At 39.9% G+C, this 144,179-nt stretch overlaps 1 protein-coding gene across 4 annotated transcripts; it reads left to right on the top strand.

The window, feature by feature from the left end:
- The first annotated feature begins 37,941 nt into the window (after nucleotides 1–37,941).
- LOC138757405 (mast/stem cell growth factor receptor Kit-like) lies at nucleotides 37,942–138,973 on the top strand. 4 transcript variants are annotated; one of them, XM_069924651.1, is made up of 21 exons: nucleotides 37,942–38,071; nucleotides 57,022–57,261; nucleotides 62,884–63,174; nucleotides 67,420–67,556; nucleotides 81,131–81,293; nucleotides 84,594–84,780; nucleotides 85,632–85,747; nucleotides 87,355–87,469; nucleotides 93,428–93,615; nucleotides 94,263–94,369; nucleotides 94,453–94,579; nucleotides 96,444–96,548; nucleotides 96,633–96,743; nucleotides 110,422–110,575; nucleotides 111,857–111,945; nucleotides 117,916–118,043; nucleotides 118,252–118,374; nucleotides 119,398–119,509; nucleotides 119,590–119,689; nucleotides 124,811–124,916; nucleotides 136,151–138,973. In XM_069924651.1, exons 1-21 carry the CDS (start codon nucleotides 38,020–38,022, stop codon nucleotides 136,307–136,309), a joined length of 2,910 nt encoding a protein of 969 aa, XP_069780752.1. In that variant the 5' UTR covers nucleotides 37,942–38,019; the 3' UTR covers nucleotides 136,310–138,973. The 4 variants fall into 4 exon arrangements, with proteins under 4 accessions (XP_069780752.1, XP_069780756.1, XP_069780754.1 ...); XM_069924653.1 differs by having other exon boundaries at nucleotides 37,946–37,986; XM_069924652.1 differs by lacking the exon at nucleotides 37,942–38,071 and adding an exon at nucleotides 43,446–43,554.
- The last annotated feature ends 5,206 nt before the right edge of the window (nucleotides 138,974–144,179 follow it).

Raw genomic sequence — 144,179 nt, 5'->3', positions numbered from 1 at the left:
AGAGAGTAGGAGTAAAGGGATTCTATTGTGGTTGGCTACCGGTTACCAGTGGTGTTTTGCAGGAGTTGGTGCTGGGGCAACTTATTTTTATATTGTAATAAATTATTTGGATCATGGAATAGATGACTTTGAGTCTAAATTTGCAAATGATACCAAAATAGGTGGTAGGGGAGGTGGTGCTGAGGATACTAAAAGGCTGCAGAGAGACTTGGTTAGATTAGGAGAATGGGAAAAAAGTTGGCAAATGAAATGGAGTGTTGGAAAGTGCATGGACTTGCAGCTTGGTAGAAGAAATAGATGGGAAGACTATTATTTAGATGGGTAGAACATTCAATATTCTGAGGTGGAAAGGGAACATAGATCATAGGGCATAGAACTTGGTTGACCTCTAGGTTGCGTCAGTGGTGAAGAAGGCAAATAAAATTTTGGCATTCATTTCCAAAGGAATAACCTAGCAAGTGGTGTAATGTGGAGACTCTCTAAAGGATTGGTGAGTCCTCACTTGGAGCACAGTGTATAATTTTGGGTGCTGTATTTGAGAAAAAGTTGTGCTGGTGTTGGAGAGGGTTCAGAGAAGATTTACTAAAATGATACCAGGAATAAAAGGGTTAGTATATATGGAACAATTGTTGGCTCTATGATTTTACTCGTTGGAATGCAGAAGGATGGTGGGAGGACCTCATAGTTGCATTTCAAATGCTGAAAGGCCTGGACAAAGTAGATGTGGCAGGGATGTTTCCCATAGTAGAGGATAATCAGACAAGAGGGCACAATTTTAGGATAAAATGGCACCATTTTAAAGCAGAGATGTGTAAAAATATCTTTGATCAGAGGGGTGTGAATTTGTGGAACTTATTTCCACAGGCAGCTGTTCTCTTCTTTGGCTTGGCTTCGCGGACGAAGATTTATGGAGGGGATAAAAAGTCCACGTCAGCTGCAGGCTCGTTTGTGGCTGACAAGTCCGATGCGGGACAGGCAGACACGATTGCAGCGGTTGCAGGGGAAAATTGGTTGGTTGGGGTTGGGTGTTGGGTTTTTCCTCCTTTGCCTTTTGTCAGTGAGGTGGGCTCTGCGGTCTTCTTCAAAGGAGGTTGCTGCCCGCCAAACTGTGAGGCGCCAAGATGCACGGTTTGAGGCGTTATCAGCCCACTGGCGGTGGTCAATGTGGCAGGCACCAAGAGATTTCTTTAGGCAGTCCTTGTACCTTTTCTTTGGTGCACCTCTGTCACGGTGGCCAGTGGAGAGCTCGCCATATAACACGATCTTGGGAAGGCGATGGTCCTCCATTCTGGAGACGTGACCCATCCAGCGCAGCTGGATCTTCAGCAGCGTGGACTCGATGCTGTCGACCTCTGCCATCTCGAGTACTTCGATGTTAGGGATGTAAGCGCTCCAATGGATGTTGAGGATGGAGCGGAGACAACGCTGGTGGAAGCGTTCTAGGAGCCGTAGGTGGTGCCGGTAGAGGACCCATGATTCGGAGCCGAACAGGAGTGTGGGTATGACAACGGCTCTGTATACGCTTATCTTTGTGAGGTTTTTCAGTTGGTTGTTTTTCCAGACTCTTTTGTGTAGTCTTCCAAAGGCGCTATTTGCCTTGGTGAGTCTGTTGTCTATCTCATTGTCGATCCTTGCATCTGATGAAATGGTGCAGCCGAGATAGGTAAACTGGTTGACCGTTTTGAGTTTTGTGTGCCCGATGGAGATGTGGGGGGGCTGGTAATCATGGTGGGGAGCTGGCTGATGGAGGACCTCAGTTTTCTTCAGGCTGACTTCCAGGCCAAACATTTTGGCAGTTTCCGCAAAGCAGGACGTCAAGCGCTGAAGAGCTGGCTCTGAATGGGCAACTAAAGCGGCATCGTCTGCAAAGAGTAGTTCACGGACAAGTTTCTCTTGTGTCTTGGTGTGAGCTTGCAGGCGCCTCAGATTGAAGAGACTGCCATCCGTGCGGTACCGGATGTAAACAGCGTCTTCATTGTTGGGGTCTTTCATGGCTTGGTTCAGCATCATGCTGAAGAAGATTGAAAAGAGGGTTGGTGCGAGAACACAGCCTTGCTTCACGCCATTGTTAATGGAGAAGGGTTCAGAGAGCTCATTGCTGTATCTGACCCGACCTTGTTGGTTTTCGTGCAGTTGGATAATCATGTTGAGGAACTTTGGGGGACATCCGATGCGCTCTAGTATTTGCCAAAGCCCTTTCCTGCTCACGGTGTCGAAGGCTTTGGTGAGGTCAACAAAGGTGATGTAGAGTCCTTTGTTTTGTTCTCTGCACTTTTCTTGGAGCTGTCTGAGGGCAAAGACCATGTCAGTAGTTCCTCTGTTTGCGTGAAAGCCGCACTGTGATTCTGGGAGAATATTCTCGGCGACACTAGGTATTATTCTATTTAGTAGAATCCTAGCGAAGATTTTGCCTGCAATGGAGAGCAATGTGATTCCCCTGTAGTTTGAGCAGTCTGATTTCTCGCCTTTGTTTTTGTACAGGGTGATGATGGTGGCATCACGAAGATCCTGAGGCAGTTTACCTTGGTCCCAACAAAGCTTGAAAAACTCATGCAGTTTGGCATGCAGAGTTTTGCCGCCAGCCTTCCAGACTTCTGGGGGGATTCCATCCATACCTGCTGCTTTGCCACTTTTCAGTTGTTCGATTGCCTTATATGTCTCATCCAGGGTGGGAACCTCATCCAGCTCTAGCCTTAGGGGCTGTTGAGGGAGCTGGAGCGGGGCGGAATCTTGGACTGAGCGGTTGGGACTGAAAAGAGATTGGGAGTGTTCTGACCATCGGTTGAGGATGGAGATCTTGTCGCTGAGGAGGACTTTGCCGTCTGAGCTGCGCAGCGGGCTTTGGACTTGGGGTGAGGGGCCATACACAGCCTTTAGAGCCTCGTAGAAACCCCTGAAGTCGCCAATGTCCGCGCTGAGCTGTGTTCGTTTGGCGAGGCTAGTCCACCACTCATTTTGGATCTCCCGGAGTTTGCGCTGAAGATGGCTGCATGCGCGACGGAAGGCTTGTTTCTTCTCTGGACAGGACGGCTTTGTAAGGTGAGCCTGGTGGGCAGCTCGCTTCTTTGCCAGCAGCTCCTGGATTTCCTGGCTGTTTTCGTCAAACCAGTCCTTGTTTTTCCTGGAGGAGAAGCCCAGTACCTCTTCAGTAGATTGCAGTATGGTAGTCTTCAACTGATCCCAGAGGGTTTCAGGGGATGGGTCCGTGAGGCGGGTTGCATCGTCGAGCTTTGCTTTGAGGTTTGCTTGTAGAAGCAAGGTAATTGGGTGTATTTAAGGCAGTAATTGACAGGTATTTGATTACTCAGAGCATCAAGGGATATGGAGAGAAAGCCGGGAGTGTACTGAAAGGGTGGATGGATTAGCTCATGATTAGAATGAAGGAGCAGAATTCATGGGCAAATGGACCTACTTCTGTTCCTATATTGTGATCTTGTGAAAATGGTACAGTTTTACCACAATGTCCTTTGAGTGGAGTATTCATGGACTGTGACATGGGTGAGCAATGGATTTTTGTGAGGCAAGATCAATAGTAACAGAGTGAAAAGCACTGACTGAATTAACTTAATACTTTTTTTTGTGATATTTTATTTATCATTTCAAGTCATCACCTTTATTTGTCGTTCATGCCATGCATTGCAGTGTAAAGACGAGATAATGTTTCTCCAGGAACATGGAGCAGATTTACATAAATATAAGTTAAAATATTAAGGCATACAATAAAAGTCCAGGTAACACTATCCATATATGTTCTGGGAATTCAGGAGCTTGATGGTTTGGTGGAATAAACTGTTGCCCAATTTGAACGAAAGGGCCCAAGTGCTACAGAAGGGAGAACAGTTTACATGAGAGGTGTGTGGAGTCCTTCACACTGTTTATTGGTTTCTGTATGCATTGTGTGCTGTAGATATCTGTCATGGTAGGAAGAGCACTCCTAATTATCTTTTCTGCAGACTTTACTATCCTCTGCAAGATCTTGCTTTCTGAGGTGGTACAAGTTCCAAACCAGGTGGTGATACAGTTGCACAGGATACTCTTGATACATCCTCTGTAGAATGTAGTGGGGATGGAGGGTGGGAAATGAACTTTTCTCATCCTTCATAGGAAGTAGAGGTGCTGCTGGGATTTCTTGGCTATGGAGCTGGTGTTAAAGGACCAGGTGAGAATCTCTGCCAAGAAACTTGATACTCTTGATGACCTTAACGGCAGAGCCATTAATGGTCAGCAGAGCTTGTTCCCCCAGGCTCTCCTGAAGTTGACAGCCATGTCTTTTGTTTTATTAATGTTCTGACTAGGCTGTTTTCTATGCACCAGTCCACTAGGGACTGCACCTCATCATCTCTGAATGGAGACTCATCATTGTTCCTAATAAGGCCTGCTACGGTCATGTCGTCAATGAACTTGATGATGGGGTTCAAGCTGTGTTTTGCTGCACATTGTGGGTCAGCAGAGTGAACAGCAGTGGACTAACCAGGTAGCCATGCCCCCCTCCCCCCCGGGGTACATGGTGGAACATGGTGTCATCATCCCCCCTGACCCGAGCACATATGGCCCCTTCTGGAATTGCCTCTGCCACAGCACCCTAAGGCTTTAAAAAGGTGTCTGGGGCTCTTCTCATACTATGCCCAAAGGATCGCCAATGATGCAGACAAGCTCCGACCCCTGGTGAAAACCACTACATTTCCCCCATCAGCGGAGACCCATAAAGCTCTCAAGAGCATCAAGGTCGAAATTGCCAAGGTGGGGATGCACATCATTGATGTATGCGTCACATTCCAAGTAGAAGGTAATGCCTCTGTCTTCACCCTGGCCACCACACTGAACCAAGCAGGCAGGTTAGTGGCATTTTTCTCCTGCACCCTCCAAGGGCCCAAATGCAGGCACAAGTTATTGTGGAGGCCGAGCATCACTGGAGGCACCACTTGGCCAGAAGATCATTCACTTGCTGACAGACCAGAGAGCTGTCACTTTTATGTTTAACAATAAACAGCGGGGTAAAATCATAAATGACAAGTTTATGAGGTGGAGAATTGAGTTGTCCACCTACAATTATGAGATCTTGTATCATCCAGGAAAGCTCAATGAGCCACCTGATGCCCTGTCCAGGGAAACCTGCACCAGGGTACAAGTTGATCACCTCCAGGCCCTCTACGATATCCTCTGTGACCCTGGGATCACAAGGTTCTACCATTTTGTGAGGGCCTGTAACCTCCCCTACTCAGTGGAGGAAGTCAGGGAGCTCACTCACAATTACCTGGTCTGTGCAGAATGTGAGCCGCAATTTTACAGACCAGAGAGAGCCCAACTCATCAAGGCCATTCTCCCCTTCAAAAGTCTCAGCATGGACTTCAAAGGGTTCCTCCCATCCATGAATCGGAACGTCCCTACTTTGCACTGCAATTAATGCAATGCCACATGAGAAATTGTTCCCCTTCCCAAGGGGGTAAGTGTTGGGAACCACACTGCCAGTCTAGGTAATGATCCCAGGGCTGGTGCTTCTCCGGAGGCATGTTAGAATACACAAGGCGGACCCACTGGTCAAGGAAGTGCACCTCCTGCATGCAAACCCCCAGTATGCGCTGGTAAGGTACCTGGACAGATGGGACGATACAGAGATGATCCAGGATCTGGCGCGAGTGGGGGCCCTGGCATGGGAGGGTAGGCAGCGACCAGTTGGCCCCAGGGATCCCACCTCCAGCAAAGCCCCCCTGAGTATCCCCTCCGCCAACTTGAATGCTCTTCCCCCCCAGCACTTTAACAAGGAAGTTCTCCACCCCCTATGGACCTGGTAGACACAGACACTGTTCAGCCCTCCAACAGCCAGCTGGTCAAACAAGCCACCGTTCAGCTGGAACCAACGATACAGTTAGCAGTACTTTGGAGATCTCAGTGCTGAATAAAACCGCTGGAGTAGCTGAACCTTTGAACTGTATGAACTACAAGACTCGTGCTGATGGACATTGACCCACATCACCCTACCGGACTTAATTTTAAAAAAAGATGTGAATGTGGTCGAACACGGTACTGCGGGCATGTCCTCACTGGGCTGGGCAAGCTGGCCTGCCTTCTGTACCTGTAGCCCCTCCCCATAAGATCCTCTAATAAAGGATGAGAGCCCTAATCTCCTCCCTCATACCTGCCTTGGGAGTGAGCCAGCAGCATGCAGAGGCATGTCTGGGTTTTCTGATTAATAAAGCCTTTGACTGCTTTCTTCGTGTCTCCAGATGGCCACTGATTGCGCTACAGCCTAATAACTGCCCCCAGTTTCTGCAGAAGATGGCTCTGGGGATTATGTATAGACTAGTCGCCATCTCCTTTAATTCCATCTGTCACAGACAAAGCCACCAGCAGCAGATCACAAGAAATAGTTATTGGTAAGAAAACTACACCTTTGTTTCATCTTTATCAGCAACATTTAACCACCCTCTCCATAAGCACTTCACTTTCCAATGTCCTGATCCTAGTCAACATGTGAGACATAAATTATGAATCCTCACCAAGAAAGGTATCCAAATATAGGGATTGAAGTGCTGTTGGAGCACAGGACCAGCTGATAGTTAAATGCTCCAGGGTCCCCCTCTTTTTCATTTCCATTGGTTCCTTAAACATTTGTCACTCTATGGAATTGTGTTGTTTGCGAGCAAATTGGAAGATGTAATTTTTCATTGTTGGTTAGAAACAGTTCCACCGCATCTGGAGAAATGACAGTCTGATTGTGCAAAATGGTGCAATGCAACAGTGAAGGAGTGGGTGTAAAGATTTTCTCACATGTCTAATTGTATTTTGAAGAGGTGACCAAGAAGATTGATGATGACAGGGTGGTAGACGCTGTCTTCATGGACAAGATCCCAAATGCTAGGCTAGATTAGAAGGCCAGATCACATGAGATCCAGGGTGAGCTGTCAAAAGGATACAGAATTGGCTTGATGGTAGGACACAGAGGGTGGTAATGGAGAGTTGTTTACCTGATTGGAGACCTGTGACCAGTGTGTTCGGTACTAGGCCCACTATCATTTATCATTTATATTAATGATTTGGATGGCAATGAGGTTAGTCATTGGTGGGTGACATCAAAATTAGCGATCTAGTACAGTCATTCTCAACCTCTTCTGGCTGTGGGCCCCTGAGGACTCTGCTCAAAGTTTATGGGCCCCCTTCCCTGTGAAGCAGTTAACTTTTGTTTTTTTCTGTACTTTTTTCCTATTGACTGCATAAAAAAAAACCTGAAAAATATTGATGCTACTTGAGGTGAAAAGAAAACAAAGCTTTTACTTAAATGTGCTATGGCCCCAAGGGGGTAATAGGGCCTTTATTGAGAATGGCTGATCTCTTGGGCAGAGAAAAAGCTTATCTGACAGTACAACAGGATGTCAGGAACTGGGAATGTGGATCAAGAAATGGCAGAGGTGATTTGACTAGGGTGAGGTTTTGCACTTTGGTAGGTTCAACCAGGGCAAAACTTACACATAAATGATGGCGCCCGGAGATTTCAAGATTATTTTATTGTTGTGTAATAAAACAGAAAATATAACATTGAACAACATTTTCTTTCACCTGCCATAAGACGGACAAAAAGAGACTATTTGCATTGCCCAGCGTGGAATAGAGACTTGGGTCTATAGGTACATGGTTCCATGGAAATGGCAACACAGATAAAGTGCTGACAAGGCACTTGGCATACTTACATTCATCAGTCAGGATATTGAGTAGAGTTCAAAGGTCAAAGTTATTGTCAGAGTACATACATGATATCACATTCAATCGTGAGATTCTTTTTGTTTGCAGGCCAGGCAGAATTTATACCTATCGGTAGTGTAAACTGTACTCAAGAAAAGCTATGTAAACAAAAGAGAGAAATCTAAACAAGGAAAGAAATACAGTGAAACCTCGTTAGAATGCAATTAGTTAATCTGCAGAATCACTTATAGCACGGGGCCCAAACATTGATTTTAGGATGCCAGGCTAATAGTCACAAATTTAGAAATGGGCTCTTATGACTCATTTACAAGATGTGTATGTTAATATGTGGAGTTTAAAGGTCTTATCATAGGGTTTGAGTCACAGTATTCTGTTTTCCTGCTTCCTGGATCATGACATGTATGCATCTGTTCCGTGACTCAGTATGACATCTTGGACCCCAACTACTGTGTTCTGTATAAACAAACTGACTGCACAAATACAGAAAAAATATTCAGTAATAAATAATGTGGAAGGGAAGAGTCCTTAAATGAGTCTCTGATTGAGTTTGTTGAGGAGTCTGATGGTGGAGGGTTAGCAGCCTGCTCCTGAACCTGGTGGTGCAAGTATTGTGGCACCTATACCTCTTTTCTGATGGCAGCAGCAAGAACGGAGTGTGTGCTGGGTGTTGTGGATCCTTGATGATTGCTACTACTCTCTGATGGCAGTTTTCCCTGTGGATGTTCTCGATGGTGGGGAGAATATTGCCTGTGATGTACTTTTTTCAGAGCTTTCCACTCAGAGGTATTGGTGGCCCTCTACAAGGCCATAAGGCAACCGGTCTGCACATTTTCCACTGCACACCTGTAGAAGTTTGCCAATATCACACCGAACCTCTGCAAACACCTGAGGAAGTAGAGGTGCTGACGTGCTTTCTTCATGATAAGATTAGTATGTTAGATTCAGGAAATGTTCTCCGAGATAGTGACTCCCAGGAATTTAAATTTGCTCACCCTCTCCACCTTTGATACCCCAATGATCATGGGATCAGACACCTCTGTTTTTTCCTTCCTAAAGTCTACAATCAGCTTTGATGACATTGAATGAGAGATTGTTGTTAGTACACAATTCAGCCATGTTTTCAATCTCCCTCTGGTATGCTGACTCATCAGCCCTTTTTATACATTTCAGCACTGTGTTCTCATCAGTAGATTTGTAGATGGTATTGTTGTCGTACCGAGCTATGCAGACATAGATGTAAAGTGGATAGAGAAGGGAGCTAAGAATGCAACCAGTATATTCGGTGCTGATGCAGGTTGTGGAAGAGATGCTCTTGCTAATCTGTACAGGTTGGTGACTGGAGGAAAGGAAATCCAGGATCCTGTGGGGTGTTGAGGCCCAGTTCTTGGAGTTTTCTGACCAGTTTTCAGGGGAAGATGGGGTTGAATGCTGAACTTTAGTCAATAAAGAGCATCCTGATCTATAGATCTTTGCCGTTCAGATGTTCCAGGGTTTTGTGAGGAGCCAGTGAGATGGCATCTATCAAAGTCTTGCTGTGGTCAGTAAATTAGAATGGGTCCATGTCGCTACTCTGATAGAGGCTGATATGATTCAACACCAGCCTCTCAAAACACTTCATCTCTGTGGATGTGAGTGCCACTGGTCAATAAGATCAAGTCAAGTCAAGTTTATTGTCACCTGATTGCACAAATACAACTTGACAAAGCAGCATTCTCTGGTCCTCGGTGCAAAACAAGCAGACACATGACCAGATAGAACACACATACAGACAAACAATATATAGGCAGGACATATTTATAGATACAAATAAATTTTGTTTCAAGAATATGAGAGTCTCGGATGTTTAGTGTGAGCAGTTCCTCTGGTCGTTCAGCATTCTCACTGCCCGTGGGAAGAAGCTGTTCCTCAGCCTGGCGGTGCTGGCTCTGATACTCCTGTATCACTTTCCCGATGGGAGTAGCTGAAAGATGCTGTGTGCTGAGTGGAAGGGGTCCTTAATGATCTTGCATGTGGACATCATTTTTACAACCGTATGAGAAGTTGTTGAGATGATACTTGTGTGCAGTTCTGATCACCAAACTACAGGAAAGATATTATTACACTGGAAAGGAAGGAGAAAGGATTCACTTGAGTGTCAAGGTCTTGAATTATAAGGAGAGGCCATATCAACTGGAACTTTACTCCCTGGAGCATAGGAGGCTGACGAGAAACCATACAGATGTTTATTAAAACCATGAGGGCTAGAGATAGGGTAAACTGTCATAGTCCTTTTTTCCCAGGGAAGAGGAATCAAAAACTAGAGAGTATAGATTTATGGTGAGATTGAAAAGATTTAAAAGGGACCTGTGCGGCGCCATTTTCATACAGTGTGTTATAGTATTATGCAAGTGATAGAGGTGGATACAAATATAATGCTTAAAATACATTTAGACAGATACATAAATGGGAATTTTTAGAGAGATATAGGACAAATGCATGCAAATAGGGATAGCGTACAGATTTAGTTTGGTCGACATGGACAAGTTCGATCGAAGAGCCTGTTTCTTTATTGTAAAACTATGAGTCTTTCTTAAAACCAGTGTTTTGTGTTATGGAGTTGGATAAGCATTTTATTCAAAAATGTAGAGGACCCTTTCCATCCATTACCTGTCAGTAATGTAAATAATGAGCAGGAGAAACATAGCTATTGGAAGGACATGAATACATTTTTAACAAGTGCAAACATACCCCCCTTGCCCGCCCGACTTGTGCACCTGGTCTCTCGCCCGCCCGACTCACGCTCCCAGTCTCTCCCCCTCGCCCGCCCGACTCGCGCTGCCATCTCTCTCCCCACTTGCCGGATTTTGGAGCTTTCCAGATTTTAAATGTCCATATAAAGGATTGTGTACCCGTAATGTGAATGTGTCCTGGGGAGAATGTTCTGTCACACATGTTCACAGATCAATGGGAACAAATTTCTATCTTTTAACACTGTGAATTGTTGTGGCTTGATTTCATTATTTGAAGGACAGTGAATCTAAATATAATAATCACTTTAAAAATAGAATTTCAAAAAGTTTTGAAACAAAAATGATTTGCATCTTTGTCTCTCAGTCTGTCTGTCTGTCTTGCTCTCATATATCTCTTTCTCTATCTCTCTCACATATATCTTATCTCTCTATGTATCTCTCTCTCTCTCTCTCTCTCTCTCTCTCTCTCTATATATATATATATATATATTATTACACACACACAAACACACATCTTTCTCAAGCTCAAGCTCAAGTTCATTGTCATCTGATTATACGTATACATAAACAACCTGAGGAAAGAGCGTATCTTCAGACCATAGTGCACACACACAGACTCTACACACAAATGACAGATATATTTAGCAATCCAAAATAAATATATACAGTACATAAAAATAATTTACACGTTTCTGGGATTGTTCAACAGTCTCACCACCTGCAGGAAGAAGCTGTTTTCAAGCCTGGCAACATTGGTTTTTATGCTCCTATACTTCTTCCTTGAAGGTAGTGTCTCGAAGATTCTTCGAGCTGGATGGAAAGGGTCCTCTACATTTCTCTGAGCCCTCTTTAAGCACTTCTCCCTGTAGATGGCATTAATAGAGGAAGGGAGACGCTAGTGATCTTCTCAGCAGTACTGATGTCTGACCTGATGCTTTGCAACTACCATACCACACTATGATGCAGCCAGCCAGGACACTCTCTATTGTACCCCTGTAGAATGTTGTTAGGATGATGGCCAATAGCCTTGCCCTCCTCAATTTCCTTAGGAAAGTATAGGCGTTGCTGCACCTTTCTGACTAATGATGAGATTTTGAGGGTCCAGGATAGGGTGCTCTTGAAATGGACACCAAGGAACTTTGTGCTCCCCTCTCTCTCTAAGATGGAACCATTGATTATCCAGTGGCAAGAGATCATTTATCCTCCTGAAGTCCACAATTATCTCCTTTGTCTTGTCCAAGTTGAAACTCAGATTGTTGTTATTGCACCACTGTACAAGCCTATGAACCTCCTCTCTATAAGATGACTCATCATTGTTGCAAATTATGCTAATTACTGTTGTGTTACCTGCAAACTTGATGATTTTGTTGGAGCTGAACCTGGCAGTACGGTTGTGAATTAACAGCATAAACAATAGCAGGCTGAGCATGCAGCTCTGAGGTGCTCTGGTGTTCAGCATGATGGGGCTTGAGGTTTTGTGGCCAACCTGGATAGACTACAATCTTTCAATCAGAAAGTTGAGGATCCAGTTGCAGAGAGGGGTACTGAGTCCCAGCATGGAGTTTTTCCATCAGCTCTGAGATATGGTTGTGTTCAGTGTTGAGCTGGTCAATGTACAACAGCCTGGCATATGAAGCATTGTTCTCTAAGTGGACCAGGATGGAGTGGAGAGTCAGGGCTACTGCAAAATGGAATGGTCCATGGTTATTGGTAGGTGCACTTTGATACACTCCTTACCAGTTGCTCAAAACACTGGACAGTAGTCATCTAGTCCAGTTGCTGTCGCTTTCTTGGCCAACAGGATGATGATGGCTGCCTTGAAACTTGTGGGGACAATGGACTGCTGGAGTGAGATATTGAAGATGTCTATTAGGCCTTCAGTCAGCTGGTCCACACAGTCCATCAGTACCTGACCAGGTATGTTGTCTTGTCCTGCTGCTTCGTGTGGGTTCACCCTGGATAGGATCCTCCTCACCTCAGCTGCTCCTATGCATGGTACCTGTTCTTTAGGGAAGGATGGGGCTTTCTTTGATGATGTGCTGTTCACCACATTGAACTGTGCATGAAGGTGTTCTACCTGACAGGAAGGGAAGCACCATTATCACTGACCAGCAAGGTTGACTTGTGGTCCGTTATAGCTTTAATATCTTGCCACATGCATCTCATGTCACCAGTGTTGCAAAGTTGTTGTAGATCTTCTGTGTGAACCTGTGTGAACCCCTGATTGCCTAAGAGAGTTCAGCCCTTGCTGTTCTTAGTGCCCTCTCATCGCTTGGCCAGAAAGCAGCGTCCCAAGATCTGACTAATGCATGGACCTCTGTGTATAGCCATAGTTTATAATGTATAGCATACATCCTAGCTGGTTAGTCTTTGGTCACCGTGACATCTCTATACATTTGTCTATGTAGCTGGTCACTGTGCTTGTATACTCACTTATCCAACCATCTATCCATCTATCTATCCATCCATCAATATTTCATTATTTTAATTACAGGCAGTGTAAGGGCAATTATTCAATTAAATGAAAATAATATCATAAATGAAAATAACATAACAAATGTATGCAGATCAATATGATTTGGGTTACCACATTAAATGGATATTTATGACATTTTAGCTTGTGGATATTTTTTGGAAACAGAATTTATACGGAACCTGTATGTGATGCATGTCAGCCCTGCTTGAGCCACATGCAACTCTGCTTAAATGGCAGAATAGATTTAACTAGCATTCTAAATCAGGCCATCTCCTGAGGCTATGTTAAAAAAAAACATCTGATTGCTGCCAAAGTTATTACAGGTATATTGAAAAGGCAGTACAAGCCTGGCATGTTGTCTGCATCAGATCAAAAGTTAATCAAGCATCCTCAACCCATCCTTTTTTCATGAGCTTTTCAATTCAGAGCTATTAAACTTTTAGTTCCCTTCATCAGGGCTTTTCAAGAGGTATTAAATATGTACAAGTACTTCATCTCATAGATCCTTTTCTTCATTTATAATGTGAGCAACACAGTAACAACATGATTAATGAATAGAGATCAGGTCCAGGCATCTGTTATTCCTGGTTGTAAAAAAAAATAGCTCTCATTTGTAAAAAGTGCAAAATTACTCTCAGATGTTTAATACTTTTGATTGAAATGTGATCTCCTGTTTCTGTAATTTCTTTGAGGCCAGAATAAAGGTGAGTTTAATTGCACAGCCAACTTTGAGCGCAGTCAACCCACTGGAATTTCCTGGTGAAAGCCATAATTATCAGTCAGCACATATATCCCACCCATTGTCTGTGCTCAACAGAAGCTACTGGAAAATTGAAAGGGATTATCCAAAGGTTAACTAATGGAACAGGACAAAATCAACTGAACAATTTCAAAATGAGGAAATATCACTGTCATATTATTCACTCTTTCCAAATTGTGACCATCAAAACAGAGTTACTGGTATAGCAATTCTTGAAGAATCATAGTGAGTTTGTAAGTAAATGAGAAAGCAAGGTTGCAAGCATAGCTCCACCACATTGGTAGTCATCATACAGCATCTGTTGAAGAGTGGATATATTCCTCTTTAGCTTCCAAGAATATTTTTCCCAAAGGATAGCAGGCCAGCATGTCTATCAGTTTTTACAATGGCCATTCCAGATCAGCTTCAACCCTCTCCCTGCCCTGCCCCATCCCCGAGCAAGGACAAAATAGAAGTAATAATATATTAGGGATTTAATATATTAGCGATTAACTGCAGCCTGGGTATTTTGTGCCTAATGTCCACTGTGGTATGAATACTTCAATCTTCACTCCTATTACTATATGCTTTCAAAATAATTCCAGTCACTAGTATGCAACTTATTTGATATGTTTGATAAATATATCCATCTTCAATTGTATATTATGATATTTTAATCCTTCAAGAATTGTAGGCATTATTGATAGGATCAGCATTTAAGCCTTAAAAAATTCATTTAGACATGCAGCATGGCAACAAGCCCTTTCGGCCCATGAGCCTGTGCCACCCAAATACACGGTAGGAGCAAACTGGAGCCACTGGAAGAAACCCACGTACACACAAGCAGAACATACAAGCTCCTTACAGAGAGTGCGGGGTTCGAACCCCAGTCCCGGTCGCTGGTACCGTAACAACATCAATAAGCTAACCATGCCACCTTATTTTACCTGCATTGAATTTGAACTGTTGAGTCCATGTGGTGATGATACTACCATGGTCCTGTTTTGTGCATCACCAATGTGTCACAGTGGCAATGAAGGATCAGCAGTATATTTCCAAGTCAGCATATTAATAAAAGAATATCCAGCAGTGGCATTCCCTTTCATCCGCCGACCTTGTCCTTCTAGATGTTATTGGGGACTTTGCAGGTGCAGTTGATGAACCATGGCAAGTTACAGCAGTAAATCCTCTGCATTGTACAAACTTCAGCAACAGTGAAGTGATTGTTTATTTCAGGTGGTGGATGGAATGCAAATGAAGTGTGTTGTTTATCCTGGTTGGCAGATATAATGTTTGCATTGTCATTACCACAAAGAGCTAAGGGAAGAAGAAGGGAATATCAGGAATTAAAGCTTAAAGATCACAGGACAAATTTCCCTTCAGTAATTTTAATAAAAGGTTGCTGCACTTTTATTTTGCACTACCCATTGTACTTAAGTAGGGGTTGATTTGTCTGGATAGCATGCAAGAACAATATTTTCATTGTGTCTCAGTACATGCGGGAATAAGAAATTCAATTCATGGAGGTACCCTGATCACAAAGTGCAATTCATTAAATCTACTTACTTAAGCTCCAAAATTATGACATTATTTCAAGTTGAGTATGAACCAAACCATTATTCAAAATTAGCTCTATTTTGCATTTCAAATTAATTTATCTTTCAGATATTCATTCCTGGAGACATTTTGTATTTAGCCATGGAAAAGAAATGATTTACATCAACAAATGCAAAAACAACTGGTAGAAAGCAGGAAGTTAAAAAAAAAACCCATGAATTGGAAACAGGAGAAATAAATAGTTTTAATTCTATCTTAATTCATAACCTTCAACATATGATTTGAACTTTAAGACAGAATTAAAGTACTACTTAAAATGACCCAAGAAAGATTTGAAATTGAGAACAATTTTTGTCACAAAATAGCATTGTTGAAAATATATGTATATATAAATGATCTGAAATAGATTGGGGCATGAAGATGAGTACAGATAGTGAGGTAATTGAGTAACCCTCAAAGTTTACTAATCACAGGGCGCCTTTTGCAGAGGGATTACTTAAAGTGGTATGTGAGTGGAAAGGAAAAAGTTTGAAAACCACTGGTTTAGTGGGTGCATTCAGTGATATCTTGCTGTCAGATAATTTCAAGTCCCTCTTTAAATTCTTTTTGCCTCTTACACTGTCGAACATAATTGCATTGGGCATGTAATGAGCTGCGGCAGAGCAAGGTTGTTGTGATGAACTGGAAACATTTGGTAAAGAAATTTTCATAAAGAACTGTTTCTATACAGCATATTGTAATTGGAGACAGAGTACAAGTCATGGTCGCCAATTTATCTGTTCACTTCATACTATCTTATTCTTTTGAACATCCTGTGCTGGAATCTCCTCCTTACTTTCTTATCTGAAGCACCCAGCATTAGAAATCTAAAGCTGTAGCTAGTGTGCAGAGGTCAATGCAAGTCTTGTCCTACTGTGCAGTGTTGTTATTTGTTGTGTAGTTAGAGCTCTATGGCGAGCTCTCCACTGGCCACCGAGACAGAGGTGCACCAAAGAAGAGGTACAAGGACTGCTTAAAGAAATCTCTTGGTGCCTGCCTCATTGACCACCGCCAGTGGGCTGATATCACCTCCAACCGTGCATCTTGGCGCCTCACAGTTCGGCGGGCAGCAACCTCCTTTGAAGAAGACCGCAGAGCCACCTCACTGACAAAAGACAAAGGAGGAAAAACCCAACACCCAACCCAAACCAACCAATTTTCCCTTGCAACCGCTGCAACCGTGCCTGCCTGTCCCACATCGGACTTGTCAGTCACCAACGAGCCTGCAGCAGATGTGGACATACCCCTCCATAAATCTTCATCCGCGAAGCTAAGCCAAAGAAGTTAGAGCACCACTGTTCCATGCTGGAACATAACACAAAGCATGATTGGGTCTATGAAGACAATATGGGAGTGAATGAATATGAACGCCAGGGCAGCACCAGTCAATATTGAATACGAATAAACTTTTTATAATTCTTGTCACTAGCTTGAAAAATTATTTTAAAATGTATGGGAGAATTAGTATAAAGTCTTTTAATATGATGGCTGCTTTTCCCAAGGCAACATGAGGTATAAATGGAGTCAATGGAGAAAGGTGGGGTATGTGTATGGCCTGCATTGCATTCACAACCCTCTGCTGTTTCATGGGCAGAGCAGTTCCCATACCACACAATGATGCACACTGATAGATATTGCGTTGATGTGGATGAGCCAGGTCAAGAGGCTGGAGATGGTTATTTCAAGGAACTTGAAGCTGTCTACTATTTTCGTTTTCTCACCTTTGATCCAGATTGGGGAGTGAGTGCTGATCATTGATAATCAGCTCCTTGCATTTGCTGACATTGAGGGAAAGGTTGTTGTCCTGGTACCAAGCCATGACGCCTTCCATCTTCCCTCTCTACTTTGACTCAACACTGTTAGAGATCCTGCCCACAATGGTGGTGTCATCCACAACAGCTATCCTGAAAACTGTCTATACCCTACCCCAGGTGAACATGAAGCAAGAGCTGGACGATCTATTCACCTCCATCAATGGCCTTAAAGCAAGACATTCCGAAGTCATGTTCATCACAGCTGGAGTCTTCAACTGTGCCAATCTCAAGAGAATGCTGTCGAAATTTCACCAACCTGTCCCAACAGAACTCCCAACACCATCGACCACTATTACACAACTATCAAAAACTCCCACCACTTTGTTCTGCACCCATACTTTGATAAGTTAAACTACCAGTCAGTGTTACTCCTATCTGCTAACAAACAGAAGCTAAGATGTGAGGACATACTCATAAAAGTTGTGCAAATCATATATTTCATCTGAAATACCGACATATTCAAGGACTCCACAACAGCACCCGTGTAAACTTTGAGGTCTACTTTTATTTAAATTTTAAATGTAAATTTAGACACATAGCATGGTAACAGGTCCTTCTGGTTCCTGGGCCCATGTCCCCAAATACCCTAATAAACCTACATCCCCATACGTTTTTTTTAAACAACTTTCTTTTGGGAATTATTTGGCAAAGGATAAGCCTCACTCTAGAGAATTTGTAACTGAGTGGTTGTAACAATATATGGTTGAAACAATGTCATCACTTTCATCTACAGGCCACATAGAAAGATGACAATATCTGACAATGGTGAGATGGAATATGAGAAGGAGAATGAAATACTAGGAACATGGTCCCAAGGCAGCAATTTCTGTCTCTCAATGTCAATAAGGCAAAAGAGTTGATCATTAATTTCAGAAGAGGGGCAGAAACTACACCCCTGTTCACATCAGTGGCACTTAAGTGGAAAGAGTTAGATAGTTCTTAGGAATAAATGTGGAGTGAGCAAGAGTAAATGATGTTTGCATACTTATTTTTCTCGATGGAGGTATTCTAACAGTTTTTAGTATTGAGGTGGGTCTTATATGAAGGGATTGTTTTCCTGCGTGTGATGACGATGTGAGCAGGCGATTGTAGGATTTCGATTAGATAATAAAGGAGATGCAATGATGTAAGTATGGTATTTGACTTGGAGATGAACTTGTGGGTGGTGCATGCCATGTAATACCAACAGTCTGCTGGAGGAACTCAGCAGGTCAAGCAACATCAGTGGGAGGAAAAGAATGGTCAACATTTCGAGTAGCAACCCTTCACGTGCTGCTCAACCCATGGAGCTTCTCCAGCAGATTGTTTGTTCTTCCAGATTCCAGCATCTGCAATCTCCTGAGTGCCGTGAATATCAACGGCCTCCTTTTAGATTACAGGATGCAGCACAAGAAATCATAAGGAATAGCTGCAATGCATTTTGATGAATTTGCCCATTGTAGCCAGCATAACATCATGGGCTGAAGGGTCTGTTTTGTGCTGCAACGTTCTATATTGTATGTAGCTACACTGTGCTGGTGGTAGAGAGAGAAAATGCTCAAAGTAGGTGACGAGAATGGAAATCAGATGAACTACTTTGAAGTGTGCAATGTCAATTACTTCAGTTGAAGCTATTGTCATCCAGGCAAGTGGAGAATATTCTCTAATGTTGGAGTTATGTTTCATCAATAAAGGGAAAATATTCTACTGGTTTCTTGAAAGTGGATTGGAGATGGTGGAAAAGGGATCAATAGTTAAATTATTCATTTCAGATACACAGACTATGATCTGTTGTTGAAGCCATTATGTGTCTTGTGCACGATTAACGATACCATCCCCTAGATGTTGAGGACTATGTAATGCTAATCCTGTTGAATTTCAAGTGTGAGACTCTCTTTTCAGAGATGATTATTGTCTGGGAGGATGCTTCTCTCTCCTTAGGCACTTTTAGGTGGCCAATTGACCCGCTTGTAAAGCTGCATATTTTGCAAAATGCGGCTGTGAGAAGGCCACGTGAATGTGCAGGAGGCACCTGCAAGGAGTTTGGTAACCCTCCTCTGAGAGGAATAATCCCCACTGCACAATGGCCTCCCCATCCATCTGAATGCAGCCACCTAAAAGCGGCTGCATTCATATCACAGTCAGATGGCCAGCGCCTGACAGGCACTGTTGGGCAGCCGGCACGGGCTCTCAGTGCGGGGACGTCCCCACACTGATCCCTCTGCCCCGCTCTCTCCCCACTCATGAAATCAGTCCCCACGCTGTTGGGCAGCTGGCGCGGGCTGTCCCCACACTGTCAGCACTGATTTCAGGAGTAGGGAGAAGGGGGCTGGAGTGGCCAGCGGGGGAGAAGGGGGCTGGCTGAAACAATGCCGGTACCTGACTTGAGCGCCTCCTTCTCCCCCGCTGGCCGCTCCAGACCCCGTACTCACCCACTGGCCGCTCCAGCCCCCGTATTCACCCGCCAGTAGCTCCAGCCCCTGTATTCAACCGCCAGCCACTCCAGCGTCCTTCTCCCCCGCCGGTGGTCTAGCCACCTCCTCCTCTGCCGGCTGCTCCAGCCCCCATACTTACCTGCTGGTGCTCCAGCCTCCTTCTCCCCCATTGGCTACTCTAGCCTCCTCCCCCGCTAGCCGCTCCAGCCCTTGTACTCACCCGCTGGCCACTCCAGCCTCCTCTCTCCTGCCGGCGGCTCCAGCCTCCTCCCCCATAGGCCGTTCCAGACCCCGTACTCACCCGCTGGTGCTCTAGCCTCCTTCTTCCCCATTGGTGCTCCAGCCTCCTCCCCTGCTGGCCACTCCAGCCCCCATATTCACGCACCGGTCGCTCCAGCCTCCTTCTCACCCGCTGGCCGCTCCAGCCCCCGTACTCACCCGCCGGCCGCTCCAGCCCCCGTACTCACCCACCGGCTGCTCCAGCCCCCGTACTCACCAGCCAGCCGCTCCAGCCTCCTCCCCCGCAGGCCGCTCCAGCCTCCGTACTCACCCGCTGGACGCTCCAGCCTCCTTCTCCCCTGGAGGTCCTCCAGCCTCCTCCCCCATTGGCCACTCCAGCCCCTGTACTCACCCGCCTGTGCTCCAGTCCCCGTACTCACCTGCTGGTGCTCCAGCCTCCTTCTCCCCCATTGGTGCTCCAGCCTCCTACTCCGCCGGCCACTCCAGCCCCATATTCACCCACCGGCCGCTCCAGCCTCCTTCTCTCCCACTGGCAGCTCCAGCCTCTGTACTCACCCACCAGTGCTCTACCTCATTCTCCCCCACTGGTGTTCCAGCCTCCTCCGCCACTAGCCGCTCCAGCGCCTGTACTCACCTGTTGGTGCTCCAGCCTCCTTCTCCCCCAATGGTGCTCCAGCTTCCTCCCCTCCCGGCCACTCCAGCCCCCATATTCACCCACTGGCCGCTCCAGCCTCCTTCTCCCACACTGGCCACTCCAGCCTCCTTCTCCCCCACCAGCCACTCCAGCCTCCTCCCCCGCAGGCCGCTCCAGCCCCCGTACTCACCCACCGGCCGCTCCAGCCCCCGTACTCACCCGCCGGCAGCTAGCCTCCTTCTCCCCCACCGGCCGCTCCAGCCTTCTCCCCCGCAGGCCGCTCCAGCCCCCATACTTACCCGCCAGACGTTCCAGTCTCCTTCTCCCCTGGCGGTGCTCTAGCCTCCTCCCCCACTGGCCGCTCCAGCCTGCGTACTCACCCGCCGGTGCTCCAGCCCCCATACTCATCCACTGGCCGCTCCAGCCCCCGTACTCACTTGCCGGCTGCTCCAGCCTTCTCCCCCGCAGGTCACTCCAGCCCCCATACTCACCCACCAGATGTTCCAGCCTCCTTCTCCCCTGGCGGTGCTCCAGCCTCCTCCCCCGCTGGCCGCTCCAGCCCCCGTACTCACCCGCCGGTGCTCCAGCCCCAGTACTCACCCACCGGCTGCACCAGCCCCTGTACTCACCCGCCGGTGCTCCAGCCCCCGTTATCACCCGCAGGCCGCTCCAGCCTCCTCCCTCATAGGCCGCTCCAGCCCCCATACTCACTCGCCGGTGCTCCACCTCCTTCTGCCCCGCCAGTGCTCTGCCTCCTTCTTCCCTGCTGGTGCTCCAGCCTCCACTACCACTGGCAGCTCCAGCCCCCGTACTCCCCTGCCAGCAGCTCCAGCCCCCGTATTTAACCGCCGGCCACTCCAGCCCCTGTACTCACCCGCTGTTGTTCCAGCCTCCTTCCCCATTGGTGCTCCAGCCTCCTCCCACGCCAGCCACTCCAGCCTCCTTCTCCCCCGTGGTGATCCAGCCACCTCCTCCCCTGCGGGCTGCTCCAGACCCCGTACTCACCCAATGGCCGCTCCAGTCTCATCTCCCCTGCCGGCGGCTCCAGCCTCCACCCCATAGGCCGTTCCAGCCCCCGTACTCACCCGCCGGTGCTCCGCCTCCTTCTCCCCTGCTGGTGCTCTAGCCTCCTCCCCCACCAGCCACTCCAACCCCTGTACTCCCCCGCCAGCCACTCCAGACCCCATATTCAACCGCCGGCCACCAGCCCCCGTACTCACCCGCTGGTGCTCCAGCCTCTTTCTCCCCCATTGGTGCTCCAGCCTCCTCCCCCGCTGGCCACTCCAGCCCCCGTACTCACCCACCGGTGCTCCAGCCCCTGTACTCACCTACCGGCCGCTCCAGCCCCGGTACTCACCCACCGGTGCTCCAGCCCCCGTACTCACCTGCCGGCTGCACCAACCCCCGTACCAACCCACCGGTGCTCCAGCCTCCTCCCCTGCAGGCCACTCCAGCCCCGTGAGTGGGGAGAGAGCGGGACAGCGGGATCAGTGTGGGGACCTCCCATGCAGGAGGTCCCCACACTGATAGCTCACGCTGGCTGTCCCAGTTGACACCCAGCCATCCTGAATTGACAGCCCAAGGAATAGGAGCTGGAATGCACTCAGATAGGCATTCCAGCACAGCTGTCCTTTCAGGTGGCCAGTGCTGCGCTTTCAACGCTGCCACCTGAACTGCAATTTAAAGGGCCGCTTCTGCTTCTTCATGAGCATTCTTAGCGGAGAATGCACCTGAAAAAGCCTCTTATCAGCCTTTTTCTGGGCACAATATACATCATTCTCTGAAATTCGTTGGTGCATTTCAGGCTTGGAATTCCCAGTAATTGTTGGTCAGTGTAATTCTTTTGTTTGTTAACAAGGCGAATCTCATCCTTGATAACCTGAAAGGTTATTTGGCTTTAGGCTAAATATTTGTGTGTGGCTGGTTTGCCTCTGTGCTGAGTGTACCAATGACTCCTCCCCTTGGAACCTCCTAATAAAGGCTGTTATGCCCTGACCCCTCCCGCAATATGAGTTCTGGACTCGGGCCAAGCAACATGAGTGTACATACAATTTTAAGCAATTAAAAGCCTATCGTTCTGTCAACTTCTAGTCTTCGAAGTTATTGAGAGTGCATCAATACTATAATTCAAAAATCAAGGAAGCTTGTGAACTCTGTTGGGGCAAGGTGAATGGAACAGTTTGACAATGTTTTTCATTAGGAAGTTAATGAATGATTCAATATGGATGTTAAGCAAGCTAATAAATTCAGTAATTTTAGGCATTTACCAGTAGTCAGAATATCAATTGAGGGATAGAAAGCATTTTTGTCATTTTATTTTGAAATGAAATGAGTAAAATGGAGCATGTTTGAAATTTAGAACCCCATTTATCTAATAACTAAACATTGCATATAAATATATACAGTTTACATTTATAATCCACTCCTTGATTGTCTGGAAATCCAATAGTTCAGTATCTATTTCACTGTTTTCTAGTTATCATATATACTGGGGTTTCAGTTCCCATGATCCTATTAACACTCCTGGGTCTGGTTCCCACTCTCTAATTGACATGAATCAGGGCTACAGTTTCCTTGTGCCCTTTAACACATTGAGGGCCTTTTTCACACACTCTCTTCAACCCACCTACTTCTTAGTTCTGGACTCCCTTGAACCTCATTGGGGTTCTGCTTCCTGCAGTGAAACATGATTGGCTGTCGATGCTGTGATTGTAGCAAACACACCAAAATTCTGGGGGAACTCAGCTGGTCTTTTTAGCATCTATAGGAGACAAAGATATATCACTGACATTTCAGGCCTGATCCCTTCTTCAAGATATAATTCAGAAAAGACAGAAGCAAGATTTATCAGAAAGTCTCAGAATTCAAACAATGGGGGAGGAATCAAGACCAACATAAGGAGTTAATTGGATGTGATAAGGGACTAGGTAGAATTTATCTTGTCTGTGTGAAAGGAGGCAGGGAAGGGAGAGACGATGGGGGAAGAAGGGGGTGGGGGTGGGGTTTAACCAATACCAGAGAAGGTGATATTAATGCCATCCGGTTGGAGGGTGCCCAGTCAGAATTGGAGGTGTTGTTTCTCCAATTTATGGGTTGTCTCAGTCTAGCAGTACATGAGACCATGGACAGACATGACAGCAAGGGAATAGGATGGAGAATTGAAATGGGTAGCCACTGGGAGATCCACACTATTGCAATGGACAGAGCCAATGTGCTCAACAAAATGATCTCCCAGTCTGCAACAAGTCTCTCTGATGTAGAGGAGACCACAGCAGGAGCACTGGATGCAGTAGATGACCCCTGCAGATTCACAAGTGAAACGTTGCTTCACTTGGAAGGACTGTTTGGGGCCACGAATGGTGCTGAGGGAGGAGGTGTGAACACAAGTAGAGAATCTCCTGTGGTCACAGGGATAAGGTCCCAAGGGGATGATTGGTGGGGAGGGAGGAGCGAACAAGGAGTCACAGAGGAAATGGTCCTTGCAGAAGGCGGAGAGGGGAATATGTGTCTAGTGGTGGGATCAAATAGTAGATGGCAGAAATGGCAGAGGAGGATGTGTTGGATAGATTAGAACAAAAGGAATCCTGTCCTTATTGCGCATGGGGGCGGAGGGGGCCAGGGCAGATGTGCAGGTAAAGGAAGATATGCGGATGAGTGCCGAGTTGATGTGGTAGAGGGAAAGTCACGTTGTTTGAAGAAAGTCAACATCTCTGATGATTGGGCATGGAGTTCCTCATCCTGGGTGCAGATGCCATGGAGTCAACATCTCTGATGATCGGGCATGGAGTTCCTCATCCTGGGTGCAGATCCCAAGGAGATGGAGGAATTGAGAAAAGGGAATGCAATCTTTACAGAGGACAGGGTGGGAAGAGGTGTAGTTGAGGTAGTTGTGGGAGTTGGTGGGTTTAATGTAGATGTCTATCAAGTGTTTGTCTCCTGAGATGGAGACAGAGAGATTGAGTAAAGAGCGTTGCTGGACATGGACCAAGTGAACCTGAGGTCACAGTGGAAGTTGGCAGCAAAGTGGATGAAATTAACGAGCTCATCATGGGTACATGAGGCAGCACCAAAGATGTAGCAGAGGAAGAGTTGAGGGGCCTTGAGGGGACTTGCAATATGGATTGCTCCATGTAGCCAACAAAAAGGCAGGCATAGCTGCGGCCCATGCAGGTACCCATGGTAAAAGGAAAAGGTAAATTGTCAGGTAATACTACATTTAGAATGTAACATACATGAAATTTTTAAACTTTGTTTACTGTAAGGAAAACAGAGAGTCGCCACTTTGTCCAGTTCCCCTCACAAAAATTGGGCCCCAGCGAGGAATGAGCTCGTGACCCTGGTTTACAAGACTAATCCTCTAATCACTGAGCTATCAGAGCTTCACATTACCCCTTTAACCTGGAGAAAGTGGGATGAGTCAAAGGAGAAATTATTGAGGGCGAGGGTGAGTTCTGTCAGTCGGGAGGGGGACTGGTTGGTTCTATTGTCCAGGAAAAAATGAAGGACTTTGAAACATTCAGTATGAGGAATTGAGGTGTATAGGGATTGGATACCCATGGTAAATATGAGTGAATTGAGTTCAGGGAATTGGAAGCTGTTGAAGTGGTGGAGGGCATGTGAAGTATCCTGGGTGTTGGAGGGGAGGGACTGTACTGGCAGGAAAAAACTGAGTCAAGGTAAATGGAGTCAATTTTGGAGGGGCAGAAGCATGCGGACATGTTGGGTCTGCTGGGACATTTGGGTTTGTGGATCTTGGGTAGGAGGTAGAAACAGGTGGGAAAAAAATAAGGTTGGAGGTCATGCCAGGAAGGTGACCAGAAGTGATGGGTACAGAGATGGTCCGGAATACTGTGGTTTGATGAGTTTTGATTCAGTCCTGTTGGAAGGGTAAGCAAGGGAAGGTGTCTGAGAGTTGTCATCTGGCCTTGGCTAGATGGAAGTCAGTGCACCAGACCAAAACAGTGCCACCCTTGTCTGCAGGTTTGCTGGTGAGGTTCGGCTTTGTGTGGAGCGAATGGAGGGCCAGGCATTCCAAGGGAGTGAGAATGGAATGAGTGAGGGAGTAGTGAAGTTAATACAGTTGATGTCATGCTGTCATTTGGAAACATAAAGGTCCAGAGCAGGTAGAAGACTGGAATGAGGTTTCTAGGAAGAGGAAGATGAGGTGGGGTGGTGGGGGGGGGGGGGGGTGGAAAATCATGCTTGTGGAAGTAAGCATTAGGACGGAGCTGACGGAAGAAGAGATCAATATCATGGCGTTCGCGGACCTTGTTAAGGTGTGGGTGAACGGAGATGAAGGTGAGACCTCTCCTGAGGACAGAACTTTCAGTCTTCGAGAGGGGAAGGTCAGAGGGGATGGTGAAGACCAGGCAGTGGTTAGGGGAAGGTTCAATGGGATGGAGGGTGTTGGGGAAGGGAGGATGGGGTGGATTAGGAAATGGAGGATAGGAAAGGTCCAAGGGAGGATGGGAAGGGTTGAGAAAGTCAAAGGGTGAAGAGGGAGAGGTCTGTGCACTTCTGGAGCCAGGGTGGGAATTCACAACAGAAGCTTGATCCTGTAGTTTTCAAGGCCCAAGGTGGAAACACGTGTCTGAAGCTTGGTTCTCTTGGTTACCGAGTTCAGGGTGAAAGTTCATGTCGGAGGCTTAATCCTGTAGGTCGCTGGGGCTTCCTGCATCCCTTTTTAACTTACTGTGTTCATTGGAAAATTTATTATTTGACTGCAACTTTTAATAAAATATGATATAAAAATGTGTTGGAGTTCTCATTGTATTAACATCCAATAATACAGAAAATCTACCAGTTTGGTGCCATAGATGTCTCAGGCATACAGGATTCATGGAGTTACACGGTATATTTGACATCTGCTGATATTGGATGATGTTGCAGAATACAAATCAAATAGTTTTGATAGCCAGTGGATCGTTTGATTACATGGCAAAAATATCAACAGTGGTGACAAAGCAATATAAACTCAGCTGTATTTAGACCAAAAGTAGGAGTCAAGAAGGAAGAATTAAGTGACACAGTTGGTAAGCAAATGTAATTTCATGAATCTAAACAGGAACTGAAATAAAACCCCATAAAGCTGGGTAATATTGGTAGAGATGGAAAAACAAGTTCAACACTTCAGATCAAAGACTTCTTCAAAACCATGAAATCAAACAAAAATCAAGGAAACCCTATCTGAGAGAAAGTTATAACTTCAAGATGGGTTCTCAGGAAAAACAAGACTCTGAATCAAATACTCACTTCATCAGACAATCTTGGCAAACATGTCCTTTTCTTTCACAAATTTGTGTTGAGGATTGATTGGAGGAGTCTATTTGGCATGTGGAAAGAAAACAAAACTAAAGTGCTTAGTTATTGTATATTGGTGAAAATATTATTTTCAATTGCATTATCTCCAAGGTACAGCAAAGAGCAAATATTAGGATAACTGGTCACTAAGTGAGTGGAAAATGATATAGATTCTGTAAACACTTATGTTAGTCAAAGTCAAATTCTTTTCTTTCCGCAGTGCATTTTCCTTGGCAACTGAATTTCCATCTGCTGGTTTTTGTTTCATAAGTTAACCAAGGACTGGCAGCTGTTTACCTGAAACACACATTGCTTTAAAAAGCATAAGGCAGTAGGGGAGGATGTTTGAATTGCCATTTCTAAAACTAAAGGTGTGCAGCAATATTCTTCACATTATAATTGTGCAGATTTTGAGAAATTTTAAAAGAGTATTTGTGCTCTGTTAGGTATTATTGCATTTGCAGCAATTTAAGGCTTTGTTCAAAAAAAGTAAGGAAAATTTGGAAATTATAGATAAAGTCATGAAATCATACAACATGGAAACAGACCTGTAATGATAGGGTGTTAGTGATCCTCCTGACCACTAGAGGGTGTCAGAGACTGATTGTTTGCAGCTTGGGGTTGGATTCTTAATGGATGCCTCCACACGATTTTGTGTACTTTAGCTAATAAAGTATAGTTGTTATAAAATAACCCGTTTCTTTATTACAATAAAAAGAAACATTACAAGGTCCTTAGACCCAACTTGACTACAACTGACCAAAGTGTCCCATCCACATGTATCTGTGTTTGGCCCATATCCCTTTCCATCCATGAATTCATTCATTTAAGAAAGAGGTGTGGATAAATTTATTTGATCGGTGAGTGGTGAATCTTTGTAATTCTCTACCCTGAAGGTCTGCGGAGTGTCAAAGTACAGATATGTAGATTTCTGGACATTAAGGGAAATAGAGGATGAGGGATATCATGCTAAGATAAAAGAGGCAGGGTCTTAATGATTGTCAGTGAGGGCTGGAAGGGTGAGTCCTGTTACTGTTTTTCAGATTCTAGTAGAGGAGAGAGGAAACACTGGCAGTGGATAGAAATCCAGGAAAAGTGGGGTTGGGAAACAGAAGCTCACTGAATGGTGACTTGTAGATATGAGATAAAGTTTGACATATCTGTAGTGATAGAGTGCTATCACCAGGAGGAGTCGAAGATGGAGTGTGTAGCATCTTGGGAATGTTGCATCTTGGGAATGCTGTTTCATCTTGGGTAGATTCAAAATGGATGCCTCCACATGAGGTCTGGCATTTGTATGTTCTGTCCTTAGTGCTGTTTGCTTAAAAAGAACCCAAGTTTCTTAAAAGAAACATCACAATATCTATGAACTATCCTCAAACAATCTAGTTGAAGACTGGATCCATTTTGTCCCAATTTTCACTATGTTTCTGAAAATTCTACACTGCAGGACAGAGGAGTAATTGATTACTAGAGTTGGGTTCAATTAAAGTTAATAATCTCTCTACGTGATTTTACAAGAAATTAATGAGTCTCCAAAGGTGAAAGCAAATAATTTGCTCCTGTAAAATGCTGTCAAGAGGAAGACCAGTGGCCTTGAACTTGAAGTTGACTGTACAAAGTTTGAAGTCTCAAACATTTTATTATGCTGAAATTACCTGTTTTGATTACTTTTTAAAAAAATAATTACTTTATTTTGCATCAAATACATATTGTCTCAGTATTTTGTCTACTTTCGGATGTGTAAAGTTCATTATAAAATCGAAAAAAATCCTCATTAATTTCCTGAGGTTTATAAGTAATCTCCGAATCTTTCCTAATTGCATTAATTGTTCTTGATGCTTGTTCTGTTTTTAATGGCCAAGCTAAAACCTTATGTGCTTTTTCACCTAACTCATGATAATGCTGTTTTGATATTTGAATAATTTTTTCTTATTTATATGATTGCAAAATATTATATTGTAATTTTAATTTAGATAAATGTATCTTATTATCTTCAGTAGAATTCTTCTAAAATTATTTTTCTAACCTTTCAATTTCTTTTTCCAAATTCTGACTTTCAATCAAATATTGTTTTTAAATTCTAGCTGTATAACTAATGATCTGACCTCTCAAGTATGCTTTTAAAGCATCCCATAAAACAAATTTACTCTGAACTGAATCTTGATTCATTTGTAAATAAAAAGTAATTTGTTCTCTAATATATTTAATAAACCAAGTCAATCTTAGGATTTAATTTTCCAAGTCAATCTAAGTTTGAGATTTTAATGGTTGACAAGGAAACAAAAGGATTTATATTGAATATGTCTAGGTTGTTGCAAGAGAAAATGGATAAAGTTGTGCTATATATAAAAAAAAGAGAAATGGGAGAAAGATTTAGGTATTGAATTGTCTTGGGAGGAATGGTCAAATATTGTGTTGATAGTGTTACAAAATTAATTAATCTGAGATATCGTATGGTTAATTATAATTTAATTTATCAATTATATTTGACTCCTGAGAAGTTGAAGAAATATGGATTTAGTCTAACAGATCTGTGTTTTAGAGATGCAGAGAAAAGACAGGTACTTTTATGCATTGTATATTGACATGTAAGAAAGTTAAATCCTTTTGGGAAAAAGTTATTAAATTTTTGAGAGATTTATTTACAATCGATTTGCAAATGGATCCAATGATATGTTTATTGGGTTAGGGTTAGGGTTAGGGTTATGCCACAATTGGTATTTTTCTGGTTAGGGTTTACGGTTGCAAGAAAATGTATAGTGATAACTTGGAAAAATGATGTGGAATTGAATATACAAAGATGGCATAACGAACTGCAATCATGTTTATATTTGGAAAAAATAACTTATAATTTGCGAAATAATTATTCTTTTTTTGTTAAAATGTGGAGTTTATATTTGGATCGTATGGCTATTGATCTTAAGTAAAAGTTACGTAAAGAGTTGGCACGTTGATTAATTAATTTTAAATGTATACTTTTTTCTAAGGCTCTGAAGGGTGGGGGAGAAAGTTAAGATAGAGTAGCTAGTAGAGGGAGGGAGAAGGGTAGGGGATATAACCATTATTTTTCATATTTTGTATTTTTTCTTTTATTTTTATATATCTGTATTTGTATCTGTATTTTCATTCTTTGTAATATTTTACAAAATTCTTAAATAAAATTTTCAAAAAAAAACCATATTGTCTAAGGTCAGAATTCCTATTTCAAAAATTCAGATGAATTTAATGACTGATCTTGTATTATCTTTCCCTCCCTCATTCGTACATGGATGACACTGAACATGTTGCTGGAGCTTCAGGCATCCAAACTGTGACCTGGTAGCTAATTGGTGCTGGAAAAGCTTTGAGGAATTGAATGCTGAGTAATCCACTGCAGGATATCTATTCTCTAACTAGCTGTTGAAGCCATAATATTTATATGGGGCCTGTCAGGGTTGTTTTGGATGATGATTATTGATTAGTGACGTTAATGTTACTAAATATGGGAAGGAGTTGCACCTCTGTGGAAGATGATCATTGCTTAGGACTTGTGTGTGTGTGTGTGTGTGTGTGTGTGTGTGTGTGTGTGTGTGTGTGTGTGTGTGTGTGTGTGTGTGTGTGTGTGTGTGTGTGTGTGTGTGTGTGTGTGTGTGTGTGTGTGTGTGTGAATATAGCTTAATGTTCTCCAGTCCTGCTTCAGACAGTTGCTGACTGTTTAATTGTGTTGTAAATGCAATCTGGCAGTTGACCTGCTGGCATCTGCTAGGAACAACCCAGGACAGTGCCAGGAAGGTAGAGGAGACCAAACAAAGTGAATCTCAAGTGCCAATGGAGAACCACATGGTTGAACATGTTTGGTGTGTAAAAAAAACACAATAAGGTTTGGTAATATTTAACCAGAATCTTACAGATCAGAGGATGCAATTCTTCATATCCTTGAAAAAAACGACCAAATTATTCTCAGTCTTCTTTCTGCATAAAAAGAATACACAGCAAGTAAGTTGCGTGGGTATATACATCATGAGATATTGAGAGCTGCAAGTGAGGTACCCCTCACCCCTCAGAGCCTTAGAAAAAAGCAATCAGAAGGAAAGCCATTTGTTTAGTAAAAAAGGTGAGGCATTCTTCCTTGAGTTTACATTGGACTTTATTAGAAAGGAGGCAGAGGAGACATAAGTTAGAGGGTAAATTTCAAAAGAGAATTAATGCACTCATTGACCTAATGAGTCATTCACACTGATCACCAAGCAACAGTCCAGTCTGTCTTGGTTCTTCCCAACTGCATATGAAGAATTAAATTCAATGAAATACAAGTACATTGTATTTTGTAAATCTGGAGACTACTTCACTGAACACACACTCTGTGGGCGTAAATTAAAATTTCCTGTAGCCAACCATTTTGACTCCACCAATCATTCCCCCAATGGCATGTCTGTCATCATTGTCTCCTGGACAGTCATAAACCTAACAGCATGAATATCATCGATATTTCTTATTTTAGGTAACCCCAACCCCATCTGATTTCACCATTTCCAACTCTCTCTCTCTCTCTCTCTCTCTCTCTCTCCCTCTCTTTTCTTCCCTCTCCCTTCTTAATGGTTTCTCCCTCTGCCTCTCCATCTCCCACATTTGTCTTACAGGCAGTCACCTCTTTATAATATAATTTTACATATTTTGTCTCAGTTCTGATAAAGGGTTCAGACCCAAAATATTGACTGACTATTTTTACCCATGGATGGTGTCTGACCTGTTGAGTTCTCCCAGTAGTTCTTTGTCGGCTCAGGATCAAAGCATCTCCAGCTTTGGTATTTCTCTACGAGTACTTTATTGTTCACCTGGACGTAGGCTTACTGCCTATCCTGCAGGAAAGGAAGGGGTTACATCTCCGGGCTTGGACAGGGAGGTAGGGTAAGGAAGAGGTTAATGCTGGTTATGACTGAAGGGTGGAATTATCCTCCATGCTACCAGCTACATTAACAGTTTATCCTCTGCCTTTTTCAGCACCGTACTGTACACAATCCCTCTTTTCTGCTTTTAGCATTGCATAAGAGAGCGTTTCCTTCTGGCCTGCACTGCCTCCTCAGTTCCTTCCTTCCCATTTACATTTTGGATGAGACTAATACAATGGATCTCTCCATCATTAATTCATATGTTTAATAAATATAAAATTAACAGAGCTTGTAAAGTCTAGAAAATCTATGGAATTGAGAAGAGATGTCAATTTTGGTTTAAGTTTATCTGTCACATAATACCATGCATAGTGAGGAGGGTTCTTCTGCAAGTAGACTGATAGTTTAACATTTATACAGCCATGTAAAAGAGAAGAACAAGAGCACAATTACAGAGTACTGAGTAAAAATGCAAAAAAGATCGATTAGTACCAATGAAAGGTTGCATGAAAGCACTGTCTTGGGGTTTATTCAGCCTGATATGTGCACAATTCAGCTTTTTCCCCAATGTGAGAATGGAGAAGAGAGCGTATCCCAGAAGTGCCAAATCCTTTAGTACTTTGACTGAGTTTCCTTGGCAGACGGTGATTCGGGTGACATCCATGGCAGAGAGAGTTCTGAGTGGAATCTGACCTATGACAGAGCAGCTCCCATACCACACTGTGATGCATTCAGCAAGTATGCTTTCAAGGGTTTGCCCTGTAAAGGTTATTGAGAGACAAGGGAGACATGATGAACTTAGTCTTTTCAGGAAGTAGAGGTGTTGATATTCTTTCTTGACTATCTCATCAATGGGATTGGTCCAAGTCTGGTCATTGGAGATATTTATTCATAAGCACTTGAAACCAATGACGCTGAAAATAATGATGAAGAGTTTATTGACATTTTCAATGTAAAATACATATATGCACAAAAATTCTTACACTACTTTGTGTAAAAAAATAGAGCCACAATGGTATACATAATTGAATTAAACAGGCAATAAATACAAAAGCTTGACCAATAGTTATTGAGGAAGCTCGTCTTGGTTTCTTGGGGTTTGGTGTAATGGATGTCCTTTTGAAGCAGGTTAGAATTGCATTGAGAGATTGAAAATGTCTTCAATAACACTAACCAATTGGTTGACACAATTTTTAAGGGCACATCTAGTGGCATGGTGCCAAGTCAGATTTCAGATTTATTGACAGTACATACATGATATTACATACAACCTGGGCGAGGCAGAATTACCACTTATTAGTCGTGCAAAAAAATACTGTACATGATGTATACAAGTAAGAACATAAAGAAATATTATCAAACTGTGCAATGCAGAGAAGAAAAGAAAAGCAATAAAGTGCAAAAGTAAGAGTCCTTAAATGAGTCCCTGATTGAGTTTATTGTTGAGGAGTCTGAGAGTGAAGGGATAACAACTGTTCCTGAAACTGGTGGTTTGAGTCTTGTGGCATCTATATCTTTTTTCTGATGGCAACAGTGAGAACAATGGGCATGTGCTGGGCAGTGTGATGATTGCTGCTGCTCTCCGATAGCAGTGCTTCCTGTAGATATTCTTGATGGTGGGAATGGTTTTGCCTATGATGTCCTGGGCTGTGTTCTCTACCGTCTGCAGAGCTTTATGCTCGAGGGTATTGGTGTCCTCATACCAGACCACGATGCAGCCAGTCAGCACACTTTCATCCACACATCTCTAGAAATTTGCCAAGGTTTCAGAATCAGGATTCATTATCATGAACAAGTCATGAAATTAATTGTTTAGCAGCAGCAGCTTAATGTAAACATACATATTATAACCATCTTATGACATTACTATATATATATAAATTAATAACAAAGCATGAAAAGTAAAGCAGTATCTTTGGTTCATTGATTATTCAGAAATCAGATGGCAGTGGGGAAGAAGCTGTCCTTGTGCTGCTGAGAGCTCGTCTTTAGGCCCCTGTACCGTTTCCCTGAGGGGAGCAGAGTGAAGAAGACGTGGCCTGGGTGATGGGGGCCTTTGAGGATGGAGGCTGCTTTTTTAAGACACTGTCTCTTGTAGATATCCTCGATGAAGAGAAGTCTGGGGCCTGTGATATTGCAGACCGAGTTAACAGCCCTCTGGAGCGGAGTGTCTGAGAAACCAGACAGTGATGCAACCAGACAGAATGCTCTCCATGGTATGTATACCTGTAGAAGTTTATGAGAGTTTTTGGTGACATACTGAATCTCCTCAGATACCTCACAAAGTATAGCCGCTGGTGAGCCTTCTTTGTCATTGCATCAACATTAAGGCTCCAGGACAGATGCTCAGAGATGTGACACCCATGAATTTGAGGTTCTTGACCCTCTCCACTTGACTCTCTGCCATAGCTGGTGTATATCTGTCTCTGTCTCTAGCTTCCTCCAGAATTGTCATTTTGCTTTGGAGGTGGCCTTCCGCAGATTGTACCTGGTTTCCTTGTAAAGATCTCAATCCCTCGATGAGGACTGGATCATGTTCCCCTGATTTCCTCCTGAAGTCCACAATCATCTCCTTTGTTTTGGTGATGTTGAGCACAAGGTATTGTCATTACACCATTCAACGAGCTGATCTATTCCCCTCCTGTACACTTCATCATTGCCGTTTGTGATTCTGTCATTAACTGTTGTGACATTGCAAACTTGTAGAAGGCATTGGAATTGTGCCTGGCCACACAGTCGTGGGTGTATAATGAGTAGAGCTAAATATGCATCCTTGGGGTGTGCCTGTGTTGATGATCAGTGAGGAGTATATGTTGTTTTCAATTTGCACTGACTGTGGCCTTCCAATGAGAAGGACAAGGATCCAGTTGCAGAGAGGGTACAAAAAGCCTAGAATTTGTAGCTTCTTAACCAGCACTGAAGGAATAATGGTTTTGAAGGCTGAGAGTAGTCTATGAAAAGCAGCCCTATTGAATTGTTATTTTCGAGGTGATCCAGAGCTGAGTGGAGAGCCAGTGATATTGCATCTGCTGTGGAGCGATTATGATGATAGACAAATTGCAGTGGGTCCAGATCTTTACTTAAGTACATCACTGTACAGCTTCATCACTGTAAACGTTAGTGCTATTGGGTGGTAGTCGTTGAGACAGCAGATGCTACTCTTCTTGATTGTTGCCATTTTGAAACTGGTGGGAATCTCTGACTGCCATACAAAGTGGTGAAAATGTATGTGAACACTCTGGCTAGTTGGTTGCTGCAGATTTTCAGTACCCTACCAGGTACGCCATCAGGGCTGATACCTTGCGTGGGTTTACCCTCTTGAATGATATTCTGATGTCGTCCTCAGAGACAGATATCACAGGGTCCTCAGCCTTTTCAGGGATCCTAGTAGGCACTGTTTGGTTGTTCTTCGCAAAGTGGGCATAAAAGGTGTTCAGCTCATTGAGTAGTAAAGCATCGCAGCCACCTATAGTTTTCACCTTTGCTTAGTAGGCTGTAATGGCCTCCACTCTCTGCCATAGCTGGCGTGTATCTGTCTCTAGCTTCCTCCAGAATTGTCACTTTGCTTTGGAGGTGGCCTTCCGCAGGTTGTACCTGGTCTCCTTGTAAAGATCTCAATCCCTGGCCTTAAATGCTCTTGCCCTTCCGATGTCATACCAAACCTTTGCAAACTCCTGAGGAAGTAAAGGCACTGATACGCTTTCTTCATTATGCCATTAATATGTTGGTCCAGGAAAGATCCTCTGAGATAGTGACTCCCAAGAACTTAAATTTAGTCACCTCTCCACCTCTGATCATCCAATGATCATTGGATTGTACACCTTTGATGTTTTCCTTCTTGAAATCAGCAATCAACTTGATTTTGGTGATATTGAGTGTGAGATTGTTATTAATACACCTTTCAGCCAAGTTTTCAATCTCCCTCCTGTATGCTGACTCATTGCCCCTTTTTATACAACCCACTATCATGACAGTGATCTGTAGATGGTGTTGTTGTAATTAGCCACACATGATAGGTGTAAAGTGAATAAAGCAGGGGGTGAAGAGCGCAGTCCTGTGGTGCTCTGGTACTGATGGAGATTGAGGGATGATGGTGTTAAATAATGGACTGTGGTCAATAAAGAGAATCCTGAGGTATGATTCTTTGCTGTCCAGGTGTTTCAGGGTTTTGAGTAGTGCCAGTGAGATGTCATCTGCTGCAGACCTGTTTCTGCAGTAAGCAAATTGGAATGGATCCCTGGCACTGCTCAGACAGGAGCTGATATGCTTCAACACCAGCCTTTTAAAACACTTTATCATTGTTAATGTGAGTGCCATTGGTTGATAGTCATTTAGGCAAGTTACCACACTCTTCTTGGGCACTGGTACAATTGATGCCTGTCAGGTGGGTGCCACACCTGCTGGAATGAGATGTTGAAGATATCAGTGAATGTGGTAGTAAGTTGGTCAGCACGGATTTTTGTCAATGTCAACATTAATGTTGATTTCTTTGTTACCTGCTGCACCTGGCAAGCTGGAAGTTCTTGGATATTTGGCAGATGAAAGGTAAAAAAAGAGAGGCTTATGATGAGGGAATTATGTGGGAACATTATGTACTAATTGTATCTTAGATATCTGAAGAAGTTGGGGGTTGAGAAAGATTTGAGAAGATTAAGTATGAACATACCATCATCTTTAATAATCTATGTTGCCATTAGCCACGGACACCTTGGGCTTTGCAACAACATTTTCCAATATTCTCTCCTCTTGCTCTGTGATGTTGAACACATATTTTTCTACTTATGGTCTACTGTTATGTGCCATCTGCAAAATAGAGGGTGGATCAGTTGCGATGCACTTGGAAGATTCATTCAGCTGTACTTGGAAAACATCGCGTAGTTGATAAAGAGCTGAAATTTGATGACAAATTCACTGACCTTGATAAGCCTGGTGAAGTCATTAAACTTTGACAGCATTCTGGCATTGACCTTAAATAGAGTTCCATTTCTGAGAAACATCCATGCGTTTTCTTTTGCACCAAGGATGTTCAGGGCTGTTTCTGATTCTGTGGGTTCCGACACTGGAATAGCATCTCGCTGATATATTCTACACAGTTTTGACCAGGTAGTTCATTCATGGTTCAATCCAACTTCAACTTTTCTAAAAACAAGAAAACGATGGAAATAGCGCTAATGAAATGACACCAAATTGACCTTAACCTATATTAAGGTCATTGTCCTGATATATTAACTCTGATCGTCTTTCCACAGATGTTGGAAATCTACAATAAAAACAAACCATGAATATTCAGCCGGTTTTTATTGTAGATTTCCAGCAATAAACAGTGCGGTTGACGCCGAGGGAAAGCTCATGTAAACGATTTGGGAAGGCCGATTTCGTGTGCACAGGCAAGAGGGCGCGTATTCCCTGATCAGAGCGATCCCAGCCAACATTTTCCAGACCAGGCTGTCCCACCCATTTAATACCTAAACCTCTTGAGTTTCTCCAGTTTGGGGACATTAACACAAGGGAACGCGTTCTGCGTGGCTTCCAAAGTTTGAGTAACCTTCCCGCCGCCCCCCGTGACCACAGGTGTGATCGCACAGCACTAAAATAATTTGATCACCATTTCCTTTTATTTGATTGCCTATGTGTTTCTGCATTCTACGACGATCAAAACTGTTAGCGTTGTTGGTTGCCCAAAGTCAGGACACGGACAGATGCAGGGATGTGGCCTTCAATTCCACCATGCTGTGGGCAACGAGGTAAAAACAGACGAAAGGCACCCTTGTGGTCCGACTATTAAATATAATAGTCGAATTTAATATATTAAATATAATAGGTGAATTTTGGTCATCATATTTATGCAAACATATTATTCCCGACAGAAGTTCTTCCCCCCCACCCCCTCGCATGGCCCTTGCACATTATCACTTCAATTCCAGCAGCCACGTCTTTGACAAAATGTCAGTGATATCCCTTGTCAAAATAGACATGGGTCGACCGTCCACTAAAATAGAACTGCTTCATTCCAGACCCCAATATGACCCGATGCACAATAAAAAGGAAAATGCCAAATGCATCCATAAATAAAATCCGCAACTTTGTTCGAATGCCCAACGTGACCAAGTCGTGTTTTCAACTTGTTGGAGATGATGACTGGCGCTTTACATTTTCGTTATGTTCCTTCTTCAACACGTTCAACAGTGGATCCAATTCATTGATTCGTTAATTTACAAGTCCACTTCCAATACAAATCATTTGTTTAGCGAGTGGCGGTTATTCAAATGCACCCACACCAACAAAAGCATGGGTCTCAGAAACAACTTTTACAGGGTTGGTACAATGCGAGGGGAAACCAGCCTTGGGGAGTGAAAAAACAAGGGAAACGCGTCAGAGCATCAGTCATCAAAACTGGTGGGAACAGGACAGAGTGGATCAGAAACTAGTGAGGCTGGGGAATGCAGCCGCTGCGCTGAGACTTGAACTGCGGCAGGTGATTCAAGCGAATAACTGGGCTCCTGCGACCATGGCTTTGCTCTGGGCTCCTGCTCTGCTGCTCTCCCTAATTGTTCATCAAGGCAAGGGCGCTGCTGTTTCTTTACGTTGGCAATATTGGTCATTTAAAGTGTATGTTTGTGTATGGAACGGTTTCGCGTTGGCTGTGACTGAGAGTGATTTTGTGTCCTTTCGTGGATCTGTAAAGATAAATCGTGCAACCGGCGTCAGAGGAACCGTCCCACATGCGGCTCACAGTCCCACTGGGGATTGTGGCTTCAGATCTTGGAAAGTTAAGACAAGATGTGACACTAACTTTTAGATGACTTTCGGCGCACCCCACCAAGAAGTGGGTCAGTGTTAACACTTTCTGAAAGGCTTGCAGGTTGCAGTCAGCTCCTGTATCAGAGCATCTCGATTGATTCTCGCCGTTTCTCTCTAGTTTCATCTTTGCCTCATTCTTCCCCGGGTGATGCGGTCCCGAATGAGCCTGAACACCTTCACTTAAAAAAAACCTGCTCCTTATTGGAGATCTTTTGTTTTCATGCACGTTCGTTCGTGAAACTCTCCACGCACGACAGGCTGTTCATCTCGTGGAACTCGGAACACTCTGGTGTGCCTTGTCTATTATTTTCTCGCCCTGAAACGAACTATTTGAACCCGTGGAAGTGTCAGGGAAGCACTCTGGGTGCAAGTACGTGTGGAACGGGTGATTTGGAAAACAAATGCCACTATCGCATCGACCTGATTTATCGGTTCAGCCGTTTGAGATTATGAAGGAGGCTTTGATGATCGCGCCGTTAGGGCCGGCTGCGCAGCACAATTTTGGCCTCCTGGGTTATTCCCTTTGGAAGCATGTTCCTTTGCATTTAGCTTGAATGGTAAATTTCTACATTGAGGTCGTAGCCGGTAGGATGAGGTCGCGTTTGAAGATCCCGCTGCAGTGGCTGCTTTTGCCTGCATCAACATCAAAGGTTACAAAAGCACCTCCACTTGTAAGGGTCAGTTAGAGTTGGGGGGGTTCTCTGCGGCTGGCTCGGGTTTCACTTCATTACACCGCGCAGATTTAGTCCACTCGGGTCTTTACAAAATAGGCTGCAGGGGATGAAATGTCCAATGGAAGCAATAAACCAAGCAGGATCTGTGGAGAATGAAGCCCAAGTCGCGTTTCTGGTTAGACTTATGACGGGAATCTGGCTGACGAGATAGAGCAGAAATTGACCTGAGTAGCTGGCAGAAACTTGCAAGAGAGACCCGATGGCCCATCTTTGCTCTTGCTTCTTTTGATCATTCCACTTTTAGAAAATGACACCCGCTTATCCTTCTGCTCCTTCCCCGCCATGGATTTGAACTTCCTCAGAAGTCTTTTGCTTTAATGATCATATCATTTCATGGACAATTTCTATCGTTATATTTCAATTATACTAATATATTAATTGATAACCTTTCAATACTTTCAGTTGACTAGGAATAAAAAGGAAAAAAAAATGAATACATTCTTTAAGACAGTGTTTGTGGATAAAGAAGCAAATGGAACATTTCGACTAACAAAGCGCTGACTTTAAACATTGAGAATGGTTCTTTCAGAAGCATTCCCTGTTCCCTGAAATTCTTGTCACCAAACTCCCTCACTCCTTGGGCTGCTCTTGAAGGTTTATCTATCTGACCAAGTATTTGATCATCAGTACCTGGTATTTAGCAACGTGTCCGTCATACAATTTGAAATATTTCATTACTGTAGTAGTTATATTTCATTTCATATAAACTGTAAATAAATATTTGCAAAAGCACTATTTATTACTGATCTCTATTTACATTTGTTAAGGTGAGCTGCTGTCTTGAACTAATTCAGTCCATATAATCCCTCCATGTTTTGAGAGCAGAGTTCAGGGAAGTTCATTAAGTGATGAATGAATTACAATAAGTTAATAGGTGCTCTGACTTGGAGGGAAACTTTTAGCAATGTTTTCACATGACTGCTATCCTAGACCAGTTAATGAGTAGAGTTAGTGGATTGGAAAAATCTGTTGAAGAAGCCTGAGTGAATTGGCTTCAGAGACACTGTTCCCACTCTGGGCTAGTGATGGAAGAAATGGACTTTCAATGTAATGGAATAAGTCAGTTGTGAATTATTTTGTACTGGACAGTACAAAATTGTGCACTTCTTGATGCTACCCTGATATAAATCCTACCACTGATTTAGAATGCTGCCTTCTTGAGTATTGTTGGACCTGTAGTTATTCAAGTATGTAGAGCATTTTTTAAATTGCATCCTGAACTTTTGGTTTTTAGATGCTGGATGAGTCTTGGGAATTGGAAGGTGAGGCACTTGCCACTTAATATTTTCCCCAAACTATCCTTGTTGCAACAGATCAATGAGGACTTTTTACTATCCTTCTACCAGGTGATCAAGTGAAGCCTGCAACCTTGAATGCTAAGAGCGATGCTGAGGTGTTATATTGGAAATGATAATTATCCAGCATTTGCTAGCACAATGTTGTGTGTCATATGTCCACCCCATACTTCATTGTTGTTCAGGGTTTCTTCTACCTGGGCACAAACTGGGTGTTGCCACATTGCCAAACCTGAAATAAATGTTGAAAATGCTGGGGATACTCAGCAGTTCATGCATTAACTGTGGGAAAGGAAATATTAAAGGTCAATGGAAGATAGTTGTAGATAGTTTAGGCTAGGTTTCTGCCCTGAAAATCTCTCAGAATGGTAGCTCGAGAGAGAAATGATCAGTCTTCAAGAAAAAAAACCTTTTTATTGCGGGCTGTGTATCTTTCCATTCTGTAATGCTTTTGTCTGATTCCAGCTCCGTTTTCCTTGCATTTCTTGATGCTACCCTGATATAAATCCTACCACTGATTTAGAATGCTGCCTTCTTGTTAATAATAATGTTTACCAGCATTTTCTAGTTGTACTCCTGACTTACAGGAACCATAATAGTTTGTTGCACTGGATACAGTATGTAAGAGCACCCCATCAGTTGGGCTTCAGTTTGGTTACATTGATTTAAGTGTTGACCTTATTCCCTCAGTAAGATATCTACTAGTGTGCCAAACAAAAGATTTTAAATCAATAAAAGAAACAGAAGCCTTAACAGCTACAGATGCTGGAATTAAGCAAACAATGAGAAGCTGGATGAACTCAATTGGTCACAAAGCTTCCAAGGGTAGAAATGGTCAGTCTACACTTCGGGCCAGGATCCTTTATGGAGATTTGATAAAGTGACTCGGCCTGAAATGTTGACAGATAATGTTTACGCATTACGCATGGATGCTGCCTAACCCACTGAGTTCCTCAAGCTTCTCAGCGTTTACTTTAAATAAATGTTCCTATAACTGATATAGCATTTAAATTACTTACGCATACATGAATATAGTTAACATACAATAACTAAATCAGTTGAATTATTGTTCTAATTTATCACTCCTTCATAAATCATAACATTTGGAGCTTGTACTTAAAATACCACTTGTGTGAGATGAACAGGACAGACTCACTTCTACAGGGGTCACAGTCTCATCTGAAATGTGAATTCTGGAATCCCATTTGATGGCTGCTCTCCAGAGTTTTTGCTGGCTCTGATCCAAGTGCCCCTTCATTATTTACAAAATAAATGTCCTCTATCTTCTCAAGTCTTCTTTGTTCTCATGCAGACTCAGGACCCTTGTGACATTCAAGCCATTCATTCAAGCTGACACTCATTCAAGAACTGTTTAAACAGCATATCAGTGAAAGAATTAAAATGAAAGTCCTCAGACACCTATCACTGCTTTTTTGTTGTGTCCAAGGTTAGTCTGCAGAGTTGAATCTGTTTAGAGGATTGTTCCCACCTCATTATTTCACCAGATGTGATAAATGACTGTACTTCTTTGTTCTCAGGTTTCACCTTTTTTTTTCTCCCACAATAGAGGGTTCTTGTAAAGGCTGCTGGAATACCTGACATCACTATCTGGCTACATAAGCCTAGTTTATGGTTGCAGTAGGGAGATGGAAAAATATTTCATGCACTGAATTCATGCTGTATAGCACCAAAGTTCCTAGTGTACTCCCGAAACACTCAAGTAGATTCCATTCACTGGAGCTAAGAAAAGTAAAGGGGAACCTGTGTGGGAATACAACATTTTAAAAATTAAAAGGTCACAAACTTTTTTCCAATCAAGAAAAAAACAGAAGCCTTAACAGCTACAGATGCTGGAATTAAGCAAACAATGAGAAGCTGGATGAACTCAATGGGTCACAAAGCTTCCAAGGGTAGAAATGGTCAGTCTACACTTTGGGCCAGGATCCTTTATGGAGAACTGATAAAGTGACTCGGCCTGAAATGTTGACAGATAATGTTTACGCATTACGCATGGATGCTGCCTAACCCACTGAGTTCCTCAAGCTTCTCAGCGTTTACTTTAAATAAATGTTCCTATAACTGATATAGCATTTAAATTACTTACGCATACATGAATATCGTTAACATACAATAACTAAATCAGTTGAATTATTGTTCTAATTTATCACTCCTTCATAAATCATAACATTTGCAGCTTGTACTTGAAATACCACTTGTGTGAGATGGACTGGACACTGAACCAGTGTCTGGTTAATTGGTAATAAATAGGCATAAATTTGGGGGTAGAAATGGAAACAGAAAAGTGAATGTGAGAAGATATTCTTTCAATGAGAAGTTGTAGAATGTGTAAAACTTACCATGATGAACATTGGAGGAAAATAATTAACAATATTCACCAGGAAATCAAATTAGCAGTCAAAAAAGTTTCAATAAAGAGAGGGATATACTGGAGTGAAGAGGTCTTGCAGGTGATCAAATTTTATGGCAACAATTCCCTGGATGATAGGTCTTTATCAACCAACATTTGCTATTTTCAATCATTGCCATCCACCTTTCAAAAAAATACATTCTCCTTGTGCTCATCAAGAAGTCCCATCAATTGGTTGTTCCTGGGTGAATTCAAAAAATGAAGTTCACTTATTGGGGATCTCCAGATCCACTTTCAAATCCAGGATGCCCTGAGTCAACTTCATTCTCTGTAAATAATTTATATTAGTGTGGCTGGTGCAGTGATACACTTATGACAGCTGTTGCTTCTCAGGTTCAGTCTTGACCTGTGAAGCCTTTGTGGAGTTTGCATGATCTTCCTCAGACTACATGGGTTTCCTCTGCGTGCTCTTGATTCTTCCTATACAGATATGCAGATTGGCAGGTTAATTGGCTTCTACAAATGACCTCTAGTGTCAGTGAATATAGATACTGGTGGGTGTTGATGGGAATGTCACAAGAGTAAAATTGGATTTGTGTGGGATCTGTGTAAGTGAATTCAACATGGTTGCTATGGTCCTGTTGGGCCAGTTTATCTGTCGTGTGTCTCTAATATATGGTATTTTCCTCCTTGAATTGCAGAAGTAATACAGAAAATATTCTGCACTTTTTCACCAGCCATGAAAGGGTTTGATTCATGTTCCCAGATTCAGAGGATCATGAAAGCAGAAAAATAAAGAAGTGGCATTAGAAGTTGTGGATTCAGGATGAGTTTTGCTTTACAAGGTAAACAGGAACTACTGTAGACTTGCCAAGCAAGGGAAAATTATAACTCAGAGCTAGAGTCTCATTGGAGTTGGGAATGGTTTCAGAGGACTGGAAAATTGGAAATGATAGGTCAATAAAGAAGTTGACTATTTTTTAAATTGAGGAATAATTCAGAAAATGGAGGTCCAAAGGGACAGAAGCCTAGTGCAGGATTCCCTTAAGGTTAACTTGCATGTTGAGTCAGTACTAGGGAAGGCCATAATGCAAAATTATGCAAAATGTTTATCCATTTTATCAATGAATTAAAATTACATAAAGTAATAGCCACAGAATTACATTTGTTGGACTGAAAAGATTGAAATTTGGGATGTCATAGCTCATACTTTGGAAGATGATACGCTGAAATATGGATACATTAGCATAAGGAAAGTGATGTCTATAGGCAGGAGAATGAGGTTGAGAGGAAGAATAAATCAGTCATGATTTGAAGTGTAGGGCAGGAATGGATTAATTCCATTCCTAAATCCTATAGTATTAATAGAGGCTAGGATGTTGCCAGAATAAATTTGAGGATGGAATTCTTTAAAGAGAGAATTAGAGAGGTGGAATGTTGATGTTCTGAAATCACAGGCAAGAATTAAGACAGAGATTATTTGTGAACAATATAGATTTGATGTTGGAATTAGACAATTCCTTTTTAAAATATCCTTATTGAGTTTAATAAAAAAACATACACACATATGAAATATAAGAAAAGACAGATAATTTGTACCTCTCAAATAATCATATATAATATAAATTGTGTGTGCACTTCTCAATCAAACCCATTTTCAAAACATTTCAGGGAAAAAATTAAAAAAACTGAGGAAAAAAAGAAAAGCCCCTCCTCTTAATCAAATCCCTCCCTCTAAACTTGCATAATTAATGTACAAAGGAAAAGAAGGATGACATTTGGAAACCAGACAATGCTGGCCAGGACCATCCAAACACCCTAATTCTTTAAATTATGGTAATAATCCATGAATGGGCCCCATATTTTATTAAAAAATCCACCTTTACATCTTTAATATTATGTCAATAATATTTTTTTTCCTAAAGTTAGGAAGGACACGACCTCCTGTAACCATTGAATATGAGTAGATGGAGTGCTGTATTTCCAAACTTTATCAATCATTTTTAAGGTCAAATTAGAACCATGCCCCTTAATTGCTCTATGTGTTTTTTTCTCAAGAAGAACTAGTGAATTTTAGCTTTTACCTCATTGATAGCTAGATGGGAAATTTTAATGAAATGGAAAGACAGCACTCCATCTACTCATACTCAATGGTTACAGGAGGTCAAGTTCTTCCTAACTTTAGACAATTCCAATTGGATATGTGGGGAATGTCTGAAGATTTGCAGTTATTTTGAATTTGTACACTGAGGGAGAATATGTTGTTTTGAGAAGGGTATAGTGGTTTTATTGATGTGAACATTTCAGGGCTTGATCATCAAAATGGTTGATGGTAGAAATTCTGGTTCATGCATATCTTCATATAAGGAGCCATAGAATGATAGGACCTTTTACACTTAGCAAACAAGTTAAGGGAATGTTCAGTAAATATTGTCAGAATGAAGTACTATGCTTCATTTACTGAGACAATGGTTTTATCAAATCCATGGATTTATCAGGTGCTCTCTGCATTTCAAGGATTTGGTATCTAAGTACTGATGAGTATAAGCATATGCAGAATACAATTTCAACAAAGTCAGGGTAAATCCTTCTATTTGGTGAAGCTCTTGATGAAATGGATACAGTACAGCATCTGAGCTGTTTTCAACTCTGTGTGCACTGGATTCATTAGTAGTTCAGTTCTCTTGAATGAAAAGTTGATTAAAGTGTAAAGCAAAAAGTACATCATGTCCTTGATAGAACTTCCATAGAATTTTGAATATTCTATGGCTGAGAAAAACAAGAATATTGTTAATTTTCTAAGCAGAAACGAATTGTAATTATATGAGCCTAAGAAGCATTCTTCACAACATACCTCAACAGCTTAAGTAAGCAAGGAGAATCTGGAGGAGCCTAATGCGCCAGACAGCATCTATGGAGTCGATGTTTCTCAAAACATTCCTAAAGATACTAGAGATGTGTTTATTTTCTGTGCATTGCAACACTCCACTACAGTCTTGTTATGGGATCTCCTGATAATTATAGGCCAGTGAGCCTGATGTCAGTAGTAGGTAAATTACTGGAAGAAGTTCGGAGAGTTAGGATGCATAGATATTTAGACAGCCATTGGATGATTAAGGACAGTCAACGTGGCTTTGTGTGTGGTAGGTCATGTTTAACAAATCTTGTAGATTTTTTCGAGGAGGTTATCAAGAAGGTAGATGAAGGAAAGACTGGATGTTGTCTACATGGACTTTAGTAAGACCTTTGACAAAGTTCCACATGGGAGGTTAGTTTAGAAGGTTAAGATATTAGGTATCAATGGAGAGGTTGTAAACTGGATTCGAAATTGGCTGTGTGGGAGAAAATAGAGAGTGGATGGGTGCTTCTTGGAATGGAGGTCTGTGACTAATAGTGTGCCTCAGGGATCTGTGTTGGGACCATTGTTGTTTGTTGTCTATTTCTATGATCTTGATGATAATGTAGCAAATTGGATCAGGAAGTTTGCTGATGACACAAAAGTTGAGGGCATTGTGTTCAGCGAGAAAGATTTCAAAGCTTGCAGAGGGATCTGGACCAACTGGGAGAAAGGGCCAAAAAATGGCAGATGAAGTTTATTGGAGACGAGTGTGAGGTGATGCAGTTTGGAAGGGAAAACCAAGGTAGGATATTCACAGTAAATGATAGGGTACTGAGGAGTGTGGAGGAGCAGAGAGATCTGGGAATACAGATACATTGTTTCCTGAAGGTGGCATCACAGGTAGATAGGGTTGTAAAGAAAGCTTTTGGCATCTTGGCCTTTATTGTATTGAGTGTAGGAGTTGGGATGTAATATTGAAGTTGTTTAAGATATTGATGAGGCCAAATTTGGATATTGTGTGCAGTTCTGGTTGCCTAACTACAGGAAGGATATCAATAAGATTGAAAGAGTGCAGAGAAGATTTACTCGGATGTTACCAGGTCTTCAGGAATTGAATTAGAGGTTAGGACTTTATTCATTGGAGTGATGAAAAATGAGCGGAGATTTGATAGAGGTTTTCAAGATTATGAGAGGTATAGACAGAATGGATGTGAGTAGGCTTTTTCCATTTAGATTGGGGGAGATTGCTTGATGTGAGGACATTGTTTTAAGCAGGAAGGGGAAAGGTTTAGGGGGAACATTAGGGGGAAACTCTTCACCCAGAGAGTGGTGGGAGTATGGAATGAGCTGCCATATGATGTGGTGAATTCTTAGGTTTTAAGAATAAATTGGATAGATACATGTATGGGAGAGGTCTGGAGGGTTATGGAATGGGAGCAAGTCAATGGGACTAGTGGAATAATAGTTGGCACAGACTTGAAGGGCCAAATGGGCAGTTGTCTGTGCTGTTTCATTCAATGGTTCTATGGCTTTAAAGTTCAATGGAGATTATAAATGAACTACCTCACCAGTGTCATACCCAGGAGGTACAGTATCTTACCCAACGTGTCAATTTTGAAAGTTATTACCAATGTAACCTGTTGAATTACCATTGTATTACATAACATACTATGATAGAACCATAAACCAGTGGTGGATTATCCATTAGGCTGAGTAGGCTGAAGCTTAGGGGCCCGGAAGGTAAGGGGCTCATCACAACCATTGGTACACCAATGTAACCACTTGTCAATACGGGCTAGTGTTAGTCCTGGGTCCACCCTTCAATTAAGGCTCACACAAGTACCGCATTCACCTGTCAATCAGCAGCAGGGTCTCGGTCCCATCTATCAATTTGGGTTCCGCTGGTCCCAGTGCTACCTGTCAATCAATGCTCGTGTTTGTACGTGTGCACGAGTCTGAGATCTGCCTCCTGCAGCGAAGCTCGGCTTATCCAGAGTCATGCATGGGAGGTTTACTTCTTTAAAAAACGACTCTTGCTTCTCCTGTGTTATTTTGTATCAAGATTGTTTATTTAGATCTGATTTTATTTATTGTTTTGTAATAACAGACTTTTCAAATTATTCAGGGCTTCTTTAAGGTAAAATTTTGTTTGATTTTTAATGACATTTTTCTCCCTTCCTCCAACCAAACACCAACTGGTGTATTCCCAGCACATACCCGGTGGATAAATTTAATATATGTGAGGGCATCATGCCCAAAGGCCAATAAATGGAATAATTTCACTTTATTCTATTCAATACAGGCTGGGGGGCATGGGGCCTTGGGCCTGGGTGGTAGTTAATCCGCCACTGCATAGAATCACATAATTGCAGATTTCATCCCAAAAGTAAACTACACTCACAATAAAAATATATACACATGAAAATAATGCTATCTTATTATATTCTTAGTTTCATATTGCCATTGAGTCTGTAGATTTAATTTCTGTATGTTGTCATGTTTTGGTCCTGTCCTGTTCTGGAAAGATATTTTAAAGATATCTTCGGTACTTTTTCAGTAATTCTTGCAAATGATTTAAAATCAACTCCCTTAACTGTTCTTTTTGGAGTTTTAGGAGCTGATGTAGGTCGTTGTTCAGCTTCTGCTCATCGGATGGTAGCTTTTACCACCCTGATGGCTAGGAGAACAATTTTTCTTAAATAAAAGGACCCCACTCTGCCTACTTTAGTTCAATGGTTTTCTCAAAACATGGCCTGTTAGAATTTAGAGAAAATTAGAAGTGCTACATTTGATCCCTCTGTTAAATTTGAAGAAACCTGGTGCCCATTCATTGAATATTTTCATATGATATAATTTCTAACATTTTTTTATAATTTATTGTTCCCTCCCAATAACATTAAGTTTCTCTTTAAGGTGAAGATCAGGCTTCCTATGTTTGATGAACGCTGATCCAAGGCTTTACAGTTTTTTTTCTTTTAGATTAGAATAGGATTTTTTTTACTATAGGGTGTATTCTACTCTTTGATTGAATATGGGGAGATGAGGACTATTATTTACTGATTGTTGCATATCATAATCTTTTCAATCATGTATCCTTATTCTCTCCTTGCATTGTTTATTGTATGTTTTATCGTAAAATCAATAAAAAGATTGAAAAAGAAAGAAGAATCATTATATTATATCTAACATTATTGAGACACCTCGAGTGATATCCATTCAGTTGCTTAAGAACTTCCCAATCAGTCTCAGGCCCCCAATTCCCAGGAGCAGGAAGACCCTAGACTGATGTCCTTCCCCACAAAGCCTTTGTATTGGCTGCACCTTCAGTGCATCCATCAGTTCATACTTCTGCAGCTTGGAATGTGCCAGTCAGTAGCATTTCTTGGCTGAGATATCACTGTGCTGGAAGACCATCAAGCTTGAGTCAGACTAAAGAGCATCTATCACCAGGTTGATATTCTTCCAGCAGCACTGGAGGTGTTTCCCCCGGACCAGTACATAAATCAATTAAGCTTCTCTTATGCAGCAGCTGAAGATGAACTGTGACAAGAACCCTTGCATCCTTCTTGTGACCCTCTGCAAATCCAATCTGTGAAGAAGTGGGCAAATGTCTCCACTCCAATGCAGCTGTCTCTTGGGCAATGTGCTATTCTGAGCAAGGGGGAAGGAGGTGATAGTCTTGTCGATTATGTGCAAATGCTTTAAATGAGTGAGCCATTATTCCATAGTTTTAGTTTCAGAGTTAATTAGAAGAGGATTTTTATTGAAGTATATACAAAAGTATGACATGTAAAACAGACTGTTCCACCTAATCAGTTCACAGGTATGTTTAATGGGACTGGATAACTGAAATTACATTTGCCTTTAATTACATTTGTCGCTTCAAACATTTTCCTTTCTCCACTCATCTAATCTTCAGTGTTGATCAACTTTTGTCTCTGCCACTAATCTTGGAGACAAATTCCACAGCCTTATAACTGTGAGATTTATATTTTCTTCTCTTCATTTTTAAAACTCTTTTTTTAATATTGTATTTGTGGTATCTCATTCTTCATCTGTCAGCTGCATGGAATCATAAGCTCCAGCATGATATTCCAGTAGTTTCTGATTATAACCATTATTGCAAATTTTTAAAAAAAGAATTGGGCTGCTTTAATTTAAGGCAAATGTAATTCAATTCCTTTGTATCATTACCTTTTCAAATAAGATAGGAATCAAAATGAATCTGTTTGGTAGTTATGTCGTAGATAAGGTTTCTGGTTTTGTTTTAACAATACTAATCAGAAGTATCCATCAGGAATGATAAAGATAGTGGATTTTTTTCCAAATTGAAAGTTTGAATAAAACTTCCAGGATGGTATTCAAGAATGGAATTAGATCAAGAGTTGAATAAATAGTGACTGGTGTTATGTCTTGGATCTTAGATAAGGAAACAAAGTGAAATAACTGTGTTCTTTTGATAAGATAAAAAGGTGGGATAGCATTCCAGAATATTTAGCTCCATTCAGCAGTTTATCACAGTTTAATGACGTGAAAGATTGAATCAGTGGCTTTCAGCTGAATGTTCCTGGTTTGATTCCATACAATGTTGGCTACATTTGCCTTTAGGGCAGCCAGTGACTATTTTTTACATACTCCTGCTAAGATTGGGTGCAGCAATGACTATAACAATTGTTGGGTTATACATTTGGATGTTGCAACCAAGATGATTTTAGTTATTTACTTTAGTTTTGAATGACCTTCAAGTCAGTAGGTCTTGGAAGCAGTCACCTAACCTAACCAAAGCTCAGAATAGCAAAATCACATTCTACTGATTGTGTGAAACATGCTAGTGAAAGAAAGCTATTTTCTTCCTGGAAAATACTTGTCATTTATTTTCTCTGTTTTATGTATTTCAAGATTCAAGATTCAATTTATTGTCATAGTAATAAAACAGTGTTGTATTACATGAAATCCCTTTTTGCCTGCTGCAAGGTAAACAGATTCGCCACTGGCAGGAATTGCCTAAGCACCTCTTACAGTTCTTGAAGTCAGTCAGAGAGAGAGAAGCAAGAGAGTCCCCATAGAGTCACATAGATTTGCCTCCAATGTTTCCATGGCCTCTGCAGCTACAGAGTCAAATCCAAACCATTGGTAACCCGAGCTCCAGATCCAAACATCTGACACGATTAGGAACTCTTCAGCGCCATCGGCAGCTCCTTGCATCCTGGTTCAAATACCTGGAACCCCTCCAGCCAGCTCGAGCCAGTCTCCAGCAGTCCGCAGCCCGGCATGAGTCTCCCAACACCAGTCTCCAGCAACCCACAGCTTCCATGGGTTTCTCGCCTCGAGTCGCCAGCATCCCACCACTTGCACTTGTCCCTCAGCTGCAGAGCCCCCTTACTGCTGTGATCATCATCCCTGTGGGTTGTCTCCTCTCCTTCTCCCTCTCAGATGGTGCGTGATCTTCCAGACCTCTTGTGGTCTGCTCCAGTCCTCCAGTTCCTCAGAATCTGCAGCCCATCGTTGCAGAGCCTGTGTCAATTAGGCATTTGGTGGAATGTCTGTTTTCCTTCACAGTCACTATGGAGTTGCTGAGCTGGTGAGGTCTGTCCTGATCTAGAACCATCGAGACTAGGACCTGGGAGACTCCATACTCCTCACTCGAGTGGTCCCTACTATACTGGGTTGCCCATGGGTAAGATTGTGTCGACCTCATGGCACGGCAAGATGGTCGCCCTCCTTCTTCCTCTGACGATGATGCTGTCAAATTTGAATTTGAGTCATGGCAAGAAGGCCACCGAGCCTTTTCATGCCATTTCCTCAGTGCCACCCTCCGTCAGCGTGTAGCACAGCAAGTTGGTTCAGGTGAATTCTGGGCAGAACGGCTTGGGGCTGGAGTTGGATCTGAGAGCGGTGCAGGCTGCGGACTTCCCGGGCTTCCCTTCGTGCGGCAAACCCTTGCCCAATGTCCTTTCTTGCCACACCTGGAACACATTGAGTCTTTAGCCGGGCAACGCAATCAGGGACGCTGGCTCTTGCCACAGAAAAAGTACTCATTAGCACAGGAAGTGGCAACCAGTGGAACTGCAGTAGTGGGAGCAGTCGGTCCTTGGAAGGGGTCACCTGGGTGAGTGAGCTTGCTGGCTTCGAGGTTGTCGTTCTTGAGCTTGGCCTGTTCCAATGATTTGGCATGGTCCTTCTTAACCGACTTGAGCAGTCTCTGCCTCATGTACCTTGAGCGGACCCCTGTGACTAGAGTGTCCTGGATCTGTTCTTCTTCATGAAGTCGGTCCATAGCTGCTTCATACCTGCAATTCTTGGCAAGCGTCCACAGATCTAACAGGTTGTCATTGATGGTCTCTCCTGGCCTTTGTCGACGTAGAGTGAGTTGGTGCCTCGCTAGGACCTCATTTTGTGACTTCAGGTACCATGCCTTCAATGCCTCAATGGCAGCGTCATATGTAGTGCAGTTCCTGATGACTGCATACCCTTTCGTTCCTACCCTCGAAACGAGTGCGGACCTCCTGAGTTCATTGGTGTGGAAGACGTCTCTGGTCACGTTCAGGAAGGCCTGGAAACAGTCTAGCCAGTATATGAACTTCTCAGCTGTGTCGGGGACGGAGGGTCTATCAGCACCATGTGATAGTATGGGATCCTATCATCTCTGTATATATTTTTATATCGTGTTAATGATTGGCTGAGAGCCATAGCCACACTTACTGGCTAGGTCATAAGGAGCTGCACCTAACCAGATCCAGGTCAGTCTGGACTGGTCAACCTCAATGTACTATGCTCCAGTCTTTTGGTAATAAAACCTTGGTTTGAATCTACAAGTCTTTGAGTCATTCGACGTGCTACACAGCATACCTGGCTCGAGTAGCGCTTCCATCATTTAGGGAATAAGCTAATAAAATTGTAGTGTGAATAAAATCTCTCACAACTGGAGGGAGAACATACGCTTTTATTTGCTTATAACTGAGGTTAGGGTCTTCAGAGGGGCTTAGGATTTAGGTGGGAAACTAGGGTTATATATGGGTAGATAAGGGCGGAGCTGGGAGGCAGAGTCAGCCATCAGTATAGCACACCACCAGTAAATCTCGTTTCACCGCAGCAAGCTTGAGACATAGCTTTGTATTGTTGTTCTTCCAACCTAATAAACTGCTCATTTGAGCCATTATACTTTAAAGAAACACCATTCTCAATGTGTTCTCTCCATAGCCACCACTGCTATTTTTCATAATGTTTCTTAAAATATTTTCCCAATGAGCTTTCTACTTTTGGGGGGAAAATCCTATTTTCTGTTGGATCCTGTTGATAATCTAATTGTGCACAGTCAACAAATAACATAGCCCATTGTTGACAAGTGATAAATTGCAGACCACCATGAATTGAAGACAAATGGTTTAGAGTTCACCTTTGGCGTTTTTGAAGCATTTTCACAAAACCTTACACCAGAAAGGTTCTACAGTATTTAAGGATAAATGCTGTGTAACACTAAGTTTCCATTATCTGTCTAATGTTTTTGATGCTCAATTGACTTTTATTTATTAAAAACAAATTTTAATTGAAGCAACTTGAAATCTGATCAGAATTTATTATAGAGATGGGATAATAAAAAGAGATTAAGAAACCTTTTTCCACAATACTAATAAATCAATAATGAAAATTAGCAGAGAGAAAATAATTCTTTATGACCACTTACAAGTGTCTACAAGTGCAAGTAACATGTCAGTAGCAATTAAGTAGTCAGAAGGTAGGCGGCTCAGTGATTGGTGAGCTCTACCCAGAAATAAGTTAAGTGGATAATAAGTATGCATGGTTATAGCACAAACCAATCAACACAGTTCATTTCTGAGGATGTGAGGAATCTAGAGGACCCAGAGGAAACACATGCAAGTCATGGGGAGACCACACAAACTCCTTACAGATAGTGCTGGAACCTGGGCCTCCGGTGGTGTTATTGCATTGTGCCAATGACATCAGAGGAGGCAGCAGGATTGATGGATACTCAGTGCTTCCAAAGTGACTCAGTTTTGCTTTTCTATCTTGATAGTGGCTGTACAGTAAAAGTTCTAAAATCTAGACTCCTCAAGGAATGGGCTGGTCCTGATTTTTGGATTTTCTAGATTCTCAGGCAGTACCTCTGTGGTGCTTATGCAAAGCATGGACTCACTCATTACAGGCATACAATGCACACACACACACACACACACACACACACACACACACACACACACACACACACACACACACACACACACACACACACACACACACACACACACACACACACACACAATGCTGAGAGTTGTGGAAAAGTCCAGATTCTCGAGAGGTCTGGATTTCTGGCATTCAGATTTTTGGATTTTTACTGTAAAAAGAGCATATTTTTGTGTGCCTTTATAGGGCAAAAAAAAGAAAGATTTTTGTATATTTTATGTTGGTAATAAATGGAGTGGGAGAATGGGAGAAACTTAAGACTAGAGGCACAACCTCAGAATAAAAGGATGTCCTTCAGACAAAGATAAGGAAAGATTTCGTCAGGTGGTGAATTTGTAGGATCCGTCGTCACAGATGGTGTTGAAGCCAAACCATTGGCCATATTTAAGTGGAGGTTGATAAATTCTTGATTAGTAAGGCCATCAGGGGAATGGGATCGAGAGGAAAAATTCATTAGTCATGATAGAAATGGTGGAGTAGACTCGATAGGCTGAATGTTCTAATTCTGCTCCTTTGTCTTATTATCTTAAGGAGTCTTGAATCATAAATATTATGGTTTGATCATTTTTCTCTGCTCTACGTTTGCTGCCATCACTTCAATCCATTGCTCCCTCCACTAAGTATACTTCATAGTAGACTTTATAGTTTTGTCCCTTCCTGTAAATTTCCCTGTACACACACGTACAGAAAATAGAAACTGGAAAAGTTTATAGTTTCACCCTTTAGCAGTCCAGGAGCTCTGAAAACTGTTGTGGAGTCTGGATCTCAGGTAGAGGAGCTACCCAATGATACAAAGACTCAGAGATTCTAAACTCCCAAAGTTGTTTCAAGGAACGCCTCATTAGCAACTGAGTAATCAGAGGTAGGTGGGTTGGTGCTTGGTGATCTGCCCACCTTCTGACAGAAAGAAACTTAAGTAGGTAAATGAAAATGAGCAGGTCAGGAAGCATCCATGAGTCAGCATTTCAGGTCAAGACCTCCAGCTTTTTGCACACCCACTGCATTCCAGGAAATTATTGCCATTTTCCCGGAAAGCATGTTTGTGTAAAAAGGTCGGACGGAATGAGGGTGCCATTCCCATTCTGACATTTTACCTTCTAGACCTCTAGTAAATTTCCCAGAATGCCTGCAGCCTAAACTGAGCTGCAGGCATTCCGTAAACAATGGACAACTGTCTAAACTTACAGTGTGAGATGGATATTTGGAGGTTTGATCATTCCTGTGTAAACGGCCACTTCTAGAAAGCAGGGAGAAAATTCAAAACAGAAAAATCACATAAGTTAAAGCAGTAACTTCCAGTTTGCAGGCTGTGTCTGGAACTAAGCTCACAAGCAACATGCTTATTGGGCAATTTTTGTGACAGTGTACATTTTGTGACTGCCTACTGCACACTGACATAAGCAGCAGTTAATGCTCTGAAGAAATAACGGGTGAAAATAATTTTTAATTAAAAACAAAAGAATTTTTTGTTAATTTCAATTGTCTAAATTTTAATGTATTAAGGAAATCAAAAAAAATATGGTCAGTACAGGTTAAAGATCAAGAGGATTTTGTTTTACATTCATGAGTTCTAAATGATCTGCTGATTTACTATCAGCTCTCTTCAGTGATATGTTATCTGTGTAGTTTTAACAAGAGTGGTGATGTATGCCAATTCTCAAAAGTGTAAATATACATACAAATTGAAATCACGCAATTAATTCTAACAAAAAAAATAGCATGATATAGGTCTCAGAAACATATTCTTTGGAGGCACAGTTCTGGCAATTTTGTCTGGCTGGGACTTTAAACATCTTTAATCAAGGATTGTATCCCTGCTATCAGCACCCTGCTCTGATAAGTGTAAGCTTCACCTTGGAAAATCCACCAGTCTTATCAAACCATCAGTCTAGACGTGTGCTCAAACAATTTTTATGTCTAATATCTTGTGGCTCTGAAGTGCTTCACCTAGCTGGGAAAGCAGGGATCTTAATTGGTGGTGGATTATACATTAACTGGATTAACCAAACTCAGATCAATAAAAACTGTTTTGGGTTGAATATCTGCATGGATTTGACTAATTAGTTGAAAGAGCCATGGTAAATATGGATAAATTGCATAAACATTTAAAGTCCAAGTAAAATTTTATGTTAATACTAATATAGAAATCTAACCAATCCAAAGGCCTTGTAATATTCATAACAGCTCAATTGGGCAAGTAAATTAGATGGCAATTTTTAACCCTGTCCTTGCACTCATTTGGAAGGAGTGACATAAATGATGGGCAGAGGTAAAGTTAGCTCTGCAACCCCATCATGTCCCACCATTTTCATCCCTCACCCTTACCCCAGAGGAGAGTGAATTCATGTGATGATGTTGAATTGTAATGGCCTGATTGGGCCATGCTTGCCATGTTAACTGTTGGCATCACAATAGTCCGTATGGTTTTTGATAGACTTTTGTGGCAACAGGGATCCAGGCCAAGTTAAACCCTCCTTACTGTAATTTTTTTTGCTCTGCCTTCAACCCGGCAAGAACAGGAATGCTGCCTCTGCCAACTCAAAGATGCACTGAGCCCCCCCTGCACCAGACTACCAAGAAAACTATTTCCCAACCTACCTTCAATTCATCTCTCAGCTTCACTAGTCTTGCTGAGGCTCTTTTCCACCAGTGCTGCTGTCTGAACTTGCACTATAGATATATATATATACCATCAATCCAAAGTGCTGATTCCCACTCAAAGTCAGGCTTCTTTCATCACAGCTATCAGAATAGAATAATTGCTAAGCTTGAGCTATTTGTTCTCTTGTTTGAAAATGCCCACAGGAAATTTCAGGCTAAAACAGTTTAAGATCAGAGTTTGCTTTTTTTCATTGGTTTATATAAACGTAATATGCAATTTATTATGAAAGTTCTGTGCACAACAATTTTTCAAAGTCTGTTTTAGCCTGAAATTTCCTGTGGGCATTTTCAAACAAGAGAACAAATAGCTCAAGCTTAGCAATTATTCTATTCTGATAGCTGTGATGATGCCAAAATATATAGCGGTGAGACTCACAGAATGAATTGCAAACTAAATATTACATAGAAAAACAAAACATTAATCTGCGACATTCACTTAATGTGAGTTTCAACAACACATTGCACATGAAGTCAAATCCAAATATAGTTTTATATGGGAAGAGGTTACTTTACTATGAATGTCTATATGTATCTATCCATCAATGTAAAATATTACTAAAACAGATAAAATATTGTCATTGTGTTAAATTATTCTTGTGTTTCTTTGTAGGTGTGACTATATCTTTGATTCATCAGAAGAATGACACTTTGATCAGGAAGAAGGGCGATCACATTAATCTTGAATGTACAGACTGGTCTGAAGTACAATGGGTAACTCCAACAAGTGCCAAAAGGAATATTGTTCACAATGCAGTCAAGATCATGTCAGCGGAACCAAAACATACTGGCCAATACACATGCATTAATCCCATTTCTTCAGAGAACCGATCTCTTTACATGTTTGTGGAAGGTAAATAAGGAAGAAAATAAAAAATAAAATGTTCTATTGTTAAGTGATTTCTGAAAGTTAAATAATTAACATGCTTCAGGCTTCACCGGCTTGATTTCAATCTGCCAATATGAATGAAGGAAATTGGTAACAGCTTTGTTGTTATCTCAGATGGACTCGTGCATTAATCCCAATCCTTGGGAGAACTGATCTTTTTTATTTATGGAAATAATTGTTCTTTTTTCAAATTATTCATCCTTTTTTGAAAAATCAGGTCCTGATGTAGCCGGCAAAAGAGAGCAAGTTGTGGGTATCATGTTTAATGGGATGATGACCAATTGAAAGGAATGGTCATAATAATTGTAAAAATGTTGAAAAGTTTTGGAAAGCTTCAAAATCCATCAGTGGTTTAGTCAAGGTTTAACATGCGAATGGCCAAGGTGCAGAATATTAGCATAAAATTCATAACATATTGGTCAAGCTACTACAATTTAAACTCACATTTCATGCAATGCTATGGAAATGTGAGTTGAAATGCCTCGTGTACGTGTGCGTGCATGCGCGTGACTTATGGAATGCAGGGAATAGAGGAGAATGAATCATGTGCAGGCAGAAGTGATTTAGTCAAATTTGACATCATGTTTGGTGCAGATATGGTGGGCTGAATGTCAGAAACGTAAAACATGTTTACTTGGTGTTGCGAGCTGGTGAGACCTAAGGACTAGGCTTGGCCTCCTATCAACATTTTTTTGGATGGTGCTTGTACTGCCCTTCCTTTTCCTGGAAACTCACCATTTGCTATGAAAAGCCTTGCCCCTGAGAATGAAATGGAAAATTTGTACATCGAATTGGCCTTGGGAGAAATACAGACAAATACTGTGCAGATTGTTTGGGAGTGATAATGGAATCAGTGGGGTCAAATAAAACAGTTATTTAATTATTTTTTTGCATACACACTCTGGTCTTGCAGAATAATCTGATTTCATTTACTAATTATGTAAGAATAGAAATTGGAGCAAGGTGTTAATGCTTGTAGTTAATACCAAATTGGGTTTTAAAGCTCTTTATATAGAACTCTGTTTCAAATTACAGGAAAACAATGGCAAGTTTGTGTGTGGCATATTTTGGTAAAGCAAGACTATTTCCTTGAATGTAAAATAATATATAACCATATAACAATTACAGCACAGAAACTGGCCAGTTTGGCCCTCTAGTCCATGCCAAGCACCTTCTACCAACCAGTCCCATTGACCTGGCCAATAACCCTTCACACCTCCCTCATCCATATACCTATCCAACTTTTCCTTAAATATTAAAATTGTGCCCGCATCTACCACTTTGGCTGGAACCTCATTCCACACTCCCACCTCCCTTAAGTTTCCCTTAAACATTCCCCCCTTCAATTTCAATGCATATGCTCTTGTTCAAATCCCACCCCTTTCAATGGAAACAGCCTGTCCACATTGACTCTATTTGTCCCCCTTAAATACCTCTATCAAATCACCCCTCAATCTTCTATGCTCCAGGGAAAAAAGTCCCAGCCTGCTCAACCTTTCCCTGTAACTCAAACCCTGAAACCCACATATATTACACATATATGCAATCTCCTTACAAATTTACTTCATCCTGCTACCTCCCTTCCTCCAACTCCCCAGCCTCTTTCTCTTCCTTTTCCTATCAAAGCTATTATTTCTCAGGAATCTGATCCCTTCCCTATCACCTTTCAGCTCCTTTTGCCTCTTCTCCCTCACACCTGTATCACCTATCACCTGCTAGTCTGTACTTTCAAAGGATGCTTCGTGACTTGCTGAATTTCTCTGACATTTTTGTGTACTTCATTTGGTTGGAACACATTTAGAGTATTTTGTGCTCACTGGTGTGACAGTTATATAAAGGATGTTGAAGTACAGGTTAAAGAGATTGAAACAAATTATGGCTATATTTTTGACTTAAAATTTATGTACATAATATATATGATATAAGTTAGGCCATTCACTAGATTATTATGTGTATAGATTTTTTAAATTAAATTCAAATAAAATATTTTAAGAAGAAAGAGGATATGCTTTCAAAATTGCATCAGGCTTCCTTCGATAAGATTAAAAGAGCACAGGAGAATGCCTATAGTTTTATATTTCAGATAAAATTTGGGATTTGATTCTTAAATTAATTAACACTTCCTCAGTATGTGCTAGACACTCTTATTCAGTTCAAGATTGTACATCAGACTTGCATGTCTAAAGATAAATTATACTGTATATTTCCTGATCTAAATTCCCGATGTGACAGATGTAACGATGGGGAAGCTGGTCTTATTGAGTTCTTGAACCTTAATGGAGGGATATTTTTTGTGTTTTGTCAATAATATTACGTGTTAATCTTGAACCTAATCCTTTAATGGCTGTGTTTGGAGTGTTAAATGATATTAATGAGCTATTTTAGTCATCTGATTTTCAAGTCATGTATTTACAATTCTTATGGTATGTAGAGCTATCCTACTTAGATGGAAGGATCCTGTTCCACCCACTAGTACTCAGTGGTTATGTCATGACATGTCGAGCCTTAATTTAGAAAAGATCAGGTATTTTGCATTGTACGCTAACTCTAATTTTCATAAAATTTGGAGTCATTTTATGGACTATTTTCATGCTCATTAAATCGGTTTGTCTTGATCATTGAATGCATTTATTTATGTATGTGGTTTTCCCTTCAATTAGTAATTGTTTTATAGATCCAGCAGAACTGTACGACCTTTAATTTTATGTCAAAACCTCCCAGGCTTTTTCAGTAGTGGGTTAGAGTTCTTTTCTTTGTTCTTTTTTTCATTTTTGTCATTCCGACAACATTTTATGGGGATGGGGTATATTGCTATTTGTTTTATATTTGGATATGTACTTATTTTCTTCATATTTGTCAACCTTGTGTTCTCTACACAATGTCTGCTTGTTCTATAAAACTCAATAAGCAGACTGAAAGAGGAAAAAAAAGAATGAGATTGATACCAGAAACGGGAAGATGAAATACCAGGAAGGATTGAAAAGGAATGACGTGTATTTACAATGTTGAAAGGGGAAGTTGGAATGTGGAAAATTAGGGTTTGATTTAAGTACAAGAACAAAAGAAATACCGATAGATTTTAAAATACCATCGGAACATTTTACATGGAATGTGGTGAGACTGAAGGACTTGAAGAACATGGTTAAAACAGATAGCTTTATTCATACAAGGGAGAGATGAAGCATACAGAATGTCACAATAGTACTGCTGTTCCTTTTTCCTTCTTACCTTTACAAATTTTTCTCCCTTAAATATTATACTATTCCCACAAGAAAACTGTAGCTGAATCTGTATCCACCATCCCATCCAGCAAATCTGATATTTTAAAAATTCTTTTCTCTGTTTCTTTGGCCATTCAGCTTAAATCTGTTTGCCTCTGGTAACTACCTCTTCAGTTACTAGAAATAAGGAAGGAAATTCTTCCTGATTTTAAATACTTGGATGGGGGAGACGGGTTTAGAAAGTCCTAAAGTTGAAAATGGCAAATTAGAACGTGAAGAGACATTTGGGCTTGTGAATTTCAAAGAAAATTAAATATATAAAATAATTAAAATTCCCATGTATAAATTGTTCCTTTTTGAAAATCCCTATATTCAATTGAACAATTTAATTTTTTTTTGCAGAACATTTAATGGGCACATTATGCAGCTTAAATTATGTGTTTTGAAAATTGTCCTTACAGCACAATTATTTCATGACCAGGCATTTAAATTCCATATATGACAGGGAAGTTTTATTCATTGTATACATTTGAAATCAATCAGAAAAGTCATGAAATCAATTTTAGTGAAACATATTGTTTGGATATTTTAAGAAAATGGCCTTGATTCAGAAACCAACACTTAACATGTTTCTGTTTGTGGCTTGTTACCTGTTAAGTTTCTTTGAGTGTTAGTCATCTGTTTTTAGAGATGATTGGCTTTGAAACGAGAGACGAGAGACGAGATAACTTCTGGTGCAATTATCATAAATTTTATGTTGCATCATTTTATTTTTTCATATTGCCGAGGAGGCTTATGCACTGGAAACCAATTCAATAAACTTTTTTGTTCCTGCCTGATACAGAAATTAAAAAATGAAGGAGGAACTTAGCCAGTCAAACAGTATCTGTAAAAAAAATACTGGCTTCGTCAGATCTTCTTTCTGCTTGTTTTGTGGTGTGTTATTAAATTACTGCATTGTTTTAGCAGAACAATATTCTGAGCGAAGAAATCTACCATTTGTGCAAATGTTTGAATAAAAACAGTTGGGACTAAGTGCTAAAGGATAAGGTGTTGTCCATAATGTTCCTTGAACCTATTTCACCATTCAATAAGATCATCGCAGATTTTCCATGTTAGTAAATCCTTGGATTTCCTTAGTGACCAATAATTTCCCAATCACAACCTTGAATATGGTAGATGATTGCACCTTCATAAGCCTTGAGGGAATTCATTCAAAAGGTTCCTAACGCACTAATGAAGCCATCTTTCCTCTGTCCTGAATCTGGTAAACTATGCTTGAAAGAATCGTCTGGACATTGTATATTTTTTATAGTTCGGGCCTTCATGTAGAACTGTTTCATGTTGCAATGGTGGTTTCTTGTTTCTCCCTCATTGGGGAAAAAAAGGAATCATAGTTTCCTGAATAAGATGTAGCAAAAGGAAAAATGATGCAAAGTAAAAAGGGAAATGAATAGGTAATACAGATAAAGGGGAAAAGATAACAATAGTCAGGACCCTGAAATCAATGAGTATGGAAGATCTGTCCATCAATCCTGATACTGATGAATACAGATGCATGGTCTTGAACCAAAATATTAATAATTCCTTTCCCCTCAACAGATGCTGCTCAACCCACTGAGTTCTTGTTTTTTGTTCCAGATTCCAGCATTAAGCAGTCTGTTGTGTTGCCATTTTCTTCTTCAAAAATAAGCCTTACTGTCTTGTTTTTTTTAAAACTCTTCCTGAAGCAGATTTCCTGATGCCGAACTGGTCTGGAAACTTGCTTCCAGTCACCGTCCAGTGCAGTTCAAAAGCCATCCATCTGTGACCATTCAGGATCAGTGACTAGTTAATTGCTACTTTTCACAACTCTAGAAGTCTGTGTGGCTTCACACTCGAGGTCTGTGGAATCAAAACAGGATATTTATATGTCCCTATGATAATGAGCAGTGTATTAGAACATTTTGTGATATGAAATGCCACATCTTGGGAGCATCTGTGCAAAATTGAAACTTTCCGCAGCCAAGATCTCAAGATTATATGTTTTCTGTAACTTTTCCTTTCAGTTGAATTATTCATGAAATTATCATCACTCAGTTCCATTATCAGAAACAAAGTAAAATTTCATAGAATTCTGCACATTGTTAACTGACAATCCTGGTGTAGATGGCCACTGTCATAATGGCTGTTGATCTGTTGCAGTTCAGTTGGATCAATGTAGGTAGTTTCAATAGGGTGTATGAATATGCTCAGCTGAAAGGTCTGTTTCTGTGCTGTATGATACTATGCCTTAATGAAATCAAAATGTGGAGACATTATGATTTAAGTATCTGTGGGCCTGAAAATATTTTTGTTTCAACTTTTCCATTTTCTTTTTTTAAAGACTCCAAGAATTTGTTTCTAAGCCCAACATTGCCGCAGATGTTAGTTAGTGGATATGAAGGAGCTGATGCTGTTATACCTTGTCGAGTGACATCTCCTACCATTAAAGAATTCAAGTTGGAGAAAAGTAAAGGAGCCACCATGCCCAAAGACCTATCTTATACAGGTGACATCTACACAGGGATAAGTATCGCAAATCTGAAGACGAATTTTAATGGGTATTATGTGTGCACTGCTATAAAAGATGGAAAATTGAAGAAATCAAAAAGATTTAAATTGCTGATAGTACCAGGTAATGATGTCTTTTGAATCATGCTGTTATTTTGTTTAAGAAGTCTGGCTGTCACTATTCAATAGATATAACTGTCCTCATCAATTTTCTCCATATTTCTTTCCATACTCGGTGCCACAGCCAAAGGTTGGGTTATGCATGGTATTAGTTAATGAGTGGAGGACAATCTATAATGCCTCAGCAAAGTGGCTACCGCCTATCAATAACTAAGAAAACTGCAGATTGCTGGAAATCTAAAATAAAACCAGAAAATTCTGGAATTACCTAGCAGTCAGGCTGCATCTGTGGAGAGAGAAACTGAGCCAATGTTTCAGATTGATGAAACCAGAAATTTGGACTCCTCCAATTCTGCATGTTTAATTCGTCTTTGAAATTATTTGCTCCTGCGCTGCCAACTATTGTTTCAGTTGATCAGGTCTTAATTTTTGGAACATGCTTCCTAAATCTTTCCCATTCTCTATATTGATATCTTTCTTTAAGACTGTCCTTAAAAAAATATGCTTTTGACCTTATTTTCAGTAATCTGCTCTCATATCTTTTTTTCTGTCTTGGGATCAAATGTTGTTTGACAGTAGCCCTTCGAAACAGCATGGGACAGTTCTCTTTGTTAATAGTCCAAGTAATAGTTGTTGATATGAAGGCAAATGTGGTTCTGCCAGAAGCAGTTTATAAACTGCTGCATACATTTTCCCATCAATCAGAGTGAACCCTGACTTCTTGTATCTACCACTCTATTGACAAAAGATCCAACTTAACAGAAATACTTAAAACACTTTCTTCCTCAGAATTTTTGCTTTCATAAAGTACAGCATTTTAGTCGTTACATTACTGTCCTGGTATCCAGATACCTAGAGGTAATAGTTTCTTCCTTACCTCAACAGGTGGTAGTTTGCACTCCAGTTATTAAATGAATCTGAAGTAAAAATGTAACTGTGAAAATACCAGATTATTGTAAAAAAGCTAAATAGTCCATTAATATCTTTCAATTATGGACATTTGTTGTACTCACCTGGTGTGTCCTATATGTTATTCTAGATGCATTTAATTAATTTCTCAGTTCGGGAGCATGTTGCTCTCTCTAGTGACATTCACATCCCTTATGAATGTACTAAAATAATTCTTCTTGATTTATGGAGGAAATGTAATCCTTTGGACTCTGTGTCCCGGTTTTCAGGGACTTCCAAAAAGCATATATACTCCGTGTCCCAGAATTCTGGGACTGGTTTTATACCCAAACACCAGCTGGTTTGTACTGGTGTTAATACTGTAGTTTACCCATGGATCCAGTCCAGAGTACGGTATATATTAAGTAAGGTTAAGAATGGCCAGAGTCCCAATAATGAACAATGGATGGCTCATTAGTGGAGGTGGGGGGGGAGAGAAAGATTATGGTTCTAATGTTCCTTCATCTCCTTGTCTATCCCCATTCTTTCAAAGCAATTCACCACTCCGGATAATTGTCATTATAAATAATGTAGCTGCATCACTAGACAGTGCATGACTGCTGCTTTTTCTTTACCTTTTGCTAACATATCTAATTGGAGAGAAACAAATTTAGGCTTAAGCATAAGGACAGGGAAGAGACCCAAAGGTCTTTGAAACCCAAAAGACAGGAATCTGAACAAAAATTTGCAAACATTCAGGTTAGACAGGATCTGCACAAAGAGAACCAAGTTGGCATTTCGGGTTGAAAATCCCAGGTCTGTGACTGAATAGCTCTATCCTTTGTCAAGTTCAATGAAAGATCTTCACTTAAATTGACAAAAGATACTCATTGGTGATGTATCTTTACCTTTGCTACATAAAGGCACTGATTGACCTGCTGAGTTTCTCCAGCATTTGTGTGTATTTTTCACTTAACCACAGAATCCTGTGTTTTACCAAAGATACTTATTCTGTCATAGACTATGAACTTTTAGCCTGAAATATTAAATCTGCTTCTCCTTTCACAGATGCTGTCTGGTTAGCTGAGTGTTTACAGCATTTTCTGATTTTATTTCAGTTTTTTTATTTCCAATGGAAGAGAGTAAATATGGTTCAGGGCTGGAACAATGGTTCTTGAGGGCATCAATTTGCTGATGGGCTGTATATTGTCTCTTTTCCCCAAGATGGCATGTTCAAGGATATAGTGAGGGTTATGGGCAAGGTGCAGGTAGGTGGGACTAGAGGAGAGTACTTAGTTCAGTACGGACTAGAAGGGCTGAAATGGCCTGTTTCCGTGCTGTAATTGTTATATGGTTATAATCCCATGAAAATAATGATGACAGATTCAAACATTTATTGCATTGAATTGTACATTTAGATGATCTGTTAGCTATTGTATTATATGGCTGCTCATCACACACCTCTACACAAATTAAATCAGGCTCTATTCTTAGCAAAGAGGTAGGGGAGGTGTGAAAAATCTCCCTTGATTTTAAATGGCATTTTGTAAGAGTAGAGAAGAACAAGGCCATAGGGGAGGCATTAATTTCTAGTGGCTGATGCTAGAAACACAAATGAATGACTACAAAAAAGTTAATCAGTAGTTGAGTCTCGGTACCGGGTGACATTCTTATCTTTATCCATGAGTCAAAGAAACTTATCCTCTCTATGTGTTCACAATTATAGTTTAAAAATAACATCCTTTGGCCTGATTGGAGTTCATCTACAAAATTCTGCGTTACATTCATTAAATAACCAATTCTCACCATTGCTTTTAAGATGTACAAAATATTAAAATATTAAATGGGTTATAGAATTTATTATAATTGTTTCAAACTACCATATTATTTCAGAGACTTTCTATCTTTTAAAACTTTATACATTTATTAGGACTGTGAGAAAATGTCTTTTTGCATTTTCCTTGTGACTGTGTAGATTCCCTTTGGGTGCTCCAGATTCTTCCCTCCGCCCCCCCCCCCCCCCCCCCCATCATGTTCTAAAGACATATTGCTTGATAGATTAATTAGCCATAGTGAATTGTCCCTGAAACTAGAGAGAGATAATGAGAATATTGGAAGAGCACTGAATATAACTGATAATGGATTAGTGTAAAAAATGGGCATTTGGTAGTCTGTGGGGACTTGAAGGGCTATTGATTCTCTCTGTGACTCCAAATAGGTAAGCAAAATGAAAGGTGAAACTATAGGTTTCCATCCTGACTATTCACAATTCACAGTCATAGCACACAGAGACTTTGTTGTTGCGGTTTAACCAAAACTTTGCATATCATGTAAAGGATTCAATTTTTATTTACTTTTTCTTTCCGCCTCCTTTAAGGCATTGAGTCAGTGGAAAGTTCCATTAATCAAAACCAAGAGATTAGAAGGGTGTTGAGCCATCATTAGAAAAAAAATTGTTAATCTGTGATCTACAAGTTATTGCTTGCCAGAGAGCATAATTTACAAAGGTTCCAGTTTTAAATGATTAGTATTGTGGCAATATGTTTATCACTGTTGCATTTAAAGTTTATAACCCAGCTTTTTAGTAGTCCTGGCTTTGTGACACCTAAATTAAAATGCTAAATGTTCACTTCTAAGAAAGGTCATTTTCAGAGACAGAGTGAAAATGCCGTACATCTGAACGACATAGTCTCTCTTTATGTTATACTCCCCCATTACTGGAATGTTATGTTGACCTAGGTATTCTCAACTCCACACAGAGGCTTCATGACACCAACTTCTGCCTCAATATCTATTGAAAAGATACCACATATATGTTTTTTTCAATTGCTGGGACAACACATATTTTTTGGATCTGCTAATCCTGATATTGGAAAGAGCTCACTGTGTGCAAAAAAAGTTAATATTGCGTGGTATGGAAATAATGGAATTGTGTACTTAAATAAAAGAGAGACATCTCAGCAATTTTCTCATGAAAATATCTGTAAAGTAGCATCTATTAACAGAAGCAAAATTCCACTGATGTCATAAGTGACTTAACTAGGTGAAGAAGTTTGCACTCACATGAACTTTCTCAGTAAAACTGGAGAAACAAAAGTTCCAAAGTTTGAGATTTTTGACATTAAATTCAGACTTTTGTGTTTTGAGAAAAAGAAGACACATTTCCACAAATATTAGGTCTATTTCATTATACCAGAAAATAAATATTTAATTACAAGTCAAAATTAAGAACTGCATTGGTTAGAAAATTCAAGTATGGATTGTATGTTTGTTTACTAGGGGATGAAAGAGCCAGTTGTTGGTGTGCTATTTTATCAAAGCAATCACAGCTCATAAATAAATTATTCCTGCAATGTTTCAGTCCCCAAACGTCCACCAGGAATCACTTTGGAAGTAAATAAAGAATTGATGAAGGAAGGAGAGAAGTTTCAGATGTCTTGCATAATAAAAAATGTAAATCATGAAGTAAACATGAAATGGAACCATCCACAAAGTACAGTAAGTATAATAACATTTGCCTTTGTTTACACAATCAACAGTTTCAAACTTAATGAATAGAATTCTACCAGTAGAAACATAACTATAGGAAGAATATAGACTTTGTTTTTCCCAGCTTATTTTAGTTACTTGAGGAAAATCTCTTTTTTTTCCTTACAAAATGTTAAATTTTCTAACTGAAATTCTTTATCTAATATGATATCATTAAAGGGTGGATATTTGGTTAGTTCACTGCTAATCTTATTAAAAATAAGCCACGTGCCTTTGGCAATCCTCTTGGTGGCAAATTCTGGAAGTTGTTTGGGGAGTAGTCTGAGGTGAGACCTTGCATGTTAAATGGGTCTTCTGATTTTAATGGGTCATCACAGCAGGGTGGAACTTAGTAAAAATAATTAATTTAGCTATCATAGAAAGTGAGGAGTCAATAAAGTGTGGAAACTTCAAAGGTACTCCTGTTGCCTTCCATCTCAAACATAAGCCCTTCTTTTCCCGCTGGACATCTCAAATGCCTATTTACTTATTTTGGCTGATGACCGTCAGCTTCTGGGAATTAGAGAAACATAAGAACTGAAGATCCTGGAAACTTGAATCAACAATGAGTAATTGGAGGGACTCAATAGGTCAGGTAGTGTCCATGGAGAATTCAGTCATATGATTTTACTTACCAGTAAACGTAAACTTTTCAGGTCAGGCTCTAACAAGATAATGTGGGTAGGGGTATGGTAGCTGGGGAGGGGGTAAGTTATGATAGGGTACTAGAGAGAAGGTAGAAGTGGAGAGACAACTGGAAGAAGCAACCACTGGAAGGAGATAGGTGATTAGAGAGAAAAATGAGAATGGGAGTAAGTTTTGAGAGATGAAACAGTAGAACCAGATAAAGGTGGAGCTCACCTAAAACTGGAAAACTCAATATTCATGCTGTTGCGTTTCAGGCTGGCCGCGAGGAATTGTGGTTTAGGTTTAGCCTCACCCTGGTATTGGATGTCCATGTGGAAATGTTGAGGGGAAGTAAAATGGCCAGCAACTGGAAGTTCTAGCTTGGATCGACAGACAGAGTGCAGATGCTTGGTGAATTTGAAGAATAACACACCATGTTCCTCCTTTGGGAAATATGATATATTGTTCTCACTACTTCTTAAAACAGTTTTCTTTAATGCCCTCCCACTGGGTCCCCCTTTACCTGCCTCACCACCTTTCCCATCTTCTTATGTCCAATTCCCTATCACCTCTTGGCTCCTTCAAGCCTTTTCCCAGCTGGGGGAGGAGTCACGTGATGGAGTAGTGGCCGGACGGTGAACTCCAGCCCTCTCCAGAAAAGTCGGGAAAAACAAGAGAAAACACAAAGGCACAGAAATAAAAGTTACAGAAAAGTGAGTATAAAGGTGGAAAGAATATGGCGACAAAAAAAGAAAAATCGAAAGCAACGGTAAGAAGAGAGGAAGAGAAGACAAAGGAGGAAAAAGGTGAAGGCCTTACCTGTCCGAAGAGGCCCGCTGCGGAGAGAGAAACCCGCTCCCTCAGGTCGGTAAATAATGGACTACAAAAATGGCTCGCTGAGCCGAGTAGAAGTGCGCAACCGCGCATGCGCGATGAATTGCGCATGCGCAATGCGAATGAAAAAAAACACACCGACGGGAGGGGGGACCAGCTGGGGAGTCGATCTCCACAGCCGGCAACGACAGCTGCAGAACACCTGCAGCAAGAAGAGACCACAGAAGACAATAGAAACAAGAAAGAAGAGGAGGAAAGGGCAACAAAGAAACAACAGATGGCCAACCCAGAGGAAGAAGAAGAGGAAGAGTATGGTGAAATAGAAGAAGAAAAGATAGGCAAGGTAAAGGATATACTTGCTCTTATTAAAGGATACATGGAGTCATTTAAAGAATGGCAAACACAGGAATTTAAGGATTTAAGAAAAAGAATAAACAACACAGAGGAGAAAATAATTAAAATGGAGATGACCTTAACAGAAATGGGAAAAAAAATGGACAAGATGGAAGAGCGGGCAGTAGCAGCAGAAATGGAGGTAGAAGACTTAAAAAAGAAATTGGAGAAATCTAATAAAAAAACTAAAGAGACACAAGAACTACTAGCTCAAAAAATAGATACAATGGAAAACCATAACAGAAGAAATAACATAAAGATAGTGGGCCTTAAGGAAGATGAAGAAGGCAAGAATATGAGGGAGTTTATAAAAGAGTGGATCCCTAAGACCCTAGGATGTCCAGAACTACAGCAAGAAATGGAAATAGAAAGGGCACATAGAGTATTGGCCTCTAAACCACAACCACAACAAAAACCAAGATCTATTGTAGTAAAATTCCTAAGATATACTACAAGAGAAAAGGTACTGGAGAAGACAATGGAAAAAGTAAGAGAGGGCAACAAACCACTGGAGTATAAAGGGCAAAAAATCTTCATTTATCCAGATATAAGTTTTGAACTCCTAAAGAAGAGAAAAGAGTTCAATACAGCAAAGGCGATTTTATGGAAGAAAGGGTATAAATTTATACTAAAGCATCCAGCGGTATTGAAAATATTTATTCCAGGACAACAAAACAGACTATTCTCGGATCCAGAAGAAGCACGAAAATTTGCAGAACAATTACAAAAATAGACTGAGGGAGGAAGACGGGTAATGAGAGTTAAAATGATCACGACTGATATGTATGTGGGTAAAGACAAAAATAGACTGAGGGATGAAGACGGGTAATGAGAGTAAAAATGATCACGATTGATATGTATGCAGGTAAAGAGGTATAAGAGTGAATAGAGACAATGAGCATACATGAATTTATCTGTACTTAGAGGAAAATATAGATAGTATAGACAAGAATTAATAAGGGAAGGTAATGGAATAGAGAGAATAAGGAGGGAATTAAAAGAGGGACCTTTGTGACATATGAAAAGTGAAATCTTTTCTGGGGGAGGCGGGGTGGGGGGAAATAGCGGTCACTGCACAATCAGTTGACACTTGCGAATGGATTCGCAAATCCAAATGGAGAGGGGAGATGTGGTTGTCCGACAAGGGATAAAGGACAACTCAGGAGGTGAAGGGGAGATTGGGGATAAATAAGATAGAAATAGGAGAATAAAGAAAATGTTAGATGTTGTAGGAATGTTGTCTTATAAAGAGTTGAAAATAAGAAAACAGAAATGGAAAAGGAGGAAAGGTAATGATGGAAAAACGGAAAGAGAAGATAAACAAAATATAAAAGGGCTACGCTGAACTATATGTCTTTAAATATTAATGGAATACATAACCAAATTAAAAGGAAGAAACTACCAAATTTAAATGAATAAATGTATTCCATTAGAAAAAATAACATATTGGTTAAGAAATAATATTGAAATATTCGAACAAGTATAGGAGCCTTACATTAAATACAATAGCGAAAACCTACCGGGGACAAACACTACCTAAGTTGATGGAAGGAGAAGGAAAGAAAAGAATGGACTCAGTAGAATTTCTGGTGTAATTTTGTTGAATGACAACATTGTCTGACTGGCTTAATGCAACCTAGATTGTATACCTAAAATGGATGAGAGGGGGGGGTGGGGGGGTGGTTTGGGAGGAAAGGGGGGGGGGGGGGAGAAAAAGTCACTGTATATGTGTGAAAAGAAATAGTGTATATCATGGCTAATGTGATTTATGGTGTGAAAAATAAAAAAAATTAAAAAAAAAAGCCTTTTCCCAGCTCATTTCCTCCCCTTCGTTTACTTGCTATCTTCTGCTCCTTCTTTAGCCCTGATAAAGGGTCCCGACCTGATTTATTGATGACCATTTCTATTCATAGATACTGTCCTGCTGAGTTCCTCCAGCTTCTCTTTGTTCAGCCTCTGCAGACTTGTGGCACCCACATCCATTGCTGGCCACCACTGAGACAAAATTGGCTCCATTACTTGAAGTTGTGGGAAAGAACACAGCAAAATCTGTTTGTCTTGTGCCACTTTTGACCTGATTCTGAAATTCATAATTGAAATGATCATAGCACATTGCACATTGGATGTGTTAAAAAAATGCTGCTGGTATTTATTCTCTTCATCATGTCATTAAGCACAGAGGAATTTCTACTTTAAATCTCCTCAGCTGCCATTTTTACATGAACCTGGAAGAGTGAAAGTAACAATCCTATTTTGAATAATTTTTTTGCCATTTAAATTTTTTAATATTTATTTAACCTTTGAAAATGCAGGGAAGGGAATTATTAAGGGCCAGTGGTATAGAAGGAAAGACAACAGTCAGAAACTAGATTGGAGAGACATCAGTGGGCACATTTCATGTGAGCCGAAGGGTTTTCAGAGGAAATTTTTTTGGCTTGAAGCGATAGGTGTTGCTCATATCTGATGCTTTTGTGTCAGTTCCTTTCATCTTATTTTGCTGTTAATGATGGCTGTGGCTTGAGAACTTATAAGTAAATAAAGTGGTAGGAGTTTTGAATACTACAAGATAGGCCATGTTTTGACCATATCTTCTAAATAATATTTCTGGTTGAATGATTATTTTGTAAACAACCTACCTTTACATGGGCTTCAAACAGCATAGTATTTTATTGTTATGAAATTATTCTTTCTTTCCACGACGTAATTGGAAATTAATAATCAACAAAAGCTTTCAAGAATGGTTTAATGAAGTAGCTTTTTAAAATTTTTTATTTTATTTTTCACACTATGAACCATATTAATTAAAATACACACAAACATTTCCCTCTTGAATATACACAGTGTCATTTTCTCCCCTTTTTCCCCCCTCCCTTCCCACCCCCCTCCAAACCCATTAAATGTTCAACATATACAATACAATAAACCCATTAAACAATGTCATCACACAATGAAAATAAACAAGAAAATGGTGTCATCTACTTTTACACACTGGGTCAGTTCATTTCGTCTTCTTCTCATTCTATCATTTTAAGGGGTGGAGGTCCGCGGTAGGCCCTCTCTGTTGTGTTCCATGTTTGGTTCCCAAATTTGTTCAAATAATGTGACTTTACTTTTTAAATTATATGTTATTTTTTCCAATGGAATAGATTTTCTATGTACCATTGCTGTACTCTCAGGCTCTTTTCTGATTTCCAAGTTGACATTATACATTTTTTTGCTACAGCTGAGGCTATCATAATAAATCTTTTTTGCACTTCATCCAGTTTGAGGACTAATTCTTTACTTCTTATATTACTTAGAAGAAAGATCTCTGGATTTTTTAGTATGTTGCTTTTTGTGTTTTTATTTAATACCTAATTTAGATCTTCCCAAAACTTTTCACTTTCTCACATGCCCAAATTGCATGTACTGTTGTTCCCGTTTCCTTCTTACAGTGAAAACATCTATCTGATAATGTTGGATCCCATTTATTTAACTTTTGGGGTGTGATATATAGCCTTTGTAACCAGTTATATTGTATCATGCGTAACCTCGTGTTTATTAAATTTCTCATAGTTCCGGAGCATAGCTTTTCCCATATTCATTTTTTATCTTTATGTTTAGATCTTGTTCCAACTTTTGTTTATAGCTTATTTCATCATTTTCTTTCTCTTGCAGGTTGATGTACATGTTTGTTATAAATCTTTTAATTATCATTGTGTCTGTAATCACATATTCAAAGCTGCTTTCTTCTGGTAATCTCAATCTGCTTCCCAGTTTCTCCTTTAAGTAGGTTTTCACTTGGTGGTATCCAAACATTGCACCATGAATTATTCCATATTTATACTTAATTTGTTCAAATGATAATAAATTATTTCCCAAAAAACAATTTTCTATTCTTTTAATCCCTTTTCTCTCCCATTCTCTAAAGGAAAGGTTATCTATTGTGAAAGGGATTAGTTGATTTTGTGTCAATAATAATTTTGGTAGTTGGTAATTTGTTTTTTTTTCTTTCTACATGAATGTTCTTCCAAATGTTGAGCAGATGGTGCAGTACTGGTGAACTTCTATATTGCACCAGTTTTTCATCCCACTTATAAAGTATATGTTCTGGTACCTTCTCCCCTATTTTATCTAGCTCTATCCTGGTCCAATCTGGTTTTTCCCTTGTTGGATAAAAATCTGATAGATATCTTAATTGTGCTGCTCTATAATAATTCTTAAAGTTTAGTAGCTGAAAACCACCTTGTTTGTACCATTCTGTTAATTTATCTAGCGCTATCCTCGGTTTCCCCCCTTTCCATAAGAATTTCCTTATTATTTTCTTTAGCTCATTGAAGAATTTCTCTGTTAAGGGAATTGGTAAGGATTGAAATAAGTATTGTATCCTTGGGAAGATATTCATTTTAATGCAATTTACCCTTCCTATCAGTATTAGTGGTAAATCTTTCCAATGTTCTGTCATCTTGTAATTTCTTCATTAATGGCTGATAATTTAATTTGTATTGATGGCCTAGATTATTATCTAGTCTAATACCTAGGTATCAAATTGCTTGTGTTTGCCATTTAAATGGTGATTCTTTTTTAAACTTTGCGAAATCCACATTATTCATTGGTATTGCTTCACTTTTATTTGCATTGTTCTTGTACCCCGATATTTTTCCATATTCCTTCAATTTCTTGTGCAATTCTTTTATTGATAATTCTGGTTCTGTAAGTTTACTATGATGTCATCTGCAAATAGACTGATTTTATATTCCTTCTCTTTTATTTTTATCACATTTATTTTATTTTCTGTTCTTATCAGTTCTGCCAATGGTTCTATTGCTAAAGCAAACAGTAAGGGAGATAGTGGACATCCCTGCCTAGTTGACCTGCTCAATTTAAATTGGTTTGATATATATCCATTTATTGTCACCTTCGCCAGTGGACCCTTATATAAATATAAATAATCCAATTAATATATTTCTCTGGTAGGTTGAACCTCTGTAATACTTTGAATAAATAATTCCATTCTACCCTGTCAAAGGCTTTCTCTGCATCTAAAGCAACAGCTGCTGTTGGTGTCTTATTTCCTTGTACTGCATGGATTAAGTTAATGAACTTACAGACATTATCTGTTGTTCATTTTTTCTTAATAAATCCAGTTTGATCTAGTTTTACTATTTTTGGTATACAGTCAGATCTTTCCCCATCTTTGGTATTACTGTAATTATTGCTGTTTTACATGCATCTGGCATGTTTTGTATTTCTTCTATCTGGTTCATTACTTCCAGGAGAGGAGGAATTAGTAACTCTTTAAATGTTTTATAGAATTCTATTGGGAGTCCGTCCTCCCCAGGCGTTTTATTGTTCGGTAGCTTTTTTAATATACCTTGTATTTCCTCTATTTCAAATGGTTTTATCAATTTGTTTTGCTCCTCTTCTTGCAATTTCAGTAGTTCAATTTTAGCTAGAAATTCATTTATTTTGTCTTCTTTCCCTTCGTTCTCAGTTCGGTATAATTGCTCGTAGAATTCCTTAAAGTTTTCATTGATCTCTGTTGGGTTATATGTAATTTATTTGTCACTTTTCCTCGATGCCAATACCATTCTTTTAGCTTGTTCTGTTTTAAGCTGCCAAGCCAGTATTTTGTGCATTTTTTCTCCTAGCTCATAATACTTCTGCTTTATTTCCATTATGTTCTTCTCCACCTTATACATTTGTAGTGTTTCGTATTTTATTTTTTTGTCCGCCAATTCTCTTCTTTTTGTTGTATCTTCCCTCGTTGCTAGTTCTTTTTCTGTACTTACTATTTCCTTTTCCAGCTGTTCTATTTCCCGATTGTAGTCCTTTTACATATTAGTTACATAACTTATTATCTGCCCTTTGATGAAGGCTTTCATTGCATCCCATAATATAAATTTGTCTTTCACTGATTCCATATTTATTTCAAAGTGCATTTTAACTTGGCGCTCAATAAATTCTCTAAAATCCTGTCTTTTATGTAGCATGGAGTTTAATCTCCATCTATATGTTCTTGGTAGGATGTTCTCCATTTCTATTGCTAATAACAGGGGTGAGTGATCAGATAGCAATCTAGCTTTATATTCCGTTTTCTTAACTCTCCCTTGGATATGAGCTGACAACAGGAACAGGTCAATCCTTGAGTATGTTTTACTATGAGTATTCCTTCTCCTTTGGGTGTTGTCTCCTCCATATATCCAAAAGTTGCCTTTCCTGCATTGATTTAACCATAAATTTGGCTACTTTGTTCTTTCTGCTAGTCTTTTGTCCTGTTTTATCCATCTTTGAATCCAAATTAAGGTTGAAGTCCCCTCCTATCAATATATTCCCCTGCATATCTACAATCTTCAAAAAAATATCTTGCATAAACTTTTGATCCTCTTTATTAGGTGCATATATACTGACCAAATTCCAGAGTTCTGAATATATCTGACATTTTAACATTACGTATCTCCCTGCTGGATCTATTATTTTCTCCTCTATTTTGATTGGTACATTTTTATTGATTAATATAGCTACACCTCTGGCTTTTGAGTTATATGATGCTGTCGTTATGTGCCCTACCCAATCGCTCCTTAATTTCTTGTGTTCCACTTCAGTTAGATGCGTTTCCTGCACAAATGCTATATCTATTTTTTCTTTTTTCAGTAAATTTAATAGCCTCTTCCTTTTGATTTGGTTATGTATTCCATTAATATTTATAGTCATATAGTTCAACATGGCCATCTCATACTTTGTTTACATCTCATTTCTGCTTCCTCACCACCACCTTTCCCCTTTTCCCCATTTCAATTTCTCAGTTTTCTTTTTTTGAATGCTCTGTATGACAACACTTCTAAAACATAAAATATTTCAACCATTCCCACATCTAAAATTTCCTTAACCTCAAGTGTCCCCACCCCTCTCTGAGTCACCCCTTGTCCCTTGCCAGGCAACCACAACTCCCATCTCCATTCAGACTGCAAACCCATTCGCAAGTGTCAACTGATTTCACAGTGACTGTTATTCTCTCCCACCCAACCCCCTCCAGAAAAGACTTTTATCTTCACATTACACCAAAGCCCCCCCCTTTTCTTCTCTTTTTCCTATTTATTCATCTATCCATCTATCTATTTATTTATTTATTTATTCATCTGTCTATTTATCTATTTATTTATTTATATATTTTTAACCCCTCCTCTTTTTTCCCCCTTCTCCCTTACTTCCCTTTTCTTCCCTCCTTTAGTTCTTACTTATACATTATTTTTACTTCTTTATATGTTGTTTTTTTGTTGTTCTTTGTTCTTGTTACATCTCTTCATCCTTCTTTCTGTCTTGCAGGGATTCTGCAAATTCTCATACTTTCTCCAGATCTGAGAACAGTCTGTTTTGTTGCCACGGGATAACTATTTTAAGCACCGCTGGATATCTTAACATAAATTTATAGCCTTTTTTCCATAGAGTCGATTTTGCTGTGTTAAACTCCTTCCTCTTCTTTAGGAGCTCAAAACTTATGTCTGGGTAGAAATTTTTTTTTTGATCTTTGTATTCCAATGGGTTTTTTGTCTTCTCTAATTTTATTCATTGCCTTCTCCAATATATTTTCTCTTGTCGTATATCTCAGAAATTTTACTAAAACGGATCTTGGTTTTTGCTGTGACTGTGGTTTCGGGGCTAATGTTCTGTGTGCCCTTTCTATTTCCATTCCTTCCTGCATTTCTGGCATTCCCAGGACTTTTTGGATCCATTCTTTTATAAATTCTTTCATATCATTGCCTTCTTCATCTTCCTTAAGGCCCACTATCTTTATATTGTTTCGCCTACTATAGTTTTCCATTATATCCATCTTCTGAGCTAACAACTCCTGTGTTTCTTTAACTTTTTTGTCACTTTCTTCCAATTTTCTTTTTAAGTCATTCACTTCCATTTCTACCACCATTAAACGTTCTTCCATATTTTCTAATCTTTTCCCTACATCTGTTATGACCAGCTCTATTCTACTCACTTTTTCTTCTGTACTTTTCATTTTAATAAATTCTAGTGTCAGCCATTCTTTTAATGCTTTCATTTGTTCTTGAAAATTTTTTAAATCTATGTACTGTCCATTCATTTTACCTCCTATTCCTTTGTGCAGAGCTTGGTGTTCTACTTCTTCTGTGACTGCTCTTGGGTTTGTGTCCTCTATTTCTCTTCCTTGTATCTGTGTCTCTTCTGACTTTCTTGTTGAGCTGCTTGTCTCAGTTTGTTGGGTATTTTTTTTTCCATGGTTTCTTGATGTTGGTCCTCTTCTTCTGGGCTGGTTATCTGTTGTGTCTCTAGTTTCCTTTTTTCTTTCTCCCCCCCTCCCATTCCCATTGCTTTCTTTATCTTCCAGCTGGGAGCCCTGCTGTTGGGCCTCTCTCAGCTGTTCATGCTGTGGAGTTTCACTCTACAGCTGGTCCCCCCTCCCGTCGGTGTTCTCCTTATCGTGCGCATCGCTATTTGGCTCCGTGAGCCATTTTTGCAGTCCTGCGGTTGGTGGGTCGTGACCCTGCGGGGTCTCCACTAACCTTGGGGAGCGGGCTCCTCTTTCCACGATGGGTCCCTGTTTTTTCATGCAGGTAAGGCCTTCACCTTTCTCTTCCGCATCTTTCTTTCTTCTTTTCTTCCCGTTGTTTTTGGTTTTTCTTTCTTTGGTGCCATTTCCTTCTTTTCTGGAGAGGGCTGGTATTCTCCTACTGGCCACTACTCCATCACCTGACTTCTCCGTTTCATGAAGTAGTTTTACGATATGATACTTTGATGATCTTATTTATTTTTGAGTGCTGCTTCTCATTTCTTTGCTCTGTCATCTATATCCCTGGCATTTGTTCAGGCCATTGCTTCTATTTTGAATCAATGGCAGATGTCCTCATTTTGGTGTTCTTCTTCTTCTGTGTCTGCTCTTGGGTTTGTGCCTTCTATTTCTCTTCCTTGTATCTGTGTCTCTTCTGACTTTCTTGTTGAGCTGCTTGTCTCAGTTTGTTGGGTTTTTTTTTCCATGGTTTCTTGATGTTGGTCCTCTTTTTCTGGGCTGGTTATCTGTTGTGTCTCTAGTTTCCTTTTTTCTTTCTCCCCCCTCCCATTCCCATTGCTTTCTTTATCTTCCAGCTGGGAGCCCTGCTGTTGGGCCTCTCTCAGCTATTAAGTGCAGTGCTGTCACAGCACCAGAAATCAGGATTGGAATTCAAATTCCATGTTGTATGTGAGGAGTTTGTATTTTATCCCTATGTCTGTGTGGATTTTCCCACTGTTTAAAAACATACTGGGATTTGTAAGTCAATTGGTAGCAATTGGGCGGCATGGGCTCATGGGCTGAAAGGGCCTGGTACTATGCTCGATGTCTAAATCTAAAAAAAAATCTATGGATTCTTCATTTTGTTTCACTTGGTTTAGTCAAAAATAGGGTGGCCATTCCAAAGGAGGACATGGTCATAGGTTACTATATATAAAATATTTAATAATATGAGATTTAAATGGTATTGCAAAACAACAAATGCAAACACACTATATATAAATGGTAACCTATGACCATGTCCTCCTTTTGGAATGGCCACCCCTAGTCAAAAATCATCTTAAATATCTAGAATAGTCACGATTGCACATTCTCGTGATGGTGTAGTTTAATTAACCAAACATTTATCAGCTACCAGAGCTTAGGATGCTCTTCTAAGCATGTTCTTTACCATTAAATAATGAGTAAGTCATAAAACTGTCAAACCATTTAGGAATTAAATTGAATGATTATAAGCGAGTTTGGTTATCGCCCTGTTGCTCACTCTCTAAACCAAATATCATTTTCTGGTCTACAAGTTATTGGGAACAATGCTAACATATCGAGTATTGTGCCAGAGACGAGTTCAACTCAAGTTTTATCTCTTGAAATGGGGAGTACTGTGCTCTCAATGGAATGATGAGAACCATATTAAAATATTTAATCCAAGGTCTTACACTGTTTCAAATACCAATCAGAGCAACATATCCCATGTAGATCCAACCAGAAGACTAACCAAGGGTCTTGGAACAGAATACTGGACATCACTTCCAAATGGTCTGATGTCTGTGCCACATTTTTTGTTGAGGTCCAGAGAGAGCAGAGATCCAACCATTCTGTAACAATCTGCTCTCCTTTGCTTAAGCTCGATCAGACTGCTCTCAAGATGTCCTGCTTCTAAGCCCTTATCCCCATAATTCCCTATCCACTCCACCCCACTGGATTCCCTGCACCATCTTTACTGCTGAAAAACTGACTGTAAAACTGGTTCAAGCCTCTCTATAGAGAAGCATTAAGACCATGGAACCAGTGTGAGATGCAAAAAAATAACTGCCCAGGAATTTCATTGCACAGTGGTGGTATTTGACTGCGTACTCACTTGATCCACTGGCTATTTAATAAATATTTTATCGAGATTCAAGGTTTCTTTTATTGTCATGCAATAATACATTTAAAAAGTATCATACATGATATACTTTAACTTTTGCCTGCTGTAAGTCAGACAGAGTGCTATTAGTATTGCCCGGCGTGCCTTACAGTACGAGTCAAAGACAAAAAAAAAAGAATCCCTTCAGAGTCATTGAATGTCCATGGATTTGCCTCCAATGCTCCTACAGCCACACAGATTCCTGTTGGATTCATTGACAACCTGACCTCCAGATCAGGAAGTCTTCAGGGCTCGAGGCCCTTTGGGAGCCCTTCTTGCCATCAACTCCTTCTCGAATCCTGGCTCGAATAGCTGGTTCCCATGAACCAGTGTCCAGCAGACCACAGCCTGTTTGGGTCCCTTAGCTGCTGAGCCCCTTGCTGGTCTCCTGCCACGGTTACTTTTAGTGTACTTCAGCGGATGAACCCATCACTGATTCACTGCCATGTTCACTGTTCTGTTGGGTCATCTTCTTTTCCTTTCCTTCTCAATGTGGGGGGGGGGGCTCTTTCTCCCCCTTTCTGATGTCTTGCTGCTCTCCCATAATCTGCAATCCCCCTGTGATCACTGCTGAGCACAGGCACCACCATCTTGGGCACAACCCATCTTAGTACTTGTGTGGTATTACTTCAAGAAAAGCTCATAATCTCAAATAATATTACTTTGGTATGATTTTAAGAGTGGATTAATATAAGTACATAAACAATTTCATTGAAACAATTGGTTATAAAAATGAAGGAAAATGCTGCAAATATTCAACAGATCAGTCAGCATCTGTGAGAAGAAAAAAGTTAATGTTTTGGAATGATGCCCTTTCAATATCATTAACATCATAATCAGCTGTCGTTTACTTCTTTTGGTTTGTAGCTTCTATTTCATGTTTCTTTTTGATTTGAGTAAATGGAGGGATGTGTTGCAAAGTTCTAGGACAAATCAATCAGTTGCCATCAATCATGAAGCGTTTATACATGATGTCGATAATGAATACAGCACAGGCTTCAATTGATTGTGCAATTATTTGTAATGATCAGCAATACAAAAAGTTTGCATTGGGTCTTCAGATTTAAAAATTGTGCTTGAAGATTTCTGGCAATTTTAGTTAGATCCCTTAGCTGGAATTTTGTGATACCATCAAGACTATTTGCTGGAATTTATGAAAATCATCCAGAAATCAAAGAAGAAAGGAATATGGAATAATTGTGGTGCTGAGATTTGACACAAACTTTGTGGAGGTTTAATAACTAACAGCATGAGATAAAATAATTTTCTTTTGCACATCACTTTTAGGGAACGACAAAGACAAAGTCATCCAACAACTTTCCTAAACACTATCAAACCATAGAAAGACTGACCATTGATTCAGTGAATGTGAATGACACGGGCAATTTCACCTGCTTTGCTTGGAATGGGTTTGGCAACTCAAGTGCTACAGTATTCCTACAGGTTGTAGGTAAAATAGTTCATTATAGTTCATTAAAGAAGATGATAGATCATGAAGCAGAGGGATTTGAATTCCTAGGACATGTTTTAAAGTGTGTCGATGTAAGGACCTTATTCTATAGTCTAAGTTCTTTAAATTAACACAAATCGTTGCATGGTTATGAGAAACTGAGAATGTATTTTTTTTCTAATTTAATCTCATATAAATTCAGAATCACAACTTAATCTTGCATGTCTAACCCAAAATAAAACTGTTTAATAAAAATTAATTGTATGAGAATGGAGCTTCAACATGTATGTGGCTGATACAGTTTGTCCTCCAAATGCACTGTAGAATAAAACTTTGCCATTGTTAGTACTGAAGGAAATCCTCATTCTAGTTGTCTTTATTAATTCTCTGCCTTCCCAACCTTGTATTTCTATACCCTTCATGAGCATTTCTGCCTTCCGTTCAACTTTGTACCTTCCTGTAAATGTTACAAAGTTAGCATCAAATTTGTTGAACAAATTTTAACAACATAACATCATGTTATGTTTCTCTCTGACATTTTATTTGAGGCATTGACTCCATAAAGATAAGACTGTCATAAATTAATTTAAAATAGTAGAGTGAAAAAATTGGTATCAGTCTGTTCCCATATAACAATTGCAGCACGGAAACAGGCCATTTCAGCCCTTCTAGTCCGTACCGAACTAAGTACTCTCCTCTAGTCCCACCTACCTGCACCTTGCCCATAACCCTCACTATACCCTTGAACATGACATCTTGGGGAAAAGAGACAATATACAGCCCATCAGCAAATTGATGCCCTCAAGAACCATTGTTCCAGCCCTGAACCATATTTACTGTCTTCCATTGGAAATAAAAAAACTGAAATAAAATCAGAAAATGCTGTAAACACTCAGCTAGTCAGACAGTGTTCAATGTCAATATAATGTTGTCTCATCATACAGTTAGTTTGTATTTCTTGCCTATATTGAAATGTCAGGGTTTTCCTTTAAGATAACAATCTAGGTTACTTTTATGCAACAGAAATTACTATTAAAATTGTATGTTAACTATGAGAGAAAAGCCTTGAAATCACCAGGAATTCCTGTTTTAGCAGGAGTGGACGTCATGATAAAAGCTGGGAGTCAGCTTCGTGAATTTTACAGCCAATGGCACACACAAAGATAAATAGTGTCTCTATCACAAAACTAAACACATAACTTTGTCAGCTTTAAATTTGACCCATTATAGATTAAACCCACCATCAGATGGAACCGCTGGACTTTGAGAACCTTAAAAGCAACAAGCTTTCTTTATGATTTACCAGCAATTATTTATCATACAGTCAGTCACCTTACACCTTTGTACATGATGGTTACAATAAGGTATAGGGAATTGACTCTTAGCTTTGGTTACGACAGTCACTCCCGCTGAAACTCTTTTGATGTTACAGTGGAAAGGCAATTTCCAATATGTAACCCAAATTGTACTTTGACACTAAACGTTGAGAAACGATGATAGCTCTCTTTCTGCTGCACAATAGATATAATGAAAGAAAATCTCTAAGAAATTAATCATTGTTAATACAGAAAATAAATTCTATTTTTAAATTTGAAAATAATGCAAAAACTGTGCACATGCATTGTTTTATATTGCAATAGCTCAGACATTGAATTAATTTTAGTTTCTATTTATCTATGGAAATCGGGCTGGTTTTTCCAATCTGATCAGGCTACATCAGTTTGATTTATTCCAGAACTTATTACATAAAGATGCAAAAATACTGGAAAAATAACCAGGAGTTTCATTGCATAGTGGTGGTGTTTGACTGGATACTTACTGTACTAAGTTACCCTTGTGAACCACATAAAATTTGGATGCGAGGCAGCACAGAAAGATATAATTTCACATGAAATCATCTTTTTGAATAATTACAAGAAACTCTGACTATATTTTCTTTGTGCCATTAGGAACTCCTAGGCTAAAAGAATATTAAATACTTTGCAGCAGATTTGAATGCCTGCAAGTAAGTAACATTCTTACACGAGTCCTCAGTTCATGCCTCATCCTCTTCCACTTTGACAGCCTAAACCCATCCCCACCCCACATTATACATCCAGCTTACCTCCTTTCTATGCTTTGGCACTCCAGTCTTTTCTGTCACTTGCCCACTTCCCATTTCTACATCCTGGTCTTGATCCGAACATACTCCATGCTTCTACATCATCCTTGATCTCTCTCTCACCCCAGTCACCGTAGAGATCTCCTTCGATTCTTTCTCAATGCAGGAGTGAAAGCGATCACTCATTCCACAGTGTTGGGTTGGTCACTCAAACTCCTCAGCATGAAAATCACAAGGTTTGATGGTTGGTAGAGTTAGTGCGACTTCACAACTTCAGCAATCCAGATACAATCTCGACTGTTGGTGCTGCCTGCATGTAGTTTGCATGTTCTCACCATGACTTTGTGAACGATTTTTTCAGGAGATCCATTATCCTTCCACAACCCAAGAAAGTTCATTGTGAATTACCTCTTGTATGTATACAACAGTTAATGAGAATATGGGGAGAACGAATTGAATAAATCAGTTTAGTGTTGGATTAGGTTGTTGGCACCGACTTGATGAACTGAACGGACTGATTCTGTGCTGGTTATGACTCTACTTCTAATAGTATGATGTTAAATCAAATGGTTACATTTTGTGCTTGAAGAAATTGTGCAATAAAATAATTACAGTCTCTCCCTGACCTACAACCTATGCTTCTTATGGCCATCCATACATACGACCGAAAAAAAACCCGGCTGCGTGCATGCAACAGTCACCGTCTCTCAGTTGCCATTCAGTAAGCTCACCAAAGAAGATGTCGAGCAAGAGGAAAATCCCATTCCCTGATGATAGATCTGGCAAACAAATCCAAACAAATCAAGTTCAGTTGATGAAAACTTTGATTAAATGTTTTAATTTTTGACTTCTACATGTTATGCTAACATTCTTCTGACTTGCGTCTATTTCGAGATACGACCGGTCGTTCAAAGGAACTCGGACATATGTCGGGGAATAGCAATGTTCCAACATGACTCCTGAATTCCTTACCATCTTGAGTTGCATTGGGCATACTAATTAAGGTGAAGCAGAAAATCAATGCATGTCTGAGCAGTATTATTGGCTAATGCTGAATTAAACAATGCATGCACACAATTTATGTTTTTTTTTCTAATTTATAAACTGCATTTATTTATTTCCTACAATTGATAGGTTTAAAATTGCAAGTTAATACCTTGCATGATCATTTTTTTTATCTTTGCTTTCTCTTCAACCAGCTGAAGGATATGTAAAGTTATCAACTCCAGAGAACAATACTTTTCATGTAGATATTGGAAAAAATCTGGTGCTAAAAGTGGAGTTTGATGCCTACCCTGCTCCTGATCAACAGTACTGGATTCACATGAAGGAGACATTACTTAACACATCAGATCATTACATGAAATCTGTGGAAAAGGGGAACAGGTATATCATACCCAAGTTAGATTAAACACACAAGTAAGATGTATTTCAAATATTTAACAGCAATAAGTGTTTCGTCTTCATTTCATATCATGGTTTATATGCTGCCAAACCTATCATTCCAACTTACTGGGCTGGATATTTTGGTCGTTTGCACAGTTGTTTGTAACATTTGCAGATATCATAGACTTCTGCACTGTATGTGTTTTCATCCAAAATGTGCAACACCCTTTGCAGAATGTCTGAGTATTCCACTAATTGACCTGATTGAAGAATCTTGGATAAGTAAAGAACATTAGAGCCTGAACAGAATATGACAGCTATTATTTAATTAGATGTAGAATGCAAAATAAAGAGATGAGAAAAGAAAAGAGGAAATAAGATTTACTCTTGTTAAATAATTTTTGAAAATAAATAATTAAAACTGGTGGAGTCTGAAAATGTATGAACATTTTATTGGAAGGTGAATGGTTTGGTATCAAAATGTCATAAAGGGCAAACTTACTTTCGAATGGACCAAAAAACTTTTTTTGACCTTACCCATGAAGAAAATATAAGAATTCATATAAGAATTTCAAATATTTTAATGTAGAACTTTTTTGGCAAGATTCTGCTTTCAAGCAGCTTTTGAAGGTGCAGGGTGCCAAGTTCTTGGTTTCACCCATGAATGATCTCAAAATTCCTTTGTAACTTAACCTTCAAAAACAGCGATTGCTGATAAGCTCCAATGTAAAATCCAGCCTAATAACCTACAAACATCATAGGTTTATTGAGGAAAAAAATGACTAATACTAAGTCCGGCTTTGTTTTTAATTAAAAGTCATGTTTTGTAATTACGTACATTTTTTTCATAGATACATAAGTGAACTTCATCTGGTCAGAGTAAAGGGAACAGAAGGAGGAACTTATACATTTTTTGCTTCAAACTCTGATTCCAGTTCATCAGTGGCATTTGATGTATACATAAACAGTAAGTTGAAGATGTAGCTGATGCCACAGGACAAAATCATGTGTTGGACAGGAGATCAATTGGTTCATTCATCGGTTCTAAACATTTATTTTTTACTATTGCCATGTACTATATTCATGGGTTAGTGGTTTTATCTGATTATCTAATTTTAATCTAAGTAGACTCTCATTATGAAATGATATAAAAAAAGATAATAAGGATTAGTAGATCAAATTTCCTCCTTTGTCAGAAGGATGATGATTTATGTAGGGCAGAAATTGAGTTCAAAGATATTTTACACCCTTTCTCAGTTTGAAATGGCTTGTTTGCCTTTGTGTTTTTAGAACATCTTTGTTCTTGATATTCATTCGGAATTGCACTTGATTAAAAATATTGATTTCCTCTCGTCCTGTTTTCAGTTCTTTGGTGAGAAGTTCAACAACCTCCCTTTAATATGTTTGATGATCAGATTGAATACCCATGACAGACAAGTTTTTTAGATGATTGTGATAATTAAGAACATCAGAATTATGTAACTTCATTTATTCTACTGTATATTTTTTGCACTGAGACTTTTTGATAAAGGATTCATTAACTAATACATTTAATTGCCTGAGATTTTTATCTAAAATTGTTAATAACACCATAAACAGAATTGTTTAAGACATTTTTTCTTATTCAATAGGATCATGCTACTTTGCAATGTGACTTCAGAGAAATTCTGTTAATTAATACTGATTTCCGATATGTGAACTCCTTATACTAACTCTAATCATGAACAGTTTCTTCAGAATTGAGTTGAGTTAAAAGTTGGCAATTTGAAGATCGATCCTTTTCCCATTTAAACATATGGAGATCCTACTTGTTTTTATAATCCATTCTGAAATTACACTTGGTCATTGAGAGATTATAAAGAGAACATTTGAATCATTTCAGAGTATTTTCATAGCTGGGAGACTTATTTAGTCTTTAAACCTTTCATGCTATACATGTTCTGACTAATTTGGTGTCCTCATCTCCATTCCCATGCCTAGTGGTAAAGAGTCCAGCTTACATGTTTGTTTAAGATACTTATATAATACCACATTTTCAACCTTTATGTTATTTGAGAAGTTTTTTTTCTCTATCTTTCTTTTCATCCTATCAGATTGATATACCTCAGGCTGATTTGATAGTTCCTATTTAATTAAATTCCCTGCAGTTTCATAATTTTGTATGAGTTCACTTCAACGTAATGCCTTCCATGAGTTTAGATAGTACTATATATAATTTATGATACATCATTAGATTATAGATATTTTTTGACTATTTTAACTCCAAAATCTCACTTTATGGATATCTGAAGTGCTAAAGAACTTTAAAAGGTGATCAAATGAAACATTCATAACTCAAGCAATTATATTGGTGGCTTAGCTGTAAGTACTCCCATGAAAATCAAAATTAAATCACAGATGCTAGAAATCTGTAATGAAGCCAGAAGATGCTGGGAGAAAAATAAATTCAAAGTGTCAGTCAGTATCTGTGAAAAGTGAAACTGTTAAAGTGAATTGAACTTGCAACCCGTAATCTCAGAAAAGTTTGAAGTGGTATAAAGCACATTGGATTGTTTTTACTTTGCTACTTTACAGGCCAACCAGAGATCATTATTCTTGAAGAATATAGGCCAGGCAAAATACGATGCGTGGCAGTGGGATATCCAGACCCACAAATAAAATGGATTCATTGTCCTGGGCAACAGAAACGGTGAGAAATTGCAATTTGCCTTATACAAATCATAAAGTTTCCGTTCAGACAAAACATAAAGAATTACAATAAAGTTTTGGTGAAAATACCCATTGTGGTCATTATCAGAGCAATTTTGAGTTTGGTATGTCTGGAAATCAACATCCTAACCTAAAATAGATAATTAGGGAACAGAATCAAATAAAGTCAATTAAAAATTGAGAACTGATAAGCATAAAGTTTAAATTATAATGAGCTGGATTTTATGATCAAACTGACTGTGAGATTCTGATAGTAACTGTTAAAGTATGCAGAAACAATTAAATATTGAAGTCCCATACTTTTTTGACTGTGATTTCCTGCTTCTCTATTATCCAGCATAATCTGCAGAAATATTCAATGACCTGGCAAGAATGTAAGATGTTTCTGGATTGTTAAAAGTTCTGAAAACTTACTGCTTTATTGTTTAGGATGTGAATTCTAAATTAAATATTTACCTGTAATTATTGCCTAGTAACCTTTCTGGATAGTGAAAAAAGAAATAGGAAGCATTTGTAATGTTGAAGAAGCTGAAAGCAGACAGATTTCTTAAGAAATGAATATAAAGGAAGCAGAAACAAACTAACAGGAATTTGGAGGGAGAGAGTGGGGTGGGGGTGGGGTTATAAGGAACTATATCTTGGTGAGTAGGATTTAGGATAACCCCAAAGCATTTTTTTTGTTGCATACATTAAAAATAAGAATGTAACTAGCGAGAGGGAAAGGAACTGAAGAACAAAGGAGGGAATTTATGCCTGGAGCCAGATGAAGTGGAGAAGGCACTAAATGAGTGTTTTGTATTGGTATTCACCAAGGACATGGACAATAATGAAATTAGGGAAGGGTATGATATCAAGATGGAGGTGGTGTTGGGTCTTTGGAAGAATATGATGATTATGGTTCCTGAGCCTTAAGGGATTTATCCAAGGTTAATGAGAGAGGCAAGGGAGGAGATTTCTGGGGCTTTGACAAACATCTTTCTGTCTTCTTTAGCCACAAGCAAAATTCCAGAGGACTAGAGAGTAGCTAATATTGTTCCTTTTGATTAAGAAACACAGTTGGTGAGAGCTTCCTTTTGTTCCTATTTCATTATTTGTTCCAAATGCTAATCTCTCTCTCCCAGAACAATTTTCAAATATGTTCTCTGCTTGTGATCAATTTTGTTATTCCCTGCAGTTCCAGGTCTATTTTTTAACCCTAAGAAATAATCAATCAGCATAATCAATTTATAGATCACACAATGCAAAACTAATGTCTTTAACATTAGTTTGTGTCTTTTAAAGCAAAATATTGGCCTGGAATTTTGTTTCTTGACACTTTGTTTGAAAAAGACTGACCATGAAGATCTAGAGATATGGACAACCATTAGTTGTAGGGCATCTCAGCCATCCAATAATGTTAATATCACCCACTAGCTGAGAAACCAGTCAAAGTGAACTATTAAGGGCTGAAACAAAGGTGCCTCCTTCACACCAGTTATTAACATTGAATCCCATTTATAAATAAATTCCTCTGCTGGATTTCTCTCCTATTTTATCCATCTCTATTTTGACCCACACTGGTTTTCCTGATCCCTCAAATAAAAAAGTAAGGAACCTCAATTGAGCTACTTGATAATATTTCTTAAAGTTAGGAAGTTGCAAACCTCCCAATTCATATTTCCATGTTAATTTTTCTATAGACACTCTTGACATTTTACATTTCCAAAGAAATTTTCTTATATGTTTAGAACTTTTGTGGTAACCATATAGGTAAAGTTTGAATGAGACATTGCATGCATGGAAAGAAATTCATCTTAATACAATTTACCCTACAAATACAATAGTGGTTTATCACAGAGAAAATCTTTTTGCGAGGCAAGTTTTTTTTCACCCAGAGAGTGCAGGAACCTACTGCCAGAGAAACTGATCAAGATGTTTAAGAGGTGTTTGGATAGGCTCATGAACAGGCAGGAAATGGCAGAATATAGGCCTTGTGCAGGAGAATGTGCAGTTTAGATTGGCATTATAGTAGGCACACATATGATTGGTGAAGAACCTGCTTCTGTGCTGACCTAGTTTATGTTTTATGTTCTATGTCTCAGCAATTTATTTTATAGAAGTACAATACAACTCTTCTTTAAAGTACTTTTAATATATTTCAGTTCTGCCTCATGAGTAAGTCATAATCTTCAGATGACCCTCTGTGAAAATGTGGAACAAAAAAATTGGCAGTTTACTTCCTGATTTACAATCAGTGGTACTACTCTGTATCTCTGACCATGGTCGCATGCACTGCCAGAATGAGACCTCTTGCAAATTAGAGGAACAATACCTCGTAATTTGTTTGAGCACCCTCTAATCAGATGGTATTCACATCGACTTCTCCAGTATCCAATTGCTCCACACCCTCTCTCTCTCCTCTCCCTCTCTCTCTCTCTCTCTCTCTCTCTCTCTCCCTCCCTCCTCTTTCTCTGTGTCTCCTTTTCTCCAGTTCTATAATCACAGAGCAACCCCTTACCCCAATCTTCTCACAATTCATCTCTTGTCCTCCTATCCATGTCCAACATCACCTTTTGCCTGTTGGCCTGTTCTCCTTCTCCCCTTAGCCTTTTTATGTAGGCATCTGCCTGCTTGTTGCTCATACCTTGACAAAGGGCTCATGCCCAAAATGTTGATGATATGTCTTTACCTCCTATGGACGCTGCGAGACCTGCTGAGTTCCATAAGCATTTCTGTGTCTTTAGGAAATCACAGCGTCTGCAGACTTCAGTGTTTCAGCCCTTAATAGTTCACTCTGACTGGTTACTAAGCTAGTGGGTGATATTAACATTATTGGATGCCCTACAACAATCGAACAACTGAAAAGTGGCAAAGCAGCAGGTATGGATGGAATCCCCCCAGAAGTCTGGAAGGCTGGCGGCAAAACTCTGCATGCCAAACTGCATGAGTTTTTCAAGCTTTGTTGGGACCAAGGTAAACTGCCTCAGGATCTTCGTGATGCCACCATCATCACCCTGTACAAAAACAAAGGCGAGAAATCAGACTGCTCAAACTACAGGGGAATCACGTTGCTCTCCATTGCAGGCAAAATCTTCGCTAGGATTCTACTAAATAGAATAATACCTAGTGTCGCCGAGAATATTCTCCCAGAATCACAGTGCGGCTTTCGCGCAAACAGAGGAACCACTGACATGGTCTTTGCCCTCAGACAGCTCCAAGAAAAGTGCAGAGAACAAAACAAAGGACTCTACATCACCTTTGTTGACCTCACCAAAGCCTTCGACACCGTGAGCAGGAAAGGGCTTTGGCAAATACTAGAGCGCATCGGATGTCCCCCAAAGTTCCTCAACATGATTATCCAACTGCACGAAAACCAACAAGGTCGGGTCAGATACAGCAATGAGCTCTCTGAACCCTTCTCCATTAACAATGGCGTGAAGCAAGGCTGTGTTCTCGCACCAACCCTCTTTTCAATCTTCTTCAGCATGATGCTGAACCAAGCCATGAAAGACCCCAACAATGAAGACGCTGTTTACATCCGGTACCGCACGGATGGCAGTCTCTTCAATCTGAGGCGCCTGCAAGCTCACACCAAGACACAAGAGAAACTTGTCCGTGAACTACTCTTTGCAGATGATGCCGCTTTAGTTGCCCATTCAGAGCCATCTCTTCAGCGCTTGACGTCCTGCTTTGCGGAAACTGCCAAAATGTTTGGCCTGGAAGTCAGCCTGAAGAAAACTGAGGTCCTCCATCAGCCAGCTCCCCACCATGACTACCAGCCCCCCCACATCTCCATCGGGCACACAAAACTCAAAACAGTCAACCAGTTTACCTATCTCGGCTGCACAATTTCATCGGATGCAAGGATCGACAACAAGATAGACAACAGAGTTGCCAAGGCAAATAGCACCTTTGGAAGACTACACAAAAGAGTCTGGAAAAACAACCAACTGAAAAACCTCACAAAGATAAGCGTATACAGAGCCGTTGTCATACCCACACTCCTGTTCGGCTCCGAATCATGGGTCCTCTACCGGCACCACCTACGGCTCCTAGAACGCTTCCACCAGCGTTGTCTCCGCTCCATCCTCAACATCCATTGGAGCGCTTACACCCCTAACGTCGAAGTACTCGAGATGGCAGAGGTCGACAACATCGAGTCCACGCTGCTGAAGATCCAGCTGCGCTGGATGGGTCACGTCTCCAGAATGGAGGACCATCGCCTTCCCAAGATCGTGTTATATGGCGAGCTCTCCACTGGCCACCGTGACAGAGGTGCACCAAAGAAAAAGTACAAGGACTGCCTAAAGAAATCTCTTGGTGCCTGCCACATTGACCACCGCCAGTGGGCTGATAACGCCTCAAACCGTGCATCTTGGCGCCTCACAGTTTGGCGGGCAGCAACCTCCTTTGAAGAAGACCGCAGAGCCCACCTCACTGACAAAAGGCAAAGGAGGAAAAACCCAACACCCAACCCCAACCAACCAATTTTCCCTTGCAACCGCTGCAATCGTGTCTGCCTGTCCCGCATCGGACTTGTCAGCCACAAACGAGCCTGCAGCTGACGTGGACTTTTTACCCCCTCCATAAATCTTCGTACGCGAAGCCAAGCCAAAGAAAACAACTAATGGTTGTCAATATCTCTAGATTTTCATGGTCAGTCTTTTTCAAAGTAAGTGTCAAGAAACAGAATTCCAGGCCAATATTTTGCTTTAAAAGACACAAACTAATGAAGTAGATATTAATTATATTTTCCTGCTGTGATACTTTGCATTGGGTGATCTATAAATTGATTGAAAGCTGATTGATTATTTCTTAGGGTTAAAAATAGACATGGAACTGCAGAGAATAACAAAACTGATCACAAGCAGAGAACATATTTGAAAATTGTTCTGGGAGAGAGATGTTACAACAGAATGGACATATTTTTTTCACAGTCTTAGGCCTTTTCTTCATTTTTAAGACACTTGAGCTTGTTTCAAAGGTGAACTTCGGTCCTTATGATGAAATTTAGATATCCAAATAAGGAAGAGCGAATTCTTTCTTGCTTTGCACTTCCACAATATCTTTCTCGCTTCTCCAAAAATATACCACAGCATCAAATCATTTTTTAAACTTTAATTATTAAAAACATTTATTGAACACTTGAGAAACAAATAAATATGTGATAGGAATAGAATATTTCTTCTTCATAAGCAAAATAAGAAATGTGGTCGTGCGCCACATACATAAAAATATAAAGAGTCACGGGCCAAATAATATTAAGCATGGCACTTTTCAACCACCGTTGGCTCCTTTAACAGGCCGTTTAAAGGCTGTACAGAGCTGATGGCAGTCAGACTGGGCAGTTGGAGCCTGTGGGGGAGTGCTGAGACTGCTTCCCGCTCTCCGCAGATCTGCTGCCTTTTTTTTCCTAAAGACCTACTTAAAAATGGACAATGGGCTGCAGTTGGCCCGGGGGCCATAGTTTGGCCACTCCTGAATTAAGCAATCTAACTGGTCTGACCTGCAGTAGTATATACAATGAATATTCTGGAATCCATGATTTTAATAATCTACAATTACAAACATCAATCCATTAGTTGTGCTTTGGGATTTCTGGCAGCTAAATGATGAACTTGAACAAATCATAATGTTGGTGTGGTTTGAATTGCCCTTGAATTTGCTCTCCAGCTGGTCAGCTTTGAAGGCACTTGAACACATCTTTGTAACACTTTCTTGTGTTACATGGTGGACTTAAAGTTTCCTGAATCCTCGGAGTGTCAGTCGTAGCAGATCAAGAGAATTCCTTTAGAAATAAGACCCAAAGCTAATGTGATTATTTTTAAAAATCCAATTATAACATGCAGTGATAAGATTATGCAAACAATGTAAATTCCGCTCTTTTATGACATTAGAATGATAAAACCAGATGGCAGTACTTTTATTTATCCCATTATGTTTTGGCGTTTGATTTCAGGTGCTCAGACACAGCCACTGCACCAGCAGAAGGACATTGGACAAATAGGATAATAGGTCAGCCCCGTTTTGGTCGGGTTAAAGTAGAAAGCATTCTTAACACCAATGAACTGAAGAACAACATTACTGTGGAGTGTCTGGCAAACAACAGCGTTGGCCAGAGTCAAATGATCTATCAGATAAAAGGAGGTAAATTTCTGATTGCAAGTACAAATCCAATCAAGATGACTGAAGTAAATGCTTTAATATCAAAATGCAAAGTGTGGATTAGAGGTTATCTATAGGTTATCAAATTGTTAATTGTGTGCTATAATGATTCCGGTTTGAAACTGTATGATATTAGTAACAAGAAGAAAGCTGAAAACTTACTCTGCATTCATTTAACATAAATCAATTTGACAACTATCCAGAAACTGCCAAAACAATGTAATGCTTTTAATATCCTGGCACTTAAATCTGTTGCTTTGTGAACTTCCCGTGCTTTAGCCCTTCCCTTTAGGGTATTATTTTGCTCCCATATCAGCATACAGCCTGTTGGATTTTTTTTCCCCTCCCAGCCATCTCCCATGTTTAATAGTGGCAGCTGGTTCCGTTTAATACAGTGAACCCTGTTGTTGACATCATTGGGATCAACTGGAGTATTTTCGTTTGTCCATTCATTTAATCCTGGACTCTTGCTCAGAAGCTGAGATGGAGTTTTATCTCTGTATTTTGATGACATTTATTTTAGTTTTCAAAGGAGCTTTATTGTCAAATAAATTTGTTTCTAGATGTATTGCAAACAGCATATCAAACCATGTTAATAACCAATAAAATTATTTTATTTCGCCTTACAGAAATAATGAAAACTCATCATCTCTTTACTCCGCTCTTGTCCCTGTTTGCTGCAGTAGCAGCCATATTATGTGTGATTTTAGTCATTCTGTTTTACAAATATCAACAGGTAAAATGCATCAAAGTTTACATTTTTTTATAGTTGCTTTGTATGATAAAAGTGATTAATAAAAAAATGTGATTTGTCTTTAGAAGCCAAGGTACCAGATTCAGTGGAAGGTAGTTGAAGGAATACATGGGAATAACTACACGTACATCGACCCAACACAGTTACCGTATGATGATAAATGGGAATTCCCCAGAGATAAGCTGCGTTTTGGTTGGTTGATATTTTGCTTGGTTGATTTGAATTGCGATGTGTTCAGCTCATCTGCATTGTCTTCACAATCCATCTATTTTAATAGACATTTTTTAAAAATGGGAAATAAAACTATCAGTTATTCAGTTGTCTTAAAATTTAGTCAAAAGGTTCAAACTGAATGTGCAGAATGCTTAACCAAATTTCGGAATTTATTGCCATGAATGTGTGTCATGAAATGAGTTGTTCTGGGGCAGCATCATGGCAAAATTACTATAAATTACATTTTAAAAAATCATTAGTACAAAAGAAGAGAAAAATGAGGTAGTGTCTGTGGATCAATGACCATTCAGAAATCTGATGGCAGAGGGGGAGATGCTGTTTTTGTCGTCAGGCTCCTGTGTCTCCTTCCTCATGATAGCGGTGAGAAGAGGACATTGTCTGGGTGGCAATGATCCTTCAGGATAGAGACTGCTTTCTTGAGACACCACCTCTAGTAGATGTCCTTAATGAATGAAAACTGACGCTCATGTTCACAACTCTCTGTAGTCTTGGTTCCTGGCCTGTGCAGTGGCATTTCCATACCAGACAGTGATGCAACCAGTCAGAATGCTCTCCATGGTACACCTGTAGATCTATTCAATCTCATTAAACTCCTTTTGAAGTATAGCTGCTGGCAAGCCTTCTTCATGATTGCATCAATGTGGAGAACCCATGACAGATCTTCAGAGATGTTGACACCCAGAAATTTGAAGTTCTTAATCCTTTCCACTGCTGACCTCTTAATGAGGACTAGTTCGTGTTCTCCATATTTTCCCCTCCTGAAGTCCATAATCAGTTCCTAATGTTGATTGAAAGGTTGTTGTTGTTACACCATTCAACTAGCTGATCTCTCTCATGCCAGTACACTTCCTCATTGATTCTATCAGCAAATTTGTAGATGGCATTTTAGATTTTAGGAATATACAAGGGTTGTGAGGATTGAATGCAGGGAATGAAAATTCAGGTTTTTGTCTATGAAAAAGATGTCATCAACATAAAAGAAAACTTTGAATAAGGAACCAAGGCAGAGTAGCAGGAAAGTGTTCTAAAGTATGAATATTTAGAGAAAATTATGAGCACAAAGTAAGAGATACATAAAGGGAGTGGGGAGGAGTGGGTGGGTAGAGGTGAAGCCTGGGGCATTGTGAGAACTACGTACATTAAAGAGCTATCACTGTAGTGAGAGGAGACAGAATGGATGGGGAGAATTATCAGGGCAATTTATCAGGGCAGTGTTCACACAGGAGATATGAGGAAAGAGCATATAAAAGGGGTGGCTGCTGGATAAGGACAGATATAAAATATTATCAAGATAGCTGACAGAAGACTGGTAGCAGGATAACCAGTACATCCACAAAAGTGATTATCTTCCCAAATAAAACAAATGCTTAATGGATGTGCAGGAGGTGTTATTTTGCATTGTTCAGCAAGTTTCTAATGTAGCTCAGTGAAATTTCACTGCAATGGGATCCAGAGGCAATTTTCATATAGGGAGTGGTGGGTGCCTGGAATACATTGCAGGGCTTGGGGGTGATTGTTGGTATAATAAGGACATTTATAAGACTCTTAGATGGACACATGGATGTAGAAAAATAGAGGTGTGAAGTAGATAAGGATTAGATTGTTGTGGAGTAGATTTATATACATCAGCACAATATCATGGTCCTGTAATGTGCTGTAAAGCTCTGTGTTCTATGCTCTGTGGTCTATTATTATCCTCTTTGTATCCTATTGAAAAGGATAAAACCTTGTAACTGAAACAGCGCAGTTTATATTTGTACAATTCTGGTTAATTAATTAATTAATATTAATCGAAACTGAAGAGAATGTTGCTTATTCTAAGGTAAAACCCTTGGTGCTGGAGCCTTTGGGAAGGTTGTGGAGGCTGCAGCTTATGGATTGACTAAAGCTGACACTATTTTGACGGTTGCAGTAAAGATGCTTAAACGTAAGTATAAATGTTAAATGTACTGTGTGCGTTTAAATTAATGGACCATAATGTAAATTGACAATTGTAAATCTGGCTTTGCAGCAAGTGCTCACTCCACAGAGAAGGAAGCTCTGATGTCTGAACTGAAAGTATTAAGTCATCTGGGGCAGCACATCAACATTGTCAACCTGCTGGGAGCATGCACTGTGGGAGGTCAGTTTATACAACTTGCGACTAAGCCTCCGTTACACACTTTAACCGAGCGAAGTTACCTTTATGGTGTAGAAATATTATGTGGCACTGCTATATTAGACTTGCACACATGATCTCAGTTGACATTGCACCATTGGAGGTGTTGCCTTTCACACCAGGCAATAAATCAAAACCTTGTTTTCCCCCCAAGTCGAAAAGAAAGATTCTATTCAAGGAGACCAAGGAGATTTCCCTGTTGTCCTGACCAATAATTATCTCCAATGGAAGACAAAAAGGCTGCTTGGTTATTTTAATGATGTTGGTTGTGGAAGCATGGAATGTTTAAGGTCTCTGCTACATTTCCCAAGATACAATAGTGCCCATCCTTTGAATACATCTCAATTAGCTATAAAGCAATTTTGGATATTTTTAGATGGTAAGAGACTCTATGTACATTGTTTCTTTATCAATATTTTTATTGAAATTAAAATTGAAATTCCCCATCAAAAAATAGGAATACATATTAAAAGTCACAAAATAGTACATTGAACTTAGATCATAGCAATTAATCCACGGTACCCCATATTCTCAATTAAACAAATTAAATTACAGTAATATTTTATTATAAAAAGATTTAAACCCACAACCAAAAACAAAGCTGTCTGGCAAGGAGAAGAGAAAAGAATCCCCAATCAAAATAATAAATGACCTTATTAGTCAACACTTCAGTATTCATGTCAAATCAGAGATTCTGAAAATAATTCAAAAAGGGTCCCAACAGTGTTTGAAAATTCAAATTCAAATCAGATATTGAGCATCTAATCTTCTCTAAATTTAAACGTGACATGACATCACGTAGCCATTGGGTATGAATAGGCAGAGCAATGTCCTTCAATATGAGCAACACTGCCCACCTAGCCATAAAAGAAGTAAAAGCTAACACATGCAAATCAGATGTTGTTTGAGTTATGCCACTCTCTCCAACAACTCCAAACAAGACAGTTAAAGGATTAGGCTTAATATTACAAAGTACAGAAAAAGTTTGAAATACTTCCTTTCAGTACTTCGCAAGGCTCTGGCATATGAATTAATAAAGAGCTACATTGTTGCCACGAGAAGATACATCTGCATAAAAATGAGATAATTTGACTTTGGATATGTAGGAGAGAGTGGTGGGCACATAAAGATGAGGTATTAACCAATTTGAAAATTACATTCCAAGTTTTTTCTGTTCCCAGGCTTTTTAAAAATTTTATCTAATGGATCATCTCTTATTCCCAATAACATTTCATAAATGTTGGATATTGAACCATTATACAAGGATTGTAAATTAAAAATTACATCTATTAAATTCTCATCAGTGATCATAGGAAATGTATGCAATTGAGATCACAAAAAAATCTCTAATCTGTAAAAAAAAACAAAAGATTATTTGGTAATCTATATTTAATGGATAATTATTCAAAAGAAGAAAGACTTCCTTCCAAAAATAAATCTTTAAAACATTTATGGCTAATCTGTACCATATTTTTAAAAGTTACATCAATCATGGGAGTTTAAAGAAATAATTAAGAAAAAGGACTAGAAAGAGAAAATCTCAATAAGTCAAAATGTTTTCTAAATTGTATCCAGATCCCCAAAGTATGTTTAACCACTGGGTTATCAGTTATTTTATTTAAAGATATAAGAAGTAAGGATCTGAGAATGGAAATAGTAGAACATTTTGTAACAGAATTAGATTCCGAAGAAACTCATACTGGACAGTGTTTATGATTAATGTAATATGACCAAAAAGTAAGATTTTGTATATTAACGGACCAATAATATTTGGTCAGACTAAACCTCCATTCTTTATAAGTTTTTGGAAAGAGACTTTGTTTAGGCAAGGATACTTATTCTTTCATATATAAGAAGATAAAATTGTGTCAAGGGAATCAAAAATGGACTTAGGAATAAAGGCAGGCAAAGCCTGGAAATGGATATAAATTTAGGTAATATATATTCATTTTAATAGAGTTGATTCTGCCAACCAATGATAAAGAAATGGGTGACCAATTTGATAACAGCCCGCTCACATGTTGGATTAAAGTTAGAAAATATTCTTTTAATATGTTTTTATCGTTTATAGTGATTGTTACACCCAAATAGGTAAATTAATTTCTTACAATTTTAAAGGAAGGTTAGTATTTATCAGTGTCAAATTATTCAAAAGAAAAAGTTAACTCTTATGTAGATTTAACTTATAACCTGAAAATTGACTGAAATGAGAAATTAAAGAAAACATAGAAGGAAATTAAGTCTCAAGATTAGAAATAAATAGCAATAAATCATCAGCATAATTTAAAACTTTGTGCCCTGTGACCTTCCTTAAAATACCAGTAATATCATCAGATTTTCAAAAATCAATAGCTAAGTCTTCTAAAGTTAGGTCAAAAAGCAATGGACTTAAAGGGCATCATTGTTTGGTTCCATGCTGAAAATTAAATGGTTTAGAATTCTGGAAGTTAGTAAGATCACATATAGTAACTTAATCCATTGAATAAAGTCGGCCCCAAAATTAAAACATTTCTTAAGTCTTAAATAAATAATTCCATTCTACCCATTCAAAAGCCTTCTCCGCATCCAGAGATATCACATATTCTGAAACCTCCTTAGGGGAGTATATAATATTTCATAAATAGCATATATTAAAATAGGTAGTGATTCTTAATAAATCCAGTCTGATCACTAGATATAATAAATGAGAAAATATTTTCAAGTCTACAAGCCAAAACGTTGGATAGAATTTTAGTGTCAATGATGAGTGGAGAAATTGGGTTGTACGAAGAGCAGTCAACTGGATTTTTATTCTTTTTAAGAACTAGTGAAATGGAAGCCTCATAAAAAGATTGTGGCAATTTGCCCAATTGAAAAGAATCAGGGAAAAAATACCAGAACATAGATAAGGTATAAGTAGTAAAGAAAAAGACATAAAATTCTCCAGAAATGCATCAGGACCTGGTAACTTCCCAGAATGTAATGAACATATAGCCTCAGCAATTATTCATATAAAATAGATTGATCCAATTTATTTTGGTTATCAGCAGACAATACAGGAATATTCAATTGATCTAAAAAAATATTCATTGCACGATTATCTTGAAAAGAATCTGAACTATACAGTTCATAATTTCATAATTTCGGAGTATCATAATTTCTAAATGATCAGTTCTCATAACAGCATTAGCTTTATAAATTTATTTGATTTATCATTTGGCTACTCAAGCTTTTAATTGATTGCTAATAGTTTACCTGTTTAATCTTCATTAATATAGAATTGACTTTTAGCTTTTAAAATTTTACTTTCAATTGGATGGATTAGAAGATGCTCATATTTAGTTTTAATTTCAAAATGCCACTTATGTCAAGTAGAGTCTGGAATCAGAACATACCTTTGATCTAATTGTTTCAGTTGGTTAGCAATATTAGTTTCCTAATGCTTGTAGTATAAGAGATAATTTGTCCCTAATATAAGCCTTAAAAACATCCCAAACAATAAGAAGTCTCTTCCATAGTATTTTTTTCCACAATAAAGAGTCATTTGTTCCTCCAAGAACTTAAAAAAATCTCTATCAGATAGTAGGGTTGAATTAAAATGCCAATGTTTATTTATTTGGGAGAGACCAGGAATGTTTAAAGATAGTAACTCAGGAGCATGGTGAGAAATACGTATATTTTTATATTCACAAAATTGAATTTATGGGATACTTTGACTATCAATTTAAAAATAGTCAAACCACGAATATGTATAATGAATGTGAAAAGAATGAATATACCCTATCTTCTGGATTTAAAAAAAACACCAGACATCAATAATACCACATTTTAAAACAAAAGATTGAATGAATAAAATTGATTTGTTTAAAGTGGCTGGCTTATGAGACAAATGATCTAAAACTGGTAGTTTTTCTCCTTGTAGTCATGTTAAAGACAGTTACAGTCATTAATCCAGTTAAATTCAGTAAACAGTTAGTCTCTACCCATCACTAATGAGTAAAAACTCAAATCAGGTAATAATTAAAAAAAGTTTAAAAAATCCATGGTCATCTACATTCCTTTGGCTTGGCTTTGCGAATGAAGATTTATGGAGGGGTAAAGTCCACGTCAGCTGGAGGCTCATTTGTGGCTGACAAGTCCGATGCGGGACAGGCAGACACGGTTGTAGATGTTGCAAGGGAAAATTGGTTGGTTGGGTTTTTCCTCCTTTGTCCTTTGACAGTGAGGTGGGCTCTGCGGTCTTCTTCAAAGGAGGTTGCTGCCCGCTGAACTGTGAGGCGCCAAGATGCACGGTTTGAGGCGATATCAGCCCACTGGCGGTGGTCAATGTGGCAGGCATCAAGAGCTTTCTTTAGGCAGTCCTTGTACCTCTTCTTTGGTGTATCTCTGTCTCGGTGACCAGTGGAGAGCTCTCCATATAACACGATCTTGGGAAGGCGATGGTCCTCCATTCTGGAGACGTGACCAACCCAGTGCAGTTGGATCTTCAGCAGCGTGGATTTGATGCTGTCGGCCTCTGCCATCTCGAGTACTTCGATGTTGGAGATGAAGTCGCTCCAATGAATGTTGAGGATGGAGCGGAGACAACGCTGGTGGAAGCGTTCTAGGAGCCGTAGGTGATGCCGGTAGAGGACCCATGATTCGGAGCCGAACAGGAGTGTGGGTATGACAACGGCTCTGTATACGCTAATCTTTGTGAGGTTTTTCAGTTGGTTGTTTTTCCAGACTCTATTGTGTAGTCTTCCAAAGGTGCTATTTGCCTTGGCAAGTCTGTTGTCTATCTTGTTGTCGATCCTTGCATCCGATGAAATTGTGCAGCCGAGATAGGTAAACTGGTTGACTGTTTTGAGGTTTGTGTGCCCGATGGAGATGTGGGGGGGCTGGTAGTCATGGTGGGGAGCTGGCTGATGGAGGACCTCAGTTTTCTTATTAGCAAACACCACCAATTTATTACATAATTTCCCTGTCATCATAACAAAGCAACCATTTGTGTCTGAGACAATATTCTGTTGAACAAAGGGAATTGTGTGATCTATATAAATCAATACCCCTCTGGATTTGGCCTGAAATGATGAGTGAAAATGCAGCCTGTTCCATCTTCCAAAAAGACATATGTTATTAATATTATATATATGTTTCTTGCAAAAATAAAATTGGGACCTTAAATTTTTTTAGTGTAAGCAAAAATCTTATTTTGTTTCAAAGAGTGACTTAACTTTTTAACATCAAAACTAAGTAAATGAATTATTTGATCCATTTTAATTCTTTAAAGAATAAGAAGCTAACAAATAGGGAACTAATATCAAACATACTAAGCAAGCATCAAAAGTAAAATACCCAAGAACAGGTGTGACTATACTAAGCCAAAACAATTTTGAAGGAAATATTAACATCCCACCCTTCCTCTACCCAAAACCAGAAAGCTGACCAAAAGACAGTCAGTGCACAGCTAACTAATTTACCCATCCTCCCAAAATTTCCTGCTGGCAAAACTCCAAAATTATAATGAAACCTTGAGAGTTTTCCAAAGCTAGTATAGTTTTTTTTTTTTTTTTAATATTAATTTTTTTATTTTTCACACCATAAATCACATTAGCCATGATATACACTATTTCTTTTTCACACATATACAGTGACTTTTTCTCCCCCCCCCCCTTTCCTCCCAAACCACCCCCCCACCCCCCCCCCTCTCATCCATTTTAGGTATACAATCTAGGTTGCATTAAGCCAGTCAGACAATGTTGTCATTCAACAAAATTACACCAGAAATTCTACTGAGTCCATTCTTTTCTTTCCTTCTACTTCCATCAACTTAGGTAATGTTTGTCCCCGGTAGGTTTTCGCTATTGTATTTAATGTAAGGCTCCTATACTTGTTCGAATATTTCAATATTATTTCTTAACCAATATGTTATTTTTTCTAATGGAATACATTTATTCATTTAAATTTGGTAGTTTCTTCCTTTTAATTTGGTTATGTATTCCATTAATATTTAAAGACATATAGTTCAGCGTAGCCCTTTTATATTTTGTTTATCTTCTCTTTCCGTTTTTCCATCATTACCTTTCCTCCTTTTCCATTTCTGTTTTCTTATTTTCAACTCTTTATAAGACAACATTCCTACAACATCTAACATTTTCCTTATTCTCCTATTTCTATCTTATTTATCCCCAATCTCCCCTTCACCTCCTGAGTTGTCCTTTATCCCTTGTCGGACAACCACATCTCCCCTCTCCATTTGGATTTGCGAATCCACTCGCAAGCGTCAACTGATTTTGCAGTGACCGCTATTTCCCCCCACCCCGCCTCCCCCAGAAAAGATTTCACTTTTCATATGTCACAAAGGTCCCTCTTTTAATTCCCTCCTTATTCTCTCTATTCCATTACCTTCCCTTATTAATTCTTGTCTATACTATCTATATTTTCCTCTAAGTACAGATACATTCATGTATGCTCATTGTCTCTATTCACTCTTATACCTCTTTACCTGCATACATATGCAGTTGCGCACTTTTGCTCGGCTCTGCGAGCCATTTTTGTAGTCCATTATTTACCGACCTGAGGGAGCGGGTTTCTCTCTCCGCAGCGGGCCTCTTCGGACAGGTAAGGCCTTCACCTTTTTCCTCCTTTGTCTTCTCTTCCTCTCTTCTTACCGTTGCTTTCGACTTTTCTTTTTTTGTCGCCATCTTCTTTCCACCTTTATACTCACTTTTCTGTAACTTTTATTTCTGTGCCTTTGTGTTTTCTCTTGTTTTTCCCGACTTTTCTGGAGAGGGCTGGAGTTCACCGTCCGGCCACTACTCCATCACGTGACTCCTCCCAAAGCTAGTATAGTTGATGCTAAGAACAGAAACTGATAATGCTATTATGTTTCCATAATAAAACAACACACATTGCCAATTAAGAAGAGAAAAAGAAAACACAACTATTAAAAGGTTAATTTAAATAGTTATTTCAAAATCAAAAACAAAAAGTTTGGCATTTTATAAACACAATTATTTATTAATTAAAATAGTTAATTCAGAATTAAAGAACTTAACATTTTATAAGCTAAATGATATAATTGTCAAAAGCAAACTCTGCTCAAAATGTACAAGCACTAAGGCATTAACTCATCTAAACCTTATTCTAATAGTTAAGCATTAAACAAATTCAAGAAGTAAAACAGCTACAAGAATTAGAGAGTCTGTTACTGAGAAGGAGAAATAGTAGATGTTAGCTATGCTTCCAAGAATTTCTGGACTTCGTCAACAGTATGAAACCACTTCTTAGAATTGTTCTTCAGTGTAATTTGAAGGCATTTTGGGAAAACAAGCTTTAAACCTTGATGGTAGCATTCCGGCATAATCTTTTTGCATTTGACATGTTCACTCATAATCTCAAATGGGTAGTTTTTGGTGACACCGATCTTCTGACTTTTGTAATCAATTCTTCCTCTGTGATGAGCTTCACATAATAAAAGCTCTTCTTGAAATTCATGAAAGCACACTACAGTATAACCGAACAAGGTCTCTGACCTGGAACTGGTTTAGGAATCAACGATCTGTGTGCACGATCTATCACAGGAAGAGTCGGCAGAACTGTGGATCCAAACAATTCAATCAGAAAACTTGCAAAAGGTTTACTAGACTGGCTACTCTCAGTTGACTCTTCCAAATCCAGAGTTCTTCTGCTTCTGCTTTATAAATTAATAATCTTCTGGGTTAATTTTTCATTAGATTTTGAAAAGTTTTTACCAAGCTTTTGCATATCATCCATTCTTCCATCGAAAGCATTTTTGAGTTCTTCATTATCTTGAATACACTTACCATGTGCTTCTAAGATTTTTTGAAAATAATACAGTTAGGCATCCATCTGCTTCAATTCATTTCTGAATTGTTGTATTTCGTCAGAGGATATTTTTTCTATGTTGTTGAAGCAAATCCATGATAGACTCCAAAGTCACAGGAGAGCCCTCTTCCTTCCTAGTAATTTTACTCCTTGTAGCCATGTTAAAGACAGCTACAGTCATTAATCCAGTTAAGTTCAATAAACAATGGCTTTTTTTTTAAAATTTTTTATTTTTCACACCATAAATCACATTAGCCATGATATACACTATTTCTTTTTCACACATATACAGTGACTTTTTCTCCCCCCCCCTCCTCCCAAGCCACCCCCCCCACCCCCCCCTCTCATCCATTTTAGGTATACAATCTAGGTTGCATTAAGCCAGTCAGACAATGTTGTCATTCAACAAAAATACACCAGAAATTCTACTGAGTCCATTCTTTTCTTTCCTTCTCCTTCCATCAACTTAGGTAATGTTTGTCCCCGGTAGGTTTTCGCTATTGTATTTAATGTAAGGCTCCTATACTTGTTCGAATATTTCAATATTATTTCTTAACCTATATGTTATTTTTTCTAATGGAATACATTTATTCATTTAAATTTAGTAGTTTCTTCCTTTTAATTTGGTTATGTATTCCATTAATATTTAAAGTCATATAGTTCAGCGTAGCCCTTTTATATTTTGTTTATCTTCTCTTTCCGTTTTTCCATCATTACCTTTCCTCCTTTTCCATTTCTGTTTTCTTATTTTCAACTCTTTATAAGACAACATTCTTACAACATCCAACATTTTCCTTATTCTCCTATTTCTATCTTATTTATCCCCAATCTCCCCTTCCCCTCCTGAGTTGTCCTTTATCCCTTGTCGGACAACCACATCTCCCCTCTCCATTTGGATTTGCGAATCCACTCGCAAGCGTCAACTGATTTTGCAGTGACCGCTATTTCCCCCCACCCCGCCCCCCCCAGAAAAGATTTCACTTTTCATATGTCACAAAGGTCACTCTTTTAATTCCCTCCTTATTCTCTCTATTCCATTACCTTCCCTTATTAATTCTTGTCTATACTATCTATATTTTCCTCTAAGTACAGATACATTCACGTATGCACATTGTCTCTATTCACTCTTATACCTCTTTACCCGCATACATATCAATCGTGATCATTTTTACTCTCATTACCCGTCTTCATCCCTCAGTCTATTTTTGTCTTTACCCACATACATATCAATCGTGATCATTTTAACTCTCATTACCCGTCTTCCTCCCTCAGTCTATTTTTGTAATTGTTCTGCAAATTTTCGTGCTTCTTCTGGATCCGAGAATAGTCTGTTTTGTTGTCCTGGAATAAATATTTTCAATACCGCTGGATGCTTTAGTATAAATTTATACCCTTTCTTCCATAAAATCGCCTTTGCTGTATTGAACTCTTTTCTCTTCTTTAGGAGTTCAAAACTTATATCTGGATAAATGAAGATTTTTTGCCCTTTATACTCCAGTGGTTTGTTGCCCTCTCTTACTTTTTCCATTGTCTTCTCCAGTACCTTTTCTCTTGTAGTATATCTTAGGAATTTTACTACAATAGATCTTGGTTTTTGTTGTGGTTGTGGTTTAGAGGCCAATACTCTATGTGCCCTTTCTATTTCCATTTCTTGCTGTAGTTCTGGACATCCTAGGGTCTTAGGGATCCACTCTTTTATAAACTCCCTCATATTCTTGCCTTCTTCATCTTCCTTAAGGCCCACTATCTTTATGTTATTTCTTCTGTTATAATTTTCCATTGTATCTATTTTTTGAGCTAGTAGTTCTTGTGTCTCTTTAGTTTTTTTATTAGATTTCTCCAATTTCTTTTTTAAGTCTTCTACCTCCATTTCTGCTGCTACTGCCTGCTCTTCCATCTTGTCCATTTTCTTTCCCATTTCTGTTAAGGTCATCTCTATTTTATTCATTTTCTCTTCTGTGTTTATTCTTTTTCTTAAATCATTAAATTCCTGTGTTTGCCATTCTTTAAATGACTCCATGTATCCTTTAATAAGAGAAAGTATATCCTTTATCTTGCCTTTCTTTTCTTCTTCTATTTCACTGTACTCTTCCTCTTCCTCTTCTTCTTCCTCTGGGTTGGCCATCTGCTGTTTCTTTGGTGCCCTTTCCTTCTCTTCTTTCTTGTTTCTATTGTCTTCTGTGGTCTCTTCTTGCTGCAGGTGTTCTGCAGCTGTCGTTGCCGGCTGTGGAGATCGACTCCCCAGCTGGTCCCCCCTCCCGTTGGTGTGTTTTTTTTCATTCGCATTGCGCATGCGCAATTCATCGCGCATGCGCGGTTGCGCACTTCTACTCGGCTCAGCGAGCCATTTTTGTAGTCCATTATTTACCGACCTGAGGGAGCGGGTTTCTCTCTCCGCAGCGGGCCTCTTCGGACAGGTAAGGCCTTCACCTTTTTCCTCCTTTGTCTTCTCTTCCTCTCTTCTTACCGTTGCTTTCGATTTTTCTTTTTTTGTCGCCATCTTCTTTCCACCTTTATACTCACTTTTCTGTAACTTTTATTTCTGTGCCTTTGTGTTTTCCTTTGTTTTTCCCGACTTTTCTGGAGAGGGCTGGAGTTCACCGTCCGGCCACTACTCCATCACGTGACTCCTCCAATAAACAATGGCTTGATGGCGAAGGAAGAAGAGGTGTAATTCCGTCTTCCCCCAGTTGGACTGATAAATACCCGAATTAAAATACTTAAAAAGTCTGGAAAGTCTGCTCAGAAGTTGTCTGAATGTTAAAAGGCTACAATGGCTGCTAATACAAAGAAGTCAAGAGCACAGACTCAGAATAAACTTCCATTTAAAAGTATGGAAGAAATGAGGCCTACTTACCAAGTGGAATCCACAGAATCAATTAGACAGCTACTCAAACAACAGCATGTACCAGCTCGGCTAAGTATTACCCCGGCACCCTCAGTAGATGATGCCGGGCTTCTGATTCTTTCTTTCTATCAAGATCAGTGCGCCCGCGATGTTGGATGCACTGGAGAAGTGCCAGAATCGATTGAGTCAGCCCGAAAGCGCAATATTGCTGTGGGTCCCGGCGACACAGAGGCCCGAGGCAACGCATCGGAAGATGCGCATACGCGGGCTTCAGCGCTGCTGGGCATGTGTGGTGTGTCAAGAGTATACAAATTATTAGACAAGATTTGGGCTGTTGGAGAAGTTAGTCAGCAGCGCTCTGAGCATACCGGGTCTGGTTCTGCAGGTGTGCAGACCAGAAGTGAAGTTACAAGAACAACTGAATTAAAAGAACAACAGTTTAAAGCCTTGTCTCAAACTGAACAAACAGGAGAAGAAATACTAACTGCTGCTGAAGGGAAAGAAGGTCGGCCTCATGGTGAAACTAGTGATACTACCTTTGATGCTGTTTTTACAATTTTGGAATCTATAGCTCATCAAATGGGTAACATGTCAACACAAATGTCTACTCAGATTGGTCATGGATTTATGAATATGACTGAAAAAAAGAATAGTATTTGTGAAGAGGTTTCTGTGGTCAAAGCTGATGTTAATAGGTGCCTGAATATAGTGGATATAGTTCAAAATAATTTAAAAAAGATGGAAGGTGCCTTTCAAGTTTGTAAAGAACAAGTGGACAGAAATAAAGAAAAAATAGAAAAAGTGGAAGATTCTTTTGACGGATGGGAAATTCAGAAGAAGGACTTGTTGAAGAAAATAGACTCTTTGGAAAATCAAAGTCGCCGAAATAATGTTAAAATAGTGGGAATTCCTGAAGGAATTGAAGGTCTGGATCCAATAAAAAAAATTTAAAAATGGATCCCCAAAGCATTGGGATTGGATTTTTTCCCGGAAGGTTTGGAATTAGATAGAGCACATATGGGTCTACAAGGGAAACCATACAAGGGTCAACCTCCAATTGCTGTTTTGATTCGTTGTCTACGGTACCAAGATAGGGAAACTATATTGAGAGTTGCAGTTCAAAATGCTCATAGATATCAATCCCCGTTGATGGTACAAGGAAACAATGTTTTCTTCTACCCAGATTTAAGTCAAGAAATTATTAAAAGGTGTAAAGAATTTAATTCTGCTAAGGAAGTGCTTTGGAAGAAGGGTTATAAATTTTCTTTTATATACCCTGCAGTTTTGAAGATATTTTATGGGAACTTCCAATCATAGTTCTTTGAGAGGGATCATGATGCTCTAATTTTTGCCAGTTCTTTGCCAGACAGGGCTACTGAAAGGCATTCTTCACTTAAGAGTAAGATATCTAATAAGAAGAATGGAAATGGGAATGGGAAGACATCTCCGACTAATATGTCAAAAACTTGATAGATAATGATGATCCGGAGCAAGTTTTGGGACTGAAATCATTGATCCATATTCTTTGATGCTTGACAAAAATATGGTTTGAAAGCAGAATGATGGGTGTTGAAGGGTTTTGCTGTCCTGCCTTCCTTCAAAAACATATTGTCAGTCTGATGCCTGACTCCTTTCCTTTAAAACAATGATGTTCTAATTTCCCGACTGTGTCCCTAGCCTCCGAGAGGAGTGCCAATCCTAGAGATATTCAGTGGTCTCTTCCTTGAGTTGTTCATCCTTATATGCCTGATGTAAATATAAGGATGATGTCACTCTCCATGGAATCCATCTTTGGGATCATTGCAAGGCAAACTGGATCATGATGACTGAAAATAATTGTTAGGTACATCTAAAGCAGTCATATTTTAATAACCCAAGAGAAACACAATTGACTGCATGTGCCAGAATCTGGAGCAAAGCATAAACTTTTGGAAGGATCCCTCCTCCAATCAGCCTGATGTCATCATACTCATAGACAACAGCCCACACACTACCATCTCCATCCCTGGGAATGTCCAGTCCCACTAGCAGGACAGAGGGAATGGAACTGCACTGGGAGTCCTCAACATTGACTCCAGATCCAATAAAATCTTATGCCATCAGATTAAGGAAAAATGATCACCTACTGACCTCCTCAGCTACATTCCATGTAGAACACCACTTGGAGGAAGGACTGGTGTGGGCAACAGCTCAGAATGTAATATAGGTGGGAATGTAATATAGGTCCATCGCCAAATGGATGCATCGCTAGCCATATAAATACAAAGTATCCATAAACACAATGTGGCTACAAGAGCAAGCCAAAGGCTAGAAATGTGTTGTGGGTAGCTCACCTCCTAACACTTCAAAGCCCATCTATTATCTATAAGGCTCAAGTGTGATGGATTACTTAGCAGTTTCAACAACAATCCACAAGCCCAACAGCATAGAGGACATGGCCGTCTGATTGATAGGCAACAACCATTCCACCACTGATGTATAGTAGCAGCCATTTGTACCATCGATATAATGCATTGCTGCCACTCACCAAGACCCTTTAGACAGCACTTTCCAAACCCAAAATTTCTTCCAGCTACTATAAGTACAGCAAAATACCACCACCTGGAAGTTGCCCTTCAAGCCACACATGATCCAGTCCTGAAATATATTGCCATTCCTCACTGTCATTAGATCAAAATCCTGGAACTCCCTCCCCAACATCATTGTGGGTATTATATACACACCTCAAGGACTGCAGCACATCGAGAAGGCAGCTCACCACCACTTTCTCGAGGACAATTTAAGGATGGACAATTAAATGTTGCTTTAGCTTGCCAAGCCCACAATGAAAAAAATGTATCAAAAGGTGTTGATCATTGGTGTGGATTTGGTGAGCTCTAAAACTCTATTTCAAAGTAGACTAAGTGTTAGTTATTTGAAAGGAATGGGATTCCTCAAATGCCAAATGCTTCTGTGAATCGTAATGAATTTCCTGCTGTGTTCCAGGTCCAGTTTTGGTAATCACCGAATACTGCTGTTTTGGTGACCTTCTAAACTTTCTGAGGAGGAAACGAGACTCATTTATTTGGCCAGAAATGAGAGAACAGGATCTGGGGAAGACAGAATACAAGAATGTCCCAAATCTGAAGGATCCTGAGAAGTAAGAAAACGAATGGAATGATTATTCATTTTCAAAACCGGAAATACATTAATTAAAATTTTAAAATTTAGACATACAGGTTCTTCTGGCCCACTAGTTTGTGTTGCCCAAATGCCCCAACCCCTGTATGTTTTGATATTATTTTTCTTTATTGTCTTCCAGAAAGTTTGATTTGCAGCATGTCATGAAAGACCCATTAAGAAAATTTGTTGATCATAATATCTGCATTATTCTAAGGTTTTCAACTGGACCTGAAAATAAAAAAAATAGTGTTTTTACATGCTGAAGTCTCATCAGAATTTTATACTCTGTACCTCAAAATCAAGCCAATTAGTTAAATGGACTGACTTTCAGAGGCAGGCTAAAATATGCTGATATAACAGATTTTGTCCTACTCAATTTCCAGATACAGTAAAACGCCTGTTATCCAGAATTCATGCAACCAGCAAATAAAATTTTCAAGAAAATAAATAAACAAATCAATTGAAATATCAAGAATAAATAAAAATTTAAATAAATGTTTAAAATTATAATAGTATATGTTCTCTGAAGTACCACATAAAACTTTGATAGAGTGCCTTGGTCATACTTTGCTCATAGCAGCTGATGAATAAAGTTGTGTTTAAATAAAATGGTATTGCCCAGGATGAAGAGCTGATTGATGCCGCTCGCTGATTTGGTGGCTCTCTTAAAGTGTGTCCTTATCCTTGATTAAATTATATTTATTAGTATATTATTAAGTATATTAGTAATGAGGTGGGGGGGGTAATTATGATTAGCATAGCGATTAGTGCAACACCATTACAGTGCCAGTGACCGGGGTTCAAATTTAAATTTAAATTTAGTAAGTTAAGGGAGTTACCCGATTAAAGTTAAATTTATATAATTAAGGAATACAATATGGATTATTTTCAAATTGCTTGATATTTTGCACTGTCTTTTGTCTTTTAATCTGTTTATTTTTAATGCTGGTGCATTGTAAGAGTGAGTCTCAAAGAAATGGAAAATTCGCTTATCTTGTATCTACCAATCCCCGAAGGTGCCAGATACCAGGGGTTTTACTGTACTTAACTCTTCATATACTGGTGTAACTTTTAAATTAAAGTATCTCTTGGGGATCAATCTGCAATGGGAGTTCAGCACAGCTGTGGATGTAGGAAATAGAATTAAGGTACCAGAAGACAAGATATTCTATATATTTGAAAATAAATAAAGTATTCATTTATTTTTTAATTTATCCAATTATTATATTATTTTGTTTTAATATTTTACTTACTATAGGAATAGTTCTGGATCATATATGGAAATGAAACCAAGTAGAACTGCAGTTCCTCAAACCATGCAGGACAAAAACAGACTGCTTAATAAGGGTAAGATATATAGATATCTGACATGATCTGCAGAGCATTATAATAATTTCTTTGTTACGATGTGAAACCAACATTTACAACTTGATCTAAGCTAGTGGGAGGTTATACAACATAGACATTATAGTGATGGGACAGTTGCTGCCCTGTTGGAGTTCCTGCCTCACAGCTTCAATGACTGGGGTTTAATCCTGACCACTGGTGCCATTTGTACAGTTTTCATGTTCTTCCTGTGTCTGTAAGGAGTTTGTCTGTTCTCTCCATGTCTGCATGGATTTCCTCCAGGATTTCTGGTTTCCTCCCACCCTTCAAAACCTACTGGGGTTGTTGGTCCATTGAGTGTAATTGGGCCAAAATGGCCTGTTACTGTGCTGTATATATAAATTTCAAAAGCACGTAGATTGTCCATTGTTAATTGCCCCTGGTGTGCAGGTCTATGGTAGAATTTCAGGGAAGTTGAAGGGAACATGGAGAGGATCAAAAGAATTAGGTAAGGTGAGTGATATGTTGATAGTTTAGACAGGAATGTTTCCAAACTGTATTTCTCTGACTCTCTAACACTACATCACATAGTTATGAATAGGAAAAGCTGTTTACAATATAGGCCTGTACTTCAAAGAAGCTCCTTGCTCCTTGAAGAAGGGCTCAGCTCAAAATATCAGCAATATACTGTATTTTTATCTCCTATAAAGGCTGAAAAGATCAGCTGAGTTCCTCCAGCATTTTGGTGTGTTTTTATTACAATGACAGCATCTGCCGACTTTCGTGTTTTACTCTTTACTTCTTTAATGCAGCTACACCGTTCACATTTAAGTATGTAGTACGTGATTTAAAAAGGAAGGCTACAGCATGACAGACATGATTTTACTCCTAGTTTTCTAGATAGATGATAATACTGTTTTAACATCTTGTCATTTCCCAAATCTAAGATCATCTTTCCTTCATTTCCACTCCTGAGTCTATTCAAATAGTGTTTCACAGTATCTAAAACAAAATCAGAACTAACATGGTGCATCATCTCTCTTTGATACTTTGCCATTGTCTTCCATTGTCTTGATAGCAAACTACAGTGCAAACTACAGTGGAACTACACGTTTTCATTCTTACCTCCAGCAATGAGTTCTTTAGATGGTCTGAGCTCAATATTTTCTAAAGTCATATCATGGATCCTCTCCTGTTGCTCATTTTTTTGTTAGCTTTAGCTCATGGTAGTGTAGCAGCGCTATAGATAGACTACAACTTTAGAAGTCTAGCGAACCAGCATGGGACATCATAATGTCATGACGTGGCGCGCGTGGTTCAGTGTTTTAAAAGAATACACATGTGACACGAATAAACCAATTCTGATTTAGCTGCAACTGTGTGTGTCGCTATTTTGTGTTCATCAGCCACCACTGCATCGTCAGTGGCTACAATTGGTGACCCCGACAGGTCAAAAACATGCTTTTGGACCATATGGATACTGCACTACAGTTGTTGCTGTTAAGCTATCACCCTTCTGGATGGTGGAACCAGAGCTGTGGTTTCAACAGGTTGAGGCACAATTTAATCTCAGGAAGATCGAGGTGGACGTGATTTGCTATTATCACCTCATCAGTGCATTGGACCAAACTGCTGCCAAGCGAGTCAGTGATGTCCTCTGCAATCCACTGGAGCCTGGAAAGCGCAAGTATGTCATAATAAAAATGCTTCTGCTGTGAATTCACGGCATGTCCTACAGAGAAAGGGCCACCAGATTCTTACACATGGAGGAGATGGATGACTGCATCCCATCCAAACTAATGGATGACATGATGTGCCTGGCATCTGGCCAATGGCCAGATATGTTATTCAATCAGCTCTTCCTGGAGAGGATGCCAGAAGACATTAGACTTTTATTATCACAGAGTACTTTTGAAGACCCCAGGCAGTAGCTGCAGATGCAGACATCCTGTGGCTGGCAAAAAACCACATCAGAAGGTCTCTGGATAATGTCACTGTATCACAGCTCTCTGCACCCAGCACCTCTGTTGTTGACACTACTTCCCAAGCCAATGCTCTCCACTCACCAGCTCCTTTAATGAGGCAACGTGTCAAGTCAGACAGACAGCCCATTGACACTTCCACCTGGTGTTTTTACCACGGATGTTGGGGAGTCAATGCACGTAGGTACCTGCCACCCTGTGAGTTCTCAGGAAATACCCTGACCGACCGTCATTAATGACTGCGACATTTGGCTGAAAATCTATGAGCCTTCTATATGTTTGGGATCAGCTATCCCAATGTAAATTTTTGGTGGAAACAGGATTGGAGGTTAGTGTTTTTCCACCAACTGGTTTCAATACATGTTATCCTACTCCTAACTTCCAACTCACAGCAGTCAATAGTTCCAACCTACCCACATATGGTACCAAAAAATGAACATTCAGTTAGAAGGGAACATTTACACATGGCCTTTTATTATAGTGGCAATATCATGACCGCTACTCTGGGCCGATAACCTTTGAGTTCTTGGTGGATTTAAAAGGGCGTCAGTTGATGGATAGTACCACCTTTCAAACTATTCGCCTGGCAGAATTCCATCTTCCTGCGCTATGCCTTCAAGCCCTACATAAGACTGGTGAAAGTTCTGCAGGCTTGTAGAAGAGTTTCCAGAAATTACAACTCTGCAGTTTTTGACCTCCACCGTGAAACATAGAGTAATTCACCATATTTCTACCAAGAGTCCACCCATTTCTGCTAAGGGATGCTGCTTGCCTCCAGAGAAAATGCAATTAGCTAAACAAGAATTCCACAAAATGGAAGTGCAGGGGATAATTCACAGGTCCAACAGCCGATGGCATCTCCATTAGTTTTAGTCCAAAAATGCATTGAGGGTGAAGACCTTGTGGAGATTATAGATGGTTCTTTGATCCCATTATACTGGATTGTTCTTTATTCCTCATATTCAGGATTTTTCAGTGAATCTATTGAGGCAAAAATCTGTTCGAAAGTCGACCAAGTACACAGATATCACCAGGTGCCAGTGGTACCAGACAATATCCCAAAAACAGCAACAATTTCCCTCTTTGGATGTTCAAATTTTTACATATACCTTTTGGGTTATAAAATGCAGCTCAGACCTTTCAGCGGGTTATGAACGCAGCAGGGCGTGGCATGGCCAACATCTTCATTTATATATACAACATATTAGTTGGCAGTAAAACTAAAGAAGATCACAGGGAACATCTGCGTACCTTTCTTAGATGTCTACGAGAATTTGAACTGACCATCAATCCAAATAAATGTGTTTTCAGACAGCAGTGCATAGAATTCCTGGGGTATACAATCATCGACAAGATCAGACATCATTACTGATTATTCCAGACCAACCACTGTCAAAAGTTTGCAAGGGTTCTTAGGCATGGTTAATTTTTATTGTTGATTCCCTCCAGAAGCAGGTCACATTATGAAGCCTCTGTTCAATCTGCTGTCTGGTAATGCCAACTCTATTCAGTGGACAGATGAAAGTTGAAATGCTTTTATAAAGAAAGGAACTATTAACTCAAGGTACCATGCTCAGTTATCCAGTCTTAAATGCAGCTACCGCCCTTTTAACATATGCATCTGATGTGGCTATAGGGGGCGCTCTGTAGCAGTACGTTGATGGACAATGGAAGCCATTGGCATTCTTTAGCTGCCACTTCCGTGAGGCTGAGAAAAAATGTCTGTTTTCAGTGGGTACAGTTGCACTTTTCTTCTGAGCCAGAGTTATTGTTCAAATAACACTCCAGAGTTATGAAATCAGAGCTATCAAGGCAGGATGGCTTTTTCTTTCAGACATGGCATCATCTGATGCCTCATTCAATCTCTCAATTCCTGTGCCTTAGTTAAAAGAAGAAGGGTAACCTGGCCTCGCTTTATTCCGATATGACTTTCCTGGTGTGACAGGTATAAGAGCAGAGAAGCGTCATTAATTCATATGTTCTGGACTTGTCCTAGTCTAGAAAAATACTGGAGAGAGGTTTTCCATACTTTATCAAAAACTTGCAATATAGATTTAACACTGAATCCTTTGGTGGCCCTCTCTGGTACAACAAGAGGGAATGGTTCTTCTTTTTCTCTGGTTTAGAATTACGCCATTTCTTTTGCCTCTCTTTTGGGTGAGGCATGTGATTTTACTAAAATGGAAGGATGCTGCCCCATCTACTCATGTTCAGTGGTTGTGTGACATCATGTCCTGTTTGAACATGGAAAAGACTCGTTATTCAATTAATAATTCAGATATAAGATTCCAGACATTGTGGGGGTATTTTATGGGACTCATTATCTTACTTTATCACTTTTCTCCAATGTAATTAAATTGTTTGATTAGTATCTGTTCCACATTCTTTATATTAATTTATTTTCCTTCATTTTTCTTTAAATACTAGTCATATATTGTATTTGGTAATGGGTTTGAGTTTTTCTCCTCTACTATTTTCTTCTTCCTTTTTTTAATATTATTAGGTTTTTTTTCTAAAAAGGGTATATACTATTTAGATTTAGAATAGGAATTATGGATATGATTTACAATGTACCTTAGTGAATTACAGAATATATAGTTTATTTAACTGTCCATACTATTTCATTGAATTGCACCTTTTTTGTTTGTATATTTTTAATTAAAATCAATAAAAATATTTTAAAAAGAAAAAAGGGATACCCTGGTCTGTATTTGTTACTGATCTATTTATTCCTCATTAAAACAGACCACCTAATCATTACATGCTAGCCTGGGTGATACTTTGCTGTGTGCATTCATTCTACTTTACCTGCATTTCCGCAATGGCAACTCTTCCAAAGTATCCCACGGGCTGCAAAATTAATTAGGGTGTCCTAGTATAACAAAAGGTGATATAGAATCATGTCTACTCTTAAACATGCTTGAAATTCATGCCTGTGGTCCAGGGTGAAAGTGGAGCTCTGACTTGCATTTGAGCAAGGAGCAATCATGTCTTGAAATGGTTGTCTCTTTAGCTGTAGACATTACCATTTATAATTGTGATACATGGAAAAGTACAGCAGGAATAGAAACTTGCTATTCTTAGCAAAAATGTGAGAATTTTTAACCTTGTCTGCATTGTGTAATGGGATAGTAAGCTGAAAAAGGTTCACCACCCCTCATCACTGATTTCCACCCTATATTGACAATAGTTGGGTGACAACTGACACCTTCAACTGAACAGACAACACACATTAGACAATGTTATTTAACTCACAGCAGTAATCAATTCCTTTGCAAGTAAAATCAAGTTACTCAATGTTCTTTAAAGAGAAGATGAAGCTATAGCTATCTCTCCTAAAAGGAGCAAGATAATTTCTTGATAAAAATGCAGTGGATGGAGAATAGAAATACAAATGGAGAATAGAGAAAATGGACTTTATGGAGAATACAAATTACTTGCATGCAACTTATCACAGATGATCATTGCAGTGTGGTGTGATCATTCAGGGGAATTATGAAACCCTCTCTAATCTGCTGGGCCTTGTGTGCAAAATTCACTGAGGCACAATTAAAATATGTAAATGCACATTCAAATGCACCAAGGAGGTGATTTGACATGTTAGAACAGAAATGGACAGCGTTCTGTACTGATGCATTTGATGTACCTGCTTGCACTGTGATTATGGTGCCATACATTATGCTGCGTGACATGCTGTGTTTCTCCAGCACTTTTGAGTTCTGCACATAAACCTCTTTTACATGTCCTCTTTGCTCGTTTACTATATATCGCACATCTTATTTGGAACTGATAGAGTTGGATTTGCAAGCATTGATGTCTCCATCTGGTCATCCTGACCATAATAAAACTGGATGATAGAGATAACTCTTGTTAAAGATTAATTGAATTTTCCTTCTGCATATTACTGTGCAAGTCCTTCCTAGTATCTTGCTATATGTTTGCATCATAGATAATGGAATAAGCAGGAGAAAATAGTCTCTGTTCAAATGTCAGATACTTTTTTGCTTAGAATCCGACAGTGTTAAGGAAAAGATCAATGAGGATACAGAAGATTGTAACCTGGCCTTGGAAGTTGAGGATCTTCTCATCTTTTCCTATCAAGTGGCAAAAGGAATGAGCTTCCTGTCCTCTAAGAATGTAAGCTTATAACTACTAGTAAAAGGCCATTACATATTTATTATTATTGATAACATAATAAATGAGGTTCTTAAGTTAATTGGGTGACATGGATTTTATGAGCCAGAAGGGCTTTCTATTGTGCTCTTACCATAAAATTAAATAATATTGTAGATAAATTATAAAACAATTTTTTTCTTGTTTAAAGCACATCTTTCATTTATTTCAGTGCATTCACAGAGACCTGGCAGCACGAAATATTCTCCTAACAAATGGACGGATTGCAAAAATATGTGATTTTGGGCTGGCTAGAGACATCAGGAATGATTCCAACTATGTAGTGAAAGGCAATGTAAGTAGTTGGTGTCCATGCTACCCACACGGGTCTGCTTCCTTCACTGGCTGTTAGTGAAATGGCTCCCCAAGTAATTTGAAGTATTATTCAAATTAGGGAATATCTGCAACGGAAAGCTGCAAAAGTAACAGTCATTTACTAAAGAAGGAATTTTGTATTTTTTAGATCAAGCACTGCTTGCACATTGCTAGTGTTAACCTTTTGGACTCAGTGTCCTGGTTTTAAGGAACTACCAACAAGTCCCTGTACTCCCATGTCCTGGTTTTAAGGGTTTAGCAACAAGTGCATATACACTGTGCCTCGGTTTTCCATAACTGGTTTTATACCCAACCACCAGCTGGTTTGTACAGGTGTTCATACTATAGTTTACCCATGGACTTCATTTGGAATATATAAAGGTTAAAAATGGCCGGAGTCCAAAGGGTTAAATTGTAGTGAACATGCAGACCAAAACAGGTCAGAAGCCAAGTGTTAAGCTTAATATCACTGTAAAATATAGTTACCACACCAATTAAATGCATGGTTCCTGAACCAGAGGTGCTAAGAATTTCAGAAAAAAAAGCAGATATCAGTATAGGGTCATCACAGCTACAGATGCCAAACAAATCCTGACTACTCTAGATTCAGACTCACATCAACGTTTGACCAGTGAAAAGAGAAACTTCATCGGGACTCGGGTGCAAAATACCATTTTTTTCCCACAAAGTCAAACAAATAATCTTTCACTGTACTTTGCCATTTTATAGTTCATGTTATTTATTGCATGTGAGTGATCTTATGCAACCTGCCTCTCATCCTTTCCACAGTAAAGCGCCCTGCCTTATTTCAGACAGAGACAAAATCTTTTAATGTTTTGCCTGGAATTTGCATACCCAGAAGTCACGTGAAATAATTCACAAATGGCTGTTTAACAGCAAACTAACAGTTGTAGTTTGATTACATTTTCTGTCAAAACTAATGCAAATATGATTCCATACTCTAGTTGACTAAATGAGGCGAATGTTTTTTTTTAAATCCCAGGCTCGACTTCCTGTAAAATGGATGGCTCCAGAGAGTATTTTTGATTGTGTCTACACATTTGAGAGTGACGTCTGGTCTTACGGTATTTTGTTATGGGAAATTTTCTCATTAGGTAATTGTCCTACCTTATTAACTTTATGCTGATTCCCTTCATGAGATGTTTGTACAAGGTTTAACACCATTTCATTGTAGGGAGCAGCCCTTACCCTGGCATTCCTGTGGACAGCAAGTTCTATAAGATGATCAAGGAAGGTTATCGAATGCTCAGTCCTGAACTTGCATTCACTGAGCTGTGAGTAGTCATTGATCTATTTTTCTCTCTGACTGGTTATAGTCTAAGATGGTTCTTTTAGTTCCCATCATTTTTCTTTGTTTGTAATGTCTTACTCAGCCAGTTGTTTAGAAATTTGCAAACATGCACAATAACTATTACCCAGAAAGCCGAAAGAAGTCTGTCTGTGATAACATAATTATTTATTGTCAAGGATTTATGCTTCTTTAAATTAGAAAAAGATTGGAAATACAGCATGGTATTTCAGCCCATGAGCCAGTGCCGCCCAAATACCCCAATTAACCTAGAATGACATAAGTTTTTTTCAAGGGTGGTAGGAACCCAGAGTGCCTGGAGGAAACCCACGCAGACACAGGGAGAACGCACAAACTCCTTACCGACAGCAGCAGATTTGAACCCGAGTCGCTGGCGCTGTAATAGCTTTGCACTAACCGCTACTCTAACCGTGATGCCCACTTCTGTTGGAAGTTAAGGGATTACGTGTTAATTTCGCAAGTGAGGAGAATGTTTGTGCGGACTTTCCCTGTGGCAAGCAGCAGCAGAGACTCTTTTTTAATTGTTGGGTCGGTGACCTCTTTTGAAGTTAATCACAATATGGTGGACCTGCATGCACTGCTCTTCGTCCATTCTTTAGGTCACAAGTTATTTGTTGGACCACATCCTTCCAAAGCATTTAGGTCTGCTTATTTTTCCTCTTGAGTTCTGTTGGTCCTTCCCGCCAAAGAACTCCTTGTATATATGATGGATTAGCGCTTTGTTATCCTGATCATTTTTAGAATCAGTTGTAGCTTTTGGTGCAGAATTTTTTCATAGGTGCTAATTCTAGTGGGATGACCAGTCATTAAGGACAATATGTGACACCTCTTTAGCTACATATTACAACAGCAGCCTACAGGCATGTCAGTTACAGTAAATGCAAAGTTAATTTATAAGTTGTCCATGTGTCTTTTTTATTACACTTTGGACCATGTAAATGAGGGAAAGCATACATATAATTCTTAAACAAACAGCTGAATGAATAGAAATCTATGCAAGAGGTGGTAAGTGGTGAAATTGCTTGGTTTGGAGTACATATCTAATGGAGCAAGATTGACAGAGCTGGGGTAACGTAGGATGAGAAGCAACTTAATAGATAAGTATAAGTTTATGAGGCGCATATATATGGAGGATGGCAGCATCTTCTTATCAGTGACAATAGCAAATACCAAAGAACATCTGTTTAAGGTGAGTGGAGGAAAGACTTTTGCAGAGAATGGTGGGTGCCTGGATGCTTTACCTGGGGTAGTGATTGAGGCAGATGCAATAGGGAGATTTAAAAGACTTTTAGATAGGCACATGGATGCAAGAATGACAGAGGGTTATGGGTGTGAGGTAGGATTAAATTATTGTGGTTTAGGTTTAAATAGATCAGCACAGCATTGTGGGTCAAAGGATGCTATAAATTTCCATGTTCCATGAATATCAGCTGTGAATATTAATGTTATGCTTAAGCCTTGATTATTGATGCCATTAGCAAAGTGTATTGCACCGAGTCATATCTGAGACTGGTTCTGTGCATCTGGTGAGGAGTGAGATTTGATGGCATGTTCATTAACCTCTACCGCATGTGTGATCACTAACTTCATTGCAGTGCCATGGTACTTGATTCTTCACTTTAACCTCTATACACATTCACGGGCAATAAGACTGCTGAACGACTGATGTGACCTGCTCATACAAACCCTCTGTGACTCAGCTATTTATTAACAAATCATATTTATTTATTTATTTTAATATCTGTACATACATATTGTGCATATGTATTGTTTATCAATATGTGTGTAATATCTATATGTGTGTTTGCAGTACGTTGCACTTGTTTTGTCGGGATGTACCTGTACAATTGGATGATAAATAAACTTGAAATTGAATAAACAAAACTATAACATCCTTCTTTTGCTGATTCATTGTGGTCCTGGAGTGCACCTGTTGTCTGTGGGTGGACATCTTTCTTTCTCATCACTTTGTTCATCTAAGGTTCAGGGAAAGTTGCAAACCTTCTTATCAACCCCCCCCTTCCCCACCTCCCCCTCTGAGCTCCCCTCTTCTTCCTAGGCCCCTAACCCTCAGACCCTGTCATCTTACCCCTTCTCTCTATTGACACCCCCTACCATCCTCCCCATTCTGACCTCCCCACTTAACAACCTCCCCCTGACCCTCCACCTCCACCCTCTGACCTCCCCAACTCTCTAACTTACCTCTCTGATCTCTCTTACCTTCCTTCTGTACCCTCTGACCTCCCTAACTGTCCACCTCCTCCCAATACCCTCCATAACACTGATTCCCACTCTGACCCTTGCTTGATCTTTACCTCTGACCTTCCCCTTTCTGAGATGGAGCGCGCAGTCATCAGTAGAGCCCTCTCCTTCGTTCCACGCATGCCACGATGCCAAACGTTTTGTCTGTTGCCTCCATCTCCAGATCTACATCTATGACTGTGACACTCCATCCCCCATCAAAGACCCTTTCTCCCACTTTAAGTCATCTTCCTCCTCTTGGGCACATTGTCCTGGCCAGCTGCCCACTCTGGATATTTTTATTTCTAATTGCTGAGGCATCAACCATCTCAAATTCACTACTCCCCTCTCTTATTCTAATCCTACCTCCTCCAAATGCTCTGCCCTCCACTGTCTCCGCAACAACCCCAACCTCACCTTCAAACCCACAGACCAGGGTGGTGCTGTTGTGGATCAGTACAATGACCTCTACCTTGCTGAGGCCAGATGACAGCTCTCAGGCACCTTCTCCTACCTACCCCTTCCACAGGCCCCCACCACAGCTCATAAAGCCACTGTTTTCAAATCCATCTCCAGCATCTCCTCTGGTCACCTCCCTCCCACAGTCTTCCATCCCTGCACTTCCCGTTTCTACATTTTAGCTAAGATACATAAACTCAACCATCCAGGTAGACCCATTTTTTCCACTTGCTCTTGCCCCACTGAACTAGTTTCATCTTTCCTTGACTCAATCTTTTCTCTCCTGGTCCAATCCCTCCCCACCTACATCTGCAATTCCTCACATGCCCTCCATCTCTTCAATGACTTCAGATCCCCTGAACTGGACTGTCTCATTTTTACAATGGATGTCCAATCCCTTTATACCTACATCCCTCATACAGAAGATCTTAAAGCACTTTGCTTCTTTCTGGACTAGAGACCCGGCCAGTCAACCTTGGCCACCACCCTCCTCTGCCTGGCAGGATTTGTCCGAAATCTAAACAACTTCTCCTTTGACTCATCTAATTTCCTCCAAATCAAAGGAATAGCCATGGGTACCCTCATGTGTCCCAGCTAAACCTGCCTGTTTGTGGGCTTTATGGAGTAATCCATGCTGCAAGCCTACACAAGGCCCCTCAACTCTACTCCACAATATTGATGACTACACTGGGGCTGCCTCATGGACAAGCAATGAGCTTGTCAACTTCATTCAATTCACTACCAACTTCCATCCCAATCTCAAACTTATCTAGTCCATCCCTAACAACACTCTCCCCTTTCTGAATCTTTCCGTCTCCATCTCGGGAGACGAGCTTTCCAACAACATAAATTACAAACACACCAACTACCTCAATTACAATTTCTCACACCCTGTCCCTTGCAAGGATTCTATTCCCTTCTCGCAATTTCTCCATCTCCACTGCATCTGTTCCCAAGATGTGGTCTTCCAGTCCAGATCATCTGAAATGTCTGCCATATTCCACAAATGTGGTTTCCCCTCCACCACCATCAACTCAGCTCTCACCCGCATCTCCTCCATTTCCCACTCATCTGCCCTGGCCCCCTATGCCCCTAGGCACAACAAACACAGGATTCTCTTTGACCTTACCTTCCACTGCATCAGCCTCTGCAACCAACACATTATCCTATGGAATTTATGGCACTTACAACATGATCCCACGACCAGACACATCTTCCCTTCTGCTCCCCTCTCTAGCTTCCATAGGGACCGTTCCCTCCCTACCAATTTCACCCCCACCCTGGCACCTTCTCCTGTGGCCACAGGAGGTGCCACACTTGCACCCACAACTCCCCATTCATCACAATCTGGGGCTCCAAGCACTTCACTTGTTTATCCGCAGGATTAATTTATTGCATACGGCACTTCCTTTCTGACCTTTTCTACATTGGAGGGACTGGGCGAAGACTGGGAGATCACTTTGCTGAGCACCTTCGCTCCATCCGCACCAGTGACAAGGACTTCCCAGTGACCAACCATTTCAGTTCTGTGTCGCACTCACATACTCACACGTCTGTTCATGGCCTCATGTACTATCCCACCAAAACCATCCATCAATTGGAGGACCCATACCTGATTTTCCGTCTGGGCACTCTCCAGCTGTATGGCATTAATACTGACCTCCAGTTTCTACTAATCTGTTATTCTTTCCCTTCCCCCATCTTCTGTCCCTCAGCTCTCCACCCCCTTCCCTCTCTATTCACCTCGCCATCCCTCCTCCCCTTGTTTACTTTTGTGCCCTCCTCCACCTATTACCTCCTGCCTTTGAGACCATGCTCCTCCCCCCCATGCCTCCCTCTTACCTTTTTATCTGGATGCCTGCTGACATGTTTCCATGCCTGATGAAGGACTCAAGCCCGGAACGTCGATTATGTATTTTTATCTTTGCTCTATAAAGGACACTATTTGACCCGCTGAGTTTCTCCAGCATTGTGTTTTTACTGCAAACATTTGTCTGACTCCCACTGCCATTTCCCCTTGAAGGGGTACAGACGAGCTTTAAGGTGGATTAGCTGAAGCATTCATGAACAAATCCTTGAGTTATTCAAGGTTAATGTGAGTCATGTAAATGTTGCAATTATTTTAATGGGGGTCACAGTCAAATTGTCTTCTTTCCTTCTCCAGGTCCAAGGGATGTGGGTCAATTGTGCTAGGCCATCTCAACCATAATTTTCTCAGCAATGTAGACCCCTATAGCTTTTGCTTTTTCTTGAACATTGTTTAATATATCTGTTAAGGATGTAACAATTAAAATGAGAAAAAATATGTACTGGGCAAATTACATCTTTGATGTACAAAGAAATCTTTCATGATATTTCACATTATTAACTGAGCAATATTTGACAGGTATGAAGTCATGAAAGCTTGCTGGGACTCCGATGCTTTGAGAAGACCAACATTTGAACAAATAGTGGAGATGATTGAAGAGCAACTCTCAGACACCTCCAAACATGTAAGCATGCTGAGTGAGTGGGCCTCAACAGGTTGTGGCTACAATATGTGTGGGCAGATATGACCCAGAGTGGTTGGTTATTTCCTGAATGTGATAGCTGTTGGAATAGTTATATCAAACTACAGCCTGTCTGTGGATCTCTGCCATAAGTTGTAAATTAAAGTTACAAATTAAAATTACTTAACCAAAAGCACTAATTCAAATGGAAATTAAAGACAAAAGAGTGAAAATTTACAGTCAACAAATAAAACAAAAATGCAACCATATTAAAAATAGGTTGTAGGGTTAGTCTCTGGCAATAAGAACCATTCCCATCTTATAAATTAACCTTAGCCTTACTGTCACATAATTTGCAGGATTTGAGACGGACCCAAATCTGAACCTGAAGACTACTTCTGGAGGTTAGGGGCTTGGTGGGCTTGAACTCGGCCTCAATTCCCCAGATACAATTCTTCAATCACATTTCAATTGGAGTAAATAACGTTGACTTCTGTGTTCTTAGTGTGCACTGTATACAGGGCATACTGATATAACATGTTCCCAATTATATTTCCATTAACTATGTTCACATAAAAAATGAAGGTACTCGCTGTATTTGAAGTGAGTAGTAAATGTGAAGTGAGATTTTGGGATGCATCCTTGGAATTGCTACAATGCCATTACTGGAAGATGAGGGAAGTTCTTTTCCTGAGTTATCAGTGAAAGGAACCTTGGGATCTTGCTGAGAAAATGTAGTTAGAGGGAGCAGCAAAGAGAGGGGTGCATCTAGAGCTTTATTCTCATTTTTAGATGGTATGGAGAAAGAAACTTATGACCAAGCCAGCTCAAGAAAGTATGTATATTTGCTGAGAAATATACCTTTCACCTCACTATCCTTTAACATCAGCACAATATGCTTCAATCCCATTGTGTTGAGAAACACCTTCTTGCACTTTACCAATTACTCACTCTTTCATCAACTTTTGATGAACATATCAGTTTCTATGGAATGGAATGGATCTGTCTCAATGTCTCCTTTATCAAATTCATAGTGTCCATAGAAAAATAACTGATCTTCACCCACCCATGAGTCTGCTTTCCAGTCTGTAGATCAAAAAATGCAGAAAGAACAAGGGACAAGGCAAGGAGCTGGTTTACCAGGAAGTAATCAACTCAACAAATACAGAGGACAACACTCTGGCGAGAAGGGCATATCTGGGTCCTCTAAGTCAGAGGTGAAAAGACAGGGAATTTTCAAAGCTACTGAGAGTATTGTCAATATCTCTGACACGTTCCCAGACTATTTATGAAACTATCCAAGAGAATCTCTGTCCTTCAGATTCCAACTTCAAAGGACAAGTTCCTGCACTTTGATAAGTTCACAGTCAGTTAAAAAGGTATCATTTGATGACTCACATTACAGAAGGGAGCACAAGCTGATAATGAGTGTAGGAAGGGCAGAGGAGAGTTCATGGTGTGAGCCAGATGTGTGTAGGGTGGTGCACAAACCATTCCAGATTCTGAACAATGGCAACCAATGCTGGACCCTGGAGACTGATGTTGAGAAGAGTCTGATAGAGAAACATTACTAACTTTATGGTAGTTCATTCCAACCTTGGAATGATCTCTGATAAGACATGCTAGGTCCAGTTTCCTAGTCCATGACATTTCAGCAAGAACTTACACAAATACTTGAAATTATGCAGAATGCTTTGTTTGTGAAAATTATGCATAAAAATGGCATGTGTTTTTATTCCCACCCAATTGCAAGAAAATTGTCATTCTCCAAAGTTATTTCACATGGAGGGGAAGGGATGGGTGGTGAGGTTATGGAATGAGCTGACAGAGGAAGTGGTATAGATGGGCATGGATAGAAAAGGTTTAGAAGGATATGGGCTGAATGCAGGTAAACGAGACTAACTTGGGTAGCATGGGCAAGTAAGCTTAACAAGTTGTCTCCAAAAGCTAGTCCCATTTGTGCAGAAAACTGATTCAATATCAACCTAAAATGTTAGACAAAAATAATGTGGTTAACTTTAATTTTCATATTGGGAACCTCACCCTTTTGGGAGTTTCATGATGAAAGTCGGTACATTGTGGAAGGTCAATAAGTGGCAGAGGGATTGTTTAGAAAAGGAAGGAGATGGGAAACACTTCCAGCAGTGGGACCAGACTATAGATATTTATTTCTTGTTTTATTTTGGGAAAAACTTTAAAAAAAATCAATCTTTGCTTGCACGCTAGAAGAAATGCAAGCTGCTGATAGATGCCTCCATTTTTCATCTCTTGCCTGCTTCTCTCACTTATGATCCCCTTGTCCAAAATTGAGGATTGGGCTCCATCAACCTCTTGCAGTTTCAATCTGTTGTTCTGGAATGCTCTATGTCCCACAGAATATCTGTATTATTTTGGACATGCTGCCCACTGAGCACAGGAGACCTCCAGTGCAAGCAAAGTTCTTGAAATAAGTCTTTCAGAGTTGAGCAAAGGCACAATCATGGCTTCATTGCAATGCTCCCTTGCCTCATTGGTAGAATTATTTTCCACAATTGACCCCCTTGTTTCTCAGCAACCATCCCTGGGATCTCCTTCATGATTGAAAGAGATCTGGAATGCTACACTTCCAATGCACGAATACATCATAAAACTGTCAGAAAAACTGGTGAAGGGAAATAGAGGAACCTCCTCTGGTGGGTGCAAACTTGTTGCACGATAATCATATCCTTTGTGGCTGATGAAAAATCCCTGTTAAACTGGTTGTCCTTGAATTTCCATGTATGTGCATGCCTAGGGGACCTTGCAACAATGATTATGGGCACTATTGACACTTAGAATCACTGGTAATGCATGGTTGTAAGGTCCGGCAAACTCCAGGATTCTGAAGGTGTGACAACCTCTACCTGCAGTGGCACCACACTTCTGAGAGGCTTGATCTGTACACCTTGTGACATGATAATGCCTCCTGAAATCTTTCCCCTCTCCACTTTCCACCTCTGCATCTGTCAGGGCATGTTGCCACTGCTATGGATATTGAAAGCCTACTAGCATTCTGCTAAACATCTCGTACCAATCTTGTCAGCTTGAAAGCATCCAAATGGTAAACAAAATGATATCCACAAATTAGCTCCCTGCCAAATGTTTGCCAGTGAAAACAAAGACATCATTTGCAATCAACAAAGTTTATTCACAAGTCTACTTGCACAATCTCATCTCTGACCTGTTTCTCAAGCTCTGGGAAATAAGCCAGACATGTTAAATTCAGTGAGCAATAGATCTCAATTTAAAAGCATCATTGTGATCCCTGCAGCAACAAGCACCCATATACCCGAAAAAAATAAAGATCTAATTTTTTGAGAGGCGTGCAGTTTAGAGCAAGCTTGATGGTAAACAAGAAAATCTGGCAGTGGCATCATTAGGGTTGGTATCACCCGGTATGGTAACTCATGGTGTCATCCACCAACACCCCCGCCCCCCACCCCACCATGTATGAGTGTACCAAGCATAGGAGATACAGGGATGTGGTCCTTGTTTGTCTGAGAGGGGGGGGGGTGAGGGCGGCAGTGAGCATGGGTGGGGGCTCTGACTGGACCACATTGATACATGTAAGCTGGGTATATTTTATAAAAGGATATTTTTATAAAAATTAATACATTTCTTCACAAAAAATTTATACTCAGTCATTTTGGTGTCATCCCTTCTGATGGTGTCACCCGGTGCTACCCCCCACCCCACCCCACCCCACCCCACTGAGCCCCCTAGTGATGACAGTGAAATCTGTAAATGATGGGTTCTAGTGCAATATGCAAAAGTACTGGAGAAACTTAGCAGGTCACACAGCACCCTTAAGGAGATAGCTGTCTAATAGGAGAATGAAGGGAAAGCACTTGCACTGTGCTGATACAGCAAGGATGATCCATTGGCCAACCACTTCAATTTCATACTCCATCACCTCATGGATATGTTTGTCCATGCCGACATATACTGCCAATTTGAGGGAATCTTCAAATTGGAGGAACAACACATATTCAGTCTTGACATTCCCTAACCAGATAGCATTAATATTGACCTCTAATTTCCGATAACCCTTCTCCCCAGTTCCTCATCTTTCTGCCTCCTTTCCTCCAGCTCCTCACCCCTTCCCTTCTCCCTTCCTATCTATCTTAGCCCTCTGCTCTCTTCCCCCTTTCACTTCTCAACTTCTCTCTCTTCTACCCTGCCAGCTGTATCCACCTATTACATCTAGTCTGTTAGCCTGGGCCCATCCCCCCTCCCATCTTTTTATTCAGGCCATCTGCCTAATTTTCAGTTCTCTTGATGAAGTGTTCAGGCCAAATTGTCAACTGCCTTTTACTTCTTATGGATGCTTGGGGACCTGCTGATTTTCTCCAGTACCTCTGAGTATTGCAAATATGGTGTCATTATGTTGAACTGTGTTCCAGACAGAATGTAAACAATCTGGGAGAACCTCCCCAACTCTACCTTACCCCAAGGTTGAGAAAGTCAAAATGTTAGTATTTGACTAAACTCCTGTGCACAACCGCTTCACAGTATTGTGACATTTTACACTGGAGAGTTCACTAACTTAATATTATGCATTTAGACCATGTATGATGTGTTTATTATTTTGACATTTTATCCTGAGGTCATGTCTGCTTAAACAATTATTTTTATGTGCAGCCTATCTAATTTGTTACCATAAAATAGACTATTTTTAAATTACTGACTGATTAGGCCACAAAATATCCTTCCTTGCCAGGAATATCCTTGGAATTGAAGATGACTTGTTTATGTTCTGGTTTTGTGGATTCTGTGTTGGCTGATGAAGCAACGTGGGAACCATAGATGCATAGTTGGGGAAGGGGCTGCCTGCTCAGGCTTAGAGGAGGGTAGTTTGTCAGAAGGTATGTTCTGCTGCCACATCCACTTGTCTTCCATCTGCTTCAGATGCATAAATTCAAAATTCTTAATACCATCTTCCAAAAAACTCCTCCTTGACCTTGAGTGGCCATAGACCAGGGAATCACCAAGAGTTAGTGGGAATATTGCAGAACTCCTTCGTTCACCTGGTAAAGTCTGAATTACATAGCCTGCCTAAAAATAGTCATATGATGGAAGCTGGTGCCTCAGTGCAGGGATGTTGACCTGGGACAGGGCCTTGATGTTGGTTCACTCGGCCTTCAAGTGACTGGAGAATTTTCCAGTGACAGCACTCATGGTTTATTTCTGCTGCCTTGAGGTGTTTGCTGCAGGCAGTCATGGCCTTAGACTCATATAGGAGGACAAAAATCAGTGCTTCTCAATACACCATGCATTTTTAGGCAATTGGAGTTCTTGATTTTCAAATATCCTTTCACTTAATTGACCAGACGTTATGCTGGCTCATTAAAGGTGATGATGAATTTCTTTATCAACATCGGTCTTTGCCAGGAGTCAGGAGGTGATCAATATTTTCCAGGATTTTACCAGGAAACCTTTTAGTCAAAAGGTGGTGTTGTAATGTTTACACTTTTCTCTTTTGTGTTTATACTTCTTTCTTGTGTACATTCTTCTTTGGCTTGGCTTCACAGACGAAGATTTATGGAGGGGGTAAATGTCCATGCCAGCTGCAGGCTCGTTTGTGGCTGACAAGTGTTAGGTCTGCTTTGTTCATGAATGAGTGAGACAAACACCAGGCTGAGTCGAAATCAGGGTTCTTTGTTCTTTATTACCGGATTGTAACACTTGCGACTAACAAAGTTAGTCGGAGAATGCATTCTGCCGTTATCAGCAAAATGGTGATTTTTTATACCCTTGGATACATGCTTAGAACATCATCATATCATTACTTGTCCAATGACTAAAACTGTTGCTATCCTTTCCCTGCTAGCTTCCTGCCTCTCAATCCATCAATGTCTCTCTTATCTTGTAAGTACAAGGATGCATTTACATCTTGTTACAGCCCTGTACATTCCCATCTCATGATGTTTTACCTAACAGGAGTACAAGGACACCTCCCCTTCTTGTTACTGCCCTGTACAGGGTAACTCCCTACACATTCCCATCTCATGATGTTTTACCTTACACAAGTCCGATGCGGGACAGGCAGACACGGTTGCAGCGGTTGCAGGGGAAAATTGGTTGGTTGGGGTTGGGTGTTGGGTTTTTCCTCCTTTGTCTTTTGTCAGTGAGGTGGGCTCTGTGGTCTTCTTCAAAGGAGGTTGCTGCCCGCCAAACTGTGAGGCGCCAAGATGCACGGTTTGAGGCGTTATCAGCCCACTGGCGGTGGTCAATGTGGCAGGCACCAAGAGATTTCTTTAGGCAGTCCTTGTACCTCTTCTTTGGTGCACCTCTGTCACGGTGGCCAGTGGAGAGCTCACCATATAGCATGATCTTGGGAAGGCAATGGTCCTCCATTCTGGAGACGTGACCTACCCAGCTCAGCTGGATCTTCAGCAGCGTGGACTTGATGCTGTCGGCCTCTGCCATCTCGAGTACTTCGACGTTAGGGATGAAGGCACTCCAATGAATGTTGAGGATGGAGCGGAGACAATGCTGGTGGAAGCGTTCTAGGAGCCGTAGGTGATGCCAGTAGAGGACCCATGATTCGGAGCCGAACAGGAGTGTGGGTATGACAACGCTCTGTATACGCTTATCTTTGTGAGGTTTTTTAGTTGGTTGTTTTTCCAGACTCTTTTGTGTAGTCTTCCAAAGGCGCTATTTGCCTTGACAAGTCTGTGTGCTATCTCGTTGTCGATCCTTGCATCTGATGAAATGGTGCAGCCAAGATAGGTAAACTGGTTGACCGTTTTTTGAGTTTTGTGTGCCCGATGGTGGGGAGCTGGCTGATGGAGGACCTCAGTTTTCTTCAGGCTGACTTCCAGGCCAAACATTTTGGCAGTTTCCGCAAAACAGGACGTCAAGCGCTGAAGAGCTGGCTCTAAATGGGCAACTAAAGCGGCATCGTCTGCAAAGAGTAGTTCACAGACAAGTTTCTCTTGTGTCTTGGTGTGAGCTTGCAGGCGCCTCAGATTGAAGAGATTGCCATCCATGCGGTACCGGATGTAAACAGCGTCTTCATTGTTTAGGTCTTTCATGGCTTGGTTCAGCATCATGCTGAAGAAGATTGAAAAGAGGGTTGGTGCGAGAACACAGCCTTGCTTCACGCCATTGTTAATGGAGAAGGGTTCAGAGAGCGGCAAAACTCTGCATGTCAAACTGCATGAGTTTTTCAAGCTTTGTTGGGACCAAGGAAAACTGCCTCAGGACCTTCGTGATGCCATCATCATCACCCTGTACAAAAACAAAGGCGAGAAATCAGACTGCTCAAACTACAGGGGAATCACGCTGCTCTCCATTGCAGGCAAAATCTTTGCTCGGATTCTCCTAAATAGAATAATACCTAGTGTCGCCGAGAATATTCTCCCAGAATCACAGTGTGGCTTTCGCGCAAACAGAGGAACTACTGACATGGTCTTTGCCCTCGGACAGCTCCAAGAAAAGTGCAGAGAACAAAACAAAGGACTCTACATCACCTTTGTTGACCTCACCAAAGCCTTCGACACCGTGAGCAGGAAAGGGCTTTGGCAAATACTAGAGCGCATCGGATGCCCCCCAAAATTCCTCAACATGGTTATCCAACTGCACGAAAACCCACAAGGTCAGGTCAGATACAGCAATGTGTACATTAATAAGTTACTAATAAGTAGAAATTCTGCCTAGCCAGCAAGTGGACCTTCATCTTGCGAGGGCATCTAAAGCCTATCCCCTCAGATGCTTCCATGAATATGCTGACTCTAAGCATATGCAGTGCAATTTGTGACTCCATACTGCAACTTCATGATTGGATTTGGGGGTGATCTTGGTTCTGGAGTATGGTTACTGTTGATTAAATAATTTCCCATTGATTATGGAGAATCATTCCCTTTCTGCAGGAGGACCATTGGAGGTGAGTTGCAGCCTTCTATTGAGAATTTGGGGAAAAGTATTGGGGTTTATCTGGCACTTTAGTGAAATTGACCCTGTTGTGACCCTTTGGTTAGCATCATGGCATGCATACCATCAAGAAGCAAATGGAAGATGGAAGCAGACTTCTGTGGACAGCTGAGTTGGAAGGAAGCACTTCATTGTGCCTACATATCAATGGAGACAAAGGTTTAATACTGAGAAACACCATCCTATTCATGCTAATCCCTACATTGCTCTTAGAACTGTTGCGGGGTGAAGATCCTGTGCACTGTGCCACTAGAGGAATGGAATCCACAGTGATTCAGGAGTAGCTCTTCGGCCACTTTGTGGAAGTGACTGAAGATAAACTTTGCCATTATTTTCCCTGGAACAAACAGCAAGGAGACCCTTTTGGGTTTATCATTCTTTTGGACAACCTCATCATTTTTTCTATACGAGATCTTTAAGTGAACCAGTCAAAGTTCAAAAAGTTCAAATTTATTGTCAGAATACATACATGATAACTCATACAATCCTGATATTTTTTTCCTGCAGGCTATGTAGAATTTCTACTTATTACTAACTGTAAAATGCACACAAGAAGGAAGTGTATATATATCTAGGAGAGAAAAAATGTAAACAAAGTAACATAAACATAAAAAAAAAATGATGTGCAAAGTGAGGACCTTAAATGACCCTCTGATTGATTCCATTGTTTTGGAGATTCACCACAAAGTGCTGGTAATTTGGGACTAGCACATAATTAGCAATACTATTCAAACAAACCACAAAGATGCCTGGTGGGGAAACATGGAAGTCATGTGATCATGGCAAATGTAGTCTTGGGCTGGTGGATTGTCCAGGCATAGTAATGTAACTGAGTGTTAGTATGTTTTGGTGGGAAGATTTGCCCTAATAGCCCAGAAACTAAGAACTTGGCTTTGTGAGGGGCAGGCTGTGACTCATGAACCTAATTAAGGTTTTTGAGAAAGTGACAAAACAAATTCATGAAGGCAGGATGGCAGATGCAGTTTATATGGGTTTTAGTAAGGCATTTGACAAGATTTTGGGTGTAAATCCATAGCTCTCTCAAGGTTATTGTGCAGCTTGAAAGGATAGTTAAGATGGTATATGGTATGCAGGCCTTCATTAGTTGGGGAATTGAGTTCAAGAGTCATAAGATAATGTTGCAGTGTTATATAGCTCTGGTTGGACCATATATTGAATATTGTATTCAATTTTGGTCACCTCATTACAGGAAGGATGTGAAAGCTTTGGAAAGGGTGCAGAGAAGATCTACCAGGCTGTTGCCTGGATTGGATAAGGTTAATGGAATTAGGGCTTTTTTTCTTTGGAGCAAAGGAGGATGAGAGGTGACTTAATAGATGTCTGCAAGATTATGAGAGGCATTTTCAGGGTGGACAGCCAGCACTGTTTTTGGGCAATAGTAGCAAATGTGAGAGGACATCTGTATAAGGTTAGGGGAGACAAGTTTAGGGGAGACATCAGGGTATATTTTTCTGAGAGTGGTGAATGCCTGAAATGCTTTGCCAGGGGTGGTAGTGAAAACTAGTGCAATAGGGACATTTAAAAAACCTACTTAGGTACAAGAATGCAAGAATAATAGATGGTTTTTGGTGTGAGGGTGGAAAGATTTAGACTATTGAGTATGTTTATATAGATTGGCATGGCATCGTGAGCCAAAGGGCCTATATTGTGCTGCAATATTCTACGTACAGTGTAATCTGGACAGAGAAAAGGCTCCTCAACTCTTACTACATTGATGACTACATTGGGGCTGCCTCATGCACCCATAATTGCTCGGCAACTCCATTCACTTAGCTGCCAACTTCCACCCCTATCCCAAATTCATCTGGTTCACCTCTGATAACACTGTCCCCTCTCTCTGCCTCCATCTCGGGAGACAAGCTTTCAACTGACATATATTACAAACCTATTAACTCCCACAACTACTTTGACTACACTTCCTCACACCCAGTCCCCTGCAAGGATTCTATTCCCTTCTCGCAATTTCTTAATCTCCACCGCATTTATTCTCAAGATGATGTCTTCCAGTTCAGATCATCTGAAATGTCCTGCTTCTTACACGAATGTGGCTTCCCCTCTACTACCATCAACTTAGCCCTCACCCGCATCTCCTCCATTTCCCACTCATTTATACTGGCCCCCTCTGCCCCAGACGCAACAAACACAGGATTCCCCTTGCTGTTACCTACCATCCCACCAGCTTTAGTATTCAATGCATTATCTTCCATAACTTCCACCACCTACAACGGTCCCACTACTAGATACATTTTCATCTCTCGTCGCCTCTCTGTCTTCCGTAGGAGTCGCTCCCTCTGTGACTCCCTCATGCACTCATCCTTCCCCATCAATCATGCCCCCCAGCACCTTCCTCTGTGACCACAGGAAGTGCCACATTGTGCCCACACCTCCTACCTCATGACAATTTGGAGCTCCAGTCTTTCAAGTGAAGCAACACTTCATTTGAATATCGTTAGGATGTTGCCTTCTGATGAAAATATACAAAGGCAGCGGAAAGGGCCCAGTGAAGCTTTACAAGAATAATACTGGGAAATGAGAGTGTACATATCAGATAAGAATCAACAGACTGGACCTTATTTCTCTGATGCATAACTGAATAGAGTTGTTTAATATTATGAAAAGTTTGGATAGATTGTGAAAATGTTTCAGGGGAAAACATAACTAAAGGTCATTAGGAAATCCAGTGGGGTATTTGGAGTAAATGTGTTGAACCAAAGAGCAATAAGAATGCAGAGCACACCATCAAGGGCGGTGGTTGGATCGTAGTATACTAGAGCTCCTTCATGGAAAACTGGGCATGCACATAGAGGACTATGCGATGCATTGGAATGAGAAAAGGTGGGAAGCGTTTTGACTGGAGCATGGAAGCTGACGCAGACTAGCTGGAATAAAGGCTTGTTTCTATGCTACATTCTATGCAAATATTTCATTATTCTAAGCTGTTTTTAATTCGTGGAGATATTGCATTTGATTGATTTGTGATACTATTCAATAAGTGCCCATTGGATTATTTGGGTATAAAAATGGAAGAATTGGTAAATTAAAATGATAACTTACATTGCATTCTTCCATTGCTATCTGATGTAGATGTGAGGGTTAGAGGTGTCTGTCTATTCTCTGCGATTATTGCTGAGTCAATGCTGCAAGAATTGAACAAAGCATGACAATTAGAATAAACTGTTTCAAATTAAAAAAAAGTCACTCACAGAAGTTGTACAAATATACTGCACAGGTTTGGCAATCGATTTTCAAACTTATCTTTGCAGAATTATTCCAACCTGGAGTCAAATTTCACCACTAGGCTTAAGTTATCGAGCCACTCCTCACGTCTTAATTCCGCCGGCAGCAGCAACGCGTCAGACCAGCCGTTACTCGTGAATGATGATGTGTTCTTTGAAGATGAAAACAAACGAATGGGAATTTAACATTAAGCAAAGGAAGGTCCAAATTACACATGCCCTGCTGAGACTAATATACAGGAAAAAAGAATGACTGAATGTATATTTTATTAACATTTAAATGTAATTCATTTTGGAATCATATATCTACTTGGAAACTATTATAATGTGGGCCCTCGTGGCCAGGTTACATGCATCAGAGAGTGTGTTCATTGAAAGTCTACTTGGATAGTGATTTGGACACAGGTCATGCAGCCAGACATTTGTTATTTTATTTTGTACTACATGCAATTATGCTTGTAATTTTCTTTGCTGCAACAAATGCATGAGATCAAGATTCTGCTGAATTAACTAATTTATCGAGCAAATAAAAAGATAGTCAGACTTAAATTACAAGAAGTATGAAGAAACCTGCTTGCTCTTTAAGGGAGATCTGCACTAGTGATGGAATGGATCCAAAATGCTCTTCCAGATCTCTTTTCTGAATGATATCCAGCTATTTTGTTCAGATGATTGGCATTAATTCAGCATTCTGTAACCATATGAGTGATAAAAAAGGAATTTGTCAAACTTCAGACATGACTTCCAATCAAATTTCCTTCAGAAGTAATCAAAATCAGCATTTGTAAATAGCATTGCCGTGAGTCCAAATTTATTTTGTAGATAATATACTGTTTTTCTAAGCATTCTAGTTCCAACGGTGCTATGAGTGAATATAACACCCACACAATGCAGCTGTTAAAAGGAATGATAAACAAGCCAAGCTAATAGAAATCTGAGTACATTAGATATTCTCTTACCTCTGTACAGTCTTGCTAGCTAAGTACAGGTTGACACCAATGTAATCCCACACCATCAAAACTGCATAATAATCATGTTTGCTGATGTCCACTAAAAATGTTTCTATGAATAGCAGATATTGCATGTTAAAGCACCTTTTAGACACCGTTCTGTAGCTGGTATTGTTATGTTAACTGTCTTCCAATATTGCTATTGATTAATGAAGTTATCTTAAATTCCAGTTAGTCAAATTCCATTTGAAGTCAGATATAAATAATTAATTGACCTGGGTTTTTTTTTTAAACTGATCTCTGCTGACTGTATAAATTTCTAGAAGCTAATCTAAATAGCTATAATAGTTCAAAGGGAAATTAACCAAAACACCTGTATGTAATGAAAAATCATGTTCAAAAGTGTTAATGCCATTGTATTATTCATGTTTGTTTTACTTATTACTATGGTAAGTTCTAAATTGTATTTTTTTCACACTGAGGTAAGTTGCACCATAGAGTTGTAAACATTAGTCACGTGAAAGGTCATTGCACTGATACCTGACATACTTGAGTGTCATATTTCTATTTTTGGAAGCAAATAACAATTAATCTATAACTTGACAAAAATGAGATGAGTTATCCAAAATAGTATTAAAGATGTGATCACTTTTATTTCTTGCTGTTTAAATTAGTGGAAGTGAATGGACTCTAGAATTCTCTATCTATGTCTCAGGTACCAGTAAGAACTCTTGCATTAAATATGGGCAACATTTGGCATCTTATTCCCTCCAAATTGAAAATTTTCCTGCATGTTCACTTTATTCTGGAAGTGCTCTCATGCTCTCACAGTCTGTGCTGTTTCTAGCTTTACTGAACACAGAATCAAGCTGAGATCACTCATACTGATGTAAATTTAAACTTTTACTGAACTGTAAAATATCCTGAAAATCTTGTATTGACAAGATAGAAGAGAATTTTTGATGGCATGCATGTTGTCATAATGATTGCCGAGGAAACTGGCCCAAGCAATTTAATTTTACAGAAATACAGCACTGTATATGCTCCGGTCTGGATAAAGATTAAAATAACTAAAAATGATTTTTGGTTTCTTTGTTGATTTGTTTCATGTCATTGGCTGCACAATCAGCTTGTTGACATTACAACTGCTGGGCACAGGCACATGTTGGACAAAGGGAAACTTCTGCCTGAGGGGAGCAAGATTTCTTTGAGGCTTGATTTTCCTGCTCAGCTTGGTGTGATCCAGCTGATCCCAAATTAAGTATCTTTATTCTAAACTTGATACTTAATCTAAATAGCACACAAAACAAAATTTGGTACATATGACAAATGAACAATTCAAATACCTATGTATGCAGTGGTAAAATGTGTATGATGTTTATATTTACTGTTCATTGGACCTTCTTCAAACACCAGCGATAGTTGCTGAACTTATACAGTAAATGCAAGGCCACACGACAAAAATGTTTGCAAAGCTGTCTTTTTTTTGCTAAATTACAATTGTTACAAATATGTAATTTGTTAAGTGTAAAGCAATTCAGGCAATGTGTTTGAGAGGTAAATGATGAGGCAACCTTAGGTCTAATTTACAGTCAGTCAAATGCCAATGGTAAGCTGGCTAATTTCAGCTAAAAGTTGGTCAATGACTTTTTTATTGTTACAAGTGACTGAAAAATAGAAATTTTATACATTTTATTTTATTTTTCAATGTTGCAATGTTTAAATGTTCAGGCAGCTAATGTTTCCAGAATGTAGTATTAGTCTTTTTTGAAATTGTATTCAAGATCTTCTGCTCCATTAGCATGGTGTATTATGTTAATGAGACCTTGTTCAGGAATTGTGTGCGAGGCAGTAATATTATTCTTGACGCTTACACTTGAAAATAAACTATTTTGCAGGACCTTGGTGTTGTGAACTTACTCATTCAAAAGTTCATCTTACAAATCCCTACAATAATGAAGAATCCCAATTATTTTTCCATGTTAGGGTACATGGCTTTATTATTATTATTTGCAGCCACTTGGAAAATGTCAGCAATCATGGTTGAGGAATTTTTGTTGGATATATTATTGCTGCATCAAGTTTAAATATGATCATCTGATGAGGTTTGCATTTTCTTTTAACTTTTTTTAATTTGCATGAGAAATGTTAGCTCTTATTTTCACAATGACTTTTAAGTGATAGGGCAAAAGATGGCAGGTGACTGTATTAATAGGTTGCTGTGGAATATTGCACAGTCCAATTTTTCATTGAATTCTTTGAGGAAATTGGAACTGAAAAAATGGGAAATGTTGCCTGAGATAACTGATGTTTATGACAGGTTTTGAAATCTGGCTCAGACGCTAATGCAGCACAGGCAATATAAAATTGATTGACAATTGAAAACACAGAAGATGCTGGAATAAGCTGGAAAATCTCAATTGGTCAAGTAGCATCCATGGAAAGTTTCAAGCCAAGCCCCCTTCAATAGAATGTTGAGAGAGAAAACAAGCTAACAAGCTGCAGAGGAGTACAAGGGAGGAATGTATAGAACAAAGAGAGTATCTCTGATAGTGTGAAGCAAGCTTGCTGTGGGAATAAGTTGTGGTGGTCATCCAGTCATTGACTCAATAAGGCCAGTTAGAAGGATAGGCAACAAACATAAGCAAAGAAATGGGGGCAATCAAAGAGAGAGTGAAAATAGAGAAAGTAGAGAAATCTGGAAAGTTGCAAAAGGTAGGGCTGTCGGACATGTTTATCAGATTAAATTGTGCTATGGTAGAGAGAAAAACTGAGGCGATGCCACAGATGGATGACTTATAGAGGAGATGGCTAATACAGGCAGAGAAAGTGAGTTAGCTGAAGGTGAATATTTGGTATTCAATCCACGAGGCTGCAACGTACCCAAGATCAAAATGAGGTGCTGTTTCTCAGCAAACTGCTGTCTGAACAACATCCTGCATGATTTTCTTCTTCACTGGTTTCTTTCGGAGTGCAAAACAAACCGATGATAGAATAGGCCATGACAGTTTTAACGATTTCTAGCTTCTGCAATCTAATGTCTGTGTTGCTAAACTTCCTGTACAACCTCTTAGGTGTTGAGATATTTGCTTGAGCAACTTATTGGAGCCAGTGTAACTGACTTCTCATTGAAAGTTTTGGTTGAAAGTAGATTGTCCAAAATTAATATTGTATTCTGACCAGTGGCTTATTTGTTGCTGCCTGTCAGGTAGAGAAACAAATACCGTGACATCACATGACCTTGGGCCACTTCAAAAAAGAAAATTCCTGTTCCAGACATCATTTCTCACTACAGAGAGTTGACGTGCAGTCTAGAGCCATCCATAATTTGCTGAGTCTGCTAGTGAACATTAATGCTGGCAGACACACAAGAGATATAATTTTCTTGTTAGTTCTATTTATCCTAAAACATTAGTGACCAGCCATTGCTAGTTGAGTTCCTTTAGCAACTGTAGACAAGATCTTGAATGCGTCATGTGGCATCTACTCACGAGAAGCCATTTTCTGTTTTGTTAATAAGTTGAGGTTTCTTTTGCTTTTCCTTCGCCACCTGGAGCTTGTCAGGAGGGAGCTGGTGTGCCTTGGCGTGAACCAGTGGGTGGGGATGTGGTGTAACATCCCATGGCGCGGTGAGGCAGCGGAGAACTGTGGCTTGAGGAGGGCCGGGAACTCGTCCAGGATTCGTTGGATCTTGTCTCTGGGCGTGCTGATTGTGGCCATCTGCGGCTGCTCTGTGCGGGAGGCGTCAAGGTGAACGGCCTGGAAAGTCCGGGCGTCTACCAGGATATTATACATTGAGATGGGGAATGTGACCAATACCCTGACATGAAACATATATTTCAGTGCTTCCTATAAATTTCGATTTCATACACACCTCAACGTAAGCAATCAGTTTATTCTTTTGACCTGAAGAATTCAGAGGTGAGTCAAATTCACATCAGGTTGGTTTTGTATCACTTATTTTAAACTGCTACTCTTTGATGAGAACAGGCAGTTCTGATTTTCTTTCCCCCATTGAAGTGAAGATTATGTTGCTAGATTACACCAGGTTGGGGGAACAGACATACCTTGAGTCCATCGGCTGTAACAGTTAATCAAAAAGCTCATCACAGTAAAAGACATTGAAGGAGAGGAATATAAAGTCAAAGTAAATGCAATGACAATGAAGAATGTTTATTCAGTCAAATATTTGACTATTTTAGAGACCAGGCATGCCCGTGCCTGGTTATCTGGCACCAAACCTCAATTACCCCTCTCTTCCAATAAACACATTGGGTGCCAGGCTCACTGCTGAGACAAAGGATCTATCTAATTAGCAACCACTACGTAGTTCCAGCAGGAAGCCAGAACAGATAAATGCATAGGCATCTAACAGTTGTCCTGATTGATTAATTTAGTCATGAATACAAATTTGGGGCATTAATTTCATGTGATTGGAGTTGCATTGGGAACACAGCTTCTTTCCAATGAAGTTCGAAATGATGAACACGCCTCTGAGTTTCTAGCTAGCTCATTCAATAGGACCATGATTCCTTTAATTTGAGAGCAAGAAATTCAACTACTCAAATCAAATTTGCTTAATTGAACTAGTCTGCCAAACAACTCTGAAGCAACCTTTAGCATTGAATGTGCACAGAATTCAACATTTTCTTGGCAAAAGCTTGAAGTTAAATAACTTGAAAAAAAGAATGAACACGCCTCAATTGAGAGCTCTACCAGCACAACGTGAGCACTTCTCAAACTCTTTTAACTCAACCTTGCTTTGTACTATTCAGCAGTGCAGGTTGAAACTTGCCTTTTTGTTCTTTGCATTTCAGTTGTCTCGTTAGAAAAGAGATTGAGGTGCCAAAAAACAAATTGATATTAAATAATGCCCAATCAATTTGGAGCATCAGTCGACACAGTTGTTGAATTGAATTGAAAAGTGTGAAAAAAAAGTCATGTTCAAACTTTGTGATCTAAACTGCTGGCAGCTTGTGTATGCTGTTGAATTCTGATCCTTGTCAATTTGTTTAAGATTACTTGCTCTCAAATAATGGCCCCAAATCTTCAAATGGTTCATTTTCAGTGGTTCTCAGCCTTTTTCCTTTTACTTGCCTATCACCTTAAATAATCAGGATTCAAGATTCAGTTTACTGTCATTGTAATAAAACAGTGTCACATTACATCAAATTGTTTTTGCCTGTTGTAAGGCAGACAGATTCACCATCGGCAGAAATTGCTAGAAGCGCCTCTTATAGTCAGAGAAAGATAAGCAAAAGAGAGTGCCCCTAGAGTCACTGAGTGATCGTAGATTTGTCTCCAGCACTTTTGCAGCCTCTGAAGTAACACAGAGCCCAGTCCAAAGCATTTGCAACCTGAGCTGATTCAAACCTTCGACACGGTCAGGAATCTTTCGGCACCCCCTTGCCTCCTGGTTCCAATACTTGGTGCCCCTTCAGCCAGTCTCCAGCAGCCCACAGCCTCTGTGGGTTCCTCGCCTTGAGTTTCCAGCAGCCTGTCGCATTCGTGGGCTTTCAGCTGCAAAAATCCTCATTGGTCTGCCACAGTGGTCACTGTCCTGTGGGTCGTCTCCTCTGCTTCTCCTTCTCAGATTTGGAATAGTCTCCCTGGTTTTTAGTGCCCTGCGCCAGTCCCCTGCCCCCCTGGAGTCTGCAACCACTCACGACTGCTCCGATCTTTGGTGCAGAAACTACCAATCTCAACCTTTTTTCCCCACACGCATACCACATTAAGTAATCCCTTATTAACCACAGAACACCTATGGCTTAGGAACCACTGATGTATATCTTTATGGGACTTGGAGTTGGCTCCTAAGGACAATGTCTTTTATGAGCTGTTCCCCCCCTGCATTGCACCCAGTTAGTTTAGCACTTGTACCAGTTTGGATTCTTCCTCCTGCTGGCTATGCAGGGGTCTATACTGTACAATTCATTCAGAATGTGTTGCTCTCAGGGACCCCAGCAAATGAGGCCTTCCAGCAGGCTCAATGGGCAGATGGCCGAAGAACTCTGCCTCAAACAAGTCTCCTGAACCACCAATGATTCATCTTGCTTGTCACTCTCAATATTACCTTTGTTCTGCTGCTGAGCACTTGTATTTCTAAAATAACTTGCAAAACTATTGGTGTCAGAGGGCACCAATTAATGTACTTAAATAAGGCTTCCTGCTACTTTTGTTTGGTGCTTTCATGAGGCATGACACCAGGCAGATATTGATCAAAATATCACTAAGCGTTTAGGACTGAAACTTACAGGCCATTGTTTCTCCACAAAGTGCCCCTTGCCTGGATTAATTTGCCTTTTCTAGTGGAATAATATAGTTGTAATTTTTGTTATGAATAGCAGTAGTAGTTGAAATATCAGATTCAGATTTCAGATTTATTGACAGACTACATACATGAAATAACATACAACCCTGAGATTCCTTTTTCTTATTGGCACGGCAGAATTACCACTAATTGGTAGTGCAAAAAATAAACTGTACACAGTGTAAATATGTAAACAAATAAAAGAACTATAAACAGATAATGAATGTAAACAAACTGACTGTGCAACACGGAGAAAACAAAAAGAAAATCAATAAATTGCACAAGTAAGAGTCCTTAAATGGGTCTCTGATTGAGTTTGTCATTGAAGAATCTGATGGTGGAGGGGTAGCAGCTATTCCTGAACCTGGTGGTGTGAATCTTGTGGCATCTATACCTCTTTCCTGATGGCAGCAGCGAGAACAGAGCGGGTGCTGGGTGGTGTGGGTCTTTGATAATTGCTGTTGTCCTCTCACAGCAGTGTTCCCTGTAGATGTACTCAATAGTGGGGATGGTTTTGCCTGTGATGTCCTGGTCTCCGTCCATTACCTGTTGGAGGGCTTTATGCTCAGGGGTATTGATGTTCCCATACCAGACTGTGATGCAGCCAGTTAGCACTCTTTCCACCGCACATCTGAACAAATTTGCCAGGGTTTTTGGTTTCATACCAAATCTCCGCAAACACCTGAGGAAGTAAAGGAGCTGACATGCTTTCTTCATGATGCCATTGGTGTGTTGGGTCCAGGAAAGATCTTCAGAGATAGTGACTCCCAAGAACTTAAATTTGCTCACCCTCTTC

This window comes from Narcine bancroftii, chromosome 3 (assembly GCF_036971445.1).
Source record: "Narcine bancroftii isolate sNarBan1 chromosome 3, sNarBan1.hap1, whole genome shotgun sequence".
NCBI lineage: Eukaryota > Metazoa > Chordata > Chondrichthyes > Torpediniformes > Narcinidae > Narcine > Narcine bancroftii.
This window is presented reverse-complemented; position numbering and strand designations above follow the sequence as displayed.

Excerpts from the sequence above, each read along its gene's own strand:
- LOC138757405 (XM_069924651.1), top strand. The coding sequence starts at position 38,020 with ATGGCTTTGCTCTGGGCTCCTGCTCTGCTGCTCTCCCTAATTGTTCAT. Across the intron at positions 94,370-94,452 it reads TGTTTTACAAATATCAACAG|AAGCCAAGGTACCAGATTCA; the intron begins GTAAAATGCATC and ends ATTTGTCTTTAG. Across the intron at positions 94,580-96,443 it reads CAGAGATAAGCTGCGTTTTG|GTAAAACCCTTGGTGCTGGA; the intron begins GTTGGTTGATAT and ends GCTTATTCTAAG.